Below are 127,451 nucleotides of genomic sequence, written 5' to 3' on the forward strand. Positions count from 1 at the left end.
ATAACAGGACCATCCACTTAAAAGAGCTTCAGGGTAGAACAACAATTTATGTAAGTAATCTCTAGCCCTTCCATGGATTTTGTGCCACAGCTTCAGTATATATATGTAGGCAGTGCGTATAATTTAAATACTATGCCACTGAAACACTGGACTGCTTGAGTCCACTGCACTATATTTAAGTATTATGTTCTGTGACTGTTTACGGATGAATGCCATGACGTAAACGCATGCAATACCCAGTCAGTTATAAAAAAATAATGTAACTTAATATGTTTAAAAGCAAACACCATCAATCACCATCATTGGCCATGAGCAATCCACTGCTGGATGAATGCCTCCCCAAGCCGACCAGCATCACCTCTCATCTTACAAACAATGAAAAAAACACAATAGCCGCTAAACATTCGCGACAACACGAGCCCAACCGACGAGTCATTACGTGGGCTCCATTCGCCCGTTACGGGTTACACAAAACCGCGTTGCTGCGGCGTCTATGTGACCTGCTTTGGCAATAAGACGTAATGATTTACTCCTCTCTCTCTCTCCCTGCGAGCAGAGCGCAGGAAGAATCAGCTGAGATTGCTGCACAAATAAGCTGAAGCGCATGAACGCAGACACTCAGTTGGGGGGAATGCTCTCATGTGCGTGCCATCTGTATACATCTGCGGGCCCATCACGCGGCTCGGCGGGGAAGGGCGGCATGAATCCGACAGCGGCCGACCCGACAAATATCTCGGCTCGGCACGGGGTGCCCCATTCTTCCCCTAATCGCTATATCGATAGGTCGCGGACTCGCGGCCGCGTGCGATCCATCGACGGGCTTGAGCCTCGCGCCGGGAAGTCGGCGGAGAGGAGGCGGCAGACGCGGTGGGGAGAACCGTGAGATGGGTCTAATGTTCAGCAAACGGCAGCGCCACACGCGCCGTCTGACACTGCATTCTTTTAGCAGGCATTGCACACTAGGTGGCCTGCACTCATTCCCAGTGTGCCAAGAGACTTCTGCCACTCACTTCAGGAGTTGATTTTTTTTGTGGTTGTTGTTGTTCTGCTGCTGAGATATTTTCACTGCTTCGCTGGAAGAATGATGGTGGGGGGGGGGTGTTCGATGCGCTGCAGAGTGTAATGCGAAGCTGCGAAAAAAATTACCGAGAGACAAGATTATAAGGTGTTTGGAATCCGTCTCTGAAATGTGGATGTTGAGGAGGAACCGTCACTCACGCTGGGAGTTAAATGCCCCTCGATTTTTATTTAAAAGAAAAGACAACGATGAGAGCTCGTTTGTTTGCTTGTTGCTTACCAGCGCAGTGACTCCTGAAATAATTTTCGATGATCATTTTGGAAGGGCAATTTCGCGAGGAGCTCCACTTTTTACAATGCATACTACCATATAATAATAAAAAATTATATCGCTAATACATTGTGTGAAATTATCTAACTGAATCTGCATCATTAAAAGTATTTCTCCAATCAACTATATATATATTTTTTAAAAGCATACAAAGAAAAAAAAGTGAAGCATTGACCACTCTCACTCGAAAAGTACGATCTTTTCCTCTCAAGTGAAGTTACACCAATTAAATCGGAGAACATTTTTTTGCATTGCAAAGAAAGGGCCGTTTTAGCATTTTCTTCGTGTGCCGTAATGTGGCGCGATGCTCAAGAGGTATGCTAGGCAGGCCGCGCGTACGTGTGCGCGCGTGCGTGCGTGCGTGCGCGTGTGCGCGTGCCCGAGTGTGCACGCTTGCGCTTCGAGAGGGAGCTTGATGAGGGCAAGGGGGGGGGGGGACACATGGGTCTGCAAGGGTGGCTTAGAGGCGAGGATATGCAGCACAAAGCCTGTCTCCCAGCAGAAAGAGACTTTGCGGCTTGCGCTGTCCGCCCCCCAGCTCCCAGGGGGACCGGTCCGCAGACATCCGGCCCACAGCACACGCGGTGCGCTCAGCTCGGTGCGCTCGCCTCGCCTAATGCAGTAATTAGCTCGGGCAGGTCCTGTTCTCACACTGGCAGGCTGCTTCGGCCTTAATTAGCTCATTAGGGACCCGTAAAGCCGAGGCAGATCTGAGCGTGACAGAGAGGGACCTAATATACCGCAGGAACAGAGTAAAGGCAGATCAAAACAGCCCAGGGGAAGCCCATCAAGCGTCGGCCCTTCTGTTCGTCAAGTAAAACACATGTGACATCCAGCAGAATTTGTTAAAACCCGCAATAATCTAATGACATATTTAAATATCCCAGAAAAGGTGAGCTAACCATCAGCAAAATATTCAGCAGGAAACTTTTGTCATACGTGACCTTGAATCTGCAATTCCGCCGCCAACGTCTTTGCCTTTGATGTTGTCTTCTCAAACCCTGAGCATTCAGACTTGTGCGGCATCAAATAAATTCTCTTACCACCGTGGGCCCAAGAATTAGTCTGGTTCAAGTTAAAAATTTCTTTGTAGGTTTTCCTTGAGGGTACAGCGGGGTGAGTCACAGTGCTCAGAATTTGTTGAAAAGATGACCAAATGCATCGAATGATTTTGGCTAATGTGCAGTCATTTTTATTGTTACTCGTTGGCTTGATACAGCGTGCATTAGTTTGTCTTGAACAAAGAATTGCTGAATCCTTTCCCTAAGAACAGCTTAGGTCAAAGAGCATAAGGTGTATTATGTGCATTCACTGAATTACTCTGTAAAAATGAGTCAATGCAGACATATTTTTGAAATCATTAAAAAGTACCAAACACCCTTCAGACGTGATTAAAAATATTAATTTGCTTTGCCCTGTGATTGTGTTTGGAAAGTCTAAGTGAAAAGTAAGCTGCAAATGGAAATCCCTCTGTTCAAATACAATATATTATTCTATATTTCAACAGTGCCTGTAATAATGTGTTTATAAAGGGTATACCATATTTCATTTTGGCGAATCTTGCTAAATTGGACAAGCATTTTTGCATTACAAAAAAGACAGAAGTTTAGTCAGAATGAATGCTGTTGTACACTTTTCTACATGAGTATAATCATGTTATTTATTTATTTATTAAAGTTAACGCAGACCTTTGGTTTGTAAATATGTACAAACATTCTCAAATGCATATTTGCAATATATCCATCGATCATTTTAAACCAAAGAGAAAAGACGCCGTTTTTAATTACATCGTTCTATTTGCATATGATTTGTAAAGATGTAATGCATTTTAATGTGCTCTGTAAAAGTTGTTACAGATTTTTCACAGTTCTGCCATTAGATTAATTGACTGGTTGGTGACGGGAACGGCACGGTGAGTAGCGGTGCGAGAGATGGCTGTGGCAGGCAGCTGTACTCCTAATTCCATTTTTCTCTCCACATGTCTGGGGTATACATATAATTTCTGAGCAATATCAGATCAGCAAGGGTGTGAAAATAATGTGCATCGCCACAGCTTGATGTATCCACAGGAACTCCCATATCAACACATTTTGAGTGAAGGGGTTTGCAATGAATTTTAGAAGGACGTAGGCAACAGCTGTTGAAAGGGATAACAGTTATCGAAAGAAGAAGGATAGCAGGTGTAGAAAACAGGTATAATGTGTGTCTGAATCCATTGCATGTTCAACTTCTTTCGTGCCATATGTAGCCAACCGTGCTAATGGGAGAGTGCACATGCATAGCGCTAGAACAGTCATCAGACAAAGGTGGCTTTGACGAGCCAGATAGCCTCACTCACTTTTTCTGAACTTGATTCGAAAAAAGTTCTAGTGAGAAAGCTCAGCAACCCTACGACGTGTCATTGTAAATCATTTTCAAGGCACACCATGATCAAATAAGTGGCATCTGCATCATGACCGAGTTGAGTTTGAAGACGCATCTGTAGAAACCAATAACTGTATATATTGCTCTAATTGATTCATTGGACAATAAATAACTAATGTTGGTGTAGGAATGTGCACTATTAAACTTCTCGACCGATTACCATTTCTACAATTGGAAAATTAACTATTAACGTCAAATACTGATATTTAGGTTTCATTTCGATGATTGTAATATATTTGTTCCAATACCGTCAAAAAGTATGAATATGGAAACGGCTCAGACGAATGTAAACAATAATGCAGAGATTTCTTGGGGGTGTTGTGAAAATTACCTGCCATAAATTTACGTGCCTTATGTGGTCTCTGCAATCCAAATATTTACATATTTCTGGGAAAACGGTGTTTTCCCCAATCTGGTGCCGACATATTTCCTAAAATACCACCACAGTGAGTCCTGAAAGAAAACTTTGAAAGGGAAAAAGAGAGAAGCGGCATCCAGCATTATGATAATTTCACTCTAGTAAGACATCAATATGCAAATGAGATCTAATCAGTGCTCTGCCAATAGGGACATCAACACTGTTCTACGTGTGCGCTTGTGTGTCTGTGTTTTAACACGCGCGCGCACACGTAAGGGCGCGCACACGTAAGCGCGCGCACACGTAAGCGCGCGCCAACGGACGCGCGCGCACCCATACTCACGCACAAATAAAAGATCGTGTGTGTGTGTCGATCGGGACAGCTGGGATGTGCGTGGCCGTTTGACCGTCCCCATGTCTGGCAGAACAACAAAACTGCCACAAAGGTGACATTTAAAGGGAGAGTTAAAAAAATTATTATATAAACACCCAGCACCAACCTCCAGATTAATAATGTGCAGCGTGCTGATGCTACTGAGCTTTTTATGTCCGTCCTGCTGTTCCGATTAATGGGTCGTTATATATTCATATTGTTTGTTGCTGGTACATTAAAACAAAAAAAAAACGGAGGGAGAGAAAGATATTACCACGGTATACTGAGGCCCTTTCACAGAGTGTTCCAAACCAAATAATTCCAATTAAAAATATATAATGCCGCATATCAATTTGTTCACGGTGTACATTATGTATGGTATCATATGGGGGCGGGGGGGGCTTAATAATGTAGACAAACGTTCACTGTTAAACATACTCACGAAATGTAATTGCGCGTGTGCTGTTAAGGCAAGCGCTACTTGCTCTTGCATACTGTCTCTAACCTGCAAACACAGCTGCGTAGTTTTGATGGATCTTTATTGCGTATCGTTTTTTTTTACGTTGAAGTTGTCCACTAAAAAAGGCAGAGGAGAAAGAGAAAAAAAGGCAACAGAAATGATGTTCAGAGAAAGCAAGTGCATTGAGAGGCTGTTTGCTGTCAGGGTCACGAGATGTAGGGAAGGCTCTTTGACCTCCCGTTAAAGGGAGATGGATCATTCAACATTGCTTACTGCAAACCCGGCTTGCCAGAGTGTTTGAAGCATGGGAGATTATTTCTGACTCTTTGCGCTGTCTCTATTACCACCCTGACAGGCAGCGTACCACCATCGCGTCCCAAGCTCTTTCTCTATACAACATAGGGCTTCGTGTTTTCCGCAATTGTATTTTGTCGCGTCGTTATCAATGCACATTCTCTACCTTCAGCGCATTGGTGCTCAACGCGCTAAGCAATGATTTCCGGAGCAAAACATAGAAAGAGCGATGAGTATTTTTTAAAATCCGCTTTTTACAGAATAACAGAAAACAACTCTGAGCACTTCAAATGCAATCTTGGTCATCATCACACACACACACGCATATTATATATTTACACATAAAGGCAGTAATAATATGGCATAATGATATTGTGGACACAGCTGACATTTTAAAATATATAAGGCACTTCCACAGCTCATGCTGTTTATTGTTTGTGTTTTAATGCCATTACTGGTATTTGTTCGTTATTTTTAGGTCCCTGAGAGTGTTAAAGTTGCTGGCCAATTAACACCACGAATCCTGTCTCCCTGCAAATTGCGGTGCTGAAATGCTAAGCAGATGAGGCGTATAAATAAAAATGAGGGCTGCCTGGGGTTTTGACCCTGAGGGCCAATAGTTAGCTTTGGTGCTCCGTTAGCTGGATTCCACACTCTATAACACCCCTGTATATTTTATCAGCTGCTTAAAACATTGATGGTACTTTCTATCTACAAACCACCCCTGTTATTCCAAGTCCGAGTCGGAAGCGGTAATGTGCCGTCAGTGCACTGTAACCAATTCTGACACACAATGGGGGTTTGCGCGGTGCTTGGAGTGAGCTTATTAGCTTTGGGAGATTTTACAGGTGGTCGTGTGAGCGCAGATGGCCCACGTTCACGTAGCTCTGGGGGTAGCAGCCCATTGGGTAGCGCTTCTCCACAGGTGCTCTCATTGAAGTGGGCCGTCATGCTTAAAGAAAATCAAAAATCTGCTCCAAAGTGGCCTAATTATGTTCAAAAAGCCCCGAGCACTAATGCTTCAAATTTGTTAAATCACTCCCTATGTGTGAGATTTTTTTTTTGTCAAAGCCACTATATTTTTCACGGTGTTACGTGAAATACAAGCTTGATTAGATGTAAGACTGCGGTAAAATCTGCATGCGAGGTTACTTTCCATTGTGAAACGCTGGGGCCTAAGCTCAAAAGTGCAATCGTATCCGGCCAGTTGTGTTGGCAATCTGACACCATCAAAGCGGGCTATAAACGCGCAATGGCAGAGGGTTGGATTGATTAAAATAATCAAAGATGTTTTTAAACACCGACATCAGCGCTGAAAGCATAAAAGTAGGAATTTAATACACATCAATCTTTGTACATGTTTACTCCCTTGTACATCAGAATGTAGTTTGATAATTATAATTAAAATCAAACACCAAACATATATATTCTTAGGTTTTTTTCTCGGTAAAGTCACGTAGGTAAAATTTTTAAATAAAAATTAATAAAAGTAAAAGAAAATAAATATATAACTGGGAAAAAATATTTCCATTTGCCTTGGTGCACATCGAGCTTTACGGTTGCATTTTAACAACGAACAATATTATATCGGGACGCGCTTCAAATATATTATTCAACGAGAAACACCACCGGCATGCCACTGTGGTAGTTGAGAAAGTAGAATGCATAATCACGATTTTTTTTTGGTTATATCGAGTTACTATAAATGTGTCGCGATCTAACCTGAAAACCTTTATTATGAATAATACTGGTTGCGAAAGCCTACGTGTTAAACAAAGTAGAATGCGTTATGTGCGTGGTATTTCCCCCCCCCACACACCCTCGCTTGGCCATGGTAGAGTACCGATTTTTTGTTGAGACGAAGGGAGAGGGAGCGGGGAGAATGAGAGAGAAAGGGAATGAGTGTTGAGAGCTGGGCATTGTGTGGGGTGGGGGCCTGCGAGAGAGAGAGAGAGAGAAAAAATCAGCTGTTTGTTCTGTTCTCCAGATCAGCGGTTAATACCTTGCCTCCCTGCCGCAAAAAGCAGAATTTTGCTTGGGGCACATTTCGGCTGAAGAACATTGCAATGTGCACGGGGGACCCACAGAGCCGCCAAGGATTCAAATGGCTGCTGCGGTGTGTGTGTGTGTGATAAATGTTAAACAAAGCAGCAATTTACCCCACACCGAGAAAATTACTGTCGTCAGAAGTGTTTACGCTTTAAATGAAATAACAACTTGCTAATCATCAACATCTGCTGCCCTTGATAGCGCGGATTCCTCGCTAATTTTTCCACGCGTTTGGGACCGGATTGGTGGCGCACTCAAACCGAAATCGGTCGATGCCCGCCTCCCGTCTGCCTAATGAGAGCTGACATTGTTTTTGGGACCACCATCTGATGCGGTGACAGACGTGTGTCGGTCTTCATATGCCAGTCCGGCATTCAAATATTCCCCCGTTCTCCATTAACTACATCAGGTCCGAGCTCAAGCACAAACGAAGTCACTGGTGAATAAAATTGCAAAAATCGCGATGGAGGAATAAATGCACACCGAGTAATTGTGTGCCGGTTATTGTGTGCCGGTTAGGGACACGAGGTGAACAGCGTTGGAGCGAAGGCAACTTGCTGTAAAATGCTTCAGTATAAGCAACGCCTAATTGGGTATTAGTTATCCGTGTACGATGTTTGAGATATACAATAAGAGAACTGAATATATTTGAACAAAAAAAGATGTGCTTTAGTTAAAAAGCACATTGTTTCTGTCTGCCGAAATGAACTTATTAATTGGAAGTGTTCTAATTACAAGTGCCGGATTACTTAACATCAGTGTAGATCGCAAGTGTGCTGCTGCGAGTGACTCTAGTTAGCTTCAGAAAAGTGCCTTCTTTGATATACAAGCATGTATTATTGAAGTATTGCAAATTATTTTTCCCCAAGAAGTTTCAAATCCATCTGTTGTGAATGCATTAATACCCTCCGCTCACCTCCTACTTTGATCAGCTGCGGTTGACCTTTGCTGTGTGACCCCCGGTGTCTCTGAGGCCACAGCTATGTCAGCTGGAGATTCAAGTGCCAGATTTTTTTTTGTAACGTTGCATAATTAACCCCGTGTTTATAGTGTGGACTCATCTCCTAAATGCTGTATCTATGAAGGTTATTCGAATGGGTGATAGGGATTGGAGGTGCAGTGGGTGGGGGAAAATGGTAGATGGTTGTGAGGATAAATGTGCTTTGCATGTCCAGAGACTAAACACGTAAAAAGAGATATATATAGTTAAAAAACGGTAATTTGGCACCTGTGTAGAACGTGTCATTTCTCCTGTGGCCACACATTTCTGAAGAGTGCAGTGAAAACCAGCACTGGAAAATATTATGCCCTTAAGTAGGCCAATGCAATTATTATTTCAAAGAATTGCCACACATATTCAAATGTTCAGGCCAACAACAGTTGACATGTATTTAATGTGACATTCTGCTATAGCCACCTATAATGGCCTTTAAATTATGATGACATATTTTGGCACACCTTCCATTTGTCTCGAGGTCTGTGGCTGTGTAAGGCTATAAATCTGTTTCTGTGCCGTAGCTGACATTCAGGAGTAGAGCCTTCGAGTCACATTATCTACTTTTTAAGCCGCGGTGGCTGAGGCCACTTAAAGGAGAGGGAATGCAGATATGACAGATTTGTATATGATGTGATGGTTTAATTGGATAAAATGTTCCGGCCAATTTCCGTATTCCGTTTGCTGCACGGGTTTCACAGGAGCCTCGGCATTTTATTTTTCCTGTACAAACTTCTGTAGTGTCAAGATCACCTGTTAAGCATCCACATTAATTAATGTCCACAATTCCAAACACGCTCGTGTGTAAATTTTGACTCTGCAACCGTGTTGGTAAAAAGCCCCATAACAACAAGTCTAAATCCTCACACCATTGCACAGCAACCGAAACAGTTACTGAATCTATTCGTTTTTAAGTTATATTCATGAAGAGAAGACACACCGACTAGAATTTTTATGCCCCACCTTGGCAACGGCGTAAAAATAATACTTATTGTATTTTTATAGAGGAGGCATAAACCCCCCCATGTGTCGACCGAAAATGCCTCTGCACAGCCAAACGGCCTCTCGCATTAAAAGCGGGGCTCATTCCTCTCCCAGCATCTTGAGCATGAGGCTTGCCCTCCTCTTAACAGTCGTGGGATTGGAATAGTGAGCCGTTCATCGCTGCACCGCAGTCAGTTTTTAGAGCAGACAAAGCAGCGCACTCACCGGGGACCATCTGAAAAGCATCGCACCGGCGTAGCGCTGCAGTCACGGTGGCGCAAGTATTTTTTCAAACGAGCACTTGCCAAGCTCGCGTCTGATTCCTCACACTCGACAAAGGGTAAAGGGGGAGTTGGCCAAACCACCAACTGTCTCATTCCACAGTCCTTGTGCCTTGCCTCATTCTACTTGACAGCGTTATGTGTCTTGTGACTTGCCTGATGGAAAAAAAAATGGCTACGGTTGGAAAACTTTGGATTTCATTGTGGGGTTTTTGGTTTCTGCTCCCCCCCCAAAAAATGCAGTTTGTTTTTAGGCATCGCTGTTTTAACCCCCTATTTAATGAGCAGAAGCTGCTCCTCTTTTTTTTACCTTTCGTATGAAAGTAATTGGTCGAGACATTAAACGTTTTTAAACTACTTTGCGCACCTCGGTAAATCTGCTTTCTGCTGCGCTGTCGCTCATCTCGTTGTGCCAGCGCAGCGTCGCAGGGATTATTGTTTTTGCTTCGCGAGGAAGACGGCACTCTCCCCATTGCCCCGGCTTTTACTCTTCTCGCGCTTATACTGGGTCGCAGGTGTCGTCCGTTCACTTTTATACCTTTTCTTTTTTTGTCCGAGGTGCGCCGCACTTGCGCGAGGGCCGCACATGGACACGTGTGCTCCCCGCCACAGCAATCCGTCAGAGACGCATGAAGAAGACATCAAGCCACCATCTGCGGTGCCATCACAGGAGAGGCCCTCGCTTTGCCCGTCGCAGCCATGGCCTCGTTAGCGGGGCCGGTGATTAACTCGTTCCAGCTGGAGGGCGATGTGATAAATTATTAGTAAGCAGATTTTCACCGTGTTTTCTCAGATTGGGCCGTCACGGGCCGCCTGTATCGTCCGGGGGCTCATTTATCGGCGCGTGGGTCTGCCGCCGCATCTGTTGCGATTACAGTTAATTTCGAGGCTCGCGCACTGACGGGGCCGTGCGAGTGTAATTTACTGCGCGCGAGCGAGCGAGCGAGCGTGCGTTGGTGGATGCGCTCGCGGGCTGCTCCCAAGTCCCCATCTCGACACGAGAGCGCTGCTGTCAGGCAGCCAATTACGGGTCCGTGGCGACTGGCACATGTCAGCCAACACTTTTTGGACGCCGGGGGCATGCAACGGGAATAATTTGTGTGTGTGTGTGTGTGGAGGGGGGGGAAAGATATCGGTTTGATGGCAAATTAGGGTTTGGGTGGCTACTGGATGGGCATGTAGAGAGCTTGGAGCGAGAATCTGCTGACTCCCAAGGGGTGAATATCTTGCTAGCCCAGGGCTGTGCATGGACAAGCGGAGCTTCATTAATATGGAGATGCTGTGCATGAGATTCATCTCATTATCATCATTTGCCTGCGGTCAGAGCTGAGCTAGTTGCCGCCCCCCCCCCCCCATACACACCTGGGCCCGGCAAAAGGCAGCTTCCGTACGTCACACTGAGTCACACAATCGCATGCCACCTGTCCCACCTCAGGAAATAACTCCCAAATGCACCACATAATGCGTCTGCCTACAGTGAAATTGTGGGAAGCCACTAATTTTGTGAATCTTAACAGCAGTTTGGTATTTCGAACTCTGGCAACAACAAAAAGAGCTATAAGCAATGTGCATTGAAATTTGAAATAAATGCTGTGTAGCAGACTGTGTTATATGGCACACTCATTAAGACCCACAACCAAAGTATCACCTGCTGCACGGTCATTATACCGGGGGTCTATTGTTTGACACGCAAAGTTTAAAATCCCATGGCAAGGGCTACCTCATTTAATTGAACATTGTACTTCAACTGGAATTCACTGATTATCTTAAAAAGACTGTTGAGAAAAATAATTGGTGACATTTAGCCAATTTTGAGTTGAATGATTACAAAGGGCAATGCAGTTCCAAGCGTAAAATATGTCCTTCAATCCTCACGCATATCGTATACGTCAGATTGAACCGTATTTAAATATTTATTGTTTATAAACACAACTGTAAAAAATACAATTATCCTTTCTTTCTAAATGATGTATTTGTATGATACACATCATAAGCAAATGCAATGGGCTGAAGAAGAAACCTTTTAACTGCTAACTCGTTTTAGCATGGCCTTTCCCACGCATCATTTCCGTGTTTAATTTATTCTTCGCTTAATTTGTTAATTGTTTTATTTTTCTTGTCACCACTTAGCGCTCATTTGTTTGCTGCTTCTGCGGCTCACTAATTGCCGTCCTCGTGTGACTTGACTTATTACAGTTTCCTGGAAACTGTGAATTGCTCACAAAAGCCAAGCACGGTGCTCTGGTTGCGTGCCGCGCGCCGTGGCTGACATGCAAGCGCGCGTGTGTGTGTGTGCGCGCGGCACCCTGTACACGCATTTACATAAATTCCCATTCATAAACAAATGTTTACCAACATTCACCGCGTCTCCCCGCGAAAGCCTGTCTTGGGATTCAACAGCCTTCCAATGTGCAAGCAAATCCACGTTTGTGTCTACATATATATATTTTATTGTTTTAAAGTGATATTTCTTTTAAACGCTTCAAGTGGACCAAAGGTATGCACCTGTGTGATGCACATACGGTTTATAGGAATCTCAGAAAGGTTAAATTGTTGTGCATTGCCGACATCACCATATGCCAAAATGACCCGTAGGTTGCATGTAGTATTGCAATATAATGTATTCTCGTTTTCAAAATGATCTACACGTGTTAATTAATATAGAATGTGTTAATTGTCTCCATAGTCAAATATCTAAAAAATGTTTTGACATGTACATAACGCTATGAAATAACCAGCTACGGTTGCAATAACGTATATGCTGATAAAAACAAAGGTTTAATACCATCGTATCTACAAGTAAATAAACATGGGAATTATATCGTGGTAGCTTCTCATACGTACAAGTCTTAAAACAACAATGTTCACTCAGAAGATATCGTAAAGACGACAAAAATGTAAAACTCCCACGAAAAAAAATCTCTCCATCAAAAATTCTGGGGAGAGTTGCTCGCTGAGTGGCATGACCTTGTAATTTTACATGTACAATACATGATATGGGGCCCTAGAGAGGATAGGGAGGAAAGTCAGGGGCGGTTTCAGAATATGACACGTTGCGAGTAGCAGGATGATGGTAACCAGCCGGCAGTGATAACCTCATCTCTAACCTTAACACTCACTCCGCTGCCATAGGTGCTGGGTTAATGCCACTGGGAGGCGGAGTGGTGAAAAATCCCCCACATCTGGTGTGGCTTGGAAAGTTAATTGAATTATTGATAGTTTTTCACGCACTCAACGCAATGTCTGTCTTCACCTTCACCCTTTCCCTTTGCCCCCACCCCCCACCCACCTCGCCCTCCCCCTCCAACCCCAACCCACCTCGGTGACGTTAACCCAGCACCTGCACAGCGGCCACTCGTGAGGATTATCATCAACTTAGAAACATTGGCATTGCCCGAGTCTTGTTCAAAAATCATCCTCACATTAATGAGAAGGAAAGTTGGCATCAATTACACACACCCCGAATATCGACGTCGCAAACTGTTTTTTTTGTTACAGGTGTCGCGCGTTTGCGTTGTGCGTGGTTAGATGTCGTTGCGTGAGCCCGTAACGCATGTTTGCTGCACGGCCTTGCCATTACATTGACGGAGTTCTGCGCCCACGTGAACATGCGCAGTGCGCGCTGATGTAACTCGCTTCTGGATTAAGACCGCCACACGGAGGGAAATTAATAAGTAATGCTGGTGGCACTGAAAAGTTTCTCTTGCTCACACGGGGTGCAATTCGCATTGAACTCCACGTGTCCGGCTCAATTAAATTCAAAAACCGTACAGGAATCTCTGCCCCCGCGCCCACCCCCCCCCCACCCCTCGCAAAACCAATGACTTACATATGAGATGCTCATTAACTCTGCAAGGGTGCTGGCGCACAGGTACAAGCCATTAAATCGCTAACAGTGAGGAGAGGGACCTGATCCGAGAGTGCGTCGTGAATCCAGATTTGCAAGAGGGCTCAGGTTTAATTTGAGAGCGGTGTTTCTACACAGTATGCGTACTGTATTCTAATTCTTGTTTCCCTGACATTTTCAAAATATCAAGGCGATTTTTTTTGCGCCATTGTTAATCAAATTGGATGCGCTGGACGGAGCCAGCGTACGCCACGTGCACAGGGACAGCGCTCTGCGTGTTCGGCAACATTTGTCAGTGAGCCCTAAGCTGTCACAAACGCTCACCGGTAAGACTGAGCATTTGCGACAGTATTTTGGTTGACAAAATCTACTCGCCCAATATAACACACACACATACGCACAACAACCTTATTTGAATATACATTAAATGTCCAATTGTTACAGGAGAAACTAACTTTCGGCGAGGTTCCAGGGACAGATGAGGACTGACGAAGTTGAGCGACAAGGCACAGACTAAGGGCCCAAATGAGGAATAATGACAAACCCACAAATGTGGATATCATTCATTCTGATTTTTTTTAGGGGGGGGGGGTTAGATTATAATGTCAATGAGAAATATAGTTACACCTACACGAGCCAACCCAAAATAATTAATTTTGCATCGTAACGTGAGTTATGGAAGCATACGTAGGAAATGAATGTTCGTGTAAGATTCATATAACCGAAGTTGGGTGAGATATAGGGGATGGATTTGGAAGATGTCGAGGTTACACTAACTAGTTCCCAGGAGTGATTGAAATCAAGTAACGTGTTCTATCGTGAGGAACACAAAACAGCATTACTTCCCTTCCCAGGCTCAAACGGATATCAGGTCACCTCTGTTGAGGCATGAGTGTGATTCAATAAAAATGGAATAATGTATTAAAGGGAAAATTACTCTTTTCGAACATTCTCTGTTAAGGTGAACATGCAGTAGTTTTACATTTAAGAAAGTGCCTGCTATTGTCATGGGCTAGAATGTTTAAACTCTTCATTGTACACAACTAACTTCTATTGTGTTATTCAAGTGCTCGTGTTGTTGAAGACAATTTACGAAGCAGGTCAATTAATATCCTTTCTGCTTTGTGTTGGCCGTTTCTGGAGCACAACCCTCGGCAGAAACACGATCCATTGCTGCATCTTGTAGTAGTAGTAGCAATAATGTCACGAGACAAACAGCTGTACAAGATAAAAGCCCATCGCCGAGTTGTTTGTGTTTAAAGACGACTCCGATGCTATCCGAGACGGGAGAGTGCTTACGATGAGCCTATTACACGGGAAATAAAGAGGCATTAGCGCAGCGAGTGTGGGGCGTTATGCGTGATGCATTGCCACATCGACACACTTTTCACAGAGTGCGCAGAGCGAGCGAGAGCGAGAAGCCCTCTTGTCTCCGTTCAAGAGGAATGGTCTCAGGAATGCATCGCTCTCGAGCGCACCTCAAAATCCGCACACAAACGGAGACGCACGCCGGCACTTTCGCCGCCATTTCGGCCACGCCATGATATTTTATTGCCATTGTTGTAAAACACAAACACACACACACGATGATTTCTAATGGCACTCATAGACCGTCGGTGTGAAACAATGCGCGAGGCACAGCATTCGTTTAAGGCATTTCCATCGCAGCAAAAAATAACACACACACACACACCACGAGCAGGTCAACGTGTATAACAATAAAACAAATAACAATGGATATATATATCCCTTTTGTTAATCATCTGCTGGATGAAGGCCTCCCCGGGCCGTCTAAATCACGGGGGTTGTTTTCCAAACACTTTAACTCGCTGGTCAATGCGAATTGGTGATGGGGCGGCTATTCAGGGCCCGGTTTCAAGTCTCATTGGCCACTGATGTCAGCCGTTGCCGGGAATTGATCTCAGGTCACGCGGTTCACGGCGCACGCACTAACCAATGCGTCAACACATTTCAGCGTAATGCAACGGCGCATTGAAATGCAACGTAGAAATGCGCGTTGTACGTTGCTCAATTTGCGACGAAGTGTACGCGCAGGGACACATTTCTATACGTCTGAGAGTACTGTTTAAAAAAAAAAGTGTGTTCAGAACGTCCTATTATGTAGATTAGGCAAACAAGATGCACTCGTGATCATTTTTTTTCTCCACGTGACCGGTAAACACAGCACAGTAAACGATCCGATCAAATGTAAGCAATCTAAACAGGTTGTTAATAGGGCATATGGTACAAACTAGCGTCGAGACGGCGAATCCCACAGGCCGCCAGGAACGAGCTCGGTGAAGTTCAGCCCTTGACTTTGCTCCCGGGATGAAAGACAAGGACAGTAATTACACCTTATTTACCCGATATCAGTGACGCAGTTCGTGCCAAAACAGCGCCTAATGTAATATTTAGCGAGGCTGCCATCACTTATCTCCGTTACAAATTGAGTGCGCAACATATGGCGGGAGGGGAGCTAATGAGAGCGCGCGTGTCTAGAGGGAGGGACAGGCGCGGCCGCACGCTTCGGCAAATGAGAGGCGGGAGCCCGGGCGGACGACCGTGCGTGCCGGGGAGGTTTCGCTCGGCCCTCGGTGTTGGTGGTGGGGGGGGGTGCCCGAGCTATCCATCCCACAACTCCTCGCTTCTTCCCACCCCCCCACCACCATCCACCCCCCCCCCCAAAGATCTACCTGCCTCGCATAATGACAGCCATCCATCTTGCTCAGTGTGGCGTAATCTCGCGGTCGCTTGCTGTGGGAGTCCTGGCAGCACCCCGAAAGAAAAAAAAATGTGTCCGCAAGGGAAGAAGTTTTCATCGCTCGGGCAGAGTCGGCGTTAATTTTGGAGACGGCGGCGGTGGAGCGGGGAGAATAAATTAGCGGAGATTATAACGGACACGGGCTTGTTGTGTCGCATGCCCGAGACAGATGAAGTGGCCGATCACGATTTCAAATGACTCTTTTAAATGAAATGCATGCGGCGTATACAAACACGGAAGCGGTGGGCTAGTTCTCAAGCCACTGAAAATCGAATGATGTTGTTGTTGGCGGCTCGTCTTGTTTTCGAATCACATTGCTGTGGACAAACCAGTGGGAATATAATTTAATTTGGTTATGACCGTGCACCATGTGATGACAAACCGTTCAGATGGGTGTTTGTCTTCGGTGAATTATCATTGCGGATCAATTTGCAACAACATTTTCATCCTACTCACCATCCTAACCATTGTGACTTTCACGAGCGATTATTTCTCGATGTCCACACCTCCTTCATGAATGGAACATTAAAGACAAGCCACATTGCAATTGTGGTCATGCAACACAAACCCATAGACCATATACGTGTCTCTGTATGTATGTTGAACTTCTTTCGCGGCCTACGTAGCCAACCGTGCTAATTAGAGGTGCGGGGGAAGGACAATAAAATAAACACAAAAGGCACTTCTAAAGACATTAGTTTTTAATGTAATTTTTAAGTGCATAGCTCCAGTGGCTTCCTAATGTCGGGAGGAAGAGCTTTCCAGACGGCCGCAGAAGTGCATCTCAAAGTACGCGATGCAGTTTGATGGTTAGCCAAAAGCCAATGAGAGGATGACCGGAGTTTGCGTGATGATTTATGCTCCTTGACGAGATCCGCAAGGTATTGTGGTTCATTTGTGGCAAAAACTTTGTGTGTCATCTCGATTTGAAGTTTTCGTGACTGCTGTGGTTTTCCCACCTGATGACGATTGCTTGTGTTGCGATCGGAACGTCGTAATTTAACTTATTTTATTTTATACCTACGTGACTTTACCGAAAGAACCAAAGAGTTTGTGTGTAATGAGTGCGACCTTATAACCGAAAGCCAATGCAGCTCAGTGAGCAATGGGCGGACATGGTCGGATCTTGCAGTACCTCTCACGAAACGTGCCAAAAAATGTTGTTGTACACACTGCAGCTCGGTAATGTTTTTGCCAGACGTCTCATAGAGTAGTGAGTTGCAATAATGGAGCCTTGTCGATACTATTCCACACGCCACCGTGTTGGCTTTGTCACAACTCAATAGTGGTCGAATGTGTCGTAGAGCCCTGATATGAAAATTACGGGACCTGACTAAATATATATCACACAGTAGTAAACAACTGTACTCTGCACTCATTGAGCAGAGGAATAGCAAACTACACGAATGCTCTATCGAAGTTTTCTCGTCGTGGCTAACAGACATCAAACGTGGGAATTCAGCTCCTGAACCATATTGGCATATTCTAGATTTGAAGTTTTCGTGACTGCAAGGATCCATACTCTTTGGTCATTTCGGTAAAGTCAAGTAGATGAAAAAAATAAATAAAATGAAAATAGTTATTTTCATTTTATTATTAATATTATTTTCATCTACGTGACTTTACCAAAAGAACCAATGAGTACATATTGCCATACGCAAGAATAGCATCTTTCCTTGTTACCCAAAGCTCACTTAGACACTTATCAGATCACACAGCACTATCGCATTCCGATTCATACGATCGTCTTTCACGTCATATCACAACGCTCAAACGTGAGTATTTTTATGGTTTTGTTTCACAACACAGCAAACCGTTACGTTAGCCGACTCTCTGTGCTATATTGCATTATATTTTTTAAGTTTACTCGGTTTGTTTTCTCATTCATTCGTACCTTATGACGGTTGCTTGTGTTGCAATCGAAACGTCGTATGCAATTATTTAATTTATTTTTCTTTTTACGTGACTTTACCGAAAGAACCAAAGAGTAATTCCCGCAGTCACGAAAGCTCCAAATCAAGTTAAAACCGTTACGTCTTGGGCTTCTTCTTTTTTCAGCCAGCGACCAGCATCACAAGACAAATGACCGCTCGTTACGTTATCACTTATTTGTTTGTTTGCGAAGGCGCAATTCAAACGAACTAATGGGCCACCAGTGGCGAGCGCGCAAGGGAATTGCGCTTGGGTTGGTGGGCCAGGGGTGACCGCCACGCTCGCAGCTGGCTCAGCCGACTCTAGCATCCACTCGTGATGAAGAGGCCCGGGCCTGTGGGCTGGCAGTGATGTATGGCGAGCGAAGGACGCACGGGCGGCTCCTTACTAGCGCCGCCTCAGCCACGCTCAGCAACTGAACGGGAAGAAGGGAAGTTAATGGAGCCAGGAGGTTAAGCTTCTCAGTGATTACAGCATACGTGACAGATTCAGCACTAAATCCGCGCTCATAAATTACAGTTAAACTTTGCTTTCCTGCAATCACTATCATAACTCAGGCTGGGCTCAGAAAAAAAAAACTGTGCCCGTTTGATTGTCATTAAAGAGTGTGTTGCGTTCTTTGCCGGTCACCTGTACCGGTGTGGAAATGTGTTATGAAATCAATACACTCCTGTATCTTAAGCTGGACAAAGTACAGATACTGAATGGGAAAAATTTGAATGTTATCACACTGATTTAATTCTATCCAAATGTACCAATTATGAAGAAAAAATATGCGCAAATTACTCGTTTGGAATTTACATAGTAATCCGATTCGCACGGTTTGCTATGTATGGTGCAAAAGAAGTTAAATATGCATTACCCCCTTTTGCTAAAAATTTTCAGGGGCCCTGCTGAAAAAGACTCGTGAGATGCATTGAGGCTCTCCGAATTGGTTGTGAGTTCAAATCCTGTTTGGGGGTTGATTCAGTCTATCATCTATCCGGGTTTGACAAAAAGAGTACAACGTTATGGGAAAGTCGACAGTGGTTGTCCAATGGAAAGTGTTACCCCCCCCCCCCCCCCCCATTCATAGGAATGTGGAATTTCCATTTCTGGATCGAGGCTGAGATGAGGGAAATGATCGCCGTCCCAGTGTTCATTTGAGGAAGGAACCACTTTGGCTTTTGATATTTCCGCTGTCAAGGAAATGCTGAGATGTGCAATGTGCGACATCTGTGCGTTGATATTGTGCTGTTATTATGCAGGGCTGAAAGGCAAAAACTACTTTTTAAAATGGTTTGCATTTAAGAAGATACCGACCAGAAATGGAACTGGGGCATTTCAAATGTTTTTACGATTTTGCTCAACTGCATGTCTAATTAGATACTGCTGCCGAAATAATGATGTGTGTCGCTGCCTTTAAGTTATTAATTTTATTCTGTAATAAATAAATAAAACAGTAAAAATATATAAACCAATGTTATTTGTTCTTTAAAAAAATGCATTATATGTTATCATTTGAATTATATTGTTGGAATTGTAATATAATCTTACATTATTCATATGTTTGTAACTTTAAAAAGTGGCATTAAATCTTAACCATATAATTATTAACCTCCTTTATAAAATGGGTGGTGTAATTCTGCAATGTAGTCACGCCACTATCATAACTGTGTTGCTGATACAGCAACAAAAAATGGAACTTGCCGTGACTTTTTCTGAACCTCCTTTGTTAACAATGTCCTCAAAAGATTTACAGGAGTCAGTGGGATCTGTGCTATTAATACCAGCTGTTGTGGCCCCGACCCCCCTCTGCTCTGGCCTACCTGCTGCCCTGACCCCCATCCATCATTGGTAGCCTCGGGGGGGGGGGGGGGCATGAGCTGCGGGGTAGATCTGTGTAGGGGCCTTCCCCGAGGGGGGTGAAGAAGAGAGGCTCGCGCAGTGTATTGGTGGCTCGCTTCTTGGGTTGGCAAGGGGAGGGGTCCAGGGGATAAGAGGGGGGCATGGGTTCCTGGACCAGCTGCTAACGCACGCACGTCTGCATCAGCACTTGGCACAGCAGGCAGTCCGAACAAGCTACCAGCATCAGCACTTACACATGACAGTGTTCTCAGCACATGAATGTTAAAGCAAAATGCCCGGGACTTTTACTGCCATACTTTCCATGTGCTTCCTCTGAATGCTGCAGGAGGCCACACACCACATGGGCATCAACCGTACATGTGGGTGTCTTTAAACGACCGCTCCGTACATTTCTTGGGGCGTGATCGGTGGAGGGGCCTCATGGACTCCAATTAAAAGATAACGGTTTTTGACGGCAAAACACAAGCTGATGAATGTGCATTGCATTGTTATGGGGTGGCCTCGTGGTTGAAGTGGGTCGCCTCGCAATCGGAAGGTTGCGAGTTTAAATCCCGGTTAGGGGCAGAATTTTTGCTCATCATCCCATCCAGGGATGACAAACTGAGTAGCATTTTCAGGGAAGTCAACAGGGCTTGTCCAATGGATCAGCTCACCCCCGTCATAGGAATGGAGGATTTCCACCACTGGTTCAGGGCTGTAAATGAGAGATGAGTATCGCCTCAATGTTTATTTGAACAGAAAATGACTTTGACTTTTTTTACGATTGTTAAGAGAGTATTTTTTTTTTCTGGCAGGGTGGAAGCTTCTAAAAGAGGGTTCTTTCTGCAAGCATCGATTTGGCAAAACTATATCATTGGACGGATTTGAATCAAATTTGTATGCAACATCAGTGCCTTTAGAAGAAGAGATCTACTCTGTTTGGACCACATCATTGGACTTGGGCAAACATGTTTTGAGTCAGCTCTGGGCTCCGAAAGTGCAGCTGGAGAATTTTAATCAGACCCATGAATGGGGAAACACGTGTCAGCGGTCAGCTTTGTAGCTCGAAGCATTTTGCAGTTATAACACATTTTAATCCACATCTTCACCTATATTGAATCTGTTTTAGGAGCCAGGCAATTTTTTTTATGGTTTCCGTTGTCTTGCACGTCTATAAAACAGTGGGCCAATGTTATAGTTTTTAGCACAGGAGTTGGCCTACTAATTGCGGGTGTAAAAGTATGCCTGAGTTGGAAAGTCAGGTTTACTTTGTTTGGTTTGGCATTGCAGCGCTGAACACCAAGCAGAGAATTTGGCGTCTAAGTGGAGTACAAAAAGTCCAGTTCAGGCAATCTGGACAGTGCGCTACGTACTTTCTGGATCTCCCGACCAGGTGTCTCTAAATGGAAACGACTGCAATACAAGTGTCGTAATCATTAATTCTCCATCACTGGAAAACACATGGTGGACAGGTAATGGACAAAATACAGAGTAGACTCAACTGTGTGCTTAAACTAGACTGAGTTGGTGCTTAGCCCGGTTTGAAATACCCAGACATGGTGACCAAGCCACAGCAACAACAAAAAAAAGTAGGTCCATTAATCAATTTCGTTTTTGATTCAGGCAAAATATTTTCGTTAGAAGTAGGTCCAATTTCAAGGTCACACTGGTAAAGGTCAAGGCATAAACAGATGTTTGCACGAGCAACTTAACGACCTTGGGAATGCAAAAATGCTGCTCGACATACAATTACAGTATTGCACTATCATCTTTAAAAAGTTATGCCATTATGAGCACGGTTTAAATGATTTACAAATGCTGTGATTTTTTTTGTTTCATACTTTTCAAATTAGTGTGTTATTAAAATAATTGTTGCACAAAGTTTCGTTCACGAATGTAGATTATTGAAAAATTAACATCTTGGTATTTTGGAACAATATGAGGCATAATGAAGAATAACTAAGGGTGGTGTGAGGAAGAGCGATAATAAAACCTTTACTTTTGGGACGGCAAACGTAACGTACAAACATCGGATACAAAATAAACGACGATAACCATGCAATCTAAATTTCCAAGAACATCGGCAAAACATTTAGTCCACACGTAGTCCATTTGAGGCCTCGAGTCAAACTGCTTCTGCTTTCGCGTCCTGGTCAATCGTCGCACCTTCTCAGCATGAGCCTAAATTCTTGGCGACACCAGCGTGGAAGCAACTGACAGATAATTTCCCGCAAATGCCCCCCGACCCTGCCGCCATCAATCTTGCTGTGCGTCGACTGATTGCCCCGTATTCCACTGTGTGCCACGGAGCTGCCACTCCCGACCAATTCCTATTTACTTTTCCACAGTGCTTCTGCCGCACGTGCTCATTCATAATAATGCTAAATAGTCATAATTATGCTATTCTTAATTTGGAGCTTTCGTGACTGCAGGAATTACTCTTTGGTTCTTTCGGTAAAGTCACGTATAAAGATAAAATAATAAATAAATAAATAGCATAGGTATGCTATTTTTTATTTATTATAATTTTGTAATTTATTATAATCAATTTATTATAAAGAATTAAAAAATAGGATAGGTATGCTATTTTTTTATTTATTATTTTATCTTTATACGTGACTTTACCGAAAGAACCAAAGAGTAATTATGCTATTCATCGAGGAAAGCCTCTGTGAGTCTCAAGACTCGTTTGGCTTTTTTTTTAGACAGGACCTGCTTGGGATGTTTGGCCAGTCATTTTAGTTTGTGTTGTTTTGAATTTTGCTTGGGGCAAGAGAGGTGATGCAATGGATAGTTTACTCCGCTCTGAACCTAGCGACACGAGTTTGATTTCCGACCACAGCTAACGTAAATGGTGAGTAATATCCAAATCGGTCCTGCCCGCTTTCCTCCACCCTCCACTTCAACTCACATGGTCACGCGTGTTGGAATATGGTCACACAACCTCCATGACTGACTCAGAATGGCGAGGCCTTCATCCAGCAGAGGATTCACAACAATTCAGTTCAAATTTATGTTAGTGTACACACTTATCATTCCCTATTACTAGCATGGTATTGCAACACTGTTACCAACGGAATTTATATGTGGTGAAATAAATATCAAAATCATCATGGCATCGCGAAAAATTGGTCAATTTTAAAATTCAGAATCGTGCCTCAGAGGTCAGATTTTTGAACCTGAATGTGGGCAGCTGCCCATGATTAAAACCGGGTTCTCGGATAGAGTAATTGTATGGTCTCAGGTCAGTCACCAATGACTGCACAAAAACACTCCTCATATAAACTAGACTTTTTTACTTTGGCCAATTTCCAGCCCTGAGTATTAAAAGCATCGCTTTGACTGTTATACTCTGTAGCAGGGTGTACGGCAAGTGCTGCCTCAGAGTATGGATAAAAGAGCACTTGAAAAGACCTCGGAAGTAGTTCTGAAATGTCTGCTTCCATCGACATGTTGGGGTTACTCTTGATCTCTGCATGGATTCTTTATCTCATGAAATGATGCTTGAAATTACAACCGGGGATACAATCAATGGGGAAAACAATTACATAATCTTTCGATTTAAAGCTTTCGTGACTGCAGGGATTCATCTTCTTGGTTCTTTCGGTAAAGTCACGTAGAAGGGAAAAAATAAAATAATAAAAATGAAACATAATCGTAAGTGACTTGTTTCTTTGAGGGGAATCAGCCAGTGATTGGCTATCTGCAAACCGTCATCCAACGGGTCTCAAACAAATGGACGACAGTGCTTTTGAAGGTGGTGGGTCTATTCGTAGAAAAAAATGTGGATTTAGCTCAGCACTTTTTTTTCTTTTCCTTAGGAACATGGGTCCTCGTTCTCTCTCTCACTGCAGCGTTGATGGTATAGATTGTACTTTAACACTCCCAAGGGGATTCTCTGTGGGGGGTGGGGGGGTGCTGATTACACACGAGACGTCATCATCAGCAGTTTACAGCTGATAGGCCGCCCAAGTAGTTGTTGGTATGTGAGGAGCACAGTGAGTGCTTTTTGGCCACTCGTTTGTTGTGCATATTGCCTGGTAGGACGGCTGTCAACACGTGACATCATTCATGCCATTCCACCTGTATGTGTGCAGAAGAGAGCAGATGCTGGGGTAAAAAAAACCAACCTCATTGCACATAATGTGGCACTGTAAAATCTTCCTTAAGCTCGAATTTGCTGTCACTGCACTTAGATGGTTTACGTAATCAGTTTCTTTCATCGGCTGTTGATTTCATTTCTCAGTGTGTGAAATCGCTTGGGACGGGGTTAAACGTAACGATGGCGACGAAGACTTCGATGCAAGTGTTCCACGTTTAGTTATTTGGTCAGGTTGACTTCAATCATTGTCATTCCAAAGATGCAATGTGCATATTTTGTGGATGTATGCCAAAGTGCATAAATAAGAGCACATCAACACAAATATATATATTTTAAATGTATCGTGAGAAGGATTTTACTGTTTTTTAAAGGACGTAACTTTTAATTTTCAGTCGCCAGAGTTTAAGCAGCAATGCATATTTTAACATACGCACATTTTTAGCAAAGAGAACATTTACCTTGGCAAATATTTACAACTATTCATCAATGGGCAAAATGCTTCTAGCCGCTGTTTCTCTCGTGCAGTAATTCAGTTTCTCGGCGGAAATGTTGGTTTACCGCAATTTCTTTTGGTTGCCAGTGAAATGTTGGCATGTCCTGAATGAAGACCATCCTGTTCTGTATGAGTGTTTCACTCAGCATTGTGGACATCACCTTGCACGTGTATATGCATGGTAAAACAACTATAAATTACAGCAATGTCGCTTCGATGCCACGGTGTCTCACTTACACAATTGACGGACACGGGATGCTGCTAAATGTTTAAATAACTTCAACCCATTTAAGTAGACGTCCGATAATTGGAGTAAACACGGTAAGTGTATATTTTTTTTATAAAAGCAGCATTTCTAGGGAAATTCAATAGAGGAAGGGTTAATGATTTTAAACAGTCTGAAGGTCTCTTCTTCCTTTGACCCATCCCCCCCATCAATAATTCAGCCAGTTAAAACTATAATGACCCCATTTGCACATTGTGCCTCCGACACGCAGGAACGTCAGAAGGGAACAATATTCGCCACACGTGATCGTTGATCGCGCAGTGTCGGGCGAGAGGAGGAAAATTGCAACAATTTACAAAAAAATTAACTAAAATCAATCAAAACACGCAACGCTTTATCGATTGTTTTCCTTTAACTGTTTTCGGTAATGTTTCGTAAATATAACTAGAAGTTAAAATTGCATGTTATTATATTATCATTATCATCATCATTATCACTTCAATCTGCTTGGTGGTTATTGGAGCTCAGAATGTATCTGGAGCACAAATGTGATTAAGCGGGTTGCGTAACCTTTCGCACAACCTTGTACACCGACGGAATCACAATTACTGATATCGCAGGATTTTGATTCTAATTTCTGTCTGAATTGGTCTTCCCCCCCCGCCCCCACCCTCTTTCAGACGCTGGTCAGAAGAGACAGCAGAGAAGGAAATAAAGTAAAGACATGGGACGGAAACCTTTAGGAGGGATTACAAATGAACGGGAGGTTGTGTCATGGCCTCGGCGGACCTCGTGTTTGACCAAAATAGATTGAGTCAGTTGCAGTGGCGGCAGTGAATATTGTTTAACCAAAACGTTGCATTCGAGTGACCTGAATGTTCCTTTTGGAAACAAAGATGGATTGCACCTTCCAGGGACTGTGATTTTCTTCCGCTGTTATCCGCTTTTAAGTCCAAAATGTTTCAGTGTCTCCTAAACACAACCAAATTGCCAAAGTAATTGTCCCTCTTGGCAATGGGAGGCTGCGGCCGACTCCCCTTTGTGTGTCTGCAAACACACACCGCCTGCGATATCAGGTTGAAGGCCATAAAGCGAGAGTTGTCATACGCCTACAAGTATCCCACTGTCAATAAGACGGGCAAAATATAAAAAAAAGCAGTACGCTCCTGCTTAGCAACTTTTGTGCACGTCAAATGCCCTTTCGTCAATCCACTGCTGGGTGAGGGTCTCGTCACACCGTGTGAGTGACGGTGGTTATTTCACCATGCTTCAACTTCAGCGCCCTGGTTGGCGTAGGTGACAGGAAGGTGGGAAACACAGACGGGTAAGCATAATACAGTACAACAATTGTATTTTGCTGCACTGCCCCTCTAGTAAAAAAAAAAACGTAGCCCCACGGCAGCCTATAACACCTGTTAATGCATGCTGGTCCCCCCCCCAACCCAAGTTTCGTGTTAGCCCTGCCTAGCTTTCGAAATGTCACTCCAACGGGCGCATTCGAAGGTGATGTGGTCATTTAAATGTACGGTGGATTTGAGTCATTCATATACGTTTTAAAAATGTTCACCGGTTAAAAATAGAATTGTTTTCTCAACAGTGATGTTTCTTTACTAAGTGGAATTTAAATGTTACAAAACAGAAACATATGCGATAGCTATCACATGCAAGGAACACAATCCTTCACACCGGGGGCCTGCTTTTATTAAACTGTTTAATCACAAGGGGAGCCAAACTTTTTATCCAAGCCTTTAAATATGTAGAGTAAATGGGATTTGAAAATAATATTTATGCTAATACAATTCCCAGCAGCTGTGTTTTAATCATACACCATATAGCAAACTTAAATAGACATTAGGGAACTATGTTGTTGCATAATATAATACATTTGATCAGGATATATGTTCAACTGCAAGGGTGAGCACGGAGCAGGTTGCAAATTTGGAAACCTTTTTTCTAGGCTGTCACAGAGCTAGGGCTGTGAGGTGGGCATGAACGTAAAACCTCCTTCACCATGGAGAATAGTGCATGCAAATAAAAATAGAGTACCAGATCGTGAAACACAATTAAAATGCACATTTCTAATTCTACAACAAAAACAACTACGTTGCGTATGCAGCAGCAGACGACGACGATGATGACAGTGATGCAATGACACAAATCAGAGGTGAGATTGACGCGGTTGGCTCCGTGCGGTGCGAAAGAAGGTCAACAAACGAACGTAAAGCTGATTTTACAATAGGGAGGGCGTAATGAATGATTTATTATATTTTCTATCCAGCCAATTATGTAAATTAGGAATTTCCTTTGTGGTTCGATTAAGTCATGATGAAAACTTCCACGAAATTTCATTCCAACACCCTTCGCAGTAATGAGGGTTTTAATGCTGTGCCATTATTATCGAGAAATAATCATGAGTACACGTGGCATTTTAAGGCAAAAATACAAATACGTTTAATGTTTTATTGAAATCATTCATAATTGAAATGTTTGGGTTTTCGTGTAACATGTCTACATATTTTAGGACAACAAGGGCATCCCTCAAGCGCTCAGGCTGTTGATCTCACTACACACTGAATCCGTGTCTGACACATTTATACACATCTCCCTGCCATACATCATCTTGGGTTCTGTCACACATTTGGCAAATGGGCAACCTTTGTTCACTTGCCAATTTGTGCGACCTTCAGTTCGGCTCTCACCCTTTTTGCTGCTGTCACCAAATCCCGAGAACGGCGGAAACCGCCAACGTGATTCTAATAAGGCATAAACGCAAACATCACAAAGAAAAGATAAAAGAATTTGCACATTTGAAAGTATTTTGTCTGCGTTAACTCACAATTGCTCTGGCTAAAGAAAAATCTTGTGTGTCAAAGAGTGCTCTTTGCACAGCTCCTCATCTCCAAGAACGTCATTATAGACATCTGTGGTGTGTTGTTTTATCTGGGCTATCAAAATTAGCTCCTTTGGGAGTTTAGTTTGACTCGAATCAAAGACTTTAAATGTAGTGTTTCCCCTGAAGCTCCAGCAACAGACTGAGTCGTAGTACTGCACAGCAATCAAACGCTACAAAACAAAAGCAATGAACTGTTCAAGCGAGTTGATGGTGGGAAAAAATCCCCCCAACCATCATCCAAAACGTGGATTTAGATACAAGCAGTCAAAATGTATGGCTCGGCGATTACAACTTTGAGAGGGAATATAAACTCCAAACCACCATCATAAGCACAGCCAAGATGCCATCTGTTGACTTTGTTATAACGATTTGAAAATTGTTAAAATATTTAAGAACGGGCGGTAAAAAATAGCTAATACCGATCGTGCCATTGCACTTATAATGTGGACGTCAATTGTTTAAACTACTACCTAAGCAAAACGTGGAATTATTTCTACAAAACTGTTTTTTTTGCTGCACAAGAAGGTATAAATTATATTAAGCATCACTGTTAATTTTAATGAGGCCACTGTTTCTCTGCTGAGGTCGATTTCAGGCCTAGGTGATGGTGAATAATGAATTCCAAACAGATGCCTGCTGGCTCTAAACTGCTGCTGCACGAGAAAGTTGCGACAGATGTTGCATCCAGACATCTGTAGTGTATTTAAACGAAATGATCGTGGCAATCAAAAGACACTGCGAGCGAGCGAATGGCTTTACCAATTAAGCACTAAAAACTGTGCAAATTAGAGAGGAAATGCTGGAGGGTGGATGAGTGGGAAAGGGGCCATAACTTTTGTATGCAAAAAAAAGTGTCCTACGTTAAGCCGGGTGAAAATGCCAGCCAAGAGAATAGTTTCAGTGACTACAAACTTCCAAGCATGTGACCTGCGATCTTGACCTTGTCACATGATCATGGCGAAATTAGAATCAAAGCTTTGCCACCGGGCATTTTGGGTGAGTGCAACTTTACGTTCCGAACTTTTCTCTCTGAAGTCACAAAGCAAATTGGCCAGCATTGAATTGCGAGCTCAAGAAAAAAGAAAACGAATGCTACTTTTTAAATTAACATCAACAATATTGCTTGTCGTCTTATTTTCCCCCTGGGTGTGTTATTGGACTGCCATATCTGCAGTGTGCTGTATTATCACATGCACGTGTGCCTCGTTGCTTATGACGTGGAACCATTTACTGTTGCCGCAGCAAAGGATGAAAGCGAAAGCCATGGTAACATGCAAACGTTTTTTGGATCACAAACCAACAGTTACATGGAAAAGATTGTTAAATCGGATAAGGTCAATATAACGAATGGTGACAATGTTGTTTGGCAATTTAGATAATAATTTTAGTGTTACTACTTGCAGGAAGAATCTTAAACACGTGGATCCAGTTTATCACACCCATGGCAGAGTGAGATTGATGTCTCTAAAAGGCCTTTCCTTGTTCTGCAAATTGGTGTTTTTATGCGTTTAAGCACAGCTGACCGTGAGCCTCAAGTGTGTGTCTGTGTGATCTCGTTCCTGCAGCTGACTGATGTTCCACAGCCTCCTTCACCATGCGCGGTTCAATTTATTTAAGGGGTCTGAGCGTTGCTTACAACCGCCACAGTTCCGTTTTAATTATTCGTCGAAAAATACATTCTGTGATATTTCTTTGAAGCTTTTGTTTGCATTTAACACGTATCTCTCATTTCAAATATGCAGCGTCAGATGCAAGTGCACACATGTGAACCGGTGTGCTTCTTCGCACAACAGTGTTTTGCAGTCCGCTATTGTCAAAAATAGTACATTATTCAGTGAGTCACTCAAATCCCTTTATTCACAACCCGGGTTGGGAGTACACTCAGAGACAATCCTCCTATACAACAGCCGCGCACATATCAGCATAGACACAACACGTAGAAAATCTGTATCATCAAAACAAAAAAATGATGCATACTATAAGGATGATATTCAACACACTCGTCAACAACACTGCCCCCCAAAATATAATATACGGTATTGTGGTCATTTTATTGTGTCTATATTTTTATTGGGTACATTTTATTGTCTATTTTTGTTATTTTGTACATTTTGGGGGGTGGTGTTGTTTTTTGTGTTAATGTTTCTGCCAACACGGCATCACCGATTAATTTCAGATTCTGATATTGCACCTCAACGTTGTTTTGACGAACGACATCATATTTAACCACTTGTACTCAATCGATATAAAATTATAAAACAAGGCACAGCACGTGCAACAACAACACCATCAACAATGCGCGGTGAATTGTAATAACGACCATTAAGTTGTAATCGTTCTAATTAAAAGCATGCGCGTTTGAAGTGGTGATCATGATCATTCCGGAATTAAGCTGCTTTTATTCACAATAACCAAACCGCAAAAAACACAGACATTGATACCATTACTGAACAGGTGCCGTTAACTGATAGTACTGTACTGTATTATTAAATAGGTATTGTTGTTTCGGCGTCCTCTGGTCTAACACCGTTTTGAGACTAGGCTCAAAAGAAAGCTGTCTCTGGTGTGGACCAATCAGTTTCAAGGACAATGCATATATTATCAGAGTATGTTTTTTTCGCATTCTGACCACAAGTATTGTGGTTAATGCAGACATGATTCCTTGTAAAAGGTTTCAGTTTGGTGTTTTAACATCTTAACACCTGTTTTGTTGCCAGAAAAAAGGGGAAAACCTATTCTCATATTTTGGTACTGGCAAAGGAGGTCCCATGAGGGTATTGTTCGTTTCCCCGAAGCGAATGGATATAATACATTTCCATTAAAAATCGGTAGTCGGGTTCTCAAAGCAGCTGAGTCAATCAGCGTTGGTTGGTGATGGGGGGGGAGGACCTGTGGCCCAGTCACCCAATCCGGCGTTCAAGGTTCGTGCAAGTCACGGATACCCGCGCTCAACGGGAGTGTTGGTTGCATGGCGATGGACATTGCTGAACGTGTGCGGATGAGCGTGTGCATCTGCGAGGAGACAAAGGCGGCCCGGCGTGTCGCTGGCCACCAAACCCCCCCCCCCCCCTCACAGCACGTGCCTCAACAACACGTCGAAAGGCTTTCCTGGGGTATCTTTGTCTGTACTCTATAAGTGCGTGCGTGCGTTGCTTTTTGCCACCCATTTTTTTGTTGTTGGGGAGGTGGGGGGGTGCTGGGGAAATCAGCACGTACTTGTGGGGGTTTTCTTCTTCTTTTTCCTACAAGTGACGCGTCGCCGCTCTGTCTGCGACGCGGTGAACACCGAGATGACCCTTTCAACAAAAGGGGCTCGTGAAAAAACGCAGCGCTCGCACGGAGACTCACGCACTACTCGGAAACTCACGAAGACTTCACAATCTCGCGGGGAGCGGGGGGGGCGGTCGCCTGCTCGCTCCTCCTCCGCCCATCGCCCCGTGGCAAATTTACGGGAATATTCGCATGACACACGTCCATGCCACTGACACAAACAACGGCACCGCGCGCGTGGGGTACACGAAAGAAGTTGGGGAGGGGAGGAGGATGGAACGAGTGGGAGGAATGGGACGCAGTGGAACGAGTGGGAGCAGGGAGAGTAGTTGGTGGTGGAGGGAGGGGGGAGAAGTTGAGTGCTGAGAAAGTTTTAGAGAAGGACACAGAGGGCGGGAGGAGAGGGATTGGTGAAGGGAGGGAAGAGGTGGGAGTTGCCCGCCGCACCCTGCCCCTGTCCGACTCCCAAGGAGAACCACGATGCGGTCTTGTCCCGAGGCGGCGCGCACCCTCTGAGCACTATAACTAAACTATGTTTTGGTATTTTACCAGGTGAGGCCCACCGCTGAGCTATAGAGCTCTTTGTTAGAAGCGACCTGGCCACAAATGATCGCTCATCGAAGTGGCTTATCGCGTGGAAATCTATAGCAGTCGGATACTCTGAACGCACGCCGATTCTAAATGTGGAAGGGAAAACCCGGAGAACCCGGAGACAAATCCACGGGCCCACGGGGAGAGAGAAACACCATGCAAACTGGGATCGGGATTGAACCCACGAACCTCCTGCATATCAGGCGAGGTCGTTAACATCTCGCCACCGCGGAGCCCCAACCGGGCGACGGGGTGGCCACACACACGCGCACAAAAATGTCGTTTGAAGAAAAAAAAGACAACGCAAACATTGGTGGAGACAGTGAACACCGAAGTCTTAGACATCACTACAGTCATCGTATCACCATCGTCAACAACACCCGGCACCGCGCCGCTGCATTACTTCGTCCTCCTCGTCGCACGGTGAAAAAACACGAATGTGACGTCCTCTTCTCGAGCTGCGCGGTGCGTATCGTGCCCCGGTGGTGCTGTGACAGTCTTACGTTTGAAATCCCTGCCAAGTGTCAATCTGATCGACTGGGCCAATAATCCCTGCCGAGTTCGATAAATAAAATGCTTACTTAGGACTTTTGCGTGGTGAAAATCGGTCAACAGCGGTTTGGCCTCTGGGTGGATACACGGCGCTGTCATGGAAACGTGGAATTCCCTCCAGTGTTAATTCTAGATTTGAAGCTTTCGTGACTGCAAGGAATCATATTCTTAGGTTTTTTCGGTAAAGTCACGTAGGTAAAACATCAAAATTAATGAAAATAAAATAAAACAAAAATCACGACGTTTCGGAGGCAACACAAGTCTCCGTCATCAGGTGGGACCGTCACAGCCGAATTAGCTGCATCACTTGATGCATCACTTGATGCAGCTAATTCGGCTGTGACGGTCCCACCAGATGACGGAGACTTGTGTTGCCTCCGAAACGTCGTGATTTTTGTTTTATTTTATTTTCATTAATTTTGATGTTTTACCTACGTGACTTTACCGAAAAAACCTAAGAATATGTTCCCTCCAGCGTGTGGCATAGATGAGCCCACCACCTGACGTCTCTTTGGGAGACGCGGAGGAACTCCCCGCACTCTCTCTCACTGGCTCTCCCGTTTGGGTGTGCTCCGTCTACGGTGGCAACACGCGGGGCAAGTTTTGTTCATTCATAATCACGAGCGATAAACACGCACGTGGGGCGAACGCGACGGGGTCAACCCCGTGGTTTAAGCGTGGAACTTCTCGCACAAGAGAAGGCACGGGTGAGTGGGCGTTTTTTTGTTAATACTTGTTATGTAAAATAAATCATTTTATTTTATACCTACGTGACTTTACCGAAAGAACCAAATAATATATATTCCTGCAGTCACGAAAGCTTCAAATCAAGATTATACATCTTTGTTTTTTATATAACGATGTGCGAGAGGGAGGAGATGCCATGTTTGTGAACTTAAAAAAAAACTCTGTGCTGATGACAAACATCAGGCGCGCTCATCATCACGACGAGACTAAGCCGACCAGCCCGCGGGGTGCTGAGGCTCGGCTTTCTGGCGCTTCCTGTCGTATCCTTAGGGACGCTGACACACACACACGGCAATAAATACGCACACACACACACGCACGCTCATGCATAACAGACGCGCGCAAAGCAGTCGCAATCGCAGAGGCGTGTGTCATCGTATGAATAATACTCGTCGAAGAAAAGGACATTTGCTTCTCTTTCGTAAACGACTCGCCACACACAAACACGGTGGCCAGTAAACAAGGACGGAGAGTGGCGACGAGATATAAATGAATCAACGAAAAGAGAAGCGGCTGAGATGCAACGAGTTAAGTTGGAGAGTCAAAAAATCACCTTCACACTTGGCTTGACAGCCCTCATTTTGTTGCGGTGACGGTGGCACATTTACTGGGGGTGAGCTCACTGTGACACGCACACACGGACACACAGCCACACACGGACACACACACAAAGATCCCCCGTATAGCCTTTAACAGACTGTTGGAGCAAGTGCTGTTAGCGAGCAGCGACTGTGAAGGCTGTCACGGCACACGAAGGGGGGTGGGCTGGCCAACACCATGCCAGGCCGCCTTCGTCTCCCTCGTGGCGATATTTACACACCGCCCCACACAAAGACACACACTGACACACACACACATCCCGACACACAGATACAAGTGTGTGTGTAAGAGCCCCGTAGCGCAACAAAGCACGAATGGTACAGAGCACTGAAATACATATTCCTGGGCCCGGAATGCTACGTTTTTTTGAACTTTCAAAACAGTATAACCAACACTACCACCTCCACCACCAACCCCCTTCTTGCTCCTTATTGCTTCCCCTTCTCCCTCCCCACCACCACCGGCACCAACCTCTCTACCCCCCCCCCATTCCTTCTCCTCTCTACGCCACCGCCTTCCTCCCCAGCCTTTAACGCAGCTGTGACTCTCCGCGACCCCCTTCAGCCGGGCTTTGCCGCGTTAAAGCCGGTCAAACAGATGAAAGTCGCCGCCACCGGCGTCCCTAATCCCAGCAGGAGCGAGCGTGGCGGGGTGAGCCCCCCTCGTTAGCGGCGTCGCCTTGTTTCCCGTGCGACTCGCCCGAGCCCTTCCTGGGTAACGCGTTGCTCGCTCCCCGTGCCCGCTGCGAGACTGCTACGTCCGCATCCTCGTGCTGCTGCTGCGCGCTCGCAGTCGTTCGAGCCGGCTCGCTGCCGCCACTACTGCTACGCCAGCTTGCCGACCTCTTAGGGACTCTTGAGAGAGAGAGAGACAGAGAGAGAGACTGGGAGAGACGAGGGGAGAGAGAGAGAGAGAGAGCCGGCGTCGCTGCTGCGTGACCGCTGCCTGGCTTCCTTCATCTGCGCGCTTGTCTTGATCGCCCCAGCTGTGCTCCAGCGCCAGACCTGCGTGCACATCTCGTGGGGAGACACGGAGGGACGCCGAGAGAGAGACACGCAGACAGACAGGCGTAGGGTACCAAGACACTTGTATCGATTATTTAACATTGAACTCAAAAGATTGTAAAAGACAAAAAAAAGGAACACGAGTTAAACTTTTTCTTTGTTCGGTTAGACGGGATTTTTTGGAGTTTGTTTCAGTATTGGTGTATGTTCAAGCTCTGTTGGAGTGGTAGCTTGTTGCGTTCGTATCATCCCTGAGCGTGTCACTGGATAGTTGTTGGTTTTTTTTTTAAAGCGCCCGCCCCAAAGCACAGAGTTGCTTTCTTGTTTCCTGCCATCCGTGAGCTTGGAAGGGAGGCGAGAAGAAGAGAAGAGGTGGACAAGGGTGGAAGAGGAAGAACAAAAATAAAACAACAAGACGAAGAAGGGAGGACAGCTGGGGGGTGTGGGGGTGGGCAGGCGGGGAAGTTGCTGGTGGGTGTCTGGAGGAAGACGGCGCGTTTCCATCCTCCTTGCAAGCGACTTCTGCGCCCTGCGATGTGAATATGGTAAATCGTTGGGGGGGGATGAGGGAGGGCGGGGGAGAAATATTGTAATAAATAAATATATAACGGTTCACTTTTTTGCCGTCTATCTATAAATAAATCTATAGACAACCGCTGTGAACAGGTTTCTCTTGCGGCGCTGTTTGATGATCATCACTGATCGTAGTTTCATTGCACACCGATAAAATTTTGTTTTTTTTTTAATTGTACAACAACAAAAACTCGAGAGTGGGTTAAACTTTTCGTAGCCGCTACCTTTTGTGACTTTTTAATCAATTGGTGGACTCCGTATTCCACTCCGGAACTCTGTATTTTTTTTTCTGTATAGCAAGAGAGGGGCTCCTTGCAACTTTTCCTTTGCGCTGATGTGCAACACATGCAGGTATGTACGTGTGTTGCCACGTTCTTTCCTGGAAACTTGTTGCCAAGTTGTGGATCGAAGCTTTGCGAGTCGATGCCTGGTTTGTTGTTGTTGTTCACACGTGTCGTTTGGTGACTTGTAAATTTGGTACCGTACCGGGGGGGGGGGGGGCTGGGGGGGGTTACTGTTGGGACACAACTGTGCAATGACCGAAGGGGAAAGAGTTGGTCTCTACGAAATGAGTTAAATGTGAAAAAAGTTAAACAGTCTCGGGTAGACTGCATAACGCGAATGTCGCAATCAGTTGGTCCAAGCACCCTCACCCTTCACCCGACGACACCTCCCATCCTCCACACCGAATGCTCTTGTTATGATTGTCGAATTGAAACTTCCGCTGTGACATTCAGCGCATACCTTAGCGACAGCATGAGCTCCGCACTGCAAGCGCCCATGCAGTCCACGTTAATAGATGTTTGTGAGATTTGTTGTGGCTGGTTTTTTTTTTTACTCCGTATAGCATAAAGAAGAATCAATGTGCACGTAGCGTCAAAAAAAATTACCCTCCGTTTATATCATGAGATCAACTGCAGCGAAGAAAGTAAACTTTTAGAGACGATTTGATTTTTTTCTTTTGTCGCATTAAATGTTTTCTGTATAACGTGCAGAAGTCACGCATATGTCATTGGCATATTTATTCATATTTACTCAGTGATATCAATTACAGCGGAGAAAGTTGAGAGCTTTATTTAATTTGGGAAAAGTACCTGTGTAAATGTCACGGGTTTGCACTGTTTGACAGGGTGCAACGGCACACTGCAACGGGGTGTTCGTTTCATCGAATTCTTTGGCAAAGGCCAAATCATAATTGCTATTTACAAAATTAAAAAAAGGTTTGCTGAAAGATAATCAGTTTACACAAATTCACGTTGAGTCTATTGTTTTCATGCCACGCTGTTCAATTGATGTTTTCATTCTTGAAAGCTCCATAAGTAGTTGTCAACTTTGAAAGCAAACTTTGTTTATTGCCAATGTACGTAATATTATAAAGGTCATCTATATTTTGAGTGTTAGCTTACATTCAAATTACTTAATGCGTGGTTATTGCATTTCATAAACATAAGCACACACAGATGTTAATTTTTTTCCCAATTTAACGTGGCTTTAGCTGGACAATTTGTCGAAACAAAGCAAACCCGCATACAACGAACATAATCATTCACGTTTACTTTGTAATAAGTGCGCCATTTTAAATTGCTTATATATAAAGCATTAACGACGATACATTTGGAGGAGAAGGAGAAAGAAGAAGAATGTGTAAAAAATATTTTTGGGTGTTTTTTTTTCTAGAAAAACACAAAAAAAACTTTAAGTGTCATGTAGCCTAGAGCCTGAGCACCACCGCTAGCTCGCATTCCAGGGCCAACATCTGATTACGATTATCAGCCGCCGTGCCCCTTGTGAGTCACCGGCCACGTTGCCGTTTCATCTCGGCCCCCCACTCACGGGGGAGGGGGGGGCAGACGGTTTGTCATCGTGCGAAGTCGAGCCGAACCGGCCCAGGTCACTCGCAACCCTGCTGAGCACAGGTGGTCCCCAGCCATGGCCGGAGATGGCAGAAACTCGGAGAGAAGGAGGGGGAGGGAGGTAGTGGGGGCCAGTCTCTGCTGAAGTTTGGAGGAAGGGAGGAAACAAACTGGTGAGGCACTGGTTAAGGGGACCTTTTTTCGGTGGAAAGAAGTGGTGGGTTAGAGAATGGCGTTGAAGTGAACGGAGGGAGGCTGTGCGTTGGGGGGGGGGGGCAGAGAACTAGGGGTGAGTGGGAAATTCGGGGGTAGTGTGGGGGGGGTGAAGGAAGAGGTCTTGAAAAAGTGGGCCACGAAAGGGGATCTTTGAGGAGATGTTTCTTGAGTGGGAGGAAAGGGATGGGTGGGTCAGAAGTCTGGCAGGAATGGAAAGGGAGGACAGATTGGAGGATGTGGAATTGAGAGATGCACATTCAAGCTGAAAAGTTCTCGCATATTTTTTGACCACTTGCAATATATATGACAAGACGTACATCCATTTGTACGCACTGTGCGTTACATTTGAATAAAAAGGCACACCTTGAAAGTATTAAGAATCTCTGTAAAAACAACATCCTCTGTGAGTATCACAAACAAAACAACTACACAGCAAAGTTAGGAGAGGCTGGAAAACGTAATGCTAATGATACTTTCAGCCGTTTGGCACGAACGTGCGGTTTTTCCCCTTCCAATGCGGACTGAGCGGTGACAAAGAGAGAAAGTAGCTTTTTTGGATTCGGCAGTTTCCATCAGCATCTCCAGAGTCCATCAACAAAGGGCTAAGTGTTTCACCGCAGGTGTGAAACCGGAATTTCATTGCTAGGTTTCCGCATAGTTTGTGGCAAAGGCTGTGCAAGTGCCCTCACACAAGAGAGGCCAGGTCCACCAGCAGCACCAGCCTTGCAGGTGGCCCTTGTCTTGAAGGTCCCCCCACCCCCGCGCAAAATGTGTACACGATGTTTTTTACATTTATTCTGTTACTGCAACAACATAACATAATGCAGCTCTGCAGAAAGATGGATGGCTAACAGGGGAAACTCCGGTATCCATCTCGTAAAAAAATATTCCATATGCGCTGGCCACCACACAGTATGGTAATTGTTTTAAAACTTTTTTTTCTCTCTCTCTCTCTGCGCGCATGTGCCACCATCACTAGGGTAGCTTAAGCCATAGAAAATATTTAATGCTTGATGTTTTTATAATGTGGGGTTTTTTTTACAAACCCGAAGAAAGAAAATGGGATGATAAATCCTGACGTGACGGTGGGTACAGGGGCGTTTTAAGAGTGGATGTTTACAATATTTATTTTGACACATCTCTCTTTCCGCCGGATTTTTTGTGCGGTTGGTTAACAAGTGGAAATTTTTTGATGGACGAAAGCTCTTTGGGAATAAAGAAAGCAGTTTTAGTACGCAGTTATGGTTGCACGTAAACAACACAATAAAAAACACAAATCTCTTTACTTTGTTCAGGATTCCTATAATTCGCGCCTGGTATGAGAGTATCCCCTTTTAGCATTATAATGCTGAATAGTAAGTGGAGAACAAATTTTAATAAAGCACAGCAGCTTGAAATATTTGTTTCGGATGTAGGTTTTTAAAGCGTATTTCTTGTTTACAATAGCTCTGTGACAGGTAACAGTGAGAATGTTTAGTTCTTTATACAAACTATTTAGTTTCATCTTTAAAAAATTAACTGAAAATTATTTTTACGGGGTAAAAAAAAGCTCCATTTGTAAATGGGTATGGATAAACAAAAGGAGGCTGATCAAAGCTTTTTTGGTAAATGTATCATCACAATGTGCTTCTTGCAATGGCCGGTTTTTGTAAATACATTACCGTGATTTTGTTCTTAAGTGACAAGAGTGTGGGGGTACAAACGATATTTGCTCAGTGAGCACATGTGTCACTGACATCCAGTGCTCGAGTTTATAGGTTGGGGGGATGTAGCGATACGCTCCTCTGGCGATTCTATCTATCGTCTAAATTCAGGGTCATAAATTGATGCAAGAATCAATTATGTTTCAACATCGGGGTATCGTGGCCACGAGTAATGCCAGGGCCATGCATCGGAGTGGTGGCTACCCACGTGGCCTATCATCCAGCACTGTGTAAGTATGTACCTTTGGATGTTGAACTTCGTTTGCACCGTACGTGGCCAACCATGCTAATCGGAGTTGCGGGGGAAGGACAACACATTTTAAACACAAAAATCAGTTCTGAAGATAATTGGTCGATCACACTGATATTGTGAAACTCCCATACGCGTGTGATTCGAAGTGCATTTCCCTTCCTGGCTCGCCAGGAGAAGGCAGTACAGCAAGCGAATTAATCGCCATCTGTTTTCATCTGCATGGGGATAGAGCGTTGCCTCCTCGCGTGCATGAGGTTTTCTCCAGGTGCTCTAGTTTCTTCAAACACATATAATGAACACTCATTTATTGACTGACAACATATTAAAATAAAAACCCAATGCAGGACCCTCCTGAAAAGGAGTCTTACAACTCAGTCTCACACCTCCGATTAGCACGAAATAAGTTCAACGTACATACATGCACAAGTAATTTATTATTCGAACAATATATTTGAATAAAATTACATCGATTTTAACACGGGTTATTCGATGCATGTTTTTTACTTAAGAGTTTTTGAGTTGATGGGTAGATACATCATCATTACACTCTGAGTTTTAAAGTTTGATTCTCACTGTGGATGGGCGTTGATGATGCGAGCATCATATCCCAAATCTCCAAACTGAGAATAACAACAACATTTTCACCAACAGCGGATCCTACGTCACTATCATTATTATTGAGGTCTCCTTTTCAATCACATCATGAACGATCGTTTGCCTGGATGAAAATGCCTTATTTTATAGATTTTTTTAACCGGTAAAAGCATGGCATGTATTCACGAACAAACATGCGCTTGCAAACGGTGTGTGCGTGTGTATCTATACGAAACTAAACTATATTTATTTTACCAGGTAAAACCTAGTGAGCTATACAGTATAGCTCTTTTTCAGAAGCGACCTGGCCACAAATGGTCGTTCTATTACAGCTAAATACTCTAAACGCACGTTGATTCTAAATGTGGAGGGAAAAATCGGAGGACCCAGAGAAAAATCCACGCGACCACGGAGGAAAACATGCAAACTCCAAATATACAACAGCAGGCGTCAGAGTCGAGATCGAACCCACAACCTCCTGTATACCAGGCGAGGTAGTTAACATCTCACCACCGTGGCAAGATGTTAACTCCAGTGTTGTTTTGCATAGCAGCAAAATTACAAATAATACAATGCGTACACCACTTTCAAAGCATTTACAGCATCTCGAATAATGCATCGTTAATCTCAACAATTGTAATAGATTCGTTAAATAAATAAATGCTTTGCTCCTGCACCTTGATTCGACAACACCCGTGGAGTTGTTTTACTTTCCACAGCAGAAATGAGACATCGCATTATGCCGTGACACCTCGCAGCAGCAACAAAATAAAACTTAGGACTTGTGCCTAAGTCACGCTTCATTTACTAGGTGTAGTATTCGTTTGCGTAAGCCGGTGAATTTATACGCGTCAACACCGGTTTCTACATTTGGTCATGGTACAGAGCAGAATTCATTTACAGAAATTGTGTCGTCGGCACTCTGCTTCATCTGTATATATATTACAACAGGTATAGCTCATTGAATCCAGATGAAGAAAAAAGAGTATACTTTTATTTCCATAGAACCTTCACTTGCCAGACCTAACCGCGCAAGTGGCTTACAATATTTTACACACACACACATATATATAAACACATTTTTTGTTAATCTGTCACAGTTGCTTCGTGCAGACCAACAGGCCCAAATCGCCGAGCGGTCAGAAACAAACCGCCCCTGTAATCGACGAGCGCTAATATATTTCTTGAATTGAGCAACGTTATGAAAACTTGGGGACACAAGACGATGGAAAGGAACATTCTAGAGTAGAGCCGTGCAAGGAAAGAAGCAAACCGAGAAGTGTTTTGACCTGCAGCGTGGTGGTTGAACACTGTATGGATGAGACTAAACGGCCAGTCGAATACACGATTCCTCAACGTCGGTTGAGGAATCGATGAGTAAAGTTTATTGGAACAGTAAACATGGTAGCAGCGGCAGAGGAGTGATAAGGAGGCAACTGATGACCAGTGAGCGAGTGACTGGGATCAATCAGTGTTGCTCTGCATCAAGTAATAGGTGAGGTAGGAACTGAGGGCTCCACCCCAACTCGGGTAGAACGTGCAGCACAAATAGTATCTCTGCATAGCCAGAATCACGCTGCAAGTCTGCACGTCGTAGGCCATTGCCTTACTAAATCCGTCACAACGATTAACGCTGGGAGTGATATTAAACAACAAAAATGTCTTGGAGATTCTTCTATGGAACCAGCCCCATGGGCAAAATTGCGTCGCTTGAGATGAAGCAAGTCTGCATCTTGCCCGATGTTTTCACCTATGGGAGCGTTGCACTTGATAGTGAGTAATTCACCAAATGTGTAAGCACTTACTTGAAGTTGATCGTTACATCCAGCTGAGCCTGCTCAACTTTGGTAAAGCGAGGGTCCATGTGCACGCACGACCACGTGCTCTCTTGGGAAGTGACTGAAGTGTCCAGAAAGTGTGCTTGCAAAGGCAATTGCACCGTCCACTATAGTATTTAAGTAGCTCAATTGCACAATTAGACATGCAGTGTCTGTTCGATAGTCCTCGCACAATGTACCCAAAACATTTGAAAGGTAATGATAAAGTGTTTGCCTTGTAATTGCTTGTTCAACTCACTGCTGGTGGAGATGCCTCCAACGAAAGGAAGTTCTAGACGGGTATTTCGAATACTAGCCAAATGTCTTGGAAGACGTGGGAGCACCCACACTTTACGCCACCACACGTGACCTGCCAATGGACTTATTGTGGTGTGCCCGCTTATACCACTGGGTGGACAGAGGCAGGGGGGGATAATTGATATGTACGGTGCGGAAGAAGTTCACCACACATTTATGTTGAACAAATGCTGAACTTCTTCAACATCGAGATTTAACCTGTCGGCACGGTAAGTAGCCAACCGTGCTAAATGGAGGTGCAGGGCCGGACAACAAACTAAACACTAAAAGCAGTTCGAAATAAATGAGTTTTCAATCTAGATTTAAAAGGGCATAGCCCCAATGGTTTCCTAATACTGCTGCATGGAGGTCCTCATAGCATCACGCTGCATTTATGTAAAGTGTACTTACTTTATACGATATTGGTCTGAGAAAACCAGCGCCAATTTTTGTAGTGGTGGAAGTTTGTCCTTTCGAAATGAAAAGGCATACACATACTTTGTAAATCTAAGTTTCATATTACATTAGGGGGGATATGTTGGAAAGTAAGGCCACCTCGGATGAATGTGTACGGTTTCCTTTCTCTGAATGGCATCACAACACAGATGAAGGCATTAGATATGGTATTTTAAGTATATTACATTACTGTGCGTAATTATTCAACAGGGATTTAACCTGTCTGCAATGAATTTGAGATGGCGATAAGAAACCTACACCGTTACCCCATATTCCCGTTCAAGGATTTGTGTTTGCCTGCTTTGAAAGTCGACAAGTGGGTAAACAAGAGTATTATTTGTCTCGCATTGTGAGCCATGTAAACAATCGTTTGATTAGACTTCACTCTCGGTGAGCAGTGGAAATGTTTTTCTTTCTTTTTCTGCTCGGCGAATTTCCCACACTGGGACCGACTGTTGCTATTTCCTGCTGCCCAAGACTGGGCATTTGCTCACCATAATATTGCGTCTCGCATTAAGAGAAAACATTTCCCCGAGCTTACTGTGTTTTTTAGACCACAGTCGTTGGGATGCATTACGAGAATGAACCTGAGCAAGGAATCCCGTACTTGGCGATGCTGCACACAACGCGTGTCAAAAGAAAAAGGAGGTGGCGGGGGGGGGAGAGACAGATAGGTGCCATGGTAAAAATAAATCTTCAAAGAGAAAGGAGAAATGAGCGAGGCTGAACGAAGCAGCGATACGGACCCAAAGAAGCGAGAACAGGGGCGGATTTTTTGTTCTGTTCCAATCGTCGCCAATCAGCGGATGGAAGGGACAGATGAAGACTCTTCAATTGGCGAGCCAAGAGTCTCCGAGTTTGGAGAAGTGTGTTAGGGGCACAGGGTTTATCTCGTACTCGTGTCTTTTCTTGTAATTTTTTTTAATGATTATTAAACAGGTAGGGGCCTAGTTTTATTAACCATAATTTACGAGCAGTGTTTTATATACTTTTGAATGAAGGGTTGACACGACAGCCAGAGTGTGAACGGACACCATGAGGGAATACGTACAAGACAGATTGAATATCCTTGGAAGTAACTTACATTCTTCACTAACGTTACCTTAAGTCTATTTATGTATTTGTACCGTCTGGATGTTTTGAATTAATTAATTTTCTGGACAAAAAATACCTTTGCTTAGTCTTCATTGCTAAAAACTGCTTAATGTTTTGTTCATTTGTTTCGTCAGTTTTATTCGAAACGTGGGACCAAAACATTTAAAAACGGCATCTGTTTTTCATTTACATTTCGTCTGTGACACCACCAGTGCAGCAAAGGGACTTGTCTGTACAGTGAGTTTGTTAAGGGGTATTTCAACGGCGATCGAGCTGGAAAAAAAGGCTGTCACGCAATTCGAGTGGTATGTCTGGACCAGATCTCGTTGGCTCCCGCCAACAACATGTGCACTTTAGTGACTGTACAACCCGCAGGCCTTTGTACAACAAGAGCAGTGGGTAGTCTTTTGGATTATATTTCATTTATTGCAATAACAGTTGGGAGAGTGGTTTAACAAAGTGTAAGCAACTCGAAAAATGGGCAGTCATAACCAGTCATTTGTGCCAGTCATGTGGTAGACCGGTTGGTCTCACTGGGGGCACGGATGCCGTGGGCTGCTTGGGCTTTAAAGGGGCGAATGCTGCAACGGGCGGCTACTTTCAGCGTTTTTCAACATTTCAAGAAAATGTACAGAGGGCCCGGTTCAAATGTTAGTAAATTATATATTTAGGTATTTTAAAAAAAGTACAGTAAGAAGAGTGCATTTGAACTTCTGAAAAAATAAACAGAGGTTTTGTTTTATATAAGGTTCCCTACACCACGCTGAAGCTGAACTTTTTCTCCTGGAGTGCGACAATACACAGATCAGACGAACATATGTTTGCAAGAAAAGTTATTGCGCCAAGTCCCACTTGCAGACAAAGCGTTTCAGTTTGGCCCTGTCGGCACTGTGGGTACAGCCTTAATGGCAAGCCCCTGTACAGCATGGCCATTGTGCGCTGGGCTGTTTTCCTTGGCAATTGTCGTCGGACTGGAGGAGGAGGCCCGGAATTACGGGTCTCGTGGTCCCCTCTGCATTTGCTGAAAAGGTCTGGCTCGCTGAGACAGTCGGAGACCAGGCATGTGCAAAAATCAGACAATGACTCGCAGACGGTGCAGCGTGGACCAAGCGAGAAACTGACCTGCCAAGAACCCCCCCCCCCGCACAGTGCTGGTGTCTCCTGTGGAGTCACTCCTGCCAAAGTCCCAGCCATATAAATTATATAAACAAAAGAGAGCTGAAAAAACTATAAACTGCCTTTGCTTGTCTGCAGATTTTTTTTGTATTTTATGAAAAAAAATGTTAGACGTTAAAGTTCTGCAGATCCCAGCGCACCGCTTGGTCTCCGTTGGAATGTGCACCCTGGAATCCAGCTGGGACTTGCTGGTGTCTGCAGAAATCGGACAAAGCCGAGAGCAGGAGCGTTAATCCCAGAGGTGAATGTGGCTGGCTCAAGTGGTGCCTTTCGGTGAAGGTCCCCCCTCTCCCCAACACCCTGCAACCCCCCCCCCACCACTCCGCCACCCTTCCCTGCGCCACCCACTCGCCCGCCCACCCTCCCGTCCACCCTGCCACCTCCCTCTGCACCCTTTGGCCTGGCTGAAATGAAACCCCTATACTCCTTACTCAAAGCCCCCTCAACTCCCTAGTGAGGACCTTTTGCAGGCCCTGTGCAGTCTGGCTTGCAGCCCCTAGCCATCAGCACCCTGTAATCAGTCACGCAGTCCTCTGGTCATATGTTGTCCATCAGATGTGTTTACTTTGCCTGTGACAGCCGACACATCTGGATCACATATTCGGGTCAGCAGTGTGCCACAAGACACATTCCAGGGGATCATTTCAGCCGTTGTCATGGAGAAATTCTCCCCTCCAGTGATTTTCAGGCTGCATGACAGAAATACCGACCGCTTGCCATGGGACAAAAGTCACAGGGTCTTGGCTCCCCGTTTAGCCCCTTTCCGTCCCTCCTTGCAAGGGCGGGGGGTGCGGGAGTAGAAAGGAGGGGAAAATCCATTGCTTTTTCTTCCTCTGTGGCACCAAGTGACTTTTTTTCTCGAACAAAAAAAAGTCGACTCTGTGTAGTCAATGCTTGAAAATATACTTTATTTTCTATTTATCCACCTGAAGTTTATAGTAACTTCGCTTGTGTTTATTTTAGAATGCCCCAAGAGTAAATAACAGTGCATTTTGATTTAGGATGTAAATTTCTTTTAAAAGAAAATATTTTGGTTGGCATTCCATCCCGGTAAACAGCTGAGATGGTGATTGCTGCAGTTGTATGTAGGTGCTATGCTATGTTCCCTTTTTTTTTGCTCTATCCTCTTCCTTCATACAGTATGCCTTCGCAGCAGGGTTCTGATTTCCAGCCAGCGCACCTGCAAAATGAAAGTAAGTTGCTAAATATAATAAATGGCATTGCCAGCACGTGACTGCCATTAATAGCTGCGGAGGGCCTAAAGTAGTGCTATACTTTCTTGAGCTATGAATTCACTTTTTTTTCCAAACATATTGCAACTTTTAATATAATAATGTGGAGGATTAAAAATGTACATGTTGTACACTGCATAAAAGTGACATGTTTTGGAATTGCGAGCTACCCAGCAGACCATGCTAACAGCAATGCTATGGTTAAGCTTTACAGCTGGCACGGATTGTGGAAAAATGCATTTTCATACACATAATTCTGGAGCAAATTTTACACGAGTATGCTAGCTATGTAATAGCTTACTAGTTATCGCAGTGGCTTTTTTTAATTCAAGTTGTTCACTTTTAATAGAGATAATTTATAGTTTTTCTGTGTTCAGCGCGATAAAATCCATCCCGGCTTAGGTGTCCGCGCACTAACACTTTAAGCAGCACGTCAGCCCCCCTTTTTTTTGCTAATGCAATTTGTAATGCTTTATGTAATATGCAGAAATGAGCCTGCGCTGAGTGATTAAATAAGCATTGCTGTTGCACTGACAGTGGTGACTTGGCTTCTCAAGGGAGTAGACATTTTAAGTTGCCTCATGGTTATGTATGCTCTAATGGCCCCAGAGAAGAGGTACATGGAAAATAATTTGCCTTTTTCGTTCGAATATTAATACCCGCGTTTGTCATTGACTCCATATGCGAATATAAATAGAACTTTTTTGTCCAAAATCAATGCGTATCAAGTTAAACTGATCGTATGGGATAAAAGTTGATCATTACAGGATCGTAGAGTTTTCCTTTTGTAAGTTATAGCAATAACATGAATAATACATGCCATTTGTAGTCCTTTGTGATTCCACTGCTGTGTAAAGACCCAAGGGCCTCTGTGTCATGGGGGGCTGTTTGACCACACTGCACCACACTGGTCAGTGAGCGTTCGTGTAAGTGGGCCGCTTGAGCAGAGGGCAGGGCAGTGGGAGGTAGGGAGGGCTGCGGAGGCAAGGAGTCATTCAGACTCGCTAATGATGCTAACCTTGGCTGGGAATCGAACTCGGTCCGCCGGGTTCATAGTGCAATGTGCAACGACTATGACACCACTCCCATCCGGGAGAGTTTGTGTTACATGGATTAATATAACTGATCTACGAACGTTTTTTTTATGTGTCGTGTTCATGATTTACTTTATTTATTCCACTTGTTTAGCCGAACTTGAGTGTCGTGACTCTCTTTCAGGAAGGTCCTGTAAAGTTTCGAGAGCAAGAAGGGCTCTGTATATTCCAATTGAGTAATTTGTGGATATATTTTTTTTAATTTGGCAAGATTGGACCATGACACTGGCACACGACGGCCCATTCTTGCGAGTGACGTCGCAGGATATTTAATGCCTACTGTGAAGCAGACTGGCGTGCATTTTTACAGTGAATACACCCCGGCAGTATTAATCAGGGCGGCCACTGGATTGGAACCGTGATCCTCTGCAAAAAAACAACGATCACGCTACCGCTCGGGCGCGTCACTGCCCCATGGAATGCTGTATTCTCTTTAGAGACTGGTAGTAATAAACCATAACATAGGCAATTGTCCAACAATTCTTGGATTGCCTATGTATTATATATATGATGTGTAAAATAGATTGTTTTAAAACCAAGAGTTTGAATTTTAATTATGTAATTTTCTGATGGCAGACCATTAAAAGCCATCATAGCCCTAATGGCTGTTCAATGTAACTGTATGTGCGGGAATTGTGTGCCCACAATCAAATAGCCGCTTAATAATAAACATGCATATGGTTGCCCATATGTTAACAGTGTGTCACGACATGGCCCATCTGGTCCAGAGATGGATATGGCATATGGGCTGTGGTGAGATAGGATGTACAGTATTGTGTGATCCCAGAAAGATCTGAAGGAAACTTGTCAGATGGCTGTGTCAGCAAGCCAAGTCCCGCCGCTGTAGAACATCTTTGACAGCAGTCGCTGTGGATAGAAAGGTGGCTTAAAAAAAAAACAAGTGAAAGTATCTGATTTAAACTAAAGTGATGATCTGACAATTTTTACCCTTGCTCTATAACTAAGGCTATTACTGCGAGTGTCTGGCTGTCAGTCACCGTGTGCTGAGGTTAATACAGCAGTCGCTGCCCATCCACCGTCTTTCCTCTGGGGATTCCCGTGCTCGGATGGATGACATTTGGAGAGATCGGACCGAGGTGTGCTATAGGGGGCATTGCTAGCATTTATATGCCTCTCAAATTTCATCACGGACCGTGGGGGATATCGCAGACGACACATCCAAATGAAGCGTGAATAGATGGCAATATGATTGACAGAAATAGTTAGGGACCCTGCAGGCTTTTTTCTGAACATCCCGGTCACCCGGTACCCAAAGTTTAATATCTGTTCTTGTGAACTCCTCTCGCCATTGTAGGCAGGTTGGGTGCCACTTTGCGATGTTTCTGTGTCCTGATCTCAATTTTCGCGTCCTTTTTTCTTCTCTGCGCATGCCAGCAATCACAATAAAATCAGTGCTAAAAACTATTTTTCCTGAAATGATGCAACTAAAACATTAAAAGGGTAATTTTAATGTGAAAATCAGTGTAAATTTGCGAACTGCACATAAATGCCATTTATTGTCAATTCACCAACGTATCAAGGCCCCTCCATGCCATTGGGATCTTTTTTTACCATACTTCACCACGTTGGTCAGTGTGGGTTGGTAAGTAGGTTTGAAGGCAGCGGTAGGGTGGCGGTTAGCGCGCTGCGCTACGAACTCAACAACCAGAGTTCGATTCCTGCTCACCGTCAACAGCAGTGACGATTATTTGAACCGGTCCTGGGCCTTCCCTAGGTCAACTCATTCTCAAATGAGTACCTAGTGCGGTGTGTAAACATCGCCTCTAGGGAGACAAAGGCGGTCGGGCGTGGTGCTGGCCACCCACCCCCTCGTTTGCCGTTCCGGCCTTCATAGGTACTCGTGAACAGGACTTGCCCCAACAGTCTGTTAAGGTTATACGGGAGATCTTTGTCTTGGCAAGGGCAAGGCCGGTTCTGTTATTGCCGATGTTAGCCCTAGCCCCGGGAATCGAACTTGGGTCACCGGGATCATTGCGCAGCGGCGTGACCACCGCTCGACCCAAGAACTTAATAAAAAAAATTACAGAAACCCACCGTAGTTATTCTGCCGCCAAAACGTAACAAAATCTGACAATTTGCGAATCGTATGTTAATGTTAGCCAGCTAATAACGTGTTCAATTGCGGCTGCATATATCTACTCCGTAGCTGTCTATCATTACGATTTCATTCTGTAACTTTGAAACATTGGATTATACAACTGTTCACACAATAAGACAAGGTTATCCATGTTTATCTTCCTGCTGATATTCTAATTATTTGCATTGTGCCGTATATCTATCTTCTATATTACAATAGAACTACCCATCTTTTTTTTTTTCAAATGGTTTAGGCTGTGGAATGCTTTTCACCACAGAATCAATATTGTCTGAACCTCCAAGGTGCTGTCCCTGTTCGCCGTGGTATTTTGGCTCCAAATGCAATGTGCTCCGCTCCTTGCTGCATTTCATCCCAAAGTTGTCCCGCTTATATGAAATCTGTCACTCAACTGCGTGGCGTTATTAGGTGAACCCTGGTGTCCGTGGGGCTGGACACCTGTAAAGGACATTCGACGGGTGGCTTTTCTCTCCTCGTTTTCTCAAGCGTCCCTACTGCCCGAGCCATTCCCTCATCCCCCCCCCCCCCACCATCAACCACCCCCCTCCCCTCCCCCTCAGCAATCTTCCTCCTACACGGTCCTCTGACCTTCTGACCAACGGGAGCTTTATTTACTATAAGTGACATCGGCTATATTGGAGTTTTTGGAGTTCCTGTGGTGCATGCCTAAATAATATTTGTAGAGCAGTTCTAAGATGAAAAGATACATGAATGGGGAGCAAAGGTTGCCTGGTAACTAGTGGTCACCCTTGATCAGCCAGGCCTTGTGATCACCCATGCAAAGAGGACATCCTTCGGAGGCTGCCTACACAATAGTGAGATTTCTGACCTTCACATTAGCACAATAATTGATAGCTGCACCGTTACTGTTTTGTGCTCCAGGAATTAAAGTACTGGATGATAAATAAAATTTTAAAAAATCCTCACGATAAATGCCAATGTCTGCGTGCATATGTTTTTGTGGCTGTCGTTGTTGCTCTCCGATGTGTTTTCGGGTTTTACCGTTTATTGTTCCGCACAATGTCCAACGTGTCACCCCTTTGCACTGGGAGCTTCTGCAGCACGTGAACTCGGTTTCGCTCCGTGTGCCTCCTTACGAATTGTCAGACGAGATGCCGCCCAACACGTGGCACACCCTGAAAACGCATTGCAGGGCGGCATCCTAACTCGTGTGTCGATCAAAACTAAACTCTTGAAATCTGCTGCTGCGACGTAGTCGATATCCAGTTTGGACATTTTTATTTAGGCAGATTTGTCGTCTCGTGAGAAGTTGTGGATCCAAATAAGCAAAATGTGTATCCTTCTCCCTTTAACGTTTCGAATACAGATGTACTCTCCCAGTGAAGACAAATTGAAAAGTATTCACTCTATGCTGAACTACTTTCAGTTTTTTTTCCATTTCTATACATATGATGGAATGGATGCTGTCGCCTTGGTATAATGCTTAGCGCACTGGACTTGCCATCCCAGAGGTCGCCAGTTCGATCTCCCAGCCCGGCATTCGATACGATGGGAAAAGTTTAGAAATTCCCCCCGGCCTCTGTCCACCCAGCAGATTACAGTTTGTGTACTCCCACCTCTCCAGAAACATCTGACGAGCGTAGAGAAGTTTAACACGTAGGCGTTCGCGACCAATATTATCCATGATAGAGGTTTTTGGGGTTAGATCGTGTAGATATATATAAATGTGTCGTTTAAACCCGCCACCACCTCAATTTACGTCCGGAGCAGGAGGGGTTCTCCACAACTCTGGCTGCCCGTCTGATAATGCTGGTTGTAAATACTGGCGAAACGTCATTCTCGAATTTTAAATGGGTTTACTCTTCAACACACCGGTGTGCTGAACTAGGAACGAATTGGCTTGTTTTTTCTTTACGTGACAAACCTTACAAATTGACTGTGTCGATCTAACCCAAAACCTCTGTTATAGCGTAGAGAAGTAGGCCAAACTACCCTCGAGAGGGGATCTCTAGAGCTCCCTCTCTTGGAGGCCATTCCGCTGACAGAGGCGTAAGCAGGCGGTTGCAGGTTCTGCACTTTTATATTTGATACAAATGTACTATACGGCTCTGTGAAGTGGCTTCTGCTGCTTGTTTTACATTCATAACGTATTCAGGAACGACACATATACATATAATTTAATCTACGTACGTATATATTCCAGATAAAATTTCTTGGAATCACTCAAAACCTGGAGCTGAAAAGTACGCAAAGAAGCGTGAAGAGGTGCTTGTTTGGAATCACACACCGAGGCAGGCGGAGGAGCACGCGAGCTAGAAAAGGAGTGGACACGTTAGACAATGTTGACTGTTGAGAAAAACGAGTTGGCTCGGATAGGGGGCACGTTGCTTGAAAGGGATGACGACCAGTGGTGGAGTCTAACGCCGCAGCGAACGTCAGCCACAGAGAGGGAGCGATGAACTCCGCTCGTGTGCAGGGCATTCGACGGAGAACATAAATTTCCAACGTGACATCATGAGCGATCGCGATGACTTGTACTCCTTCATCCAGCAGTGTACGATGAATCACCCCAAGCCATTCTACGCTTTAAATTGGCCATACTTCGACACGCTGGGCAGTGCAGATTGACGGTGGTGGTCACGGCGGCGGTGGTGGTGGTGGTGCTCATGACCGGTTCAGATCTCACTTGCCACTCACGTTACCTGCGGTGGAGAATTGAGCTCAGGTCACTGGGTTCATGGAGCAGTGCACTGCGCCACAACTCTACTCCGGCCCTTTTTATATAAAGCCAAAGCCATGCAATTTACCCTATTACAAGGCATTTTCTTTAATCCCACTCGTCCACGGTGGCAAGGTGCCTTGGAAGAGGTGGCAAGTCACCCACACTCTAGCCCACCACACGCCACGTGCCAATCAATTAACTGTGGCGTGCCCATTCCTACTGCCGGGCGGACAGCGCCAGGAGATCGAACCGGTGACCCCCCGAATGCGGGCGTGCCTTTAAGCGTCACACCATGGCGACATCATCCTGCCCCTTTAGTAAATTGCAAAAATAATTGACACTGGGTATTGTCAGAGTTGTGGCTTGGATGATGGACATTGTTGGAGGTTAATGTGGACTCGTGACACAAATCCCTGAGACCCCATTGGGCTTTCTTTGCTCCGAGATGCTTGGGGGGGTGGCAATAGGGAGAATGTTAATTACTCCAGCGCAGTATTACATTTGACACGCTACATTTGATGTCGTGCCAACTTCATACTTGTGTTATTTTAGATGTTTTTAATGTGATTAATACATTCGTACAGTGTGCGTCGAACTCCGTTTTGAAGTTTGGTTACTTTTTAGCAATCATACAACGCACAGCTCATATAAATATGTACAGCTGAATGATGCATCCCTGCAATTGCCGGCTCACGCAGCTGTTGGAACAAAGGCCTCCACGGGGGGGGGGGAGATGCTTCAGAGCACCTCTAGATATCGTTTGGTCTACCTTTGCAAGCTGGCCAGACCTCTTGTATGTATGTATGTTGAATTTCTTTCGCACCGTACGTAGCCAACCATGCTAATTGGATGTGCAGGGGAAGGACAACAGACTAAACACAAAAAGCAGTTCGAAAGAATTTCGTTTTCAATCCGGATGATTTAAAAGTGCATAGCTCCAGTGGCTTCCTGATATCGGAAGGAAGAGCTTTCCAGACGGACGCAGAAGCGCATCTGAACGCGCGCGCGATGCAGTGACCGCATCTGTGACCGTCTTGCAAGAGGTGGGAGTATCCACACATTAACCCACCACCAGACGCGACCTGCCGAGTGATTAACCTTGACGGGGTGGACAGAGGTCAGGGAATTGGCAGGGGGCTGCGGGTTAATAAACCTGCCCCATTGTTTTAGCTGCCGTGCCGGGAGATCAAATCGACCCCTGTGGATCGCAAGTCCAGTAGTGTTGCTAACCGTCTCACCACGGCAACATCCCACACACGATATTACAGGAGGTAAAAACAAAACAAAACAAAAAACACTTAAAAGTGCAAAGTCAAATACCTTGACGCATTAACTCTCCGACAAAATTTCCCATGAAAATTAACATCCTCATTTAAATGGGAAGTGCTCGGGGCCCCTTCTTACTGTGGTTGAATCCTTCCACATATTTATTATTTTTAAACAAAGAATCAGCTACCGCCCCCACCCCACCTCTCGACACCCCTCTCCCCGGCTGAAAGCTTAGCCCCCCAAACCCCCTCCCCTTGCAAAATTCTTAGTGAAGCCATTGACTGTGTTGTCTCCCTCCTGAGCTATTCCTGCCCCCCCCCCCCCGACTTTAAACGAGGTCACACTTACAGGGTTGCGAAGCAGGCTGCCGCTTCAACTCATCACAGAGTCCTCCACATCTGAATGTCTTGCACTAGTGTCTTGCACTAGTGTCTTGCACTAGCGGCACGGTAGCAATCTGGGAGAACGCGGGAGGGTGGGGGTGGACTATACCCTCCCGTATTACATTGTTCTGTAATTTCCAAAATGAATGTTTTACATGCGGTATTGAATTCTGGTTTCACATCCGAAGTTAACACGGCACTAAACGTGCGTTAGCGCACATCATACATCTGTGCGGATGTGTGTTACGAATTTAATGTGACATTCTAGAATTACGCAGGTGGACTGCAGTGAAATAATTGTACCGTGTCATTCTAGCCTCTGTCAAACCCGGTGTTATTACTGTGCAGTCATGTCCCAGATGTTACCTTACTTGTTCGTCTCTCCTCTAGTTAGGCAAACAAATTTATTTCCTCGGTGCGTTATACCATGTCGCATACAGTACATCACCAATACATATTAATGTATTTCCATTTGAAGACGATGGGTCAATAGAGCTGTGTGTATTATCATTAATTCAAGCCTCTTGGGATCTTTACTTGCTGTCTGCTTTATGTTTTGTCCTGGTTTATGTTGCAGTATGTTAAATTAACGCTGCGGAATGTGCTGTGAAGGTTGGATTTTTAGTATGATGGGCCTTATAATGCGAAGTATTTTAACGCACCTGTACAATAAATATATAAAAATGCAGCGATAAGGTTGAGCAATTATAATGACTTATCACGCCTGGAAGAGACATCGTCCACTTGAGAAAACCTTTCAGTATTTTTTTTTACAAAGAACCCAGCAATGCTATTCTGCTAATGGCTCACTTTTTATGCAAGATATACCAGTTTTTTTTTGTTAAGTGCCTGCTGAGCAATTTCAATAGTACTCATTCGTATATCTCAAGAGAATCGCATAAGCAGACCTTGTGGTCTCTTTATGGTCTATGTGGTGTAATCAGATGGAGTGAAAGTAGTCAGCGGTGAGGGAGATGGGATACTCCCCCCCCCCCCCCTTGTTGCTTTCGTGCGAGAAGCGGAGCGTCGTCTGGTGGATGCGATGGCTGCGTTGCGTCGAGCCGCTTCCAGCAGTCCTGCCCGTGGGTCGTGCAGCGGGGGGAAAGGTGAAGGGGCACCATTGGGGTGGCATGACCTGCCACTCTGGCTGGTCAGAGGGCGGGAAATCCAGGCCGGCTCTGGAAAGTGTCCATCTGATCCCATGGTGGCCTCGTGACAGCCTTGAGCCTTTGTGTGGTGTGCGGTGTGTGTGTGGGTCGCTGACTCGTTGAAACCGTGGCTTGCCCCCCCTCCCCCCCGAGTACAAGGCCTTTGACACTGCGCACTCTGCCGAGGGAGCAGAGGGCACCCTTGTACCTGAAGTTGTTCCATCATGTCCATCTGCAATCTGTCACCCGACTGATCCCCACATTGATCTGAGGGCTGCCACATTAGTGCTAGTTTAATGCTGTTTTCTTCTTCACGCTCACAATTTTGGAAATGTATTACATGTGTTCAACTTGACGGTCATTGATTGCTTCGTTTAAAAGTTTATTTTCAAATGCAGTATCGTATTTAGTTACATATGTCGCGTATTATCTATATTTAACTAGCATAATTATTTACAGCCCTTTGTCAGTCCACTGCTGGATGAAGGCTTCTTTTTTGCACTGTCTTAGCCAAGGAGGTTGAATTGACCATACCATCACCCCACATTGATCAGTGCGGGTTGGTGTCGTTCAGGGAGACCTCACAACCGGTTGTAGTATCACTAAGCCACTTATGTTAGCCGTGGCCCTGAGTCAATCTAATATCACTTGGATTCATAACAGAATGTGCGAACAACTACGCCATTGCTGCCCCATATTATACATACAGACACAGACACGTATACAAAAATTTGAATAATAATTGTCGGAGTAAATATTCACATTACATTAAGCTGTCCATTGGCAAGGGAAATTACTAAAATTGCAATGTGGATGTCTGTTTAGTTTTATTTTAGCAATATCGTACCATTTTGTACTTTAAAAACAAAACTGTTTAATATCATATCGTGGTGTCCTGCGGTTTCAGAAATGTGGCGTCTCGGTCGTCATCGGTGCTCGAGTTGCCACCGGGTTCGTGTCTGCAAGATGAATTAGGTGTCCTTGAATTAAAATATTTGCTTCGAAGATAAAGTCTTTTTATTTAGGCGGTCATATTAATTCGCATTTTTTACACAATGTGTAGATGTTTGAGTGGTGTATCAAGCCAAATCCACGGCTCCTGTTGTAATGAGTAGCAATGCTGATTATGTAGCTGATTATCTTTCATTGATTAGCCTATCACTTTCTTGTCCCATAATTGATCCCTGCCTGAGCTCAAGTTAATTATATTGGCTTTGACGTTGCTGCTTTCTTCCAGGACTTGCTTGGCTTGTAAAAAAAAATCATTTAAGTTAACTATATATATTTTAAAAGCACAAAAAAACAATTTATTTTCTGCCAACTGAAATGAAACCATCTCTGTTGTCCTGGCTCTTCCAACTCATGGTTACAGGCAGTGGCGGGATGGAATTTGTGGAAACTGGCGGACTGGGATTTGGCCGGGTAGAGACGAGAGTCAAATGACAGACATTCTCGTGGGCATTGTCTCACTCTGCATCCTGAACTCGGTGAGAGCGTGGGTCAGGCAGCCGGCCAGCCAAGAGGGGCTCAGAGCTGGGGCTAACTGTTCTGTGCACTGCGCAGGAGGGAACCGTGGAGAGTGGGAGGCGACGAGACATGGAAAATGTCTTGTGCGCGGTATCGATTCAAGCAGGCTCTTGCGTGTCGTTTCCAGACAATGATTCAGCCAGCTTGCACTCGAGCCTGTGGCCAAGAGATCACCCTGGGAGTTCAGAACATGGCTGTGTTTGTCTTTTTCTCATTTTAGTGAATATATGAAAACCAGAGCGCGCCAAAAAAAAGAGATGCGCAAAAGAGGTCTTTTCGAATTATCTATCGAATGCGGCAACTGAAAGTTGATTTTTGTCGCACAGAAACTGCTTTTACAGTACCAGGCACTGGACAAATAATATACATTAAACTAATGTGCAGTATTTGATAGCCGTGATCAATACAGTCAGCAGAAAAAAATATTGTTATTTTCCTGCCCAACCCCTCCCCGCATCGCACTCTCCCCTATAGAGTTGTGTGTGCATTAGGCAGACAATGCGACACACAAGCGTCTCATTGAGCTTCGCTGTTAGGACAGCAGTGGCACTCGATTGTCCATTGGGAATTACATGCCTACTGAGCATGTCCAGGACTGCCCTCTTTTGCATAAGTGAACGTCTTGTCGGGCTGGGCGTGTGATGAGGCTCACCTTTCAGTTCAGCCTTGAGGGAGTCGTTCACAGAAGCTACAGGCTAGGCAGCAGGCGAACACTAGAGAAGGGGAGAGAAAGGGAGAGGTGGGGGGGGGATAAAGACAGGAGAGAGAGAGAGAGAAGGAAAGAGAAGGGGGACTTTTTTTCCCTGCTGGGATATTGCAGTGAATTTCCAAAGGGAAACTCCGCGAGGGCGAAAACGAAAAGGCGGTGTCAGCCACCACCAATGAGCACAGTTGTCTCCTTGGGAAGAGAAGGGGGCTTTTCCACAGACAGCGGAGGGGAGCAGCCTCCTCTCCCCGGAATGTCACAACAGGTAAGTAACTGTGTGTGCGATCACTGAACAATTGTGTACGCGTGTTCAGTTCGATGCTGAATATTTGCGTTGCTTTGGAAGAATCTTGATCGTGTGTGGCATGCCAAGTCGATATGGATGCGACAGAATATTAGTTGTGAGATGTTCTAAATTGAAATGCCTTGGACCATTTTGTTCACGGCATATGTAGCGTGGTTATCTGTTTGTCACCGAAAGAGTGTGTATGGTGTCTAATATTTGTAGTTCAGTTATTAAACGTAGTTCCTTTTTTATTCTATCTTTCAATTTTATATCATATATTGCCTATACAATGGTAATGTTAGTGGAGTGTCACTTTTATTAAAGGAGAAGGTGTGAGAATGGACCTGCTTCATGAAGTTCTCGTCGGGTTTGTTTGAACGGGGATCTTGGACACAACTTTATTTTTAATCTATCAAACTCCAAGCAAATCATTAACGGGTAATCCTTTGGCTGCTCATGTCACTTTGTCCGCCCGTATTTCTAAAGATCTCGAGCTATTATAAGTTTTCCTATGGCCTGTGTGCACGCGTGCATCTAAACTTCCTTTGGACCCGTGTCAAAAATGAGGCGAGTGGAAGCCAAGTTTGGTCTCCCTATGCGTTTTGAGAGAGTGCGGGGGGGGGGTGTTTGGGTGGGTGGGGGTGAATTCTGTCCTCAACCGTACCAGCCTCTCTCCCTGATTATCCTTCAGCGAGATTAGCACTAGGCGGACGGTGAAGTGTTATTGCTGTTGGGCTCTGGTTTCTGTTACAGTGGTTAGTGTGTGCCGGGTGGGGCCCCCTTGGCAGAGGGCTCCACGCTGGGGCCTGCTCTGGGCTGTTCGTAATCTGACCAAAATTTACCATCGGGCGCTCGCAGCAAATCGCTTTTTACTGGCGGCTTCCAAAATAGGAGGGGGTGGGGGGGGTAGTTGTTTCTCCATTGTAGCTTTCTTAAGGCGGTGTAAATTATGTGCGGGTTAAATTTGTCTTCATAAGTCAGTTAGGTTGTTGGGGGGTTTTTTTCTCTCTCTTCTGCTTCACCCCACGAACGGGAAGTTTTCAAGTGTTGTCTGTAAACGTTTTGGTTTTTTTTCTTCCGATGGTGGAATTGGAAGAGATTAATATCTACATTGTAATGTTTCGCCATGTGTTTAGCCTGATTGTGCTCTCGGCGTCGCGGCATTAGTTGAAGAACCCGTTCAAATCTCTCGCAGAGCAGTGCAACCCCTTCGCGTTCGAGAACAGCACGCGGAAACGGATACCACAGAGCTAACTCTGAAACCCATTCGAGTGAATCTGTGGTGGCATTTAATGGCAATGTGAAAGCTTGCCGCACAGGTTTTGTTCCCATATGTCCAGAAATGGGCTAAAGATGAGTCTTGTTTCATTTTTAGTAGTGAGTATGTTTCTCAAAAGCTATTTATTTCCAACTTTTGCATTGTTCTAGAACTGTGGAAACATTATCGCTGAATAGCCTCAATTGTAAAGAAAATCACGATGCTTATTTTTGTTCAATGTGACCGTTAAAAATTATATACTCCAAATAATATTCAGTTTCCTAATATAAACAAAAGGTAACAACAGGTATTTTAAAAGACTCGATCATTTGTTTAGTTAAATACCAAGCAAAGGTGGTCATGCTATAAAAAAAGAGATTTTTAACATCACTTTGCATTTTGATTGTATAAAAAAAAACTAATTTATGAAATGTTATTGTGTTGCTTGTTAATATGTGACTAAAAGGGTTTTGTCTACCGCAGTGCGCACTGATGAAGGTAATTTTGTCAATTGAAAGCAATAACTGGGGCTAATTGCAATTAACTCTCTTTGTAAAAGAGTACACTGTTTATGAAAATGCGTCTATCGCCACGCTTGCTCGTCCTTGCTGCCTTATCAGCAAAATTGTACAGTGCGCTGTCCGCACAAGCGTATAACGCGTGCCTATTTAGAAAAAAATCATTGTCCGTGTTTGTGCTAATAATTGGAAGGCATTATTAGGATAAATACGTGACATCGAAAGCGGTGCCACACATTGTGACATTGTAGTTGTATTGGGTCACTTTGTTTCAAAATTTATTTCCGTGACCATTCGTCTCGTTTCGATGCAGTATTTACGAGCTTGCATGTGGCCACTATCACCGTGCTATGCAGATAAACACAGTGTAGTGTTTATAAGCTGCGCTTGAAAATACGCTGTTTCATTACCCCTTTTCTACACGCTTAAATGATTTTGATAAACGTCTTCTGAATGCAATGCTCTTTTTATTTTAGTACATTTTTTTAACACGGAACACAGATAAATCACAGCCACAATGTAATGGTGAATTTTGATCCCTCTATGTGAGCTGAGGGCAGGGCTCATTGCTAAATAGGATGACGGCTCCAGTGGACAAGACTGGTGATGGAATGGCAGACGAAAGAGGGAACTCACCTGGGAGGATGGGCCACCATGCAGATGGAACAATGGGATTGGCTAATGTGTCAGAGCGAGGTGGATTATGGCATCACATGACCGTAAAGGAATGGTGATGACATGCAGTGTCTTTCATTCAGCAGTGGCTGTCGATGAAGGTGATGAGTCTCTTTGGTTACTGTCATGTGCCATTCTGACATTATAGTTCACATACTAATGGTCTTACACTTGCTCCTCCTGTATTTCTGGGAGTATACCAAGTGAAGATAAAAAATGGGCTTTTTTCTTCCAATGTAAACTTTTGGACAACCACATTCCAGTTGTGAAACTGTAGATCCAATGCGTGTCCTACTTGCAAGGCTGCCAGATTGGATGATTTTGTGCACGCGTGAGAATTTTTTGTTCACGATGTTGTGAAATCTGATTTAGAAAACACAACGTTTACAAAAGTCGTTGGTCTTTCTTGGGCTCATTTCTGGGAATTGGGTTGCGTGTGTGGGTTCTTCTGTGCAAAGGTTTTTGATGCGATTCACCAAAAAGGAAAATCAGCAGCTCTCCCGACTTGCCCAATGCCACACAGGTTCCACACAGGGCATGTTTTTTATACATTGCTATGTAGGTATACCGCACATTGGCATGCCTTGTTTTGTTTTTCATACATTCTTTTACGTTTTTATTGCTGCTCGTAATTGATACAATTCATTTTCTACATTTTTGTTTTCCCGAGGTCAAACTACGCGTGCCTCTTTGCTGACGCAGGTGTGGTGGCGTGGTTACCTTTGACGGTGACACTGAGCCAGTGACGGAAATTCCACATTTGTATGACAGATGACGGCATCTCCATAGTAAAATTAGGCCGGAACTTAGCACAACGTGATCCATACTCGTTTTTGGATTGGGCAGTGTGGTGGTTTTATGCCAAAATTCTTGTCATCTACCCTCCCACCACCCAGCGAGATCTTCACATTTGCCAAGATATAATTTACACTCACCAATGTATTGATTCAACTCTGACACTTTCTTGACTAAACGTAACGCGACGTTTCACCCAAAGTGATGTGAGCTTGTTCAGGCAGTGCACTAGAAAATAGAATCTTGACATCAACTACCTCGTTGCATGACGCAAAAACCAATATGGATCATACACAGTCGAACCCCCTCTTAACGACGGCAATTGGTTCCACGAAGCCAGTCATTAAACGATTTGGTCGTTAAGCGAGTATAAGAAATACATGTTAAAGGCTTAATTCGTTCCAATGGCATTGTAAGTTACCCTCTTTCACCCAAAAACGTACGTTATAATATTTAAACGATGGGTATTAATACACAAAGATACTAACAACATTATAAACACATTATATTAAAATAAACATGGCTAATCAATGCATTAATTAATATTTACTGTACCGTAGTTAACAGGGAAATGGTCGGTAAGCGAACACATTGGGCTTTATGCAGGCTCTACACTACTATACACTACACTATACACTACACTACTATACACTACACTACTATACACTATACACTACACTACTATACACTACTACTACTATACACTACACTACTATACACTACTATACACTACACTACTATACATTACACTACTATACATTACACTACTATACAGTATACACTACACTATACATTACACTACTATACACTACACTATAATACACTACACTATACACTACACTACTATACACTACACTACTATACACTATACACTACACTATACACTACACTACTATACACTACACTACTATACGCTACACTATACACTTAACATTGGGCTTTATGCAGGTCCGTCGTTAAGCGATTAGTCGTTAACAGGGGTAGTCATTTCGAGGGGGTTCTGCTGCACTGACTACGGAAACTTGCGTTTTAAGTGAGCACAATATGGTGCTCCTTTATCTGACCCATGATGCAGATGATAGGCTGCGTTGGATCTTGACTGGGCATTTGTTAACTCCTTTTTTGATCGTGGGTCAAGGACTTAAGTCGCAGTACCACCCATCCAGATGAATGCATCTCTACCGTCATATATATTATTTATAGGCATAACAAAGCTCTGTTAAATGTAAGCAAACACATGTTTTTATATTTACATAGTTTCTCCTTCAGAGATTTTTCACAATAAATGATGTCCGTTCGTGATCGCATGTTTTTACTGACGGAGGGCTGTCGCGTGAGATTTCACCGTTTAGTTTTTCATAATGAAGGTTTTTGGGTTAGATCGTGTGAATATAAAAATGTGTCGTTAAATCCGCCACCACCCGACACTGCCAATTAGGAAGGTTTGTCACGTATTAGTAAACCCACAACATGTACAATCGTACTCGAATTGTAAATGTTGTGGGTCTACTCTACAACACCGGTGTGTTGAACTAGTAACGAATTGGCATGTTCTGTTTATGTGACAAACCTTACTAATTGGCCGTGTCGGGCGGTGGCGGGTTTAACGACACGTTTATATATTTACACGATCTAACCCGAAGACCGCTTATGGGTGACATTGGTCGCGAAAGCCTGCGTGTTAAACTGATTTAGTTTTTAATCTGACAGTGACAGAACATGTCCTGTTTTTAGTTTTTACTTACACCACCAATATCTTTTCTTAAACATTGCTTTGTATATGTGTATATCATCGCACTGTAATGTCAATAAATAGACGGTATTAGCGTTAGAAGTGTGATCTAACGTATACTACTGACACCAACCCTAATTCCATGACAAATGTGGTATGCGACAACTGAGAGTTATAGTCGATTAAATACATTTTCTTTTTTACTCTCTCTCTCTCAAACAATACCAACAGGAGGAGGCACAGCGGTATGAGCGTAGATATCTTGCGGTGGTGTAAAATCGGTTTCAGAATTGTGTGAAATGCAGCGTCTACGTCGTCACCTATCAGTTTTTTTTTGTTATTTGAATGATTATCAGTCCAACGTGCCAAAAAAATAATGACCACCTTAATGTGTCCGACTACTTTGGAGCCCAGCTTTGGCTCGGTGCAATATGATTCATAAGTGTTTATTAAACAGGCAAGGTTTATATTGTCTCACAGTGGGAAAATCAATGGCCTCAGGACACAAGGCTTGCTTAATATATTTATTTACGTAACGCTTATTCTCAACTGTATTACATTACAATCATGTTCATTTAAACGCTCTTAAACATACATTTGACAGTTACAAGCGCATATGTTGTATTACATTGTTTGTATGGCATTAAAGGCTAACATTACATCGCTTTAACAACTTAATTTTTCCCTGTTTTATGTTTTTTTACAGATTGGTATATATGGTGTGTGTTCTTCGTCCATTACCAAACCCTCAGAAAGCACCACAGAAGCAGATGGTCCAATGTAAATAGCCCTTTGGGGTATGCTAAATAAACCAACAGAATTATTTGTGGGACATAAACTGCTATTACATTTTAGCATATTTTACTTCCATTGTTAACCGATCATAGGAAATTATGACAGTCATAATTGTTTATAGAATGACATAAAGTTCAAAAGTGTAAAACTTGCAATTGACTGCGTTAAACTTTGTGCAGTCTCTCTTTGAGTAAAACATAATTAACGACTTCAATATGTTTAGAGTTTGTCAAACCACGTGCAGGGCACACGTTTACTCTCACGGCACACCGCAATAGGTAATTATTCACCTGGGCAGGTAGCTCTACCACTCCTGCCCACTCTTAGTGAGGACGACAAAGTTGGGTGGTCGTGTTATTCCGTGAACTGCATTTTGAGCATCCAAACGATTAATGTGCAAGGAGGACAAAACTCAAAATGTAATGACTGTGATTCGACACAGAAAGCCATTGAATCAACGCATGGATGTCAACATTGCGTACCTGGACCTGGCAAAGATTTATGCGTGCAACTTTGACGCAGCCACAAGTCACTCCGTGCAGAATGTACTCTCCAAAAGATGTGTTTGGTCCGTACGTGCTGCGACTTGAATCGCTCCAGTTAAGGCACAATATAGATGTTTAAAACTGAGCCAACGTTGCAAACACTGACTCAGGCGTTCTGCAGCCATGCTATGCGTCTACCTGTGCAATTTTTCCTTGTCGCAACTCTGCCCGCTCTCCCAAAGTCGGAGCGCAGACGCTGGCGACCAGCCGTAACTCTGCCCAGAGTTGCAGACGTTGCTTTTTGGCGATGCCGTTTGGCGCTGTGGGTCCCAGAGCCATCCCTGGGCTGGCTTTGATCTGCTTGGAATGTAATTGAAGGCTGAAGGCTGTGTCGGAGTGGGGTGTCGGAGGGGCTCGTGGATTTTTTTTTGTTGAGGGGTGGTTGGAGCAGAGCAAGATGGTAGGGGAGGGCACGTGGGTCAGTGGTGCCATGGTCGAGGCAAAAGGCAGGGTTAGCGACCCAGCTCACTCCACCACCTACCACAGTTTGCTGAGCAAGCACTAAAATCACAACAGCCATTCCATTGCTCTGCCTCCGCAGAGAAGCGGACAGTCAGTTTTGTTGTCCTTCCCCGCACCTCCGATTAGCACGGTTGGTTACGTACGGTGCAAAAGAAGTTCAACATACATGCATACCTCACTGCAGTGAATTAACATAATTTGTGTATGCCTTTTAGATAACGTAAACCCACGTGACGCTGAAAATTATTATTTAATGGTGTGTACACAATGTTGATGTCCAGGTATAATATTCAAGCATTTCAATATACAATATCCCTGTGTTTATTATAGTATATCAGATGCATGAATTTGCAAAACATGTCTTCAATGGTTACTGTAACTTTGCATTTAAACTTGTGGTTTTCCAAAATAAAAATAAACGTCTATAAATTTGATTCAAGACTTGTGGTGCCAAAGCAGACTTTGGATGCTTCTGAAAAGTTGAGCCAGTACATGCCTACATATATATGACTTTACATAGGACGTCAATACCAATAATACATCTGTCGCTTGAATCATCAACAGTGATAAAAGGAATGCTGACAAGTATCAGTAAAACCACGCTTTTTGGGCGATTTTGGAAATCGCAGCACACCTTGGTTAGTCATGAAATACTTTATATATTATGCTGAGAAATGTTCGTGGTGTGATATTAAAACCACATGTGCAATAATGTACATTTTTACATTGGAAAAAGGGGCAGACGGGAGGGTGAATGGGAGTGGGAGGGAACAACTTGATTTACTCTGTTACACGATTTGAAAAATTGTCCCCCAACAGTGCCCACAAATCTGGCAACCAAATATCCCCTTGACTGGCTGGGAGTGGTGACATATCCCAACTGACATGGCATTTGTTAGGAGGGTGTCAAATGTCATGGAGGCAATGCTTCTAGCTTTTCGAGGAGCCGTGGACCTTGACTAACAGGCCAGGCGATGGTGTGCCTTGCAATGCTCACATGGGCCAGAGGCACCTTGGGAGCAAGAGTCTGCAGGGCCCACTGGTGTACTCCTTTCAAACAATAACCCTCATTCCCCGCCCCACCGTGGAAAAGGCGGACAATGGAGCGAATCTGGCGATGACCGTGGACCTCTGCGTGGCCCAGCATTGCTTCCGAGACTTCCAGTTTCATGAGAATGAGTGGAGCAAGTGAAATTTAACTCGTGAAACAAAAAGTCGCGGCGTGCCTTTGGTAGAGTGCGTTTTTTTTCCTTTTCGAAGCGGCATCTCGTTGGTGTTTTATTCGGACGGGAATTATTTCTTTAGTCTGATGGTCATCTAATGCACAGACATTTTTATGCAGTTTCTGATAATAATAATAGAAAACAAGTGTCATAGCCACGAACATATAAATGAGAAAACATATTCTGTGAAACGTTTAGGCAAAACCAAATTCCAAGCACAGTCCACATAGCAGTGTGTAGATTTATTAAACACGAGAAAATGTGCCAGTAGCACGTGTATCTGTTGAATTTCCGCATGTGTAAGTAGCAACTACTGTCATTAAAATGATATGTAAATAAAACAGCTGTTAAAAGATCATTGGTTTGGGTGTGCACACGCGAATTGGTAACTTTTAATAGATTGCTTAAGATAGCAGTGCCACTGTGGAGTTCTTTTTATGCAATGTTTTTGTTTTTACAAAGTTATCGCCACGGGCAGAGAGAGAAGCAAACTGTATTTTTTACATTGGCAGACACTGTTTGCATTGTATACTTGGGCCCAGCTGTTATGGAACAATAAATAAATCTGGTGTCTGCGAGAACCACCTTATAAACGTTGTGTGAGAAATACAGGCTGAGCTGCTGTGTTTATATAAATTATCTGAATACGCATAGGTGCCTGTAGAAATGCAGCACATTGCAATTTATGTCCTACATTAACTTTAATGTTATTTGCTGCAAACAAGGTTTATATAATCGGTGCTTCGTCACGTGAATTTATGGGCGCGATGTAATATTCACACAGGGAAAGGAAAGAGATGTTTTATGGACACAACACTTTGCTTGAGGCTGCTTATGTTATCACAGATGCGCACGGAAGCGGCAGGCCTGGCTCAGAATGAGGCAGATGGCTGTGCATGGTTTACGTGTAAAGGTGTTTTGAGGGCCCTTACTAAAGAATGTTTTATTGTACCGTTACAGGTCTGTTCGTGAAACATAGAAACATTTAGGTCTGTTGAATATTTATTTATTTATTCTGCATTCTAATACACATTCCCCCACCCCACCCATCACCGCCATCACCACCTCCTCCTCTGTCCTCCACATTGACTGAAGCTAGCGGCTCCGGAGGAAAAAAAAAGTCCTGTCACGTCGCAGCAATTCGTCAGCCCTCATTAGAGAGTGCGGAGGAAAGGGCCAGAGTTGTTCAGCACGCATGACATGTGAACAGTTTGGGAATAGAAAATTGCTTTCTCAGGAAGCCTGGCCAATTAATGCCCCGGCCATATTGAATGTCAAGTGTTAATTTAGGTTTTTCTTCTTTTCCCCTGTGGCGCTCTTCAGGGTCTTGGGATGAGCAAATACGTGTCAGGCTGAGCTGATTGGATGGAGGGCCCAGGGTACTGTATGTCACTGACAAGACGCAAATGGACCCTCTGCCTGTTAATCTGATGCCAGGCTGATGGACAATTGGGCCGATGGTATAGGCAGGGGTCACCGTGGGGTACTGATTATAACTCTCCGACGAGAGAATTTTTGGGATGGGGCATAAAAAAAAGCCTAAACAAAAAACGAGGAGAAAATACGTAATTAAGTCAACACTCAATGAGGTTTTATCACATTAGTGAATGGCAATTTGTGACAATTATCTAGTTTGTAAAAAAAAACTAAATCACTTTTTTTTTGCGCAATACAGTATTAAGTGCTGACTGTGGAGATTCCAGAAACTTTTTGTAAGAGATTTATTGCATTTTAATTGGTGCATCTCACGAAGAGTTTACCTCGTTTTCTTGCATAAGGCACGCAACGGCAGTAGCGCGCGGCAAAACAACATTTTATCGGGCAATGGCACCGTGCAATGTCAAAACACACGTATTGTAGTTTATCACGACTGTTGGCCTTGCGTCGCGAAAAAAAAAACGTTTTTCAAAATAGATTAACCAAAACGTACGAATTTGATTTAGGAGCTGTACCCTGGAATCCAATACGGTAGGTCACTTATTGAACAACTGCAGTCTTTATTTGGCCTAAGTGACTAGGGACTATTCCCACTGCTCACAAGGGGAAGGGGTGGTGGGGGTGGTGGTGGCGGGTAAAATGACTGCTATTAGCGTAACGTGACAGAGCAGCCACCAAGACACTTCGTGGGGTTCTCTGTGTACACATTGAGGGGTAAAAACGACTTAACAGGTTTTTCCCCCCCCCCCCTTCTAGGAAGAATTTGTCCACCCTGGGGTGTTCGTGAATGTCGCGGGCACACGAATGAGTTATAAAGCGGCATATTATTGCTTGCTAATGTGAAGGGCCGTAATTGAGATTCTTGTAATCTCCTGACACTGGGCAAGTCCCGCCTGTGCTTCCGTGTACTTTAAGTGTCATTGATTGGTTACAGAGTGCTGATTTCGCTCTCAGAAGGGACCGTCTCACTATCAGCAACTGGGCTCTAAAAAGGGCACGAGGCGTGATTGGTGACTAAAAGCGCCTTCCCGCATTAATCCCACAGATGGTTTGTCCTTATCGCCAGCCACTCAGAGCCTCATCAAATGGTTTCATCCGCTGAGATATGGATAATTTGTGCCATGATACAAATGCTCGCCGGTTTACACCTTCACCTTCCAGCATGACATTAATTACGATGGGTCAATTCTGGCTACTGTAAGACACTGCAGTTCGATAGTGATATCCATTACTATCTGGGGTATTGGATTTTCTGCAGTCGTGGGGATGAAAGTGGCAATTTCAAGCAGTTTTAACCTGATTGCGATTACAGATTTTCTTTGTTTTTGCAGTTTCAGCTCGAGCGATTTTATTAATAAAAGCTTGAGTACAGCATTCTAAACTTTACACGCAGCAGGCTCACAAAATGTCCAGTGTCTTGTGATTTTTTTTTTTAATATGGAAATAACACTTTTTACTCCTGCACGTTAAACTTTGCAGATGAATACAAGATGCTTCATGTTGAAAGTGGTTGTTTTTTTTTGCTACATACACAAGATGTACATCATTAACAAAACATTTCAGAAAAAAAGTAAATGTAATAATGTAAAAAAAATATTCTTGTCGTGTTGGGTTGGCGCTATATGGTCCTGCTTTGCCAATTTTAATTTAACACAATACATTGTATGAATAATATATAAAATATTAACATTTTGTAAAAATGTCGTGCTGGGTGGAGCATTAGTGCAGTGATTTATGTGTTACGTGACGTTCCCGGCGAACTTCAGTTTGATCGCTGGCCACGGCTAACATCGGAGGCGAGTGATATCGGAACCGGTCTCTTGGCCACTCTCTTCACCAAGCCGCCCTGACCGGCGTTGTGAAGTATGGTCACACAACCACCCATGACCAACGCAACGAATCCAAATGATTGTTGTAAACCAGTCTAAACGATGGTAGTGTGTTCGTCAGGCTAATCAGTGAACTCAATAAAGTTTGCCCGACACGTGCACATTTATATATCTTCATGTAAATTACTTCTTCGTTGAAATGTTAAAAATTTTATTATGGCGAGGCGAGGAGGGGGGGAAGGAGTTATCATCCACTACTTCTCACAATAATAATAATAATAGCTTAAACATGTTTGATCCTGTCTTTTTGAGCTTTTTTAGTGGCTTGGGAAATGTGTGAGGGGAGAAAAAAAATTGGCTGAATGTCAAAAATTTTGATAAATGTACTTTAAATATTTAATTTATGGGTTTAATGTTTAAGGATTGAATTACAGGAAAGTGCTCATTTGCTTAATGATTTCGTATAGATATGTCTGAAACGTTTTGTACAGGTGAGCCATTGCAATCGAGACATTTTTCTCTCCGAGCTACAGATGATTGTTGGCCAAAGCACAGCATTTGTCTGTCCACTGCCGAATCATTACTGGAAAGCAGCTGTGCAGTGGGCTGTATTCAAAGCAGCTGGGTGGTTAATGTTTTTGTACCTGCCCTCTTATGGCTGCTCAAGTCAATGCCAGGTCAGCATTTGACCCCAAATGGTCTTTTTTTATTCATAGCCGTATCGTTTTTTTCCTCCAGATAAAAAAAAAAGTATTTTTCTGATCTCCATATTTCAAATATTGTCTCGATTATTCTTTGATCTTATTTCAATTAAATTCTTCATTCGAGATGACAACCACCGATGGAGATGGAGCGATGCAATCGGTTCATGTGCAGGTGCGAGGTGGGTTGTTATATATAATATATATTATAATATATATAATAATATATATTATAATATATATAATATATATATAATAATATATATTATAATATATATTATAATATATATTATAATATATATAATAATATATATTATAATATATATTATAATATATATTATAATATATATTATAATATATATTATAATATATATTATAATATATACGGGTCATTATATCGCAGGATCGTGAGAGGTGGCGACAGCTTGTGAATGCCCTCATCCAGCAGTGGATTGACCATGGCTGATGATAATAAAAACAATGAACTATTAAACAATGTTGGCATTTAAAAGGTGTTGTTCCTGTGGTGCTCTCCAAGTTATACTGGGACCAATAAGCCAGTTTTTATTCATAATGCAATAGAAAACAAGTTGTAGCTCATATACTCAATTGAGGGGTGTTTCCCCATCTATTACATGCATATATAGGTAAGATGAAGCACATTCAATTATATTTCGACAGACCGTATATATCACATGGTGGCATGTTTAACATATTAACTCATTTAAAACAATGTGTCTTGACACTGGTTTCTTTTAATGACTTTTAAATCAGAGACAAGACCATAAATCTACTCCATTTTGACTTGCCTGGGCAAATAAGCAAAGCTCGTGTTAATGCACATATTAACACACTCTGAAATTAATGAACGTTTGAGCGAGCGAGTTAATTGTCTTAATTAACCTTTATTTTTACCCCTTGATGACAGCGTGCCAGGTGCCCTAAGACAGGAGAGTTAAAGTTCTCTCCATCCCTCATGTTCCACAGTAAACTAGCAGCAGCAGATTTTTTTCTTAACCCACCTGCTTCCATATGCTGCGCAATTACAATACTGTGTGTTTCAATGCAGTACGAAGTGCCATTGAATTAAGAGCATGTTCGTATTGCGGTTTAATTTTTTGAGAACGAGACAAATTTTTCAAGTGCGGGCATTATAAACAGGAGCCTGGTTTCACCATAGTGTCCAGGTGAGAGAGAGATGCATTCTGGGTTTTCCGGTGGCTTTCCTGCTCCCTGCTGCCAGCGAACGTATTCCCACAAATACGTTGCACGGACGCTCTTTTTGATTTTAGGCATTTTTTTGGGCAGAGTTCACCTCATATTTGCCCGAAGGTACAATGTGCACGGAGAAGCCTTCCTCTGTATTGCACCAAGTTGCAGAAAACGTGTTCACTTCATCAATTTTTCATGTCAGGGAAAATTAAGATGAATGCGGTGTGTAAAGGTGTTCTGCTCTTAATAATGCATCACCCAAGCCGGCGTTGTAATGGCCAGACGCGTAGCTACGGACTCTTCTGGGGGCCGGTAATGGAGGAGAGAGGCGCAGAGTGGGGAATGTCGTTTTAGCGTAATCCGTCACTAAGATGACGCGCTCGAGGTGTGACTTTCTGCGGGTGTGCCAATAAGCTGTCAGGAAACCTGGCGAGGTATGAAGTGTGAACTTGGGCATACCATGTTTCACGTAATTAGGATTTTGTTTTTCTTATTCTGCAATTTGAATAGATGATAGCTTTCCTGCAATAAATTTTGAGGTGTAATAGGGGGAAAAAACGGGCAATGTAATTGCAACAACAATGGAATAAAATACAAATCTTTGCAGATTAAGCAGATTCTTTGCCCGAAAGTTACTTTCCCTTCATGCTTTTCATTCTAGATTTGAAGCTTTCGTGACTGCAAGGAATCATATGCTTAGGTTTTTTACGTGACTTTACCGAAAAAACCTAAGAATATGCTTTTTATTCATTTAGAAAAATCCCTGTTTGTGCCTTCGTTTTCTGTCGCACATTTCATTGCTCCTTTGTATAAAAGTAATTCTAAAACCACCGTTATTTATTTTAAGAGCACCAGTCGATCGTTTTTGGATGGTCATGTTTTTGTCGGTTAATTCACTTGAACACATAAGTGCTTGATTCGGGGAGTCTGTCATATCCTTTATTTTCAACCAGGTGAAAGAGAGCATGTAGACACGACAGGTCTCCTCTTTCAAAAGGTTTTCAAACCGCACCGTTGGTTTCAAACGAGAGACCTGGGTTGCTAAGATAAATACAAGAATAAAAATGAAACTGCACAACAACAAATGGGAATATTCCCTTGCGATAAACTCACCACGTTATCACCACCCCCAAATCTGTCTGCCGCTAGTATATTTGATCGACTCGGCCTCATCGTGTCTTTGGGGGTCAATTAAAATGAGCACTACTTTTTAGGAGAAGTCAATCGTTGGTCTTTTTCACGCGAACGTGGAATTTCCAGCATTGCCTCGGGGCTGCCAACGGTGATGAACGCCGTCCCACACTCGCTTGAGCAACAACGCCATTTCACTTTCTGCGTGTGAATTTTTAGCATGCACGCAATTATACAAATTTTCACAATTTATAATTGTTTTTTTATATATATAAGAAAATGTCCATTCATTCACGCGACGTACGTATTCCTTTTGCAACGCTCTTTTTTCCTCTCAAAATATATGGATCGTGATGCGAAACACTTATGATTGAGAGAATTTCGTAGATTCAGGGCTTTTCAAAAAATATAACACCTAATTGAGCCTCATACGAGGAAATACCAGAAACTATTTAGCTCACCGAACTGAAAAAAAACACACCACACCCACTATATTATTGAGTTAAAAAGTATAACAAATAGCAAAATAACTAATCTGAACATAATACTTAACAAAAAAATGTTTCTTTTTAATATATAGTTTTGATATATATCTTGGATAAAAGCTTGGTTTTAAGTGCATAATTGGGAACAGATGCAGAAGCACACAGCCGTGGCTTTGCGTGAGCAGACCTGCCTCAGACTCTGTGTCCCTGGCAGGCTTTTCAGCACATTGGCGGTGCACACGCCGCAGTGGTTGCTCGTGGCTTGATGTGACGTGACGATATCGGACAACCACGCTGTGTTTTTTTGCCGGGAATAACAAGCTGACAGTCATGTCCCGTGACAGGCCCTAAGTGCTGCTGCTAATGTGGTCATGATTCTTGCTATTGATTCTTGGCTTGTCGTACAAAATGTCAGTGTCGCCGCCACGGTGCCCCTGTCACCGGGCAGACGCCGGTGTTGCGGTGTCTTGGGTAGCGGTGATATTTCCATTCGGATTCCACCTGGCACCGCTGTGCGCTAACGCCGCCGCTGTATTGCCTGGAATCCATCCAGCAAAGCCAAACCTCCTCCTCCTGTCTGGCGCACGATATCTTTAGGTTGACATTGTAGTTATATAGGCAATGACACGTTAATCTTCCCAGATGCCAAATTTCTAATTTGCTTTGGCATGTAAAACAATGTAGTCATTTACTAGGGCTAGCCCGTGCGTTAATTTCGTATTCTTAAAGTTTGTGCTCTTCGAAATGCAGCTACTGCGGATTGAACGGAAAACCTTACCGTTGGTTTAATATTTCATGGTCGATCCCTTTTAGTGTGTTTTTTTCTGCACGACAAGTTGGGGAAACTGCATCTGCTATTGGCTATACTATTAACAATTAATACGAGTACCTGGGAACATATTAACGCTATCTAGTGTTTTTATTTTTAGGTCTGGAGTCCCGAATACAGTGAGTGGTGAATGTTTTTTTATTTAATAACCAGCCAGTATTGACGCCGAACGGAGCGCAAAGTCACAGTTCAAATGCCAGAGAATCCACATTTTCAAAGGTGTTCATTTTTACAATTGCATTCTGCCTTTTACATGCGATCGTATGTCATTATTTCTATGTAATTTAAGCTGCATATTTTTTTTAAAATTCCTCACTGAAGGTTTAATTTAACTAAAGCAGCCTGCAATGAAATGGAATGTATACAGAAATATCTAACATTCCAAAGTTATTTGCCTCGGACATCTAATTTGATGAACAAACTTATTGGAACGTGCTTTGAATAACTGTACTTGACGAGCCTCCTCTGATCAATTTTTTATTTGGACAATCAATTACAGTATCCGCTTTTTGGGTGCCTGATCTTGGGATATGTGTATATGGGATATGTGTATATGGGATGTGTGTATATGGGATGTGTGTGTATGGGATGTGTGTGTATGGGATGTGTGTATATGGGATATGTGTATATGGGATGTGTGTGTATGGGATGTGTGTATATGGGATGTGTGTGTATGGGATGTGTGTGTATGGGATGTGTGTATATGGGATATGTCTATATGGGATATGTGTATATGGGATATGTGTATATGGGATGTGTGTACTGAGCTGCTCTGCTATTGGCCAATTCTGCTATGGGTTTGGGTGACTGCGCCTCATGATGCCTTTTTAAAAGCACTTGGAAAGTTCCCCCTGATTGACTGCACGGCCACACGTGATTAGATCTACACTTGTGATTAGTCACAGGCCAGCCTTTGAGCAATGTCTCTCTGCGTGCCGCTACTGCGCAGCTGAGCAAAAGCAATATCCAGGCGGGCCTTTGGACGGTGTAAGGTTTAGAGATAGTCTGCACGATTTGCAGCCATTTCAACGCTAATGCAACTCGCACACATGCTGTACGTATGACGTAAACAGATATAATAATGGGCAGTTTGCATGGTGTATTAAAATGATGTGTATTTTAAAAAATGTGGATAAAAATAAGAATAATTGCATGTACATACGTTTCATAAACAAATTGAATCACGATGCATAATAAATTAGCATACATTATTTCCGCCTGAAATAATTGATAATTATTTTCACGCTAATCACGCCGACCCAAAAGTTGCAAAGCACCATATTTCCTGACGGGTTCAAATGGCTTCATTTCCAGACCGAGCACACAGAATTACTTGGACTTTTGGAAACAGAATTCTAATTGGTTTTCGTGTTTTTTTTTTTAACTGGCTGAAAACGAGCGGACGACCGAAAAATGCCTAACAAGGTTGGTCGCCCGTCCAAATGAGAGCACACGGCAAGGCGTGGCACATCTGCTGGCCTACCAAAGCTGAGATCCAACATAGTTTTCCCTGGCTGGGAGATTCATCGCGATATGGTGGCGTAAACAGCGCCCGCTGCCTCGGATCGCCTGCAGCTGTGAGAAGTGTGTCAAAACCAGCTTAGCCGCGTGGCCTGCGGGACCAACCCAGCTGCACTCTCTTGAGAGGAGGGCGAGGGGGTGATGGCGAGGTTTATAGGGGAGGGGTGTGTCGGGGGGGAGGAGGGGGTGTGGAAGAGGTTGGTGCTGGTTTGGTGTGTAAGGTGGTGGCTGGGTGGGTGGGAAGGAGAGGGAGAGGGGTGGCATGAGGTGGGGAGGGTGGGTAGTAAGGTTGGTGGGTTTGAGGAAGGGGTTGGAAATGTTGTGGGCCCTGGGGTGAGATGGCGAAAAGAGGATGGCTCGCTCGGGCCAAAGGAGACGGAGTCTGGAACGCAGCCAAATTAGCTCGTGGTGTCATTTTTATTTAAATGTCATGGAGATGCGTCGAACATGGCCCGGGCATTGTCTTTGCTTGCGCGAGAGGAGTGTTTACTGAAATCCACTCATCTTTAGAATGCATGATTAAATACAAACTGCGTGCAGCGTTATGGAGTCGCTAGTCTATATGGATGCTTATCTATGTTTACACACATTACATTACGGGTATTGTTGATGCTGTCCGCGTGTGTGTGTGCGTCTTGAAAAGCTTGTTTCGCGTGCTGTCAGTGAATGTAATTCCATGTGTAAATGGAGTTTTGAAACACAAACGTTCCATTAGAAATGTTGCAAGTGCAATATTTCTTATGGAAAGGCCTCTACAATTCATTGAGTGAACGCCCTACTGTGCAAGACGAGAGGTCAATTTACGGTGTCAGTGATATCCGCTTTCTTTGGCAATTTTCTCACAAAGGGTTACACAGCTCTACAAGAGATCTACATGGATGTGTCATCTCTTGGCATGACGCGGATACCACATTCAGGATAAGGATGTAGCGGGCACTGACAAAATTAAAGAAATACTAATCAGGGTATCGTTGTGATTAAGTTGTATGTGTGCATGCTTACGTGCTGTGACATCAGTAGTTGTACAACTAACTTGTGGAATGCGATACGTCAATTCTTGTCTTCGAAATTGTATTGTCATGACCTTTTTAATGTAATATATTTCAATGGATTCCAATTTAACCATCATAGTGTCATGCTTTCTGCTAATCAAACTACATGATGTGCTTATTAGAACAAAGACAATGATCTCCCCTATTGCCTTTAACAGACAGTTGTGCCAAGTGCTGTTAGCGAGCACCCGTGAAGGTCAATATTGTGTGTAATGGGGTGAGTGGCCAACACGATGCCTGCATGCCTCGTCTCCCCAGTGCTGATATTTACACACTGCCCCAGGTAGAGTAATCATTTAAGGCTGAGTCGACCTAGGAGAGGCCCAGGACAGGTTCAAATATTCACCACGGTGAGCAGAAATCGCACTGGCGTCGGGTTTTTTAGAGCGGTGCACTAACCACTGTGCCACCGCTCCCTATCAGAAGCGCGAACAGACAGACACGCATATACGTGCAAAACACATGTGCGCCCGATTGATAAATGTTTCAAGCCACCGTTTGGACCATGCCATCCTGTTTTTGGTTTGATCCACGTAACAGTGATGAGCAGCAACATCAAGAGCAGTGGAGGAATTAAATATCGATGGCATCTGCATCTGACGCGCGAGGTATCAATTGAACAGTTGTAAATCACGCGGCAGACCACATTTTTAGATCGCAGCGTTTGCTTTAAATCAAAATCTCTTTTCATAATTATTTTTTTTCATAACCTTTAACAACACACAAAAAACGCGACATGCACTCTCATGATCGTCTTCATTATAATTATTCTCGGCCTTTCTTTTCGGCGACGCATCATCGCGAAGTTATATTTGGATTTAGTAATTGCACCCGCATCCTCTCTCCACAAAGCAGGTGGAATAACGAACTTATCTTCCTTGATTGCGCTGTGCACCAGAAGCCGCACAAGCGGTCTCTTCATTAATTTCTTAAAAACCAGGAAAAAGGAAAGTTTGTTTTATTTTTGACGTTGAAATTGTTGCGAAAGCGGCGACGGCAGTGGTTTGTCGCTGCTGCACTGCGCTATGGGTACTCGACAATCTTAGTCCAATTGCTGACCAATTGCTAAAGCACCAGCGGTTTGTGATATCTCAACTGGCTCTTGCCCTCATCGCTACTTCATCCAAAAAAGCACGTGACCAGCTTGGTGAAGCATGGTCACCGCACCTCCGATTAGCACGGTTGGCTACGTACGGGGCGAAAGAAGTTCAACATACATACGTTGTCAAACAACCTCCATATGACTGACATGGCAATGGGAGGCTTTCATCCAGCAGTAGATTGACAAGGTAACATGAATGTAGTATTTTATATTTGTATACATATATATTTATGCTCATGGAAATGCACCGTTAAGTTGTTAGCGCTTTAATTTTAAAATATCAAATATTTTGTCAAAGCTGACATGGAATTAATATGGGTTCCCTTGTTAAGAAGCTATTGGAGTCAAGTTTGTTTCTGAGGTATTTGTCGGTTAAATTAATTTTTTACATTTGCTGTGGATGTTTATCGTCTATCGTCTGACACATAAATGTCTCATCGTGACAGTCATAATTGGCAACTTCCAACGATTCCATTTTGTGATGGCGTTACACCGTGCTATATTAAAAAAAAAAGTGGATTCATGTGTGCAGTTAGGTCATTACCATCGGCAGTTGATTTACCGCTTAAGGTAATTAAACAGAAACAAGTCAGATCAACACCTGCAGAGGTTGAGTGATGCTCGTGTCCAGCGAGCTAATTTGTCCGAGTGTCGGGGGTGCATCATTAGAGCATCTGTTTTCTTTGATCTGCCACCCTCGTTGAAGTGTGCAAAAAAACTGCTGCAATAATGATTTTTCTCATCACTTACACTCTAGTTATTCAAAATTGTGGCCCGTTTTTTTAATGTCTTCTTGTTTACGATACTTACTGCATTATTAAGTAAATCAAATATCGCCGACTCTCTCTCTCTCTCCCTCGGTTCTTTTTGGCTTGATTTAAAATTATTTCCAAGGAGAATGGCATCGTAACAAGGTGACGTTTTTTAACACGAAACGCGGCTCTAAATAAAACACGTTCATTAAAGAACTAAGGCTACCATCAGCTCACTTTGGCCTTTTTTAATTTCCATAAATTATTTAAATACAGTTTTTTAATGAACACCCTTTTTTGTGCTTTTAAGAATTGCACATCAAAAAAACCTATTTAATGTTATCTTATATTCTGGTGTATTTCTTGCTTAATTACGACGAAAATAAGTCGTATTTTGTTTCATGGACACAATTGTACTTGGGCTTAAATGTTTTTTGCAATATTTTAATCAAAAATACCTCACCACATTTTTTTGCGGCACATTTCAATCTGGCCCTTCCCTGCAAACATCGTGTGTGTGTGTCGCCATCTCTGCAGGTCTTATCTGTCCCTAATGCTTATAAGTGCTCTCCCGGACAGAGCTGATGAGCTCATCAGACGAAGCAGCCTAGTCAGCGAGCGTGAAGGGTACCAGGAACTTGTCATCCTGACAGCCAGGGAATTCAGATGCAAAAATTATGTAGAAAACTTGACGTTTGCGAGCCAGCGCAGATAGCGTAAGTGGGATTAATAGTCCCTGAATCATCAGCTTTTGAGGCTGCTACATATTATTCTGTGTCACGCGTCCTGTCGAAGGTGTCGTTACAAAAAAAAGGTGGCCCGTGTCTTCGACAGGACAAAAGACACTTGATCGCATTCAAAAAGGGCTCCTTCCTTTGTTTTGTTACAAGTAGGAGATGATTTTCGGTTGTGGAAAATAATAGGAACGTCACGTAAGAATGTTTAATATTTACAAATGCCTCGCCCTCCTTAAAAAAAAATTACTTTAAAACAGTCTTGTTTTGTTCTACATTTCAACAATATATTGTGACTTTGTCACGCGAATATTTTTACACTTAGCAACATACTTACATGGGATGGCTTAAAAGCGCGTGATTGCAGGTGTAGTAAAAACAACTGGAATATGCAAGCAAGAGGGGATTTGGGGGGGTGGGTGCGGAGACGAGCTAAATAATTGTTTAGCTGCGAGCAGGAGTCGTCCCTAGGTTATGATAAAACCTGCGCGCCAGATTTAAGGGGGGGGGTGAGAGATAAAGCACAGCCTAAATAGTCAAAGAGGTGGTTGGTCGAGTGGTGGGTTGAGGTGTGGGGGTGGGTTTTGGGGAGGAGGTGGCTGCAAGAGGAGGGGGTTGGGTGGGGGGGGCAGAGCAAGGGGTGGGGAGCCAAAAAAAAGTTACTGCTGTTGGCCAGAGCCCTGGCTAGTCCATGGCTTGTGGGGTAATCAGGCCCCTGGAGGGTCCAGAGTGCTGGGAAGAATGGTCTATCGATCCGGTGCAGGGGAGATGGAGAGACGGTCGTCGGGACCAAGGCTGCTGCCGCTGCTGCCGCTGCTGCTGCCGCTGCTGCCGGAGTGAGAGGGAGAGAGCGGCAAGACCTCTCGACTCTGCCTCCGCCGTTGGAGCACAACGACGGCGTTCGCTCGCTTGCTCGCTCGCTCGCCGGGGCGAGCAATTGCTGCTGCTGCTGCTGCCCGCCGCCGCCGGCCGCGACCTGGGGCTCCGTGTCTCTATTCCGTGCGTGTGAGCGAACGCGCGCGCGAGAGAGAGAGAGGGAGGGAGGGACGGAGCGAGACGGGAAGAGCGCACGGAGCGAGGGATGGGGGAGCGCACGGGAGCGCACGGAGCGCATCGCGCGCAATGTCCCGGTGGCCGCTGAGACGCGGGCGGGCTGCGGGGCCGCGGATTGCCCGCGCCGGCTTCTAACCCCCCAACCCAACCCCCTCTCCTCCTCCTCTTCCTACCCCCCCCCCCCTCTGTCTCTCACCGTAGCTGCCGCACGTGGACTAGCCAAACTTCGTCACCGCGATGTCTTCTATCATCAACAGCGTAAGCTCCTGCATTATTATTATTATTCAAATTTTCCTGCATGTTAAACACTCGGTTTGTTTGTTTTTTTGTTGTTGTTGTTGTTGTTGGAGAGAATGTGCGTGGTTTCTCTTGGTGTCGGGAGCGTTGCGCCCGTGTTGTTTTCGTTCACTTTTAAGTGTGAGACTTTTGACTCTCACCCGTTCTGAGTGCGGTGGAATTTACGCGCGATAACCGCCTCGCTTACGTGCTCTTTTAAAAGTAAAGAGGCTCAAGATATGCGTGTAAAAGAAAGAGCAAAAAGCTGTTCGTTTAATCGTACTCGAAAGCGTGAATGAGACAAGCTTTATTTGAATCGTTATTCTCATTTTTACATGAACTTGGAGACGCTAGAATTTATTAAGTTGAACGTCTACATTCGCTGTTGGTGTGCTCAATTGAATTCCATTTAAATTTTAGGATGTAAATATACATCGTGTAAATATATAAGCACTTTTGTTTAAAATAATGAACGCAGAAAGTGGAAATGTGCGTGTGTTCTAGGTACAAGTAAATACATTTTAAATCAATGAAAGTCCCTCGGACATTCACTTTGTGTTGTTGACAATCAGACCGAAAGCAATGTTTTTTTTCTTTTCGGATAAAAATAGTGGATGACAACTATTTAACAGAATATATATACGTGTGCCATTAGATATCTATAAATATAACTCTACATTGTTATGTAATCAATAAGTATTGCATTAGATGTCATCTTGCGTTACCAATTTTGTAAATCGTTTTTTTCTGACAATGCACCATTTTTAGTGTTTAGTTCTGCCATTCCCTATTGTTGGTGTAGTTAAAAAAATCTCTCCGTATAATTGCGAGTGATAAAACCGTACATTTACTTTTGTAACGATTTATCAAAACTGTTCATGGAGAACGGGAGGTGGGGGGGGGGAATTCACGAAGTGTAACTGAATCGTCGAATCGAAGCCAGCTTGAGTTTCCGTCGTACGTCCGCTTGCTTCGAGCAAAAGAGAAGCACCTCTTTGCACACGTACACTTGACAATAATCCCCATTCAGTCCTAGTCAACTTTTTAAAAGAGCGAGGGGAAAAAAAACCCACATAAAGGGTCGTTATGTATGGGCACAGCTGGAGAGAGGCCACCGGCACTGACAAAGCCATTCGCTTTTCTGTTTGTGTCTGTCTATCGGCCGCGTGTGCTGTTAATTTGTCTCTCACTCCGGTGTCAGGTAGATCACAGCGCGCGGTAGCAGCTGCGTTGAGTTAGTCGTCTGCAGCAAAAATTGCAGTTTTTAGAGAAACGCGAGACCGACCAGCCACTATGCACATCTGGAATTCAGGTGGGAAAGGTATATAGTGGCTGCAGGCCAAATAAAGGCAGAACATTTTAGGATTCCTTGCGCTGGGATAGGGATGACGGAGGCCTAATAAAGCCGAATGTTTATAATCTGCCACGGTGCCCCTGACTGCTCCCCTCTCGTCACCCTCATATAATTTTTGCGGCGATAACCGTTATTGCATTGAGGTTGAGGTGGCTTTCTTAAGCCACACGGTCTGCAGCAAGACCGTGTGGCTTAACTCTCCTAATCTGAGCGGCGCAGAGTGTTCCAAGTCTGCAGCGGCGCAAGAATTCGGGACAGATCCTGCCCGGGAGCCCGCAGGGACAGATCACGCTGCAGCCAAACGCAGCCAGACCAGAGAGCATCTGGTTTTGATTGATATGCTTCCAGTGCAATTCCTGCACTGAAAACTGAGGCATGGCTAGCAACAGTGCGAGGTGTGAGAGAGCCAGGGTGTAGGCAGACATGAGAAGAGAGAGAGAGAGGAAATATAGAACGGTTGTCGGTCCTCTGGGACGGCCACAGAAAGGAAACCGGGGCCACCCTGGAGGGTTGGGCAGCAGAGGAGGGCGAGCAGATTCAGACGTAGGAGTGCAAGGCCTAGTGACATGTGTTCGGATTGCCACTGCCCAGTGGCCCCCCTCCTCGCCATTCCTTTGCCTTCCCCCTTTTGCCCACCCCTCCCTGCTTCCCCTGTGCTCCCTTGAGTCTCTGCTCACCTCTCTCTTCAGATCTTGGCACCCCAGGAGAGCGGTTCCAGCCAAACTCCGCAGTTCAAAGCATTCTGATTTAGTTCATCCACACTCGGCTGGAGTGACATGCCTTGACGGGAAGGCTGTTAATTGGCAACTCTAGGAATAATCCTATTACGTTGAACATCTTTCCCTTAATGAGAGTAATTGCCACAAGCATGGATACACGCAGCACACAAAGCTGGGCACGGCCAGGGACCTGTCCTTGTGGTGAAATTTGGTGGAAATGTAAAAGTAGCTTAATTAATTCCTTCAAATAGCCAGAACGGCGGTCGGGCCTTTGATATTGGAAGAGACAAGCCACAGTCGAGAATTTTTTACTAATTGGGATTCTAATTTGTCGTTCGAATGCGGCAGTGGTTGTTAGGTAGACTGCATTGGGAGTTGAATCTCTGTCCAATGGCTTCCCAGGGCACCGGCTACATAGAAATTCATATTAGTTTGCACAGATCATTCCTACAACTGTACTCACAGCAAGGGGCATCGGGTCTTCGGTCCTTTGTGAATTATATAGCCTCTAATGAATGTGATAATTTTAGAATGTGATTTGCCACCCATTTCACAATATGTGCGGTCCGCTGGCGTGCGCGCGCGTGACTTGCGCGGCTTCCGGAATACGACAACCCGTGTACACATTTAGATTTGTTTTCGTGACAAATTAATATGGGTACATTGATCGGGAGTGATAACAGCTCTTGTCATTAATTACGTTGCTGGGGCGGGGGGGGGGACCCCTCTCCGTTGCTCAGTGTTATGAAGCAGAAAGACGCACTGTGTGAAGTTATCTCAATATTTATAGTCGGTAATTGAGTTGTTGAGATGCTTGAAATGTAAATATACATTAATTGCATTACTCAGCATAAAATGTGGCTTGTTAAGTAATAGCTCTGATGATTGACTCGAGCGCTTGCTTCATTGAAACGCGTATTACAAATATAACTCCGCGTGACAGTCGGTAGCAGTGTTTATTACTTCGGCGGTAATTAGCGTTCCTGGAAAAGCGAACGTTCTTAATTGCGGTTGCAAATGTATATCAGCACGTGCTGATTATGAATAATCGCTGTGTACATATGAGATGGCGTTTGACAGCGTGGCGATGGCACGGTAGCAGCCCTCGAGTAAACCGCGTTTGCTGGCACTCACCATGAGGAGATGTCACGCTGTCTTGAACGGTCGGTTTCCTTTTGATTAAGGATATTTAATAAAACGTGCCCAACAGTTTTACGTTCATTCATTTTTATCACGTAAAAATTATCATATTTTCACCTCGGCTGTTTGTTGCGGCTCAAAGGCAATGCAATTAATGTGCGAAAACTGTAATGCATTCTTTACTTTTGCATATTTGTTTTTAACAGGTAACTAACTTCCCTAAGATTCCACTCATTAGACCCCCCCAGTGTACTAGCCCACGAAGGGCTACAAAAGGACACGTTATTTCTGTCTCATTTTGTTCTCAATTTGAGTTTGAACAAGTTATCAAAACGCTTCAAAAATCTCACACATCAGAATCTTTCGGCAAAACATATTAGGTTTGCTTATATGCAGTCCACAGCATGAAACAAACGAATTGCTACCCACAGTCGAATGTCTTATTAAGAAAGCAAATGGACAAGTGTTTCTTACGATACTTTCAGTTCTATTTGCCTGGCTTGAAACCCACCGCGTACATGGCTAATATGTTTTGTGTGTTTTATGTGCATATAAGGCCCTGTTATCAAGTAAAATAAAAATGATAAATATATCTGTAACGATGTAAATTGGTTGTAATAATAGGCATATATAGTTTCTAATGTTTTGCATTACAGAAACTTTAACTTAGTGGCAGGCATTTCAATAATTACCATTTTAGATCAAATACAGTCAACACTTAAAATTGGATTGCTCCATATGATGAATGCATCACGGTTTCAAATATGTTTACATGGAGGGAAAAGTAACACTGTTATTTCAAATAATTATATAGAGCACTTATTCATAATGGCACTCATTTTACTTAGACACATAATAAGCAATTAATACAATTTGCAGTTATGTGGAAATTATGTGAATTTTCGATGTAAAACATCGACTCGTTGATAGAGCATTGGGGAAATGTTTTGACATTACATCTGTAGCATCGGTATGAACGCGTTTTAATTTCAGCGACGTTTTGAACTGTCGCTGAAATTATACTTTATATCAATTTTTATTTGTATTTGTTCCAATTATGATTGTGCGTGTGTGTATGTATGCCGCGGAGCGTTGGCACAGTGGTTAGGGCGCTGCGCCGCAAGCCCGGCAAGCCCCATCTCGATACTCGCTCACGGTCAACACCAGTGACGATTATTAGAACCTGTCCTGGGCCTTTGCCTAGGTCGACTAAGCCTCAAATGAGTGCCTGGCGTGATGTGTAAACATCGCCACTGTGGGGGAGACAAAGGCGGTCGGGCGTCGTGCTGGCCACCCACCCCCTCGTGTGCCACAACGCCGGCCTTGATATGTGCTCCGCGAACGACACTTGCCCCAAAAAGTCTGTTTGCGTGTCGACTAAAGAAATTAAAGGAGGGCTTCAGTGTGTCTGCGTACATTGCCGTGGCTCCGCTCTCGTGTGGCCGATTTTAAGAGCGAACCCCTTCACGACCATCGGGGGAAGGGTGACAGCGAGCAAAGTCCTGCATGATCACGGACTACGCCACGCTGCGCTACGTCTGCTCCAAAACCTCCGTGGTCACCGGGAGGGCTTGTGGGCTTTCTTGCAACACAAGTAAAGATATAGATGAGTGAGGGTACTCGCCATGGCAAATTTGCCCTGGTGGGATACCGTTGCCAGAGATGAAAAAAGAACTTCCAAGGCTGAGCTCAGGTCAATTTGTGTCAAATAGTCTGGCAGCTTGTCACGTGTCTCATTACTGTGATTCTGTAATATGGAAAAATGTTCGCGCATTTTCGATCGCGTACTCGTGGTGTGTCCGATACGTCTGCAGTCGAGCAGATGTTGGGAATTGTTTTATTTATATAACTGTAAAATATGATTTATTTTTTTCAAAGAAACATTGATCTTTTTTTTAATATGTTTTTACAATTAAGTAATTTGGTGATGTTTTTTTGATGGCCAGTAATTTTGTTACGGGAGAAAATCATAACTTTAGAGAGAGAAAAACTCGCGCGAGGATTTATGCAGGCATTTGTTGAAACATATGCTAGTTGTATACATCAATGCCAGTTGTGTAAGCATATATATTCCTCAATGAGACAAGTCCATATTTTATATACATAGCAATGTAATACCTTGACGGTGGTGTTTCCAGAAAAATGCAATTAAATGTAGCATAGTACTCGAGTAATATGAATTGTAACTGTATGCATGATATATAGCGGCTGTAATATTACTAACAACTGTTCATAATGTTGCAAGGTAAAATGGGTCAGGCCATAAAATACTCGATTGCATTTATTTGTAATGGCATACAATAATTAAATCAGTCCGCTGGGGATCAGGTATGTACACTGCTTTATTGAATAATGCAATATGATGCGATTACAAATAAAGTTTGACAGGTACAGACTGAGGCAACAGTGGTGATGACGATGATGATGTTTAAAAATAACTCTAATATTATTTGAAGACAACTGAATTCATTCAAGCGTTGTGAATGTCACGTGTGAAATTTGTTCACATCTCCAGCTTTACGCAGAAGAATAATAGCGATTCTTGTACTTTTACAAGGATCGCCACCGCCTTACGCGACGCGGTATTTTCCGCATCGCATTTTTGTGCCTATCGCCCAAGCGCGCGCGTGCATAAATAAGTTTGAGAAATTGTTCGCACTTAAGCGTGCTGCCCTGCAAAAGGATCTTTTGCGTGTTTGATTTTGTTTCGGCTGCCTCCCCTCCTCCTCCCTCATCGTCTGGCCCAATAGTTCCTGTAATTACGACGTCAGAACCGCAACACCGGAGCGTGTCGATTGCGCAGCGCCACTGGACTCCGTAAACCTGCCCTGTACCCGAGTCCTGGCAGCTAAGACACATGCAGTGCTTCTCAGCAAGGAGCGAGCAAGGGACGGGACGGGGTGGGGGGGTGCGATGCGACTCTCAGTAGTGCAAAGTGCGTCAAAGCAAGTCGTAGATGTCAATCGTACGAATCCACGTGGGAATAGCCATAGGGAAGCTGGAGGCAGGGTTGACTAATGGAAGGGTGGCGTGTCTGTGTGATGGGCACAAAGCCCGCGTCACTCCACTTGCCTTTAATGCGAGTGTCATCCCTGAAATCTGTTGTGCGCGTTACAATGCAGAGGCAGGGAGAACCGGCGCGTGGTCAAAAAAAAACAAACAACTAGGCAATAAGGAACATTCGGCAAGTTTTTTTTTGTGCTCGTTTTATTAGGTTTGACAGAGTAAAAGCGAAGCCTGTAGTTTTTGTTTGTTGACTCGAGGGGCAGCAAGGCTTGTGGGGGAGCGGAGGGGAGAGGGGTCACAGTGGTGGTGGGGGGGGGAGGGAGGTCAGCGTACGGAGCGGCGCCGCCGTCGTCGTTGCGACAGCCACGGTTCTGCTTGAGAAGATGACAGTGAGAGATGTCGTTCCCCGCGGTCGTTTCATGTGTCACGCGGCCAAGGCGGGCGGGGTTGGGTGTGGGGGGCTGCTGCTGCTGCTGCTTCTGCCGGGAGGACCCCCCCCGAAGGAGCGGGCGTCACTCGGCGGCACGTCGCTTGTCGCCGTGCGTGCTATGTGACAGCTGTGGCACCGGTGGGGACTTGTGGGAAATGGAGACTTTCGAGTCCTCCGTGCCCAGACATGGCATTCCCTTTTAAAGATCTAGAGAGGGACCGTGCTCCCGTGGATTATTTTTGCCCTATACTTTTTATTATTATTATTTTGCTCTACAAAAGTCATATGTTATGGACACCGGCTCACATTTCTGAATGCACTTGGATGTCCGCTGGTGTATACTCGATGTGAATGGTGCTCGCTGAACAGCACTTGCCTTAAAAAGTCTGTTGAGGCTATGCAGGGGGGGGGGTCTTTGTCATTGTCTTGGATTTCTACACACATGCTTTTGAAGCGACCTTTGACAAAGTGCATTGAATCGTGCGTTTGTCCAAGGGCTTCACTTGCGAATCGTTGAAAATTCATAACTCTTGTATTTAAAGGATTTAGTAAAAAAAATGTGTTTCCCCTGGATTAAAAAAAGAATAAACTGCACTCTAGGGAAGTTTGATTACATTATGGGTGCGATATAAATGCAAATAATATGAATGCTATCGCTACGGTATTTTCAATCGCATACGATTTGACATCGCACCGTGTGCTGGTTTTCCGTTGCGAACATTGGACGTAAGAGCATGAAACCTGCGGGCGATTATGTCGTAGAGCAACAAATGTTTTGAACGTCAGCCTCTCGGAAAGGTTATAACTGAAAAAAAATGAAGTGTCTCAGAGTGTGCCAATTGGCACCCACGCATACATTCCATGAAATTGTCCTGCCAAAATAAATTTCATTTAAATTTGGCGTGTGTTTCAAAAAAACAAAACCGTAAACCCTTTATTGTGCGTGTGCATACACATGAATAATGTAATGATGAAAATATATATATACTGTACTGTACGTTGACAATTTGTCTCCGTACGGAATTTTTTCACATTTCATCTATTGGCGTATGAGCATCATGCCGCGTGTTCCTTCCAACCCGTTCCCGTAATAAAGATGTGCGCTTTTTGTCCGTGCGCGTGCTTAGGCCATTCGTTGTACACTGGTAAACTGCAGCTGCGAGTGCTTCCAGCCGGGCAAGATTCACATCAGAACGTGCGACCAGTGCAAGCATGGCTGGGTGGCCCACGGTAAGAATTCCCGTCTCTCCATTTTCACTATAACAACGAAATGACACGACTGGCTCTGGACGTATAGAGTTTTCTATAACAGACTGCTAACGATCACATAGTTTACTGTGCTTTGGCAAGGCCACTGCTGGATGTTCAGGATTTTACCCCGTGCCGTTTTTGGCTGTTTGATCATCACACTGGTCCGTACGAGCTGGTGAATTTGAGGGGTGTCCAGGACCCGTTGGGATATCCGTCACCACTGATGTTAGCCACGGCCGAGAATCGACATGAGACAGCCCAGGTTCATAGTGCAGCGTGCTAACCACTGCACGATTGAAGCATTGATCTTGATCTAATGCCTGGTAAGAGGGCAATGCACATTAGACCAATGTTTCAGGCGATTTTTACATATATTTTTAATGTATGAAGAAAATTACCTTGCTTGAGATCGTCAGTCAGTCTTGCACAGAGCACGCCTGCTGTTATCTGCGCGTATACAAGGGACGCGCATGTCCCCAGTATGGGTGCCATTGAGTTGAACGTTGTTCAGCGAGGCGTGACGATCTTGCTCCTGTGTGATTTCTTTTTCACGCTGATAAACGACATCGGGATGATCGCATCATCTAAAGCAGAGCCGCTGCTTGTAGCACCCCTCACTCAGATATGCAGTATTTTGCCATCGATATTTGCAATTTAGTTTTTCATGTCATTATTTAGCAGACTGTTGGGAGGGGTGGGGTGGGGGGGGTGAAGCTGTTGGGCAATTGTTGATGCGTCGAGCTTGGTTTGATTCCCAGCCACGGCTCTAATCAGTGGCGAATTACATCTCAACCAGTCTTCCCCAACACCCAACTTAAACTGACCAGCGCGATGAAGTATGGTCAAACAACCCCGCCGATGGACCAACACGAGGAGGCTTTCATCCATTAGCTATCAGCAAATGCTTGTAAATTTATTATTAAACTATCTGCAGTATTCATCAAGGTGACCCTTAACATTCACCTTGTTAACATACCTTTCTTCCAGGCAATGCCCGTTTAAAGGGATTGAACAATAAGATATCTGTATTGTTATTTTTAAATGTCTGGTTTCCTTGTCAACATTTTTTTTTAAGTGCAAATTCAAAACAATTAACAGGGCATAGTCGCACCTCTGCGTTATTCCTTAAGCCACATCCATCTCTCATATGTGGCTGTTGTGCTTCACGTGGCCTAAAAAAATATGTCTCTTAATGTTCATTAGAACAATCACTTCATTAGCGTTCTCAGAATGTTAATATTGTCTTTTGTACCACTTCACGTCCTTTGAAAATCTTCTCACTCAAATATTTTTTTCTGGCGTGTAAATAATTAATGTAAAGGATCTTAAATGGCACTGCTCGAGTCGGACACTTTGCTCTCGTGTAATTTAATCTGCAACAATGTACCTCGCCGAGCAGACTTTTGTTACATCCGAAAAATTACGTAGAGGATGGGAATTTAAGAGTTTCTGCTGAATCTACTACCTACTGCTGAGATTTGTGGATCATGCTGAAGTGGTACAATTTTGAAAGTTTAAATTGAGCTATTAAAAAGTTACCAGTGGTTGAGTTGAAATTAATCCTCATGTATTGAAGTAACCCATCCTTACTAATGACACTTTTTTTCTGCAAGGTTATAAAAAATATGTTTTATGATCAAATGTTTCTCCTGCTGTGTGTAGGTAGTGTTGATATAAAGTTATCTTAAGTGTCTGGTTTCGGTGACTTTCTATCACATTTTACACTTTGCTATTTTTTTTTACTGTCTTTTGATGAAAAAAAAAGCTCTCAAATTTTTAGGTGCATTTAGACATGAAATACATTTTGTGAGACGTGTACATAAAAAATTTGCAGAGTGGAATTTGTTTTACTTTATGAATTTAATTTTGACTTTTTTTTTTTAAAGCATTCTATATATATACACACTTGCGCATCAATCGCACGTTGCATTTTAAGTACCCGGTAAATACAAATTGCCAGTCTCTTCGACATCTAACTGCACATTTAATCCCAGCAGTGTCCTTGTAGGGAGGGGGACCACTTCAGCAATGTTTATTCCATTATTGCTATTTGCGTGCAAACATGTGCTTCATTACAGCAATTAAAGCCGTGTAATTAGAACTGTCGTTTCATATTTCGGCACAGCCTGCCTGATTTTTTTTTGCGCGCCGCTTGTTCGCACATCCGCTCATGAGTATTTAAAACCATTTAAATCTGCTGCCTCCCTGTTTTGATTTGATATTCAGCGATGATCGCGCACAACAGCTGTTTGCATCCCGGGCTCACTCGATCCACCCAAAACCCTGGCATGTGGCTGTCGCTCGCAATTAGTGCAAACGCCTTGTTGTCATTGAAAATAAAAACATCATCCTCTGCCTGGCTTGGACTATTCCGACGTTGCCCGGAGTGGGTTTTTTTCCCTCAGCTGTTGAATATTCTATGCGTTGAAATTGCAGAAAGTGTTTCTAAAACAAGTTAAACAAAGTAAATTGGCTCATTAGCTACCTTTAGAATAATAATAAAATTGCTTTGTAGAATCACCATTTTTTTTAAACATCCTAACTGAATGAGAGGAGTATTTGTTCTGAAGCGAATTCATGGAAAGTCAAAATACTAAGTGTGGAAATTTAAAAACTTATTTTTTCATGCTGAAATTTCTAAACAAAGTGACACATTCTTGAGCACCCTTTTTAAAACATATTCCCATTTTCCTAATGTTAAAAAGTTTTTCTCCACCACCACCAAAAAAAAAGATCATATCATGTTGCTTACATTTGGGGCTTCCAAAGATTCCTTACAGGTTAAGTTAGCTGTGAGAGCTTGAGATAAAGCCAAGAAGAGGTTAGGAACGAATGAAGCAAGCGCAGTCAGGGAAAGCTGCCAAAGGAGACCAGGGGAGATCTGTGTGTGTGTGTACAGAGCTAGGCAAGCGAGGGGGCCTTGGGAACAGTTGTGTTCCAAGAAGGAACCTCCGAGGCCTTCAGACGCGGCGTGTTAGAATTAGAATAAACATTTGATTCTAGCCGAGACCAGACATCGCACCGGCCTCACACTTGCAAGTCTGCCGAGAGCAGACCTCTCGCATGTCAGGGAAGCACGGCGAGAGGCGTGATGATCGTGTGGATTTCCAGCATTTGAGCAAAAGAAAAAAAACGCGACATTCTTTAAATGGCCCGAGAGCCACGGCGGGAGGTGTTAGGGGCGAAGTCTGCAGTGGTGATTTGTTCGTGTGATACAAAGACAAGACGAAATTAATGGGAGTGTACATCGCGCGCATTTAGCAGAATGGCAGAGTCTGCTTAGCATATTGCATGTTTAGTGTCATTATTAAATCGTGCGCAGTGTGCGCATGTTGCGTAAAACGGGAATGTGGTTGCAGTCATTAGCAATAAAAAAAAATGCTCGCAGCACGTTTGCGGCACACCAACCTTGAGAGAGGATCAATACAACATCATAAAAGTATTCACCTTTGAGTTGAAAACTAAAAAAACCAAACACCTACAGCATGATTAGAGCCTTGATTTTATTTGAACAAATAATTACTTTATGTGCTTGTTAATCAAAGCCGGTGCATTTGATGCGGTGCTGCGAAGACGCTTTGTAACCTGTTGTGTGTTCTCACTCTGCTGATGCACGCGTCAAATTGAGACAGACTTATGTTATTAAGGCAACATAAATGTGTCATTATCAGTGTGACACTTTGGGAACATGACTGCTCCGTGCAATTCAATTAAATACCATAATGTACGTTGCTTAATGCAACTTAAAAGGTTTCGTTTTTTCAATATGCATTGCTAGCTACTAGTTAAATACATCATACAAGTACCCTTTACACTGCTGCATAGTTTTTTTAAATAATATCTCTGCAAACGTGACAACCTTGTCGGGAAGTGGAGGAATGATGGCAAGAATTTTGGCATAAAACGACTACATGCTCTGGACCCAAAAATAAATATGGATTATTGTATTGGCTACAAAAACGTACTTCATAAGTTGTTCCGCGTGAGGTCTTTCGTTTTCGCCCCACATGCTGGGAGCTTCTGATTTCAAGAAGAAGCTCCCAGCATATGGTGTGAAACGTCGGACATCGTACAGTTCAACACGCGGTACACATCTGAAGCACGTGGCAGACGTCGACACCCTCTGTGCTGGTCCGTGAAGCCGGCTGTCAGGTGGATTGATGTATAATTTCAAACTCAAACTATGATCTTGCTTCAGAATTCAGAAGTTCGTTATTGAGGAGAAGAAGAAGATGATGATGACGATGATGATGTAGATGTGAAGAAGAAGTCAAATTTTGAAGAATATTTAAAATAAAGATAGCATAAAATCCCTTAAATAGCATGGGAATTAATGCATATATTTGACCGCATTGGCCTATTGGCTTTCCACACGAGCAGCAGTATTTGTTTTCAGTCAGCAAAACTGTGGACGGGTTTCGACCTTCTGGGTCTCATCACCAGAGTAGTGCTCGTAAAGCAAATGCCACTGGGGGTTGCCAGATGTTATTGGCAAGAGCACTCCGTATAAACGACGGGGGGCCATGTGAGCTGCACGTTATTTTAAGGGATCGTCTTGCTCGCCTTCGCAAATTAGCAGCATCGTTAATCTGAGCAGTTCAATTTTAAGTTCTTAACGCACATGAGCGCATTTTTTTACGTCACTTATTCATCTGCCTGGTTTTTTTTTTAAACCCAACGCAAAGGTCACTCCACAATGAGAAAACAAAACGGTTACCTTTTTTTTTTTAGCGCGGTACACCATCGCGAAACCGACTGTCACGCATTTGCCAAGATCCATTAACGACCAACACCCAGGGCAGTATTTTTTTGTACCGTCTAATCGTTATTTTCGCCATACACAAAACGGCCCGTTCGTCAATCCGCTGGCAGGTGATGGCCTCCTCATGCCGTGCGGGTCAAGGGGTTATTTGACCGAACGTCACCACGCTGGTCAGTGCGGGGCTGGTGAAGCAAATTTCTATAGGTGTCCACACATCCGATCTTATCATACGTACGCCTCTAACTTCAGTGTCGAGTGAGTCAGCTACTTGACATTGTACTGTGATGTTAAACAGCAGACTTGACAGTTATTTGCATGCAAATCATTCCTTATCTCACGTACATGCGCTCTCTTCTCGAGTGCAGTGAAGCATTTCCCCACGTTTAACGTAGTTCGCGCTTGACTTTATCCATTGACCTATTTGTGCGTGGTGTAATCAGCGTTTTCTATGTATGCTCACTTATCCGACCTCTTCACATATCTGTCGATACCTCAACAGGCAGCAAGATCTCAGATATAAGACGCCGTGCAGCGCTGTGACATCAGCACCCTTGCGAATAGCTTACCACATCAGGACGCTACCGAAATTGTCGCTGTTATTATCATTATAATCATTCGACGGCAAAACGCGCAAGTCCTTTCGCTCACAATGTTGAACGCCTTTTCCTTTGCGGCGGTGGTGGGTGGTGCTGTTGGGCGTGCTCGCGTGTGCAGCGCTGGACAAGTTGAGCACGCAGCACCTCTACCACCCGACGCAGGTGGAGATCGTGCAGTCCAACGTGGTGTTCGACATCAGCAGCCTCATGCTGTACGGCACGCAGGCCGTGCCCATACGCCTCAAGATCCTCCTCGACCGTCTCTTCAGCGTGCTCAAGCAGGAGGAGGTGCTGCAGATCCTGCACGGCCTGGACTGGACACTGCGTGACTACGTCCGGGGATACATACTCCAGGTACGCACGCGCGTTTATCCGCGCGACATCCCCGACGTCCTTCGCAAACCCCGTCCGAGCTCCACGGCGGCCGGCCGCAGCGCTCGTCTTTCCGCGCGTGTTCCCTCACGTGGTTCGACGTTGGGAATTCCCTCCCATCCATCTGTTTTCCCAAATTCTTGTCAACCTTGCTCGATGGGGGGAAAAATCAACGTGCGCGAATCGTTATCTACGGCACCTTCAGTCATTGTTTGCTGGCCGTTTGGTATTTTGGGCCTTTGTGTGCTCAGCATTTGTGATATCCAACAATAGTTTTAAAACAAGAGTTTTATTCGTCTTAAATTAAACATTTGCACTGGGACAAGTTAATTTCCTACTAATTTGAGTGGGGCCGTGCCTATATCATGTTAAGAGCCCTGCTGAGGCAGTGCTTAAAAGTCCACATTTCTTTGGCAGGTATATCCATGGGAAAATCCGCTTTACTGTTTAGAATCCCCTTAAGTCTTTAATTGATAAATTGTGAGAGTTAAAGTGGGTTTCCTGATCAATTCAGCTTGGGGAAATGGTCATATCCTGCTTTCAGTGGTGGAAATTCCACATTCCTATGCTGGAGGCGAGTATTACAAGAGCGCAACCGATGTGAACTGCCCCACAAATTGATACTCGTGGGCTTTGCCGACCTCCGGCCTGGATGTGAAGTCGGACTCTTGCAATTGAAAGCCATGCATTTGGCTGCTGTGCCACACAATCGTGTTTAATATTCACACATTACATTTTTTTAAGTGCAAATTTATCTGTAAAAAAATACCCGCACAAGAGATGGTTAGAGCCAATGGTGTTGATGCTACGACACACGTCACCAAAATGTTCTCTAGATCCCGTAACGATTGCACACTCGTCGCCTGACATATAAGGCAAATTAATCCTGTTTTCAACTATTATCGTATACTACAAATTCCTTCATGATACTCGGTCCATGATGTTTATTTTTTCATAATTGCAGTTTGCTTTAAAACAAATTCCCATTCCATGCATATGGCTGCTTGGCTGAATATTAGTGAACATTCCGTCTGCACCTGACTTGAGAAAATATGTTGTTATTTGTCTTGCTTGACCTGTCACTTATTACGTACGTCTCCTGAAGTGGCAGTGTTTTAATGCGGTATTTTTTTATGATTAGGGTGTAAAATGTGCCGGTAATGTTGTCGTTATTGTTATAATAGGCCTGTGTTCTTTTTTTTATTGGCTCTGTTCAATAATAGCCAGACACATCATAAATGTGCTCCGTATACTCCCGACCTCCTGCTGCACCCACTCACCTGACTGCGGTTTTATTTATACATCTGAGCTGCCATCTGCAATAAAACACTCTTGAGCAAGCTCCGCAAACACAATAAGTCGTACGTTTGCTCAGTAACATTTTGCAGTGCTGAAGGTATACCGTATATATTAGTTCATATCACGGCTATGATAACGGCAGTTTTTTTTGTACGTTTTATTTTGTTGCCTTGTTCACGAGGCACGCTGCCACTGTGTAATGGCCAGCAAGCTGGACTTCTGGCAAAAACCAGAGGCATCCGGTTCAATCTCTTTGCCGCAACAGTTGACACAATGGGGATATTTCTTAAACCCCTCCACAGTCACTCTGTTTTCCCAGCAGTGTAAACGGGTACATCACAGTTGGTCTCAAAGGCAGGTCATGTGTGGTGGGCAGAAGTGTGTGGGTGTGCTCCCATGACTTCCAAGTCGTCTGGTCAGCGTGGAAAATTATTCTGAAAAACCCTCTCGGGGTTGGGGGGGGGGGCTCGCTAAAGCTCACTTGATTGACTTTACTGTATATACTTCACGTCTCCCAAGATGGATGGCCAGCATGAAAGAGTAGGCCAAAAATACCCTCTACAGGGGCCCCCTAGAACCCGATTGAAAGTGGTGGCCGTTCCACCAGCAGTTGCGTAAGCAAGCAGTTGCAGGGCTGCACCTTTACCTTGTACTGCATTCATGATCATATAAAGTTAAATATACTTGTCAGGGTGGCTTTATTACACCCATGAGATGGCACTCTTCTGTATTTTACGGAGCACTAGAGCCCGCTTGAACATATGTGAATTTATGTTTTGTTACTTCGGTACGTAATACATTCAATTCATCACACTAGTACAATCCTTTTGACATATACAAAACAATTATAATATGCTGTTACAGTTATGACCAGTGATGCAATTACAGTGAGATATTTACATCTCCATGTCACCGTTTTGTTGCGCGTCACAATTTTTGGAGGATTGTGTTCGTTAAAGGGAAAGTGTATTTGCATTGCGTAGGTACAGATATGTAAATGCTTTAAAATACACTTGTTTACACATATTATGAAAAAACGTGAGAAATTGTGACATGCCATCAAAGTGATTTAGTGTGGTGCTCCCTTCGAGTAGTGTAATTAAGTACTTCCTTTGGCTAATTGGGAGTCATAACCGATGACTTCTTAAAATTAACCTTACCGATGTAGCTTGTCATTATAATTGACACGCAAACAAAGGGCTCTATTGGGAGGTGTGAATATTCGGTGGTACAGCAATTGGGAAGGTGCCGGCCCAGATGTGCGTGCACTGAACGACGAACCTGACCACCCTGGTTCGATTCCCGGCCATGGCTAGAGCACCCGAGTGATATCCGAAGCAGTCCTGGTTGGCTGCGTCCCCTTTACCCCCCACCCGCTTCAACCACCGTGGTGAAGTAAGGTCAAACGGACCCCATGACTGACACGCCACGGTGGTGGAGGGGGGTGGTGGGGTGGGTGGGGAGGGAGCAGGCCTGTCATCCAGCAGTGGATTGATGAATCGCTGGAAATTATAAAAATTAACATTATTACCGCTCAAGTGTCCGTCAAGGCTTCGGATAGGGGCACCTCCCAGGACCGTTTAGAAACCTAACCGAAGCTTGAAAAACACTTGGCTTTGTCAGACGCTTCAAAGCTCGGTGCCAGGTGGTCCTCAGTCAGAGTTTTTAGTTCCCTAGCTCAGGTGGTGTTTTGGGTTATGTGGTTTTTAAACTGCTCGGCTCATTGGATCCATGCATGCATTAGCCCCTCGGGGGGGGGGGGGGGAGGGGGGCTGGGGAAGGGGGCCCGTTGCTGGAAAGACAGGAGGGAATACTTTTCGTGCACAGTAATAGGTGTGTATGCCTAGGTAGTAAAAAAAAAGAACCTCATAAGAAAAGGAAAATGCTCAAAGCTTGCACTTGTTGGGTCCCCAAACAGAAATCCTCTCTCTCTGTCAGCGGAAATAACCCCACAGAAAGAAAAAAAATGTAGGTAAAGAAAAACCCCATCAACGTAGAAATGAATGGCCAGGAAATTCTGCTCGACATTTCTAGTAAAAGCAGCTGTCCGCCTATAGCAACTGCTCGCGATGAGCTTAACCACATGCGACAAACCCAAAGACTTCTTTTGATGTGTTGGAATGCATCGCACGGTTTTATTTGATGCAATAAAACCAATTAAATTGCAATTAGGTAAATTATAATAAACTAAAAAATTCAATAAAAAATTTAAGATTTAAAAACCGGGATTGCAGATGTAAATTCACGCACACGTGTAGAATGCCCTGGGTAATTATGTGTATTAGCAGTGGTGTCGTACACACCTCTGTTACTTCCAGAGTTGAAACTCGCTTTACTCTGAAGTACCCGGCCTCAGATAGAGAAAATAGTTTTGCCGTTGTCACCAACGTGAGGGCAATTGTGCTGTGAGCCTCGTGTCCTAAGACAAAGAATCCGTTCAGAACTCTCACGGAACATTGCATTACCCCATTGCTCTAAAATGGTCCGTGAAAGAAGGGATCATGGAAAACTGCTTCTGAGATCTCTTCAAGTGGTTCCTTATCCACAACAGGAGGCAGTTCTTTCTGATCCACCCTGAGATAAATGATCGTCGTTTGACAGTCACACAAAATATTTCGTTTTTTTTTATTCTAAACGCGAAACGGAATTTTACGTGAAGTCGTTGGTGACCGGGCTGGGACCATCAGCTCGCTACGTTTGAGAACAACTTTTTAATCACTGGCGGCTGTCCCACATCTGAACACAGGTTCTAAAATCTGGCATTCTCCGATGCCAGATCAGCACTTTGACCTCTGAGTGACCCAGCCACCTCCTTGGATTAAAACATTTAAATGAATATGATCGAATCACTGAATCCTTGCAACAGTTAAGGAGCATGCAAACGAGCCTCAATCTTGACAAAGGCAGAAACTAAAAGAATGTTTAACAAAAAATGCCATGTAACAAAGGTTTAAATTGTAGGCTTGGGATTCGCTATATTGTTCGTTTTAAGTGGACACAAGATATCCAAACCACCAAGCCATGCTATTAATGTAAAGAAGAGAATAGCGATTATTGCGAGGTTAAACGTACTCTACAGGCGTGAGCAAAAGGCTGTGATGTGTTTAAATTCACGAGGCATCGTTATTTCAAGTACTTATACAAATGATCATATGCTGCAAATTCAGGCAATAACATTAAACTAAAATGACAAGTGTGAGATTCCAACGCTGAACCTTGAAATGTGAAAACACACAATGGCATGCGATTAGCTTAATCATTCATTCATATATCAAATATGAGTTAATTATAGCCTCTTAACACTTGGCCAAGGGGGAATTCTTTTCCGCTTGCCGTAGAAGCTTATTACCCTGTTGTGCATGCAAAAAGTGATCAATATAATTGTTTTTTTATTGATAATTTTCAAACGTAGAGAATGTGTTCCACGTTACTCTCCCACAATTGAAGCATATTTTACAAATAACTCACAGCGCTTTGACAATCCCCGGCTTGACAAAGGTTCACCACACATCGCATCGATCCTGGGGATTTCTTGACCATACTTCACCACGATAAGCAGTGTTAAACAGTGTGCATTGGTGAAGGCAGTTGATGGAGAGGATGCCTGAAGGCGGGGGGGGGGGACATCACCGGTTTGGATGTCTGTCCACCACTCATGCTAGCCGAGACCACTGCAAACCACCGCCGCTCCTTCCCATTCGCGAACATACGTCACGGTGCTTAAATATTCACGTCGCAGCATACGGATCTTGTATTTTGTAAAAAATAAAAAAAATCCAATAAATGTGCAATGGCAAAAAACGCCAACGTGGAATTTTTGCGCAGTCGTTGAGGGTCACTGTACAAGTTGTTCTCTCGTGACTGTGGTTCCCATGTGCCCAGGCGACATGCCGAAATATCGAGAGTGGAAGTGCGTCATCTCGAGCTGCGGTGGAAATTCTGTGCCATTGGCGGTGTGGTGAATCTAACACGGGGACGCACATTCTCAAGCATTTTGGCCAAGGTCGCTCTCAAATAAATAAATAAACGGGTACAGGGGCAGGGTGAAGGGGGGGCAGAGTTACCCAGAGGTAGTGAGGCAAACATCAGCGATCAACGAATGGGAACGAAGGGGCTCATGCCGGAAGTGATAGCGGTGTCAATTGATGGCATTGAATTCCAAAAGGGGGCCGATAACCGCCACCTATCCCACCCCTCCCGCCCATTTTTTTTTTACGTAAACATTTTTGATCGTCATACAAGAACAACCAAGGATGCAGTGGGAATTTCAAAAGGGAGGGAAGAACAACACGTTGAGCAGTTATATTTATGGGACATTTTTTTTGCCAGTGTCAAAATGATTAAATAAGTAAGTCGAGTTTTTACCCTTTTCTGGCAATAAAACAGAAGTTGTGTTAAGATGTTCAAAGACCAAACAGTTGCCTATTGCAAGGCATCAAGTCGGCATTAACCACACGTACTTGTGGCAAAAACGTGAACACAAATGTTCTTATAATCTATGCATTCTGCTTGAAACCGACTGGCCCTACACCAAGAGACGGCTATCTATTTGTTACTCTTAGGTTATTTCGGTAAAGTCACGTAGGTAAAAAATAAAATTGAAAGTGAATAAAAGTAATAATGGAAATAAAATAAAATAATCAATCACGACGTTTCGGAGGCAACACAAGTCTCCGTCATCAGGTGGGACCGTCACAGCTAAAATTACTGCATCAAGTGGGGTAATTTTAGCTGTGACGGTCCGACCTGATGACGGAGACTTGTGTTGCCTCCGAAACGTCGTGATTAATATTTTATTTCATTTCCATTATTACTTTTATTAACTTTTAATTGTATTTTTTACCTACGTGACTTTACCGAAAAAACCTAAGAGTATGAATCCTTGCAGTCACGAAAGCTTCAAATCTAGAATATATATTTGTTGTTTGAACTCCTTAACACCTGCTGTTTGCTTGTTTTTATTGGCAGAAAGGGTAAAAGAAAACTAAACCTCTACTTGTGATTTTTTTCCCATCGACAAGGACCAGCGTCAATGCACCCTCAACATTAGGGAACGGACCAGGGAATCTGGGCTCGCTAGGGGATAGCCCACCCCCCACTCCTTTTATGAGGGGGATTATTATTATTGAGTTATTGTTTATTGGAGGGAGAAGGGGTGGGGTGACTTGTACAATAAACCTCTGCCAAAACACGTGAGGTGCTGTTCGTGTAAGTGTAAAGCATGCCATGGGGAAGTTTTGCATCCAAAGCAAAACTTAAATTAATTTGAGATATTTGAAATTGTTGTTTTTTTAAATAAAGAAATAACCCAGTAAATAATTAATGCAATGGTCGATTGTCTGACGAGTATTGGGGAATTGTGTTTTTTGTGCGTGTGCTATCTTTACCGAATTACTGGTACTTAAGAGACTCATGGTGAAGGAATGTTGAGGCAATGTTTCCAGTGAGGCTGCATTGCATAAGAATGACTCTTTGGTTCTTTCGGTAAAGTCACGTAGAAAGAAAATAAACTACGAAAGCTTCAAATCAAGTTTGCATAATAACTGTTTCATTATCGTGCGTCTGCAGCGTTATACGTGGGTTGGGTTTGATCCTCATGTTGACTTTTCAAATCACTCATCAATTCGCTCTTTAGTAGTTCAGCGCAAGTGAAAATGCGCAATAGATTGTACTGCATTGTTACAACACTTCCTAAATATTTCTAGATTTGAAGCTTTGGTGACTGCAAGGAATCATATTCTTAGGTTTTTTCGGTAAAGTCACGTAGGTAAAACATCAAATTTAATGAAAATAAAATAAAACAAAAATCACGATGTTTCGGAGGCAACACAAGTCTCCGTCATCAGGTGGGACCGTCACAGCCGAATTAGCTGCATCAAGTTCCTAAATACCGTGCACAAACTCATGATATGGTGATTGTGGAGCAGTATGGATAACATTCATTTGTAGCCATCGGCCTGTGCCTTTCCAAACCAATGTTATCCTGCAGGGTTTGTTTAAGCATAGAACCTCGAGACTGGTTTCTTAAACATTGCAGTATTTTAACGTTCCGCTATTCTTTACGTCAATAGTTGTAATGTGTCGCTGTTAATATTAGCAGAGTGCTTCCAGCCCGTGTAACCCTGTCATGAACTTGCGCTTCTTTGCCATTGTGTTTTTGGCGATATTATGTTTGCACACCCAAGACAGTGAACGTTCAATAATGTATACAATCAGTCCTTTTAAAACAACTGCACAGTACGTGTTTGTATATGAGTTCAGCTTTCTCTCGTGGATGCTGGGGCATTCATTGTGTGTGTCAGGCCTCTATGTCAGTGTGAAATCTATAATCCGTTTTTTCCCACCATCACGACAGGGCCCAACAGTGTAAAATACGTGTTGGTACCCCTTTTGATGTCTTTTTACGATATACCGCATGTTACTTGGCACCATGTCCGACGTTTCGCTCCATGCGGTGGGTGCTTCGTTGGAAATCAGACCGAACAATACGCAGTATAACCTACACCGTAGTCCTCTTCATATTAAGCTACAAACATCAATATCGTAGTGCTTACACGCCTGACCCCACGGCTCTGTTGATGTTGCATGAGAACTAATCACTCCATGTGACTAACGCCACCGTACAAAGGGCTTGCACTCACATTCACGTGCCCGCTGCGTTCAATTCATCTTGCCAATTAATCTTCCATATAATTTCTATTTAATGTGTGTGCAAGTAGATTGCCTATGACCAAATCACTCAGGATTTGTTGAAGCTACGCAGGGCTGAGCCTGGACAGTGCCTGGATGGGTGACCAGCATGAGTAAAACAGGTGTTGCTGAAATTCCTCATTCATGTGGCAGGGGCTATGTTTTAAGCAGAGGGCAATGCAGAAAAATCCATCGTTGTGTTAATCTATGCTTCCCGCCTTTACCAACCCACGCTGACCAGCACGGTGAAGTATGGTCGGATAACCCGCATAACCTGCATTTATGTGGGGAGGTCCTCATCCAGCAGTGGATTGGCAAAGGGGTTGTACGTGCACGTACAACATTGGATGGGTGCAAGGCGTGATTGTCGCATGGGGATGGCGGATATACAAGCCGGAGAATTGCGTTCATAGGCACAGAACTGGGAATTCTTATTAATTTATGCACATCTATTTATTTACGACTGGTTGAGTTGTGAATTTATGAGCTCAGTGCACAGCTTTGTCATACTGTAATATATATATTAAAGTTTTTTTGTTTTGGTGGCAGGGGTTAACGCGCTGAGGGAAGCTTTTGTATTGTTAGGCAAGGTATTTTTCGTTACATTATCTCGCCCCGTGAAAGTTGGGTGAGGTAATGTATCGGCACATCGGTGTCACCTTTGGCGATGCCAGCAATGACCCTGACTGCACGGCTCGGACGAATGCCTAGCGATCGTACGGGGCAGCGCATTAGGAGCGGAGCGGGGGCGCACTGCGCTTATCGACCGGGGGGCCTCACTGCGCAGGTATCGAAATTCCTCCGCTCCCTAAAATAGACCGCTTTAATGACGGCGGCTGATGGACCTAAAAGCTAAATAATTGAAGAGTACAAGATGCATACGAAGATCAATGTGCTCCCTCTAAGAGCCGCGGGGTTAACTTCTTAAGGTATTTTCCGGGCGACAGTCCTGCCCCCTCAAACCCCGTACAGTGTCCTGTTGTGAAATATTATTTATGCATGCAATGATTTATGTAATAGATAATTTTTGTACTGCTTAACATATGCCACGGTTTCACGCACTCAACAATTCTCTTTTATTTCGCGGCGTTTGTTTAAAACGATGTTGAAGTCGTCGCGTTGGAGAATTCCTGCGAGGTTGCAGCGTGCAGAAAGAGGGTTGCCACCCTGCGTTTGTACCAAGGTTAAAATATTACCTTCTGCCTCCCTATTACTGAATTACCAGTAATTTACACACGTCGTGTGCAGATAAGTGCTGAGCTATGCTTTGCAAGGAGAACAGCTCTAAATCTGTCCCGCATAAAGTATGCGTGTTTTGGTTAAAACAAGCAAAAACACAGCGTGACAGCGGGAATAGAAATGAAACAGCTTTCGGATTCTTCTAAGTTTTATCGCTGTTTTTGGAACTTGACAAAAGAAATAAATTGTGTGGCGAGTCACAAATATAGGTAAATGATGAGCAAAAAAATTATCAGTTAAAGATTTACGTTTGTTGATGCCATGTGCGTATGGGAAAGACCCCACTTTCGCGTAAATAAACAAAAGGCTTCACGACCAAAAAAGAGAAGGTTTATTGGATGGGATTTCAGACAACAATGAGAGAGAGAGAGAAAACTGAAAGTGCCGCGTGTACACATTCTGCGTGGAGCATTGGCTGCCGATGGCCCGTTCGCTTCGTTGGACCCGCCGTCGCTGCGAGGCGATGTGGGTGGCGCAGGGAAACTCTCACTTAGAATGTCGTGCCACGGAGACCGCTCGATCTGCGGGAATCAAGCGCCGGGATCGAAGTGTGGCGACGGCACTTGCCGCTGCCGACGGCACTTGCTCGGCCACCGTTGACTCATCGCCCTCGAGCCGAGGGAGTTGGTCCGCTACCACTTGGGGTGGCAACTGCTGCCAGTGTCCACCGTGGAGAAAGAATCTTAGCGTACATACTGTCTCTTTTATTCGACGCATACTTGGAATTTATTTTCATATATTTTCCGTATGTCATTTGGATCCCCCCCCTCCCTCCTCGCCAAACATGAAATTCTCCCTCGGACATAATACAGTGCCCTGTTAATCACGTTTTCTTCACAAAACAGATACTACGGTGTGACCTTGCTACCCTACACATTTGTTGGCTGTAGATAAAATGCTTCGAGAAAATAATTGTTCGCGTTTGCCACCATAGGTAGTACCGATAAGCCATTTTCTGGGCAGCGGCTCAAGCACCATATAATTTAAGTACCGAGAGGAATTGCTGTTATACACTCGATCTTTATTTCTGTTGAACACGGAACGACGGTGCCAAACTGGCCGTGCGCACGCACACACACACACATTTACTCACAGCGCCTGGTCCCGCGGATCCTCTGGGGTTATGTTGAAGAACAGGGAGGCTTATCCGGCTTGTCTTACCTTTTGCAACATTCGGCTAACAGTAGCCCTGGAGGGAAAAGGCGCATTGTGTTGGCTAAAGCCAATTTGTGTTTTTTTGAAGGCACATCTGAAGAAGTTGAATTCTTAAAAGCTGGTCGAGCATGCCGCCGTGCATGTTTCAGTTTATTAAACAAATCAAAACAAAGATCGCTTGAGATCTTCTACAAGCAGATCAATAGCTTTGGCTGAAAAAAAACATTTTTGAGCCAAAGCTATTGAAACATATATTTTTTTTACCCAGCTGTTTTAACACTTTATTTTTCTCACATATTTCATATCCATGCGGTCCGTATATAAAGTCAGACAATGAGGTCCATTTGCTTGAGCGTACAATAGCGGCATTCAAAGAATCTATCACCTGATCTTGCAAATGCCGCCTTAATTTTTGTTCCCATTTTTTTTAAAGGACATAATTGTTTTCTTGCCTGAGAACAGTGAGAGTGATACACTTATCTCTTGCGATGACCTCATGCTGAACCCAATGGTACCGTCTCCGCTCTCATTAATCAGCCCTTACATTCCAAGGTGCTCTGCCTTCGAATGGCTGATGAGCCATTAGCTGACAAAGCACTGTTCCGTGCACTTTTCCTCAGCTTAAGTGCATGGCTTGAGCCTGCTCTCCCTCCCTCTCACCCGTAATTTACCGTACTTGCTAGTCGTGAAGTTTGGAGGCGTCCAATCATCATTGGCAGTGAATTGGCCGCAAGTGAAAAACCCCGCGGGGGCTTTGTAGCGGCTGAGTTTTTAAACCTTCGCTGTCCGTGGCTGTGACGGCACCTTGTTGAAAAAGCCCCAGTTTGAGCAAAAAGTGGTGGCTGCATGTCATCAACGATTGAAATGTTTACAGATATTATTTGGCCAAAGATGTGACAATAAAGTCCTCATGGTCATCATCATCGTCGGTGGCCATATTCAATTTACTGCTAGATGAAGGCCTGCCCAAGCTGCCGCAGCCTCTCCCGATCCTGCCATCTCATTAATATTGGTTGTCAAAGAAAATGTCTGTCTAATTTGGCCAGAGTCGTTCATACCATTCGGCTAAATATAATATTCCCATATCATTCTCATAACCTGTTGATAACCGATTCTCACGTGCACGATTTGATGCATGTATAGTGAGCCGTAAGAATTTAATTGAATCGATCATTTGGTGCATAATTGTGCATCTATGATTCAGAATTAATCAGCAAGCACATCGATGCACAAATGGCTCATGCCTGTATATTTAATGATCAAACTGATGCTTTTATACGGGAAATATATATTGTTGCTTCATAATAACCTACAGTTTTACAATATTCAATTTCACGACACAACTCTTTTACGAGTAAACATATTTAAATTTGGCTCCTATTTTGTGAATGGATCATTATTTTTCGCACTGTATTTGAGTATTGTACATTAAGTGGTGTCTTCAAAACTATTCGTACGTTGAAAATGGTTTTAATATAAGCTGTCCATAAAGCTTTCTTACTTTATATTAAAAGCATATGTATGTAAACTATTGAAAAGCAGTTTGAATTGTGTAGTTGAAATGTTAGCCACGTATCCCTTCGACGGTTAAGTTTGGTAAACCGAAAGGCTTGAGTGATCTTCATCGGCACATATAACATAATTATTATCTGCAATCGCACCCGCGATGTTGTTGGTTGAACACCTGGGACTGCGTCAAAGCTCAGAGCGATGAAGGGTGTTACCAATGTTGCGGCAGACATCTGGAGGTTTAGACACTTGATGGATGAACTCGTCACAGTGCCAAGCACGCGCGCGTGTGTGTGCTTAGTTTTACTGCGACTGCCTAATTTTGGAAACCATGAGAATAACAATTGGATTTATTTAATCATAGTTGATACCTTAAAGGATGCTCTGCATTTCTGGAGGAGTTGACGTGGGGGATTTAAGAGGATCGCCGCCCGTTGTTTCAACTGCCACGCCTGGAGATAGGCCTCGGCGATCTCCCCGCGCCATGGCCGCATTCACACAGAGCAGTGCGTCGGATGGTTATTGTTCCAGATGTTGGGATTGCGATGAGGGACGTCTACGTATTCCGTGAGAATCAGCTGGCACAGTTTATGAAGGGGGACAAGCCACTACTTGCACGAGACGCACAAGTTGTGCCGCTGTTGACATTTGGCCTCGGTGCCAGGCTCTTTTGGCCAAAAGGTAACACCGTGTACACCGCTGACTCCAGGCAAAGCTTTAAAAATGTATGCCGTCATATCGGTTGGGTGGCCGGTTTTTTTAAGACGTTATTAAATGTAACACTAATAACGAGAACAACTGGGGAACAGGGCATCTGCAGCGCCTGGATATTTTGTTGGCTTGGTGACTCCTGATTAGGTCACACTGGGTTGATAGCACAACAGAGTGAAATAATCATTACCATGCTATACACACAAAACAATGTCGAGCTCTATATAAAGATTCTATGGCTGAAGCCAGCCAAACCGACGCATACGAGTCCCAGCAGACGCAGCGCTATAGTGGCTGATACGGCGGCAAAATGGGAACTTAGAGAAATGCTTGTGGCTCTGCTTTGAAAGTGTAGACCAGTTAAAAATCCATCCTGTGCGTAGTGAATGTTTGCTGGCACAGGTTTTGAAAGGACAGCATGCCGTGTATAATCATTTAAACCCTCCATTTACGTGTGCCGACCTGTGTTCGGATTTGAAAGAGACGGTGCATACGAGTTGATAGGCCATTGTATTGTCAACAGAGGAGTTAGCTGATTTTTGCCATTATTTCACAGATATATTAAAAGGTGAGAATCATAACCAAGATGCAGATTTCATGAGCATTCAAATTAAAATTCCTTAAAGAATGATAGAATATGCAATGAGATTGTCATTAACACATTTTGTTTGTTTGTTATATATACTATCTGTGCTTATTTAAAACATTTTTACGGCTACAGTGATCAAACTTGTATCTGTAAAGACTTTATATGAAAGCCAAATGGAAAAAAAAAATCCTATTTTCACTTAAACTATTACAATAAGTTAAAAGTTAATTATAAGAAATTAATGTTTCAAATGTCAAAACTTCTCAAGCATCGACTGAATTTCAGCAGGAGACCAATAAAAAAATGGTTGCGGTCAGAGATGTAAAGCGTGCAAAAATAGAGAGTTTTAATGTTCTCTGATGCTGTGATTGTAAAGTGTTTATTTTTTTCTCTCGCTGCATTCGTAACTCCTTAAAACATTAAAAACTAATGAAGGTGTGTCTCCCCCCCCCCCCCCCTAACATCAACATCCATGTCCGACAAATAGCACAGAAAATTAGGTGCTTTGTTAAATGGTGGCATTTTAAAGTAATTCATGAGGGTCGTTTTGACTCATGTCAAGCTGCCATCATCACATGACAAGGCTGGTCTCATGACTGGCATTACATAGCGCTATGAATTGTATCTGGAATGGTGGCCAAAGCTTTGCCTGCAGTTGCACCCTCCCACTTTATTTTCACTTGAACTCCCTACAACCCCCCCCCTCACATTCCACAAAGCAGTCCCAATGTTTTTAAAAGAACATAAACACACACGTTGGTGCGCTTTATCGATATCGCCAAAGAATTCACGGTCTTTTTTTGGTACACATCTGTGTACACGTACAGTTAGGAAATGACCACCAAGTATCAATGCACGGTGGTAAATGTGCTAAAATTGCTACGCAAAGTGATGTCGGTTTACATTATTTGATTGCTGCTCATTTGTTTTAATGGATGTTCCCGTTGCCCGTCGAGCCCTCGATTCTGCGGATGATTGGCACTTTAAATGCGGCGTGATAAGAACGAGAGGTCCCCATATTCATCGCAACATGAGCTGGGCAAGAAGCAGAGATTAAAAAGACGTTAAGTCAAGGGAATCCATGCAGTGAATGTATAATGTAGCAGGCACAGGCCGTCTGCTGCACCGTCTCGCCGTTGGTGGAACAAGCGTAGCACGCAGGGTAGAGTGTGCATCTCGCTCTACAATCAACCCTTGCTTGCCTACGTTTCTGTCATTAATTTTCCAGCGGTGTAAAAAAAAAAAAATCCTGTTGTGCAGTGGCATTATTAAAGTATTTATTAGTTTTTTTGGTCAAAAATAAATTATGCCCCTTAGAATGTTTTATTGGATTGTTGGTAATTGGCTTTCTCTTGAAGCTTGCAGCTGGCAACTTGGGCAACTGTGGAATTCCGCTGTGACTTGCTCACCCACACGTGCATTGTGTTTTTCATTACTGGCCGCTCTGTCCTGAAACCTGCATCTTTGTTTACCTGAAGGCCTCGGGCAGCGTTTCACCTGACTCAATGTCTGCCATCTGGTGGAGAAGGGGACACATTGTTTGAGGTGGGGGGGGGGGGGTGTTGTTCGTACGTGCAGGTATTATTTATAAGCATATTTGTGCGCTTTTAAAGTCGTTCATTTTCTGCGGTCGCTGTTGTTTGCGGTTGGTGCTGTTAGCGCGCAATCTTTTCATTGTCCATCGTTGCTGGATTAGTTGAACTGCGTCCCTGTTGGAGAGGGGTTGCGATTGTTCTTGGGGAACTCTTTTAAAAACAAAAAGACTTGGTGAGAGAAATATTGTTTTATTTTCGTTTCGCTTATAGCTTGCGCCGGATGAAGAACGCGAATGTGAATGTAATGAATGGACACAGCGAGTGCGCGGAATTCCATTCCACATAGTCTGCAGGTTGCAACAAGACAAAATGGCTTGGGCATGCTAAATGGTACACAAGGTAGCATCTGTACACAATGGAGCGTGCATTTCCAAAACACATGGGCATGGACGCGATGCCTGTGAATCACCACTTAAGCATGTGGTTTTAGTTCATATAATGGGCCAATCTTAATTATCTTGCATTCATACAAACGCTCACCGTAAAGGAATATGATGTGTTTTACAAGTTAGTCACTTCCAACATTTACTTTATAAAAAAGCAAAGCAATGCTTCGTAGGTATATATTATACACGCACACTGAGTCACTGATGGTTACGCATATTTATGTATAACGGAACAAATGGAATACGTCGATGGACGAGAGACGATAGATTACTGTACCGTATTAATATTAATTGCAAAAGCATTTACTGACCACACTGGAGGAGCTTCGCTGAAATGATTTCAAATGGTGTTCACAAACAAAGCAAAGTGCCCCCCCCCCCAACACCGTATGAAGGTTCATATAAAGGATTAATCATTTCAGTAAATGTATTTTCGCATTGCCCAAAGCGCGTCACTTGTGTAAATCGGCGATGACTATTGATTCTCGGACTTCTCTATAAAACATTTTTACAAAGTCGCCACCCTCTGAGAACGTCAAGAAATCATGAACCATTCATGATAAGGTGCTAATGGATAACATTCACGCACACTGAGCTTTTATCACACTACATTTAGCAGTTTACTGGATCAGCAGACTGCTCAGGCATGAAGCAGCCAGTATTAACTCTTATGAAATAAATCCAGTCTTGATCCCCCCCCCCCCCCAACTGATGTACAATAAATTGGTCCCTGAAGGTCAACCACATTTACACGGTAGAAAGGAGGGAGAAAGAAAATAAATTCCGCGTAAGTCGGGGGGGGGGGGGGAACGGCATGGTTACATCGAGGGGTCCAGGTGTCCAAATGTGCGCAAGGAACACAAAATAGCAATCGCAATTACTGCTCCGTTGGTGTTCACGGGTGTGCTGTGTGGCTCTCTCGTGGTGCTGCCGGGCATCTACGATGCCGAAACCGTCAGCTCCCGAAGAAGCTCCCTTGCACGTGAAGCTAAAACGCCGGGCGTCGTGCCGGTCAACATGCGGTACAACAAACCCGAAAGCACACGGGAGAGCCGGTTGCAATATCGCCGTCTGCCATGGTCATTCCACTGCTGGATGAAAACCTCCCCAACGCGACGCGGCGATGTAACAGACCACCGAGCCTCTTGCGCACTATAACCGTCGCTCCGTCTCCTCGGTCGACGTCCTTATGGACGCGCAACAGTAGGCGTTGTGAATTAATATGCGCTGCCGCCTGCATTGGAATTAAAACACTTTAACCAAAAATTTGGGGTAGAGTAAAATTCGTAACGGAGCCTCGTTACGCTCACTGATGTTGTTGTTGGAGTCGGAGGGCAGTGTTTTGTCATCAGTTCAATTGTAAACACAACAGTGGCAGCTGGAGGCTTTTTTTTTATCCGCACCTATTTCGCTCTCTCTCTCTCGACTCGACGTCCCTCTCTCTCCAAAGTGAGCAGCACGCTGCCACGGTGACAGAACGAGCCTCTCTACACGGCCTTTAATGGCTGCACTGAGTGTTTCTTGTCCTGAAGCAAACTGCCGGAGTCCCCCCCCCACCCCATTGCCTCCCCTGTGCTGTGTCATGTTCGTGCCTCTGCTTCTGTCACATTCGCTCGTGCGCGGCCATAAATATAGCAGCGCAGTGTGCAGGGCGTGCAGTCACATAATCATTTTCTGCGAGCCACAGGTAATGATTAAGTGCTGGCAAGCTCTTTTCAGACGTGCCCATTATCCGCCACAGGTAGCACATGTGATCCAACTCAGTGCCGAGATTAACTAGGCTGTGTTGACAACCTGCGTTAGGTCACCCAGCCTCCGTGCTGATTGTAATAATGAAAAATTAAATCACGGCCCGCTTGTAATGACTTTACTGGCGGCAGACACACACACACTAAGCGTCCCTTGGATTCGTGGCCGATAATTGGTGCCAAATGAGGCCCTCCGTTCTACGATAATTATAGGGGGAATCTCGTCACGCATAAGGCAGATCTTTTTTTTTTTTGCCGGTGCACAAAAGTAGCGGCCAGATTGCAGTATGACGTGTCAATTTATCAAGCTACAGAAAGGCGTAATTAATGGAGACTCTCATTTGCCGCTCTGTTGTGTACCGACACAGCTGCTTCAGTGGTTTGTGGGGGCCCGTGACTTGGAGGGGGCTTTGCCGGTGGTGACCCTGAATGAAGTCCCCTTTGGACCGTAGTTGGACATTGAAAAGTCAGCCTCCTTTAACCCTTTCCTTTCCCATTTATGGCATCCTCCTCTTTCACTTTCACTAATGGTTTGTCCGTTAAAAGCTTATGGTAAATTATTGAAACAAATGACTACACCGACATATAGATTTTTTTTTATGGTTCACCTTGTTGTAAAATGTATATTATAGATCCACTTTTGTATAAGCATGTGCAACACTACCTTGTTATTAATTTATTGGACATATATAACACAGCTTTCGACTGTATGTGCGTCTGTGTGTATATTCCAGCTTGAGTAATTTATACTGGTAGTTTCTGTCACAACTGTAAATGATTGGCTTCAGAAAAGCGTCATGTCATTGCAATGAAAATTAAATATATTTGTATTGTGGTAAATCGTAAAATGTGATTATTGCGTGTGTAGCGCTGATGAAATGTGCCTTTTTAAAAAAAAGCTCATTAAATTTCAAGACAGCAGTTACTGTGATGGTATAAATTTGTCATCATCATAATAATCATTAACCTGTTTTACCACAAAACGGTGCACTGGGAATCGTAGATATTGCTTAAGGATGATGGAAAAGTGATTAATATAAATTATGCACCAGTATAATACATTTTAATGTCATAAAGGTAATAGTAATTTCTACACTCACGAAAAAACATGAGATCTAAGTGACATTATTGATCATATTCATTTGGAGTGAAAAAAAAGGAAAGGGGACTCATCCAACTGTAATATAATTGCTTACATGAATAAAAATGTAGGTGGTGACGGTAAAGGCGCAGCCTTGCGAGAGGGCCTCTACTAGAGGGAGATCTAGCAAGCCCCTGTAGAGGCTATTTTGGCCTACTCTTCCAAGCTGGCCAGATGTCTTGGAAGAGGGCATTACACCCCACTTTACCCCACACACAACCTGCGGATCGATGAACTGTTGCAGCTAACGTACAGTAATTTAATAAGTCCAAATATTGATTTATTAATTGTGCTACTGTTACAATTATTCATCTCCAGGCATATATGTTTTATTTTACATTTGTAAGAGGCGCTAACCATCTTTTGTATTGCTCTGGGTGCAGGATGTTAGTGGGAAGGTGCTCGACCGCTGGACAATCATGAGCAGAGAGGAGGAGATCATCACCCTGCAGCAGTTCCTGAGGTTTGGCGAGACCAAGTCGATCGTGGAGCTGATGGCCATCCAGGAGAAGGAGCTCCTGGCCGTACCGGTGCAGAGCAGCAAGGCGGACTCGGACATCCGCTCGTTCATCGAGGGCAGCAGTCGCTCCCGCAGCCCTGGCATGACGCCGCACCTGGAGAGCCCCGGTGCACCCGGTTCTACCAACAGCGTCCACCACTTCGAGAACATCCCCAACAGCCTGGCCTTCCTGCTCCCATTCCAGTTCATCAATCCCGTGGCCGCCCCGCTCATCGGCCTCCCGCCCAACGGCCTCCTGCTGGATCAGGCCGCGCTGAGGCTGCGCGAGCCCCCCATGCCACTGCCCGAGAGGCACACGGAGAGCGGCCAGGCCGAGGGCAGCAGGGTGTCGGTGCTGCGCGCTGAGCAGAACTCTGGACACAGAGGCGACCAGGCGTCGCTGATCAGAGCCGAGCAGGCGACAGCGCTCAGACCCGAGCAGGTGTCTGTTCTCAGGCCCGACCAGGCGTCCGTACTCAGGGGGATAGAGCCACCCGGCGTCCTCACGAGCGATCATTCGTCGGTGCTGAGGGCCGAGCAGCCGTCTGTGCTGAGAGGCGACCACCTGCCCATCATCAGAGGGGACCACACACCCAGCCGGAACGCGCTGTCCAGCATCACGAACGTGGACACAAAGCCTGAAACACCGCCGCGGCTCATTCCCATGCAAGCCGCCTCGCAAATGGGCAACATCATTAAGACGGAGACCCCCAAGAGCATATTTTTCTCGGCAAAAATGAGACACTTGCGAAAGAGCATGGCCCCGTCAAAAAAGGGACGGGTGTTTTGCAACGCGTGCGGCAAAACGTTTTACGACAAGGGCACGCTCAAGATCCACTACAATGCCGTCCATCTCAAGATAAAGCACAAATGCACCATCGAAGGTTGCAACATGGTCTTCAGCTCCCTGAGAAGCCGCAACCGGCACAGCGCGAACCCCAACCCGCGGCTGCACATGCCGATGCTCCGGAACAACCGCGACCGCGACCTCATCCGGAGCGTGAGCAACCCTTCGACGCCGCCCTCGATGGGGACTCCCAAGTCTGAGTCCAGCTTTTCTACCCCCAATCGCCTCTCCCTGACCTTTCCGAGCGGAGGCCTCGATGCCGGCATGCACGGCCCTCTCGTCTTCCCCACCATTAAAACGGTGCAGCCCGTGCCGCCTTTCTTCCGGAGCCTCATCACACCGGGCGAACTGGCCAACACCCCGTGTCACATCCCCTCCTCCATCTCCGTGTCGTCTTCCATCCCCGAGCAGCCATCTCCTCGGGAGCTTCCGATGGAGCCCGTCTCGAAGAAGAAGCCTCGGAAGTCGAGCATGCCCGTGAAGATAGAAAAGGATGCCATGGAGATCTCCGACGAAGAGTTTGACATCGAAGACGACGAGAGTGACGAAAACAGGTCGGTCAGCAGCGACGTGAACAGCGCCAAAACGGACGACGACAACAACAAGAGCGAGGACGAGCGTTACGGGGACATGCGCGAGGCGGCGGACGCGAAGTACGGGGACGACGCGGACGCTCGCGCCGAAACGAACGGCGTGGAGAGGGGAAACGGCCTGGCGCACGACAACAACAACAGAAGCAGCGCGGAGCTCGCGAGAGAAATCTTCCCAGAGCTCTCGGACCGAGACGTGGGCAACGCCAGGGAAGAATGCGAGGACGACAGCTCGCAGGAGGACCGCATGGACGAGGAGAGCCATGATGAGGGCAGCCAGAGCGACGACGAGGGGAGGCAGTCCCTGCAGTCGGAGCCGGCGTTCGTCAAGGAGGAGCACCCGGACTGTAGCTACGAACCGTACTACGCCTTCGGGCCGTACGGCTTCTTCAACAGCAGCTTCGTAGCGGCAGCCATGCGCAGAGATCTGAGCTGCCCCCCGTACGAGAAGAACATGACGGCCTTAGACTACAGCATGACGGAGAGATTCTCGGAGGACGGCGATTGGCTCTCGAGCAATGACCCCAAAGCGTGCAACGTGTGCAAAAAGATTTTCAAGAACTCTTACAGCGTAAAACTCCACTACAAGAACGTCCACCTGAAGGAGATGCACGTCTGCTCTGTGGAGGGCTGCAATGCTGCCTTTCCTTCCCGACGCAGCAGGGACAGGTCAGTTTCTAGCTCGGCAGATGTGGTAATTAAAAATAAATAATACGGCTCTCAGGCTTTTACCTGTTTGCTAGTCCGCTTAGGGTAGGTGAATGACGACAGACGAAATATATTATTATTACTATTATTATTTTTCCAAATTGGAAATTGCATGTGCCGTGTCGTATGTTCATGTTAATCGTTCACAAGCTCGATAGTTAAAATGCTAAATAAAAATGGCGAAATTTTTAAAAACATTTTAAAATGTACTGTTTTTTTCTAATGTAAATGTATTTTGATGTGTAACAAAAAAAAAACTCCAACAAAAAAACACAATGTAGCGGTCTTGTAACAGAATGATAGTTTTGTGTTCACGGCTCAATTCGGTAGCTAAAGAGCCCACGATGTTGAAATATTGTTTATGGAACCGTACACCTGCCCTTGCCTGTCCAGGTGCATCCTCCACTGCATGCCACAGTATTTGGTGCATTGTAACCTAATGGATAGCTGTCACACACTCTTTTTTGTAATTCATACATTCATAGTTGTATAAAATAGAAGACGTTATTAAGTATAAAGCGTGTATAAAGGTGTACACTTTATTTTAAAATGGGCAGTTCGGTGTTGCTGTCAATGAGGAAAGATAATAGAGAGGGCGGGGGGGGACGACTACACTTCAAACACGTTTTTTTGAAAAAATAAGCCGCTTCATATATATGTTTGCTTCGAAATGTTCCAATATCAGGAATAACGACGATACACCGCAGAAACATAGACTTGTAGTAAATTAAATGCAGAATGTAAAATTAAAACATGCACAATACAAAAAAGTCACATTGTGGAGGTATCTCTATGAACGCGTGTGCATGTGTGCGCGTGCCCGTGTGTGCGCACACGGCGTGTGAAGACGGAAGAAATGTCAGAGGGAACGTGCGTGCGTGTCCCCTACATGCTGCCGTATTTAGGAATAGAGAAACACAAAGACAAAGATCCCCCGTATAGCCGTACCAGACTGTAGAGGCAAGTGCTGTTAGCGAGCACCTATGAAGGCCCGAACGGCACACGACGGGGTGGGTGGCCAGCAACCACGCCCGACCGCCTTTGTCGCCCCAGTGGCGATGTTTACTACACACCGCACCAGGTACTCATTTGAGGCTGAATCGACCTAGGGGACGCCCAGGACCGGTGTCAGATAATCGTTCGTAGCGGCAGCGTAGCGCTGACCCCCATACACACGCGCACACACAACACGCATCTCTCTTTTTAGCGGAGGAGGAGGAGGGGGGGCTCCACTGTGGTGGGGGGGGGGACTGGGCTTTGGGGGTGAAGAGGAAGACAGCCAGACGCCTGTCAGTTGCGTTTTGGCTTGCAGGAAGGAGTGGACCAAGAGGGAACCTTCTGTTGAGCTGGCAAACACTCATTAAATTTTCTCCTTTGTGTTTTGCTCTTCCCCACTGAAGGACCACGGTTGCGGTTGGGGATAATGTTATAGTTGTTTCTTTTCTCGGCAGTTACAAATTCAGTTTTTATTTAAAAGTTCCGCCGTATACTTTCGCCCAACCTATTTACAGGCACGCCGGTGACTTTGGTGATCCGTGGTGACCAGTTATTTGTTCGAACAAAGTGTGCATGCATTTTTGTTAAGGGATCATTTGTACCCTCCTGCCTCGCTCGTGAAAGTAAACGTGGGTGTTGACGCAATGCGTAATATGTTGAGGGCGCAGAGCGCGGCGGAAGCGGTATTACGCGATTGGCAATTCGCATTTTATTCATGCATTTTTAACTGCTGATGTACAACAACGGCCATCACGTGAACAGTGATTGTTGTGCCCTAAGCATAACGCTGCAATTACGGATAGCTTGAGAGAGAGAGAGAGAAAAAAAGACTCCACACGTATATTCCAACAATAATTATAAATAAATAAAAAAAATAATAAGCAGCAGCAGCTCACAAAGCAAGGCTATTTTGATAGTCTTTTTAAAAAAAGAGAGAAAACATTTCCAAATGAGTTTCCAGCCAGAAAGTCCACGCGGTGCACGGGACCCATTTTCCGGTTGCATTTTCCACGATTCGATTGCAATGGCTAAAGAACGAAGGGCGCGATTGCGACGGGCGAGCGGGCGGGCGGGCGGTGCGGTGGTGGCGGACGAGGAGGCACGCACTGCCCCCCCCTATCCCAACTCCCCACTCCGCCCACCGCCCCCCTCGGCATTCCAAAGGAAGTATCGACCCCGTGGCTGTAAAGCAGGATGGAGGCGAGACAGCGCTGCATAAATAAAAGCGTGCACTCGAGCCTCCCACCAGGACTTGGCCGAGGCCCCCGTAATTTTCTGCGGCTGGGTGCACGGGGGGCCCGCAGGGGATGGCCCGGGCGCAGGGAGAGAGGCAGCCAGGGCACGGGCGGGCGGGGGGGTTTGCCGGCAAGGGGACAGGAGGAGCAGGAGGGCGGCGCGCAGGGAAAGTGTGTGCAGATGGGGCATGGTTATGGGGTTCGACTCGATGCTGTCGATAGGGAAAGCGTCCAGTTTATTAGAAGGAGGAAGGCAGAACTCTGGTCGAGCCAGCAGAAACCCAATTAACTCCTCGGTGAAATTGTTGCGCTTTCTCATCAGTTTTATTAATGTGGCGCGCGTGTTGGTGTGTGTGCGCGCGCGCGAGCGCACACACACCAACACGCGTCGGCTTCACAGGTGCTCACTAGCGGCACATGTCTCCTGCATGTGTGGGACGTAAATGGGAAACGCCTTATCTTCTTGTGTGTGTGTGATATCAGTGCTCTAGTCGGTTTAATAGTAGGCAGCTTGTATTTCTCAAAGATATAATAAACAGATTCAATCCTTAAACAAGAACAAGAAATTTCGTGAACAAAAACAGAGTTTTAAGATACACTGCTATGCCAACCCTTTACCACGTGTAACCCAGCAGGTAAACTCATTGTAGAAAGAAAAAAATATTTTGATTCGCTAATCCGTCCCGTTGTTTCAGACACAGTGCCAACATAAACCTGCATCGCAAGCTGCTGACCAAAGGCCTGGACGACATGTGTCTGGAGTCCATGGTCAGCCCCGCGCTCACGAGAGACCTCAGGGGACAGGAGCTCCTGGCCAAGCTGTATGGGAGCCCGCTGTCCACGCCGCCGCTGGAAGGCAGGCCTGACGGCCGTGAAGAATCTGGCGAAGGCAGCCAGGACTCAGCCGATGGCAGGGATGAGCCACCGGCAGCGGCGCACTGCGTCGAGCAGAGCAATGGTTACAGTAAGCCCCCGACGGATGACGGGCCTGGCTCGGTGCTGGACCTGAGCACCAATCAGAGCGTGCGCTCAGGTGGCAGCGTGGGTTCCTCGCCTGGCTCGGACATCGGCAGCGAGGAGGGGTTGATTTTAGATGACAGCGACGAGTACAGCGAAGGCGCAGAGGCCCTGGACAAGGCGTCGCCGCCGATGGGCGACAGGCTGACAAAAGGGGGTTTGGACAATGGCGTAGCCAATAGTGAGGGCGGCCTCACCCCGAGCAGGCCCCTGTCAGGAGGTCCCATCAGCTGTAGCATCTGCCACAAGTTGTACAGCAACAAGGGAACCTTGCGGGTGCACTACAAAACGGTTCACCTGCGCGAGATGCACCGTTGCAAGGTGCCCGGCTGCAACATGATGTTCTCATCCGTCCGGAGCAGGAACCGCCATAGCCAGAATCCAAACCTGCACAGAAACTTACCTCTGAGTATGGCCGATTAAAAGCAAGGACAGACATTTCTAGCGACATCGCTTTAACCATTCCAAAAATACACAGCCTTGCAACCTCATTGCGTTTTTTTTTTACCGGACTCAAGACTCGTTTAAAAAAAACATTTCATTGGCACCAGCTGTAACTTGTTTATGTCTCTGTCGAAGGGACTGATGTGGCGGCTTGCATATGTGATCCACATGTGGCTTCCTGTCACCCTGACCCCGCCACACAAGGTCACAGCATCGGGTCATTAACAGGGAACAAAAGCCACCAGCTGTCTACTGATGTTCCAACTTCTTCGAGCAGCCACACTCACAACCACATTCACAACGTCCCGTCAACCCCAAGTCAAAAAACCAGACACTTCCTCCACGCAGCACCACTTAATGCACACGTCTTGACTCCATTCCGAAAAGGCTATCCGTAATGTGTTGGTACAGGGACATTGAACTGATATGAAAAGTTTACAGATGTTCACGTAAATCTGTTGTGAGTAATTTTTTTAACCGTGCTTTCTGTAAATACAATTTTTAAAAAAATAGCCTGTTGCAGACGCACAGGGGAGTGAGCCAGACATCAGTCAGCATGCATAGCAGTGAAACTGCTAGCACTGCACATTTGGGCACCACATGTCTACTTGAAAACTATAGAATCCATAAATACACAGGAGTGGCCAAAGAGAAAAATAAGAACTTAAGTTTCACTATTTGAATTTTCAATATTGTTATTCCTACCATCATTATTATATTTGTGGATAAATTGTTACAATAATCTGTATGTCTGCTGTTTTGGTAATTTTCGAGACCGTAAATATTAAGGCACTTACAAGTACAATGACCTTACATTTCGCAATATAAGCAGCCGTTGGCTCGGTGACTTGCTGTACATATGCCAACAAAACTTCATGTCATTGGGACAGAATACACGGAGTCCTCTCTGAGTGGCTCAACAAAGCAAATGCGGTTACCGGAATTCGTCACTACAACTGCCCACACGTGCCATTCAGTCCATTGAACGTGTCTTGTTTTTAATGGGAGATCATTCCTACATCACTTTTAGGCAACTGGCCTTGTGTTATATCATGCCTACACACAGGTCACATTATATTTTGTCCTGATTACATGGAATGCTGTTGAGAAGTATTCTGCTGTGAAATATAAGTTGTGGTGCCAGTATTTAATTTTTCTTTTTTACTTATAATTTTCTATATTACCCCATTTTTGCACATTGTGTATAGATGATGTTCTTGCCTACAGCTGATTGACTCAGCTCGTAACAAAGTGATTCCTGCCTTTAAAAATAGCTTAGTTGTAAGATAACCACCGTACGACAAATGTGTTGTAATTTATCGTACAGCATCACACCGTTTGAAATAGACAGTCACAGTTTAAGGGATTTCAAATGATGAAGAGCAAGGAGGCACAATTTTATGAGATGACCATCGCTTGCAGTAATATCGTTACGGAATTCACGTTCCCGAATGTTAAATGGCTCCATGTGTTTTCTGAGCGACATCGTCCTAATTGCGTCGGACGCCAGCGACGACTTCCCAAAACCAGGTTTTTAACCGAGGTACAAAACCTGGCATTTTTAAACATTATTGAGAAACGCCCACGTAGCAACGAGTAAAAACGTAGCTTCGGTTACTTTTGACGAGGCCGTAATGCTCCCTTTGTAACGAACCAACGTGTGGTTTGTGCAGTGCTTCCCTGGGGGTCTTCACAGGTATGTCTTCTCGTCTTCGTCAATACGGCATGTACTTTCAAGGTGGAGGACGAGAGACTGAACTTAAAAAACCACTGGAATCCTGTAGGCAGAATTTGTTGTAATTCTTTTTAGTAATGGTTATGGAAATAAACTACAGAAATGGTACACCCGATGATGGCCTATTGGCCAAAAAATGTTTACCGACTGTTTTTCCAAACAGTTATATTTTACATTAAATTTTTTTAAATGAAATATTTCCACAAATTAACTCATGCCAACAAACTTCTTGTGGTTGCAGATGTCTACGGGAATGAAGCTGTTTTTTTAAATAAGAAAAACATATTTAATTTGTTGTTTCATTAAATTCACATTTTCCAAATTTAAATGCATATAAATATATTTTATTTCAACTATTAAAAGTGTTTTAATTTTTGCAATTTTTTTAGCTAAAAATGTTCTATAATCTCATTTTGTATTCTGTAAAATAACAGCTTTACTTGTTTAATGTTTAAGTACAGTTTACTGCAATGTACATTATATTTAATTTTATAGCTTAAATGCTGTACTACCTATTGAAATAGAAAAAAAAAGTTTCTCTTGCATCTTGTACGGTCTGTTTGTGCAGAAAAAAAGGTACTTGTGACAAGGTACTTGGTCACTTCAGTTGAGCAATGCAAAAGGGCAGGAAGAGTTAGCACTTTGAAGGCAGCTTAATGAGGTACCATCAAACCAATACGGCGTGGATCAAATCAATGGAACAAAGCAAACTTGATTTTGTGTATTTCGCTGCAAATTCCTTTTTCACCTTTGCATTCCCTTGGGCCAAGTGGGTTTGTTGACGCTCAGTGCAAATTAAATTAACAATTTCCCTTTTGTACAACTCACTCTCTGTTAAATCCTTCAACCTTCATACACGTAAAACGCTGCATCCTACCCAAATTTTCATCGTTCAACGAAAATTTGTATTTTACTTTTCCAACACGCCGCGTGTACTCCGGCAATCAACGAGTATCCACGTCTTCGCCTGCGTCGGAAGAAGTTTTCACCGTTTGCAGCCAGTCGGAGGCTCGTAATGATCCAGTGCACTCTGGCTGCTATTCGAGAGCGAGCTTGCTTGCCGCAGGGAGAGAGCGGCACGCTGGGTTCCCATCCTCCCTCCTCGTTCGGAAGGATTCACAAATGTAAAAATCGTTTATCGCTCGCAAGCGAGAGTGTGTAAATGCCCGCGGAATGTCAACGACGTATCCGGCGAAGGCCACAAACACCGACGGCGGAGTCCTTCGAAGCGCGCAACGTGAGCCATAGCTGCGATTTGAAGGTGTGCGGCAGGCGGCGAGCAGTGCGGTGAGACGCGATCCTAAAAGCACAAATGGTGTTGTTCTATGAGATACTTTGTCCAAGACGAATGATTATGATTTGTTTTTACTGATTTAAAAAAAAATTCTTTACGCAGCTCATCTGTAATCTAACATCGTCAAATGTAATTATACAACAACAACAAAGAACAAAACATTGTTTATAAATGAAATTGCCATGACTTGTCAATTTTTTTTGTAATTCTTACAGTGAAACTGTACAGTAGCTAGCTGCAATTCAATGAAATATTTTTTCAAACGATACAGTGTAATGTATCGCACTTTAGAGCATGCAAAATGTCCTAATATATAGCTAATCTTCCGCTTCAAAATATGCCAGTTTACTCGGTTTGGTATATGAATTGCCATAAAATGCGCTGTAGATTTCCCGTGTGGTTACTGTGTATCCCTGCGTTAATGTTCATTTTTGCACTGAACTGCACGCTACCTTGAGGGTTCATTTAAAGTTCGCTATGAGGTCCGCATTGACTTATCTCGACCAGGTTCTCAATTCTAGTGCCGACTTTTGCGTACGATTTTGGGGCTGCATTTTCAGCCGTCAAGTGGGCGTCCCGGTCGTTTTGTTGTTGTTGATGGCTGTCTTTAATAATTGGCGCACGTGGAATGGCGCACAGGATAATTTCCACCGGCATTCAGATAAATGTGCCACAGGCTGCTTCCTGCACCACATCAAATTCGGAATTAAATAAGTAATCCCCCTGATTTGTAATGTTGTTTGGGCAATGCTTAACAGTGTATGTGTGTGTGCAAGTAACCAACGTTACCAATGCTGCGCAATTACCAATTCAATCTGGATATAGATATATTTGATTTATCTCAGGGCCCCCCGTTTGCAAGTCAGATACACTATTGTGTCTCAATATGTTTGGATACAGTTATAAATATGGTATTTAATGGAATAACTCCTCAAGCTAACTGCAGAAGACGTAAATAAAATGATCTAAAACTGTCACATCGAAAACATTTTCAGAAAATTCAAAAGCATGTGATTTTAACGATCTATAACCTGTACACAATTTTAATAGCGTCCAAAGTTTCTCAATACTTGGTTCATAATAATAAATTGGAATATTCATATTATATCGGCTATGACAGTGAAACGTGCCGTGTCTTTTTTTAAGTGAGTTTAAGGAAGCACGCATGATGAACATTTACACTCGTGTCAATATAAACTGTTAATATGCAGCTGGTGTTTTGTTCGTCTCAACTTTCAGACAATAATATTAGGATTGAAAACCTGGTTTACACGACTTGATTCAGTGTTTTGCTAGTTGTATTCCATCCCACATGTGTACTGCAAGTCATTGTCACGTTCCCCTTTTGTCCTCTTTTTGTATCGGAGCCCTTGCTATCTTTGTGTGTTGTAAACAAAGTCTATCGCTCAGATTTTGCATCGGATATGAAAAGGTTGAAGAGATGAGAGTTCTTCATATGCACATCTGACAATTGCGTAATTTGTATTAAAGCTATCTTGTACATTTTATAATAAAGAACTGGAAAAATATATATTTTGCTTGTAATTTAATACAATACATTAGAAAAAAACAGTGTTTATTCGGGTAATTACACTTTGTAGCAAAAGTTCTAAGATCTAAAAACTACGGTCGTTAATAAAAACAACAACATTTATTTCAGCTGTTTGTCGATCCACTGTTAGATGAAGGCCTCGCCAAATGCCATGCTCATCCTGGGGGGTGTTGTTTGACCGTACTTCACCACGCCGGTCAAAGCAAGTTGGATTAATTGAGATAGCACTCCCCACTGATGTTAGCCATGGCTGCAAATCAAACTAAGGTTGCTGCTTTTAGAGTGCAACTTCATTGCTAACCACTCCATCACTCATACATATCGTTTTATGATTCAACAAAATGTTGGGCCCTATTTGTAGCAAAACAACATGAATGCCATATATTAACATTTGGTTTTAGTCAAAGCTAAAAAATAAGAAAAGAAAATGCTGCTATAAAAAAGACAGACAGGTATATAATTTGGCAGTAAAGGGTGGCATAATGATTATGTTCCCAGCATAGTTCCGTATTTAATATCATTGGCAAGCAATTTACACCAGGTAAGTGCGCGTGTTTACGGTGTCGTTAATGGTCAAGCTCCTTTGCAAATATTAACAGCGGCAAATGGTTTTTACGAGTAATAATTTATGCCTTGCTTTCAAGAATTGTGATTTTTAATAATTGCTTTGGAAATTCAAGGGGAAATGGCAATGCATTAAATATTGGCTTTAAGTGGGAGCATTCTGCAGTGCGCGAATTCATTTGGGAAAGTGATATATGCGAGTAGTTTAGGAGTTCTGTTGGAGGTAATTAGGAACTGTCATTTGACACCTCTGCTTTAATAGACTTCGCACAGAATGTGTTGAGAGTGAGGTGTTACTATTTTTAGAGGGGGGGGGGTCATCTTCATCCCATTGGAGCATTCTGTTGCCGGGATACCATCTTCAATAAACGCAAATTCCATATACCAGTTAAAACCACTTTAAATATTCTTAGAGTAGTTTTTTTGGGGCCATTTCCAGATTCCTAATCTTGCACAACGCAAATGCGTTGGAGATCCCTTGGCACATTCGGAGCATATCACTCTTTTATAGGCAAGAACTTAAATTACAACAATGCGATCGATAAATGACGTGAGGTGGCGCATTTGCGATTCCGCCTGCTTAGGATCCATTTTTTGTCTCCCTCCTCCTCCACCACCACCACCACCACACTTCTCCCCTTTTCTTTCGAGGTGCGAGGCAGCGTGTGACATTAATCTTGTCACGACCTGCTCTGCAGCTCTGCTGGGGCATGCTTCCTGAAACCCATTTGGCCTGATGGGAAGCGGCGCCTGGGAATAGACATGTCAACAGATCTGGCCTGTTTTTATTCGGTGGTATTGATCCCTGTCCGCCGGGCGCACTCGGCAGAGAAGCTGGGAGCTAGAGCCCCCCCCCCCTGCCTCACCCACGGCAACACGCGCTACCCAGCTATCGACCGCCGATCGAGGGGGGGGGGCATTGCTCGAGACAGCCAAAGCCTCATGCTGCTGGGACTCACTGCGATACAGATACTAGACATTTTGAACGCAATAACAATACAACGACCATCTCCGCACCCCCCCCCCCAACACGCAATCCCGTCGACTTCCCCCCCCCCCCCAATTCCCTTTCTTGCCAGGTTTGGCTCCCATGAAAATTTTAAGGCCATTAGGTTGCTTGCAGAACATACAGGTTGGGGAAAATGCACGCCACTTGTAAACGCAGCGACAATATACGGAATCAATATGTTTACAGCTGAATTTTCGTAATGGCTACGGGACAGTGTTTTAAATGTTTATAGATAACACTGGAGATTGTGAATCGCTAAGTGTCCCCTAATGCCATTCATTTTTATAATGCCATTTGCTTTTATCAATCAAAATAATGGGCAAGTGTTTATATTGACTGAAGAAAGCAAAAAAAATAACCGGTGTACCAAGTGAAGTGGCTAGGACTACGTATTTTAAAAACGTAGTATTTTCAGCTATCGATAGGCGATGAATGACAACAAATGAAATCCCACCACAATTTATCACAAAATATAATCTTTTATATCATGGAACCTTTTTGCCAGTATCAAAGTATGAAAAATATATTATCAGTTTGTTTGCATGTTCACCACAAGTACGTATGGTTAATGCAGACTTGATTCCTTGAAAAAGGTAACTTGTGTTTGAACATCTTCACAGAAAAGGCAAAACCTATTCTTATTTTTCATACTTTTATGCTTTTGTGGGCTAACGATTCCAAATTTTAGTTTCTCTTTATTCTGAGTTGGACCATTTTGTAATCACCTTTGGGACCCATATTGTCGCTGTGACTTCAGCGATTACGTAGAGGGAGAAGATTAGAGGGATACGGGGTAGGGGATGGGTATCATGTGGAGTCGAACCCTTGATTTCAAATACAAGAAAGATACAACATGCAGCATAAATACATTAAATGGTTAGAGTTAATTCACTGATATGGTCTACAATAACACACTAATGGTGGGTACTGTGGATATGCCTAATATCCTGCAGCTCCGATTAGCACGGTTTGTTATTAATGGTATGAAAGAAGTTCAACATACATATACGTACATCAGTGATGATATCTGAAATTGTCCTGGAACCCTCTTTTCCGCAGCCTGCTTTAACCAACGTGGTGAAGTATAAACAAACAAACCTCCATGAGCGATGTGGTATCGGGAGGCCTTCATCAAGTAGTGGACTTCAATGCACTCCGAATAGGTGGAGTACAACTCCGTTCTGAGGCTGCATAAAAGAAGTAACATTTATATGAAAGTACATGGACAAAGTGTCTTACAGCCAGTGTTACCTTAATCTCCTGTCCAGTGTCTAAATTATTGTAGCATTATTTGTGAATAGCTTTACATTAGCTCTTAGGCTGGCGCAGTATCACACACCAAGACAGGTGTGGTCCACCTTGAATGCATAAGAGGGACCCCCTTGAGTATTGCAAGTGTGGAGAGGCTGAGTGAGTGATAGGAGTGGCTTTCTGTGACTCTGCAAAGGTATAAATCTTGCATGAAAACCGAGTGTCAGCATTCCAAGGTGTACGCTTTTGTCACGGTTGGCCTTTGGCTCTATCAATATCGCGCAGATACACGGCCAGAACAGTCTCCCTTGTCGCTGTCAGGTCTTTGCCATTGCCAAACAATCTTTTTGGACAGGCAAGGCCATGAACAAGCTGTACAAAAATACCTCTAAAATGCTGTCGAAATTTCCCAAATGCTGCTGCTCTATGTGCTTTTGCCACCCGCGTTGTGGCACTGGCCACTAATACTGTAAAACATTCTGCTCTTTTGTTATCTTAACATTTTCTGCCAGGCAAGCATCCAACAATTTTTTTTACTAACTTACTGTGCATTTCCTCGCACACATATGCTAATTTAGGGTTCAGTAGTTTAAACTTTAAACACCCGTACCACAGCCAGTCTTCCCCCACCCACCCCCGCCCATCACCTTTCTCTATAATACGTTGTGGGAACGTTATCAAATTAGCGCAGCGTCCTTCAGAGAGGACATCCTGTCTGCCCGCTTGCAGACGTCGCGACGCAATTCACACGTCGGCTATTTTGTGCGAGTGTTCCCCCCCCCCACACACAATTTATCCAGTAATCCCAAAAGTGATCCAACAGAGGACCTCTCAAATTGTTTACCACTATTGGTTCTGCACGGCATCCTTGCGCTAGCCATTATTGTGTGCAACGTAAAAAGAATAGCACACCAACCACAGGATTCCGCGTGTGTGGTTTTATGCCGCCTGCTCAGGTGAGTTTTTTTTTTAGTCCATTCAGTCTGTATTAACAAATTAGGGTTTTGGGGTTGATATAATGGCAGTAAGAAAAAGCGATTCAAATACAATATTGACGATAATTTGTGAATTTTCTAAAATCCTGCAGTTCTCTTAAAGGAATAAACATTCCCAGTGTACATTCCATTACATCAATAACGTACGGGTATATTTTTGTTTACAGTTACATAACAGTGGCCTGCTGATCTATGCTAAGTATGAGAACACCAGCCTGTCGTGTGAACAGCTGCCATTTGAAAATAATAACCTAGAAGGGCTGTCCACCCAAATGAGTTATTGTTGCTTCCTTTATTTAACCAGATGAAGTAAACCCTTTGAGATACATAAATCATCGCCTCTTTTGCAAGGGGGATTGGATTACATAAATGTGTTCATATGTTGTATTTATTGCATACACGATAGATTTAAACAGTTAAATTGCGCATTTTTAGGGACAACAAAGCGTGTAGGTCCTCATGGAATGGGTCAGTCGCGTGGAGTAATTGAAAAAAAGAAAAAAACCTGCTTACCATCGGGCTGTAACTGAATTTGTCAATGGGGCACGCCGTGAGAGCACGAGAGAGAGAGAGACAAGTGAAAGAAGAAATCTGACCCCTATTGAACCGTCAGTGACAAGGCTCTGAAACATTAACATCTCTATCGATCCTGGAGACTCAATTAGTCTGGAACGAGATACGCTTCTCGCACAGCATAACGTTCAACACGATAATGATTGAGTGTGCGTTTCCCTCTCTTCAGTATGCAAATGTCACGCACACATATGATGGCCTATTTTTCACTCGATTGACCATGTGGCTTGAACTTTGAAGGCTTTTATTGCACGATGTGAATTTAACGATATCCTAATTGGAAGAGTATCGAGCAAAAGGGCTTGAACAAAAAGAAATAGGAAACGTCTTTGCATTTACATCGTCAGCTTGTTCTTTAACATTTTCACTGGCTTAATAAGCTAACGTAGAACGTGAACACCACGAGTTTATACCATTTGTAGATCGTGCGTTTCTCTGCGAGTGGATTTAAACATCCGTGTTAAAAGGAACTGAGTTAGACCACAATTTTTGTGACGCAACAGCACAGTAGTATGTTTTTGTTTAAAGGATCGCAAAAACAAGTTGAGCCATAATTCAGGGACAATTATTGACACGTTTTTTGTTCTGAAGAGTAGACACATTGGCAGCCAAGGCTAAGACCGCGCGGCTGCCATGATGGCAGTGCTATGACCTTGTGCCTACTCAAGGACCCGGGAGGGCGCACGTTCTGTCAGACGCATGACGACACAGCCCGCATCATCTCGGCCTGCTTGATCTTTTTTGCGGCAAAGCATGTTATTTAACTCCCCGCAATTTTACGAGTTAAATTAAGTATTGTGATCCCCAACCCCCTTTAAAAACGTTATCCATTTTTAAACTGCATTTGCGCGTTGTTACAATCGGTATTGTTAATCACTCGTTCACAACGTAATGTTTTATTTTTATTTAAATAGGCAAGCGTGTCAGCGGAAAACAACACGTGCCTGCATTGTATCACCAGTTTAAGTTTGTGATATGCAAAGAGAAGGGGAAATGCTAAAAATGTAAATAGGAAAATAACCAAATGGAGGAAACTGTTCAAACTGCCTTTGTCAACACTCTGACACACACCCGAGCAGTGAAGAGTCCAATCAAACGGCCAGGAGGGGGCTGCTGTCAGTTAATCCACAAGCGGCCTGTTGATTTAAGTGACTGCTCCCAGTCAAACGACTCCGCCAATTGGCCATGGTTTGTGCCCACGGTGACATGCCTCTTAACCAGCCACAGCCAATGGTGGCAAGGAGTGCCATTTCAACACGAAAGCCCAAAACCGCCCCACGGCACCACTTTCTATATTTATTCTAGGATGACAACCAAAACGCTCTGCTCTTTGAGGATGTGCGATCTTGATATCCTTAATTTGTCTCAAGGACCGCTATGTAAATAGAAATCATTAACATAAAAATGTGCATTGTTAAACGAACCAAAATATATTGAATGACTGTA

The 127,451-nt window shown here is 44.1% G+C and overlaps 1 protein-coding gene across 8 annotated transcripts; it reads left to right on the forward strand.

Annotated features, from left to right (window-relative positions):
- The first annotated feature begins 34,871 nt into the window (after window positions 1–34,871).
- On the forward strand, window positions 34,872–121,653 carry LOC144955783 (zinc finger protein basonuclin-2-like). Of its 8 annotated transcripts, none has more exons than XM_078885937.1 (6): window positions 34,872–34,955; window positions 78,930–78,986; window positions 86,781–86,883; window positions 92,425–92,616; window positions 111,080–113,301; window positions 116,267–121,653. In XM_078885937.1, exons 3-6 carry the CDS (start codon window positions 86,866–86,868, stop codon window positions 117,009–117,011), a joined length of 3,177 nt encoding a protein of 1,058 aa, XP_078742063.1. In that variant the 5' UTR covers window positions 34,872–34,955; window positions 78,930–78,986; window positions 86,781–86,865; the 3' UTR covers window positions 117,012–121,653. The 8 variants fall into 8 exon arrangements, with proteins under 8 accessions (XP_078742063.1, XP_078742059.1, XP_078742062.1 ...); XM_078885933.1 differs by having other exon boundaries at window positions 92,381–92,616; window positions 116,267–121,652; XM_078885935.1 differs by lacking the exon at window positions 34,872–34,955 and adding an exon at window positions 56,786–56,866 and having other exon boundaries at window positions 92,381–92,616; window positions 116,267–121,652.
- The last annotated feature ends 5,798 nt before the right edge of the window (window positions 121,654–127,451 follow it).

The sequence above is a fragment of the Lampetra fluviatilis genome, chromosome 3, assembly GCF_964198595.1.
Source record: "Lampetra fluviatilis chromosome 3, kcLamFluv1.1, whole genome shotgun sequence".
Lineage (NCBI taxonomy): Eukaryota > Metazoa > Chordata > Hyperoartia > Petromyzontiformes > Petromyzontidae > Lampetra > Lampetra fluviatilis.

Excerpts from the sequence above, each read along its gene's own strand:
- LOC144955783 (XM_078885932.1), top strand. The coding sequence starts at position 56,777 with ATGAGCACAGTTGTCTCCTTGGGAAGAGAAGGGGGCTTTTCCACAGAC. Across the intron at positions 86,884-92,380 it reads GCATGGCTGGGTGGCCCACG|CGCTGGACAAGTTGAGCACG; the intron begins GTAAGAATTCCC and ends TCGCGTGTGCAG. Across the intron at positions 113,302-116,266 it reads TCCCGACGCAGCAGGGACAG|ACACAGTGCCAACATAAACC; the intron begins GTCAGTTTCTAG and ends CCGTTGTTTCAG.